We start from the raw sequence: 144179 nt of genomic DNA on the forward strand, positions 1-144179 counted from the left end.
GAGAAGAAAGACATGAAACCGTAAGAAAAATAATAGAATCAAAGAATCTTCAAGTTGGAAGGGACCCCAGGGTCATCTAGTCCAGCCCCCTGAAATGCAGGGATCTCAGCTAAAGCACCCAGGACCTTTTTGGGAGTGTGTGTGTGTCATATTTAATATAATGAGCTGGGGTGGGTGAGCATGCACAATTTATTATTATTATTTATTAAATTTATTGGTCACTTTCTACAAACGCACACCTACATACTGTTTTAAACCAGGATTTAAAATAAATCAATAAATAACATCTAACAGCCGATTGTTTTTTAATAATAAAAAATGGAATAAATCATTCCACCCTCCTCAAAAGGCCAGAGATAACCAGATGCCAAAGTCCTGACAAAAAATGAATGTTTTTGGCTTGGTGCCTAAAGACACGTAATGGTACCAGACAAGCCTCTCTGAGGGAAGAGAATTCCCAAGCCACATTTATTTATCCATTTCAGTTAAAAAGCAACAACTTTAAAATAAAAAGTGAGGAAGAGACGGAGGAGGAGGGCGAGGCGGCCTGAGAAAGGCAAGTGTCCTCCTCCTCCGTTTTATTATTGCCTCAGCCAAGAAGGCGAGGTTCTGGAGGTGAGCGAGGAGGCAGGAGGGCAAGAGCACGCGAGGAAAAGCAGGAGCAGAGGGAGAAGGAAAAAGAAGCGCCCGCCGAGGGGCGTGGCGGGTCACGCGCGCAGCGGCCTATCAGAGGCGGCGGCGGCCAGGGTCACGCGGCGGCGGCGCCTTCCCCCTCCCCTCCGCTGGGCGTGAGGCGAGAGCGAAGCTGGTGACTGAGAGAAGGCCGGAGGAGGGAGGGAGGAGGTCTTCGCTGCCCCCCCCGCGCCCCCCTTTGCCGCCGCCCCCCCTTGCCGCCGCCGCCATGGTGCTGGAGTCGGTGGTGGCCGACCTGCTGAACCGCTTCCTGGGCGGCTACGTGGAGAACCTGGACAAGTCGCAGCTCAAGCTGGGCATCTGGGGGGGTAAGGACGGGGGGGGGGGCGAGGGGAAGCGAGGCTCCTCCTTACCTGCGTGGAGGGGGGGGGAGGGGACGCACCTGTCTCTGCACCCACGGGGGGGGGCGGGCAGAGAGAGCGAGGAGGGGAATTCGAGGCGGGTCTCTCCCCCCTCCTGGCCTGCGCCACCCCCCTGGAGTCCCCCCCTTCTCCCCCTGGGCTTCCCACACCCTCGGATATGGGTGCTGCGCCCCTTCCTCCTCCTGTCAGCCCCATGGGCTCCTCTGACAGGTCCTTCCCCTTCCTCTTCAAGTGGGGCGGGGGGGGGGTCTTGTCATTATCAGAGCAGCCTCCTCTGGCACCCCCTTATTCCCTCCATCAGTGTAGCTTCTTCCACTTTGTCTCTCATGCCAATTTTATGTCCCTTCTCATCTTTAGAGGGGTGGCATCTGGTCTGTAGACTAGTTCCCTCTCCAGTTGGGCTTATGCATGCACCACCTCTCTGATTCAAGGGTTGCGCTCCCCAAACCAATTTTGTGCTCTTACTGCTGTTTCTGGCACAGCATTTGACAAATGGGGAGCCACCACTGAAAAGGCCCATTCTTGTGTTGCCACCCTCTCAGCCTCCTGAGGTAGGGGCACATATAGAAGGGCCTCAGGTGACAATTGGAAAGTCTAGGTTGGTCCTTGATATATCGGAGTCTTGAGCCACATAAGGCTTTATAGGTCAATACCAGCAAGTCTTCTGTTGCATGATTTTGAGAGTTCATGCTGAGACCAGGTAGCCCCTTAAGCCCAGGGATGGGGAACAGTGACTCCAGACGTTGTTTGACTCCAGCTTCTCTTGGCCTCAGCCAGCATTTCCAGTGCTTAGAGATGATGGGAGTTGTAGTCTTAACAACATAAGGAGGGCCAGAACTTCCCCATCTTTGCATTAAGTTGTGTTGTTGTATCTAGGAAATATACCAGATTGTGAAATATTCCTGTTTTGTTAAGTAGGCAGTCAAAGGTTATAATGCCTCAAGAACTGGAAACTGTTTGCAATGTTATGCCAAATATGATCACACCTATTTCGCAAAGAGCCACGTCTCCTTAAAGTATAACTTGGTTTCCTTCTTTAATGATCAAATTGGTGACATCTGAGGTTTTGATATGCTAAGTTGCACCCCACCATGTCAAGTCATAATAATAAATATAGCACATGATCTATTACGGTTTATTTATAATGCTTTCAGGCACCAGGAAGGCATTTTTTTGTTTGGCTTTATATATAGTAGAGCAGGCTAACTCAGAGTGTTGGATTAAAGGGTCATTGATTCAGTTTTGAGTTTAAAATTGTGCACTTTAAATTTATGATACTTTAAAAATATGTTACCAAAACCACCCATGTTTTTAAATAAAGTTATTTTTATTCACCAGCTCATAATTCCTTTACAAGGGAATTTTTTGTTTTCATTGTATGGGGAGAAAACTGAGGCTGATGTCTTTGCTAGGTTGCAGGTTGAATTTGGGGGCCTCCATCCATTTCTCCCAGTTAAAATTGGAGTAATGTTGCCACAATATTTCACTATTGTGGTTCCTCATCTTGAGAATATCTGTGTTGGACACATCCAAGCCAGTGTGAATCCCTTTTCATGATCCCTTTTCAGCCCAAGGGCAAGCAAGGGGCATTATTGAAGTACAAGGCAGAAGCACCTGAAGAAGACTGTGGAGTGGGACTGGGGGGGGGGTTGGTGGTCTGGGGAGAGTTCTATCTATAGGCTGGATTAGAGAGGACTGGAGGGCCACATTCACAGTCAGGCCTGAGGTTCCCCATCCATTACATAGGGACAGCGTACATGTTTAAGGTAGAGCTCATAGCAGCCAACTCTTAGGAGTCAAGGTCCCTTCGTCCCACCCAATAAAATATCTGAGGGGGCCAGCCCCCCCCCCATTAATAGGTATTGCCATTAAAATGCGGTGGGTGGGTACAGCATCATGTGATTAATTATGTGGGGCAGGCCTTACCTGGAACCCCTACTCCCTAGTAGAGATCCTGGTGTTCCAGAAAGCCTAAAATGAAACCAGTAACTTTATTGCTTTTATTTCTACTTCCTTAGCATCAAATTAAGCTGAAGGATTTTGAAGCTTCCTTGTAAAAATTATCCTTCCTTCTACAGTGGCTTTAGCTGGGATCATGTTGTTTACTTTGTTGGGCTGGCTTGAAGCAAGAGAACTGGGGTGGGGTGTGGTGTGGTGTGGAGAGAGAGAGAGATTGGAAGGGTAAGAAAGCATCAGATATTGCCTTGAAAATCACCCATCATGTGATGACTAAGAGGAACTATGTGTGTTCTTTTGGAAGAAGAAACAGTTCGTAGATTATGTGAGTTACGGCCTTGAGTGGGGTGTTTGTTGCACACCAAAGGTGTTTTTTTTGCTTTTTGTTTTCTTGGCTAGACTGTTATCAGGGCTGGCTCAAGGCTTTTTGTAGGGTTGCCGTGCTTAGTCAATTGATCAATTTAGATTAAAAAGTTTTTTTCCTTTTAGGAAGCAATTCTTAAACACTGAGTTGCTTTTATTACAAAATAGTGGTTTTTCAGAAGTGTTGGTTTATTTGAAAATAAATTTAATCCTAGGATAGCGGGTAGGATTCCTTCCAGCTTGTCAGACTGAATCATACTTTGTTTCCCCACCCCACCCCCTGTGATGCAATTTTGGCGTGTGTGGGGTGCACATGGAGAGAGGAGAAGGGGAAAGTCCTAGTTTATCAGCAGAAGTCTTTGCACAGGAGGCCAGTTTGGTGAATTCTGTGCAACACTCCTGCCCAATCATATTGGTGAAGTGTTATAGATTTGGTTGCAAAATGACAATGCAAAGCACATCTAGAATGAGCACAAGAAACATTTTTCTTCCTCCTGAGTGCCCAGGAAAGAGCCGCAAGGTGAGCAATTGCCTCTGTTGCAGCCCTTTGTAAAAATGGTTGAAAATGCAGTGCATTTTCATGGAGTAGGAATGTTTAAAAATGTGCCCTCTGTTTTGGCTTTGTATTACTTTAAACCAGTGGTTTTCAACCAGTGTGCCGTGGCAGCCTGGGGAGCCTTGAGTGCTGGTCCGGGGTGCCATGGGCAACACTGGCCTATTTCCCTCTTTCCTTACCTCCCTTCCTCTGATTCCCTCTCTTCTCTGCCTCCCAAAGGCTTGCACAGCTGTTTGTTGCATCAGCTGTGGCTACAAGCTCCCCAGGTGAACAATGCCTCTGGGGCTGGCCAGGGGTGCTTCCTGGGCCCCTTTGGGGCAGTGTGAGGAGGCACTTCTCTTTGGGGAAGGGGACGCAGCTCAGAGATTAGGGGCGGCAACTGTGGCTGTCCAGAGAACTCCCAAGGAGAGGGAAGAAGAGAGGAGACTGAGGGAACCCTCCACAAGAGAGGGGTGAGGGGCTGCCAGGTCTGCAGGCAAGGGGTGACATAACTGGGCTCCTGAGCCCCACAGGGGTAGCGCAGAATGAAAATAGTTGATCAAGGGAGCCGTGGAACCATAAAAGGTTGAAAACCTCTGCTTTAAACAATTACAAAAGAAAGCAAATGTCCATATTTAAATGATTTTTAATAATTGTTTGTAATGCTGTAACCTACACTGGGACCTTAGGGTGAAAGTTGGGTAATAAGTAAATTAATAAAAATAATTTTAGACATGCTGTTGGCATCCTTCTGTCTTGAGAGAAAATGGAGTGTGCCTCTGGGGGTGAAGTCAAACTGCTGTGTTAGCAGTACTGTGTGGGGCAGTGTGTGTGGTTGCCCAGAGGACAAGACCCTCCCTCTCAGCCTTGCTGATGTGGTCCAAAGGAAACCCAAGCAATATGTTTGACACTAGTTTGGCTGCAGAAGTTGCTGGAAGGAGGTGTACAAGGGGCTAGCAAACCATCTGGGCTCCATTCTGGATTTGTTGAGGTTTAACTCCTTAGCCTTTTCTTTAGGATCAGAGTTTTCCTTCTCCTAGATGGGCTACCTTCCTAGGTTGACTAGCTCCACCTGCCCTCTACAGTATGTGTAGCTATTGGATTATTCTTGGTAAATGAAAGTACACTACTTTAAAAGTAATCAAAACATGAACTGTAAGAATCTTGAACTCCATAGTGTGTTTCTTGAGATTGGCACTGTGATGAATATCACAGTAAACGAAAGTGAAAGACTTCAGTAGACTTTCTTTCTTGACCAGATTCAACAAGCTCTTTATAGTATGAAAACATGTTCTATCCATTATGTAGTTAATTTGTTTTCTACAAAACTGGGTGTATTTAAGAGATTCAAATTCAGCTGCTATTGAACTATAAGAATGACTAGTTAAATCTAGCATGGCTTTTCTTATGGATCAGGGAAATGTTTAGCATCTTCTTCCTTATGATATCTTCATAAATCTTTACCGTATTTTTCACCCTATAGGACGCACCGGCCCATAGGACGCACCTAGATTTTTTTGGGGGGGGGAATAAAGGGAAAAAAATTATCCCCCCCCCGGCGCGGGGCTGGGGAAGCTCGGGCTTTGGCAGCTTTGGCATCGCTCTGGGAGCTTGCGGGGCTGGAGGAGGGGAAAGTGGAGCTTTCCCCTCCCCCAGCCCCCAGAACGGGACCCAGAGCCATGTGGAAGCTGCGTGCAGCTTTGGCATCGCTCTGGGAGCTTGCGGGGCTGGAGGAGGGGAAAGCGGAGCGGGGTTGGCGACGGGGAGGAGCAGGCTTCTCCCCCGCGCCAGCCTTCTAGCCAAGTCGGGGGACAGCGGGAAAGGCACGCTGCGCCTCTCCCGCTGTCCCCCGAGTTTGCGGGGCTGGCGACGGGGAGGAGCAGGCTTCTCCCCCCGCCAGCCTTCTAGCCAAGTCGGGGGACAGCGGAAAAGGCATGCTGCGCCTCTCCCGCTGTCCCCCGAGTTTGCGGGGCTGGTGACGGGGCTCTCCTGAAGCCTGGAGAGCAAGAGGGGTCGGTGCGCACCGACCCCTCTCGTTCTCCAGGCTTCAGTGAAAGCCTGCATTCGCCCCATAGGACGCACACACATTTCCCCTTCATTTTTGGAGGGGAAAAAGTGCGTCCTATAGGGTGAAAAATACGGTACATGTTGTTGCTGTGCAGTACAATTGTACATACATTTTGAAACTGGAAAAGATTTCAAAACCATTAGAATAAGTTTCTCTTTTTGCAGTTCTAGAATAGAACAAGTGATACCTAAAACAAACTGTTCTAGCGTGCTGTGTTGCTGTGCACTACCCTCACTAAGAATATTCCATTCTTCCCCCCTATCCCTGATGGTTTAATTTTCTTCTTTTGTACTTTTGCAAATCCTGAGGTTGCCCCAAGCCTGTGGATAGCTGCCTCTTTTATGTGAATGGTTCCCTTTTGTTTCCATAAGCGTTGGTTACTGGAAGAATTGAAATCTCTATTAGTATGTGTTTGTATACATAGTTCATAGAAAATAAAGAGATCTTGATATCTGATTTCTTTTACTATATAGGTAATGTGGCACTTGACAACTTGAGGATAAAGGAGAACGCCCTGGTAAGCCACCTGTCATCTAGGAAATTGCTTGGGTTTGCTTTTTTAAACTGTGCAGGTCAAGCTTGAACAGTAGCTGTAGCTGATGCATTCTTTTTAGCGACTTAAGAGAATTAGATTTTTAAAAATTCCTTAATTTTGATTGAGACATTGGAATAATGCTGTATATTTCATGTTGAGAAAATATGAGTGATCAGACCAGTGCAGTCTCTCAAGAGAAGGGGTAATGTTGATTCCTATGCAAAAGATCACATATTGAAAAGCAAAGTCATTTTTTTATCTTCATTTTTATACACTTGCGTAATTTTGTCTTTTTTCCAACAGGTGAATAAGAGGTAGTGGTGAGGAACAATCAGGAATAGTCTGATTGAACTCTCCCTCCCTCCACAATGTTGTCCTGAGCCACTGTTCGAAACTCCCTTTGTTCTAGGTGCATTTTGCAGCAGGGAATTTCATTAATGCGAGCAGTTTCTGAGCTCTGGGTGCCATACTGAGCCTAAGATTTCAGATTAAAACTGCCACTGCGGAAAGAAAATGAGGACCTTTTTCTGCCTCCCCACTTCCAGCCACTGTCTGAAGACTGGAAAAGGGACTCTCATAAGCATATTAAGGGGTGGGCAGGGGCTTTGTTTTTTGCAGTCTTAAGATGAGGACTAGACCATGTGAAAAATGAGCATAAGATTTTAACTGCAGTTCATTCATTTTCAGCTTTGTATTCTTGTCATTAAAAAGGCATGCCTAGACACTCCATTGTGGTGCCCATAACCTAGCTTTAAGGTGCCATTTAGCTCCTAGCTTTCATATCTCAGTCTATGACACTGTCCGGAGCTGCTTCTCACTATCCCTACCTTGCCATCTCATGTCTTCTTTTAAGCTTTAAAGAAGATGCTGGGAATCCAGTCACAGACCCCTGTATCATATATAATTTGGGTCCTGCTCTGATTTGTTTATTAAAGTCAGTGGAACTATTGTTGCTTAAGTACGTCAGTAAACAAATTGTGAACCAGAGTACAGTGGTGCCCCGCAAGACGAATGCCTCGCAAGACGGAAAACTCGCTAGACGAAAGAGTTTTCCGTTTTGGAGGCACTTCGCAAAACGAATTTCCCTATGGGCTTGCTTCGCAAGACGACAGCCCATAGGGAAATCTCCGGGACAGCGGGGAAGCGCAGCGCGTCTTCCCCACTGTCCTCGGACCTCCTCCGAAGCCTGGCGGCGGGGCGGGAACACCTTCTCCCGCCGCCGCCAGGCTTCGGAAGGCTCCTCCGAAGCCGGGGGTGGGGCGGGAACACCTCCTCCCACCACCCGGCTTCGGAACGATGCTCCGAAGCCGGGCGGCGGGGCGGGAACGCCTCCCGCTGCCGCCCGGCTTTGGAAGGCTCCTCCGAAGCCGGGTGGCGGGGCGGGAACACCTTCTGAAGGCCGGCGGGGGGCAAAAGTCTTTGTTCCCCCCTGCCTGCCTTCCCGGGAGAGGCTTTTGAAGGCAGGCGGGGGGGAGCAAAGACTTTCGCCCCCCGCCCGCCTTCAGAAGAGGTCCTGGACCTCTTCTGAAGGCAGGCGGGGGGCAAAAGTCTTTGTCCCCCCTGCCTGCCTTCCCAGGGGCTTTTAAATCGCCCCGGACAGCGGAGAAGTCCTCCGCTGTCCCGGGGTTTTTTAAAATGCTGGGGGTGGGAAGAAAAGCCCTTGTCCCCCCCCCAGCCTTCAGAAGAGGTCGGGGGACAGACTGTCCCCGGACCTGGTCTGAAGGCGGTTTCCATAGGAACGCATTAATTGATTTTCAATGCATTCCTATGGGAAACCGTGCATCGCAAGATGAAAAACTCGCAAGACGAAGAGACTTGCGGAACGAATTAATTTCGTCTTGTGAGGCACCACTGTACTTAACTGAATGCTTACTTCAGTTTTACTTGGGAAGAAGAGGTAGCTTAGCTGGAGGTCTCTCTGCTCCATCCGCTAGAGTTTCACTGTTGTTCCTGTGCTTCCATGTTAGCATGTCATTAGGTGCATGTAGTATACCGTCTTTTCCCCCAGTGATGATTTGCAGCCTTGGCCCAAACTTTAGTAAACATACTAGTGGGGGAAGATAGCATTTGCCATGCGTTTTGGGTGCTTGATGAATCTTTTTGTTACTTTGCTCTAATTCTTAAACTCAACAACTTTAAACAGGTTTTAAAACTATAAAGCAAACCTAGTGGTAAGAGCCTTCTGATATGTAATGAGTATGTTATTTTCCTCTTCTCTACCACCTCTCCCCCCCCCCCATTTCTCAGAGTGAGCTGGATGTACCTTTTAGGGTAAAGGCTGGACAAATAGGTAAGTAGATGGTTCTCATTTGCATTTTGATTTGGAGATTGAAAAGCTGGAAGTTAGTTTGTGTATTAGTGTACAATAGCTAAGAACCTTCAGCTGCATTTTTCAAGGAGATTGGGCAAAGTACACAACAATTACTTGGCCAATTTATAAGGCTTAGAATAATGTTTTCTGCATTTTAAATTAGAATACCATTTGTGGGGAAACAGTTGTAATTCAGATATTTTCTACTTTGCAGGATGGGAGACACTTCAGTTTCATTCCCTCTGCTTCCTGGTTATGTTTTCCTTTTATTTTCCTCCCTGCTGCTGTCCTAAACAGATGCCCTGGATCTGAATGTTTGTTGGAGTTTTATGGGCTTTTATTCTAGCTGACACTGTCCTATGGACTGCTGTTATTAATACTCATTTAAGTTTTAAGAGTAACTTGCAGTTTGGTGATGCAAGGAAAACAAACAAGCTTCTGTCAGATGCTTTCTGTAAATCATATGATGGACCATAACTGCTCATGATTTTTTATCACTTAGCAAATAATTGAAGTAGAATATATGACTTCATACTTAAAATGCATGAATCCAGCAGCGGAAAATCTAGAACAGCCTTGTATTTCTATGCCACCTATTATAAAATGTGCAATAAAGTATAATATTTATTTTTCAAATTGGTATATATAAGCACCCCTTCCCCCAGTTTCCAATCTTCTAACTGCCACTTTGCATCTAAACGTCCTGCTCTGGACTGACTTCTTGAAGCAGCAGTTGTTAAGCCCCGTCACAGGTCAGGGCTTCTGCCCTTAGCTGCTGCTGCTGGCTCTCACAGCTTCTTGCTTAGGTGGCAGCTGTAGGAAGTAATAGAGGAGCAAACCACCCAACCCAAATTGAAAACAGCCACAGATAACAAGGAATTGCGTGCATGCAAGTGAGCAGGCTGTCAAAGAAGAGATGGAGTGCTTGGTGTCTCCTCTGTACCCAGCATAGAAACCTAGCAGGCTGCTTGCGGAGGGAAATCCTCTCCTTCACATTCTGCATAGAAATATGGTCAGCTGCTGGAGGAGCTGGAGCTCCTTGCCTCTTGTCTATTTGCTCTCAGAAGACTAGTAGCTTTTATGGGCTTATTTATGAAGCTGGGAAATATTTGTCTTGCTCTCAGGTTCAGTTTTGTTTCTTCTTCAAAGTGTTTCTTATAAAACCACCAAAAGCAAATGCATAATTAAAATGCCAACCTCTTGCTTGGCTGCATTTCTTAATTTTGTGTAATTTGAATGGGAACACAGGAAGAGTAAGCTTACTTTGAGGAAGTGTAGATTTTCCTGCATTATTTACCTTGGGTGTGTTATGGGTATAATGAAAGAAGTCCAAGATTAAGATTGCCATCCTGTGCCAAGACGTGCCTAACTTTCAATGCCCTGTAATATAGTTCTTCTGTAGAGCTACAAGTACTGTGTTTCCCATGTGAAAATGATACCCCTTGTTCATGTAAGTTTGGTATTTTTAACCTGAAAATTGTAAATATTTGCGTTTTCATCCTAACAGATTTATGATGCAACAAATCCTGGCATCTTTTGGGATCAGAAACTAAACAGTTACTCCTCTAATCTGTTCTTTATTCATTAGCATACACAGTTTTGATAGAACAGCAGATCTGATGGCCTTTTTCACCTGTGAAGCATCTGGAGCCTTGGGATCAGCCTAATAGAAATATCACTTGGCAAAAACTCTTATGTTGTAAACAAGGCAAACAATATTTTTTCCAAACAGACTTCACCTGCATGATTCACTCTTTGCTCATTCACCTAAATATAAAATGTTTTGAATTTTTTTTAGATAAACTTACTTTGAAGATTCCTTGGAAGAATTTATATGGTGACGCAGTAGTTGCAACTCTAGAAGGCTTATATCTTCTTGTTGTCCCAGGGGCAAGTAAGTGGTTGATGGGCAATCTGAAATGCAATATGTAGTTAGAATGTATTGCCAGTGCCTTACACAGAATTTGAAGACAAGAAAAATTGGAATAGGCTGTTGTGGGTCATTTGATTAAGCACATAGCTTAATCTGTGTTTACAGAAATTAGTCCCACTATGTTCCATGGTGCTTATTCACAAGAAAGTGTATAAAATACATGTTATTGTTGTTTCCTTTTTTGTAATATTATGTAAAATTTCCCTTTCTGTGTTATATTAGATATTGCAAACTCATATTATTTAGGCATTAGTGCAGTGAAGAAGGCACTTGCTGTGGAGCCCTTTCTTTCTGCTAATGTGAAAATTTCCTATACCATTTCATAATTTTCTTCATTTATAATTTAGTCTTGCATCTGTATCGAGGATGAGCAAAACCATGGTTTGTGAATACACTTCAAGCCATTGTTTTGAGGCATTCCATGGTTTAGAGATCAGGAGGATTATACTTGAACTGGATGGTTGTGTAGCTGGTGCCCCATAATTACTTCCTCCCATCCATCTCTCTTGTTGGCATTATCAGTCCATTTTGCTAAATGTGAAAAAGGAGGCTTTTTTGGTTATTTTTTTGAGTTTTGCCTCTTACATTCATCCAAAAGAAAAAATAATCCAACATTCAAACCAAAAACAAAGATGAACAAAATCATACAAATACGTATTAACTAAGTAAACATTTTTCCTCCACCATTTACCAATAATTAATATTCTAAATTATCATTCATTAACATTCTAATCTTTTGAGGTGACTTCCAGCCACCTCAATATGAGTCATACTTTTCCTTCATTAATTGCCTTCTTTTGATGGGAGCGTTATAGAATCTATTTTTTAAAAAAATGTTCTCATTTCTTGGTGTTATACGATTTATTTATAGTAACTGTTTCGTATTTTGCAAAATTAGTCAAAGCATAATAAAAGTTTTACTTGAGAACATTTTTTAAAAAAATAGATTCTATAACACTCCCATTCCTTGCTGAACTTTTGGTTTGTTCGATTCCTAATTATTTCTGTCATTTTTGCAAGCTCAGTATATTCAAATAATTTTATCTGCCTCTCTTCTTTTGTTGGGCTGTCCTCTCCCTTCCCTTTTCTTGTGTTTGTTGTGGCTTATAAAAATATTCTCATTTTTCCAGTTCTTCTTCTTCTTCTTCTTCATAATAATAATAATAATAATAATAATAATAATAATAATAATATTTTATTTATACCCCGCCCATCTGGCTGGGTTTCCCCATAGATACTATCCCAAAAGTTTCTGATTTTCTTACATTCCCACCACATATGAAACATTGTTCCTTCTGCCTGCTTACACCTCCAGCATTTATTTCAGTTTGTTTTATACAGCTTTGCTAATTTGCTAGGTGTCAGATACTACCTATAAAACAGCTTCATTTTCTGAGGCATCCATTTGTATTGTATGCCCCAAATATTTTGCCCATTTAATCATAACATCTTTCAATTCTTCATCTTTTACTTCCCAATCAAGCAATAGTCTATACATTTTAGATAAAAATTTGCTTCTGTATAGATTCTTTTTCCAGCCCTGAAATTTTTGTTGCAAACCCATTTTTCTTTTTTGATTTAAATGATCCATTTAATTGATAATATTGCAGCCGGTCTGTAACATAATGCCTGATTTCTTCATATATATTTTTAACTTCAATTGATTTGCCTCCTCTTCCAACAGTTCTTTATAAATTTTGTTGTTTGTTGTTGTTTAGTCGTTTAGTCGTGTCCGACTCTTCGTGACCCCCTGGACCAGAGCACGCCAGGCACTTCTGTCTTCCACTGTCTCCCGCAGTTTGGTCAGACTCATGTTTGTAGCTTCTAGAACACTGTCCAACCATCTCGTCCTCTGTTGTCCCCTTCTTCTTGTGCCCTCAATCTTTCCCAACATCAGGGTCTTTTCCAGGAAGTTTTCTCTTCTCATGAGGTGGCCAAAGTATTGGAGTCTCAGCTTCACGATCTGTCCTTCCAGTGAGCACTCAGGGCTAATTTCCTTAAGAATGGATGCATTTGATCTTCTTGCAGTCCATGGGACTCTCAAGAGTCTCTTCTAGCACCATAATTCAAAAGCATCAATTCTTCGGCGATCAGCCTTCTTTATGGTCCAGCTCTTTATAAATTACCAAGTTCTTTTCCATATTTTTTTCTTTACTGAAATGGCTTCTAACAGTGATAGCCACCAGGAGGTGGCACTAAACTAGAGCCATCAGGGATACCTTGCCTCTTTGTTGGCTTTCTGTTTTGACTAGATCATGAATTCTGTCTCCTAGGCATTAAATATGATGCAGAGAAAGAAGAAAAATATCTACAGGATAACAAGCAAAAGGAGCTATCAAGAATCGAAGAAGCCCTGCGATTAGCAGCAGAAAAAGGTATTGTATGGTTGTTCTTGAGGGTTCTAAGATGATACTTTTGAAGAACTCGGAAGGGGCATGTTAACCAAACACTGTCTTGAAGTAGGTCATGGCTAGAGTTGCCTGGGTATTTATTAACCTGATACTAGAGTCTAGGAGTTTGAAATCTGTTTTCAGTTTGAAATCTGTTTTAGTTTTCTTCATTAATTTCATTCTCAACACACTGTATTGTAGGGTGGTTTGTGTTTTTGTCCTTCACATTGCCGTCATTTGGAAGCTTTTAATATTACACTATTTTAAAAAAATTAAAAAGTAGTGTATGGAGTTGTAATAATTAGTGTTTGAAGTGTGAAAGCTATCTGTGTTATTTCGGGGTGTGTGTGTTTATATATACACATATATCTATCTCTGATGGACATTGACTCCTGCACTGCAAAAGACCATTGCATATTCTTCATCTGACTAATTGGGGAAAGTCAGGAAAGCAGGTCTACCAACTTAACCAGACGATGGATTTTTAACCAGACTCCATACATATATGTGTTGTAGGTTTCATAAGTTGTTTATATAGAAGAAATTGATAGTTGTCATTGGTAGCTGGACTAGAAGTAATGATGCAACTGATTTATGATATTTATTCATTAAACCTTCAAAACATTTTGCTTCATGCAAATGGTAATGTCAGTTACTTCTAACTCTGGCTATCTAATCAAGGATAAAGCAAATTATATTTGTTTTCATTAGTTCAGCTCACATGTTGTGCTAAACCATGGTTGATGTGCATAAGCAGGAAGGAGTTGCTGCAAGCCTTGGGTTTGTAAAAAGGACTGGGAGGAGGACTTCATTGTTTACTTTCAGCTTTAATTAACCATGGTTTGTTTTGAAACTGACTAGAGTTAGTTATAAACCAAGATCTCTGGTTCACTTGCAAACACTGCTGGTTTCATTCTCTTGGGCGTATGAGAGGGGAAGGGGGAACAAGCCCAAGGCCTTGTTCCTACTGTTGCACATGGTTTAGCATGATGTGTAAACACAACCAGTGTGTGAAGCTCGTGATGTTGTAGATTGTTGTAATGTACAATGATAAATAAGAGGCTGTTGGTGAAAGTGGAATAGTTTTTTAAAGTATTTTAAAACTAGTTCTCTCTCTTTGAATGTTTAAAAAACCTGTATTAGTGGTTTAGATTGAAAAGTAGATTCTATTGTTTTAAAATATGTGCATTTTGGTTACTGCTGTCATGTGGATGAAGGAGCTCATTCAGATTTCATATGTGGACTGGAGGACATTGTGTATAAGGATGTCAAGTCTGGTGGGTATGCATGCTTAATGATTACATTAAAGGATATTTGAAAAGGGAAACTGAATGCCTGTTGGTCTGCTAGGTCAAGCTACTTCTTGTGACAGGAACTAGGTTAATGCTAAACTATTCTCTCAATGGTAACTTTAGGGAAGCTCTGAACACCTATTCAGGTACTTTGAGAAACAATTATGCCTCAGAGACTCTGAAAGCCAATTTATCAAAGGAACACTGATTGAAATATTTTGTAATTATTTCAATCCTTGTTTCTTGATAAATTGGCTGTAAAATCATACATATAAAGGCTGTGATTCTTGCATTTTCAACAGGAGTTTATGTTGTTGCAAATATAATGGGTTTGATTCAGAGAAGATTCTATGAAACTCACTTATCCAGCATGGCTTTCCTGGGTCCTACGCCCTCTCCTACAGCCTCCTGTACCACATAAAGTGCTGCTCCCAAGGGTTGGTGCATCCTGTGGAATGCCATGAGATGGGTATGGTGCAGGATGGGGAAATTAGACAAATTTGTTGGGGCTTGCTTTCACAAGCAGAAGTGTTTTTCCACTTGTGTAAGACATCTCTGGGTATAAGCCATTATTCCCATTGCTGAGGTGAAGCATTCTTTTTTCGTAAGAAAAGTATTCCATTGATTAGCATGTCAGTCTTAGTCATGTCTCCTTGGAATGGGTTCTGTGAATGAAACATGTAGATGATGGCATTGTTTGGTTGTAAATTAATCCAGTAGTGGAGTCATATGCTCTTCCATGACTTCAGAGTATCCATTTTTTAAAATGTTTTTTTCTTGCCTTATGTAAAAGCTTCTCACCTAGCTAGTAAGCAAATTTAAAAAGAGAAAGAGGAGAGACTTGGCTATAAATAGACTGTGAATGCTGTTTTCCTGTCTCTGTGGCTGCAGGGATTCTGCATATTCATCTTTTTTCAGAGCACATGTGCAGGAAGTCTTAGCCCTGGCAGTTTACCCTTCTCTCTTCAGTTTTGCTCACAAAGAGAGTTAAGTCCAGCAATAGTCTTCTCTGCCTCCAGATCTCAGTATTTTGGGTTGTAGACTTGATGGAACTACCAGCCTCCTACTACCCCAGAGCTAGGCCTAGACGAGACCCATGTATTTAGAAAACTGCCTACTTTCTGAAATTGTCTAGGGAGCCCCATTGTGGTTGTTTTTTTAGCACCCTTGCTCTACTTAGTCTGATTAATTTTTCCTCCTTTCATACACAGACTAATTGGGAAGTGGAGCCCCGGGGTTGTTTTTTTTTTTTTTTTGCAGGCAGCTAGGGATGATTAGGGAACATGGACTGTTTTAAGGATGGAGTGAGATATCCAACTAAGTTCACTCTGAGTAGACCCATTGAAACCAATGAATTTAATTTACTCAAGTCCACTGATTTCAGTGAGTCTATTTTGAGTATGACTAATGGTGGATGTCTGCCAGAATCTTGTCCCACAGTGGACTCACTGCTTCTCAGTGGCAGATACAGCAATTGTTATAAAACTTTGTCTTTAAATTATAGAAGGTTTGCTGAAGGAAGGTGTATCTCAAGATGTCTTCCTTGTTTGTAGTAGCTTAGCCACTTAGAGTAGACCTATTAACATCATCTATTAGCCATGTAAATTTCAGTAGGTCTACTCTGAGTAGGCCCAGGGCTGTAGTCCCTCTTTAGATTTTATAATTTTGCTGTAAATCCATTTTCTATAGTCTCATTTGGAAAAAAAGAATAGTATTAAATAGTGAAATGGTTTTATACTGGAGCTGCAAACTAACTCTATGCTTCTATACTCCAAATGTCTTGCCTAAATAATCTTATTTTTTGTTTTCCTTTATTTTCATTGCTTCCTTTAATGATGCCTGCCTAACTGTAATTTATCTTCTTTCTGTAAAATTGCTTACATTGAGAAGGACGTAAGTCTAAAAAGACTAAAAAGCGTTTTAAGAAATCATTTAAAGGTAATGGTCACTCAAAAGGTGGGTATAACTAGCACAGTGTGTTGAATATTCCTTTTCTGCTGCTTTCTTTTTATAAGCTAACAAAAAAAAAAATGCAGTAATATGTGCAACCTTCTTTTAGGCCAGCAAGTAAGTTAGTGAGACTTTGACTTTACTGGATATAAACAAACCACATTGATTTTAAATTAATTATAATTACAATAATAATGTCTGTTAAAGCAGAAATTGGGTAGTTCCTGCTCAAATTAGTGCTTGAATTGTTTGGCCTTCAAACTTCAGTTGGGCACAATCCAGCAATAGCTGTTCAGATTTGATTTTGCAAGAGGATTAAGGGCTCTTTCCCCTGAATGAATTCCAGTGAACACAGTAGTGAAAGGCTTAACACAGCTGGTTACATTTTTAAATGATGCATTTGTTACAGAAAGAAGTCTGTAGTAGGTTCATACTTAAGTGTACTCGTTCGCATTATCATTCCAGATGGTTGACACATTTGGACTACCTTCTCAGTTGTAACTCCCTCTTTTATCATCCAAGTATTTCCTTTCCACAGGCCTAAACCATTCTGAAGATAATGCCCAATAGAACATCACTCAGATTAATCCTCTCCCTAACATCTGTTTGTCACTTGTTTTAGTTTACCTGATACCCCCTGAAGTTCAGAAATAAATGTACTTTTTCCTTCTGTCCTTGAACTTCTCCATAAGATGTTCCAGTGCTAATGAAAAGGTGTTCAGGTGTTTTAAAAAGAACATCCCCTTCTTTTATTGACATTCTGTTCTCTCATTCCATTCATTTGTGACCTTTTAATCTTATGCTGAGCTGTTTATATTTCTCAGCAATCAAAGCAATACTTTTGATTAATTAAAGAATGTTATGGTTTTGGATATTCGTACACAGTCCTGCTGAGCTTTTGCCTTTCAGCAGTTATAGCACTGATGAAAGCATTGTTTGATAGTTCTTGGTTAATATTCACTGAAACCTACCAAACTGCCTGTTTTCTGCCCTATTTCTGTGCCCAGTTTTTTGCAAAGATCAGCAGTCCTTAGCAAAACAGCTCTTGCTTGGAACTCTCTGGCTGTATACTTCAATAAGAATGTGTGAGACTTACTGCCTTCTGCCTTTTAAGGATCTGATGTTAAGATATTTTACAGTTTTTAGACTGCCTTTCCATCTCACTATTCAAGATGGTAAATAGGCTAAATATTACAAGTTGCTTGTTGGAGTCATTCCTAAAATGGGTATTGGCATAGGCTTCCAGGTTTGTGTGAAATAGTTCTTGAGTGAAATTCATATGCCTTAGTCATGTTCTCCAGGTGTGCTCCCAGTACTTTAGGTGCCTGGAGAAATCAGGTGAAAGCTTGCCCTGTTCATGCAACCTGTAATGCTAGTTAGGTGCTTTTATAATTAATACTTTTATAATTTATAATCTCCCTCTCCCACCTTGTTATTAATTATTCTTGGCTGCATGCAGTGCTTTTTTCAGGGGGTACTCAAGGCTACGCAGTACCGACACCTCTTTTTTTTTTTGTTTGTTAAAAAGTGTGGCACTTACTGTAACAACTTCATGATGGGTACCAGCACCTCTTTTTTGTTGTTAAAAATGTGACATTCACTGTAACAACTTCATGGTGAGTACCAGCACCTATTTTTCTAGAAAAAAAGCACTGGCTGCATGTATTTTTATTCTTGTTTTTACCAAATGTTTTTTAAACATTTTAATTGTTTTGTTAATTACCTTGAGACTTTGGCATTAAGGGTAGGCTCATATTTAGAAAATAAAAATAAATAATCATCATTCGACACTCATTGACAATTATTCAGGGTCTTGGGCTAGGTAAGGTAAGTCTGAAGCTGCCTTAATACAGTTATAAAACAGTAAGTAGAATAATTTTAGCATAATAGAAACCAGCAGGTATATCATGGCATAAGCTTTTTTGGACTTGGTTCAGGTACATCAAATGCAGTGGATTCCAGTCTATGAAGACATAAATAAATTCGGTTGGTTTCTAAGGTGGAGCAAGACTTCATGTTGATTTTTGCTGCAAAACAGTCTAGTTACTGCTGTAGAAGTCAGTACAGATGCGTGGTTTTGATCTGTAAAGTGCTGATAAGGATTATGGGGAAACAAGCAACATAAAATGTAGGGTGAAGAAATTTCTGAGAAAAAATGTGTAGTGTTGTGCAAGACAGAGTAAGTCTGGGAAACATTTGTTGTGTTTGACTGTTAATTTGGAGGTAGACAATTGTACAGTGCCTTTATGTAGGGGGGAAACCCTATTTTAGCTGAATCTGAAATGTGTTGAAAGGAGGTCAAAAGAACCTCTGCCTGGTTTAGAGGCTTCTGACAAATTTCTGTTTAACTTGGGGGAATGCTGGATGCTGTGAACGAAATGCTCACTGACCTAGTTTGGATGTAATGCTGAGCTATGGTTTAACATTACATGTCTGAGTCTTAGATGTAGGTACTTCCTGTCCCCCTTTCTAGCACTGCTACAGTGAGCAGATTGGAATTTTTTGCTTCAATTTTTAAGTAACTGTGGTTTAATGTTATGTCTGAACCTTGAAGCGCTGTACTTGGTCTTCACTATGGTTTATGGAAACAAGGCAACTTTATAGAGCTAATGTTCAGACATGTTAAACAAAAGTGAAAGTTTACAGTCTCCTTGTGGCTGCACTGGAGATGGGGAGGGGAAGCATACCTGCCTGAAACTAGTTCATGTAACATTAAACCTATGTGTGGAGTGTGTCTTAATGGTGGCCTGTTGCTGAGAAGTGGCCTGCCAAGCCAATTCCGGTGGCCTGCCAGCCTCTTACAGATGGCAATAAACTTGGGGAGATATAATAGCAACTTGAAATCAGTACTGTGTAGAATGTGATTCAATTTAAGTAAAAACAACAGCACTTTGGGGGCCCTTTCCATGAATGAATTTTTGTCTGTGATTTACTGAGAGCAGGCATAGGCAAACCTGGCCCTCCAGATGTTTTGGGACTACAACTCCCATCATCCCTGACCACTGGTCCTGTTAGCTAGGGATGATGGGAGTTGTAGTCCCAAAACATCTGGAGGGCCGAGTTTGCCTATGCCTGACTTGAGAGCATTGACCTTCTATCAAGTTTATTTCCTTCCTTGCCTTCAAATATAAATATAAATTGGCCCATGTAGAGAAGATGGAACTTAAACAGAATCCCCCCCCTTTATCCGGAATCTTAGAAAGCAAAGGTATTCACTCTCACTGTTGCTTTATTAAATGTTGCTTAGTGTCATAGTTTGAATCTTTAATGAAATGAAAGTTTTGCAGTTGGGGCTGACTTGCACTTTTTATGTTTTTAGATAAACCAAAAGAAGAGAAGAAAGATACGTTTTTGGAAAAGCTTGCAACACAAGTTATAAAAAATGTACAAGTCAAAATCACAAGCATCCATATAAAGTATGAGGATGATGTAAGTAATGTGAATTCCTTTTAGTGGTGGCAAACAAAGTTAATTCTACTGTATTCCTTTGCACTGTTCACCCCATAACATTTAATAAAGCATATAATCAAGTTGGTTTACAAAACTCAAGAAATATCAAAATAAAATAGTAAATTACAACATCGCTAGAATAATCCAGGTTAACCATAATCTAAAATAGCAGTTGGAAGTTGCAGTGTCCAGCACGAGGCTGCTGAACTAAGAAGGGTTTTGCTCCTTTCAGGAAGATGAGTCTCGCTATGAACCTAATTATGGTTGCCACCACTGGGCAGGCCCTGTCCTGTGCCCACCTGCCACGCATTTGGAGGTGGGGGAGAGGCTCTGAGAAGGGTCTCTGAAGCAGACCATAGTTTTCGGCAAGGATTGTATGGCGGTGATGGGGAAAGTGATTTTTAAACACTGGATGCCTCCAATGCCCATTGATGCCTCCAAATTGTCTTCAAAGGTGGAAAGTACATTATAATAATCTAGACAAGACCCACGGCAATCAACAGACTTAAGTCCATTAATTTCATTGGTTCTACACGGGGTATTACTTAGCTGGTTATTACCCAAATACTTCTTTTTTTACACTTGTAAGTAAGGCTTTCAAAAACAAAAAATGTTCTAAGATGTTTCATATTGCATATAATAATAATTCCTACTTTTATTGTTTTTAGATCACAGATCCTAGCCGACCAATTTCCTTAGGAGTGACATTGGGGGAGCTTAGCTTACTGGTAATGCTTACTGTTTTTGAGGAGGGAGGGAACCAAGAAAGCATATTTCCATGCTTTTGATTAAATAAAGAGGAAATTAGTTTGAGAATTGTAATTTACTTAGGAATGTGTACTTGTATTTAAAGGTAAATGGAAATGTTGATATAATTATTATGAGCTTTTCATATAATACAGCCTGGAAATAAGGTTGCTGTGTGATCAAAGACAAACCATGGATTTCAGCTTTATTGTATGAAAAAATGAAATATTACTAGTTGCCCAATAGCCTCGGGGAAAAATGCAAGAGGTCAAGGCCACCTAGAAAATATTTTTCTAGATTGTTGGCTGAGAAGGAATCGTCTAGAAAATAACTCTTTCCTCAGTGCTGATGCAAATGAAAACTGCTGTCATCTGTGAAAATCATCTGTCATTTGTATTCTTTCTGGAGCAAAGAAGTAGGGTTATATGGGGGAAATGGAGCCAAGGGAAGGAAATATTCATATGCGAAATCAGCAGAGTTTAAACTCAGAAGAAGGGGACAGTAATTGCTTCCAGTGGAAGCCCCATTCCTCCTGTGGTCCTTGCTCTGGAGGGCCTCAAAACTTGTGGGTACTTATAGGACACTGCTGCTGGAAATGGGAAGATTACAACAACTCCTTGGCAAGCAGATTAGCTACTGTACTCTGGATTCCACCCATAGTGCTTTAGCTTTCTGTTTGCTCTCTATCCCCTGAAATTTTAGGGCTTGTTTATGTGGGAATTATTTTATTGAAAATATGTTTAAATTTTTTATACTACTTACCTGATCTTTAAAAATGGATTCTTCAAAATGCTGTTCTGTCAAAACATGGGAAAGAAGTTGGATCATACCAACTAACCTTTTTCGTCCTGAGATTATTTGGGAAATGCCTGGTATCCACTACCTGGGGTGGGTAGTATAGCATACAAAGCGTTTGAAATAAAACAAACATAAGTTAAATTCAATTATTTCTATTTCCAGACTACTAATGAAAACTGGACTCCTTGCATTTTAAATGAGGCTGCAAAAATCATTTACAAGGTACGGTCAGAACCTCTGATACAAAGTTTAAGAGCAGAAATTTTATTTCTTAGTTAACCAGTTACCAGGATTCAAAGCTATTTTTGTTACACCTGTGGTATTTTTGTCCCTACCCCCACTTGAACAGTAGAGGCTTCTCCTCTCTCGTGAGTACTGCAGTCTAACTGTGAAAATCTGCTTTTCAGAAAAACTTGGCTTCATCTGAACATTACTGAAATATACTCAGAGTCCTGTAGTGATTGCAGCTTGTAAAACAGTGATTGAATTGCCCCCCAAACCTCAGGCTTTTATATACATTATTTACACAATGAGTCCCGTCTGATTGGCTGATTCTCCTTCCCTCTTGGAGCCTGATTGGTCTTTTCCTGCAGGCCAATCAGTTGTTGCATTCTACGATCCTGCCAGCCTAATAGGCTGATTAACTTCCTCCTGGAGCCTGATTGGTCTTTTCCTGCAAGCCAATCAGTTGTTGTATTCTAGGATCCTACTTGCCTATTGTTCTAGGATCCAAGCTTAGTACATAACAATTAGAATTCACCATGCTTGCTGGCTTATCAGGAATTAACAAATACCCTAGCATGGAGACATTTTATACTACTTCACTGTTTCTCTCTACCTTCTTTATGCTTTAAAAGGTAAAGGTACCCCTGCCCGTACGGGCCAGTCTTGACAGACTCTAGGGTTGTGCGCTCATCTCACTCTAGAGGCCGGGAGCCAGCACTGTCCGGAGACACTTCCGGGTCACGTGGCCAGTGTGACGAAGCTGCTTTAGCTATACAGTATTCTTCAAGTTTAGGATTTAGGATAAAGTGTGCAAAATACCTAGTGAATGGCTACACTAAATTCACTGTAATTTCTAATGTAAAGTTTGCTTTTGGACGCTTGGACTGAATTGCACTCTCATTTTAAAAGTAAGATGTTCCTATTTGGTGAAAGATTTTATATTGTACATTTTAACAGCTGATGAGATGTGTTTGTTCTTTCAGCTTCTGCGTCTTGATTCTCTCAGTGCCTACTGGAATGTGCAGAGTGAAATGTATTATCATGCTTCCAGGGAAGAAATACTGGTAAGTTAAAGCCCCTCTGTGTGTGTGTGTGTGTGTGTGTGTGTGTGTGTGTGGGGTGCCACCCTTGTTGTGTTGCTGGCTGACCCCTCCCCCACTTAGAGCCTCTACCCACCCACCTCCTGCCTGTAAACCTCACCCCAAACCTTCCCATCCCTTATAGCAGGGGTGCCTTTAATATTTCATTAAAAGCTTGTGTTTATTTGTGGTTTCTGTCTCTGATGCATTAAAAAAAAAAAGTATTTTATGTTGTTAGCCCCCCCTGAAGGTGGTATAGGAACTTCTGTTTAAATAAAGAAGCAAGCTCTTTTGCAATGGTTAAGAGTTGCCCTGCAAGGGATAAAGTATTATCTTTTTGATTGGAAATTATTGAACGCTAATTTAATATTAAATGCCTTGCTGTTGAATAGACTCATTTTATTTTTTAAAGAACTATGTTTGCCCGAAATAGTATATGCCCCCCCCCATTCCCTTGTTGAGGTGGCTTTGGTTGCCAAAACACTCTTTTAGCTGTTAAGCAGATTAAGTTGTCAGGCTTCTTCAGTAATGTGATTACTTGAAAATGAGCTAACACATTTAATGGCCAACAGATGGTTCTTGCTAATTTTTAGTACGTTATTGTTACATATGTTGTGATTTTCTTATTTTATGTTGCCGTAAATATTAAATAGCAACTAAATATGATGTGGCTGAAGTTTCAAAATTATTTATTATCATTTGAAGCAGCTTTTTATTATTATTTGCATTTTCAAAAACAGGAACAGAGAGCATATTTAACCCCCTCCTCCCCTTTCCTCCCTCTGTCCCGCTTATAACTTCATACCAAATACAGCATGTATACATACACCATATGACTTCCCTTCCACCCTTTTCCTAGTTCCTTTGCTTTTCTACTACTCTGCGTAATCCACGTCTTTTTAATCCTCCAATTTGTTATCTATTAAAAACTCTGTCTATTTCTACTCTGCTGGATTGTTTACACAAGACCTGCTAAGCTATGTATTCGTTTATACAGGTTCTTAAAATATTCAGTAAACATTGTCCATTCCTCCTTGTATTCCTTTATCTTCATTTTCTCTTATCTGGTTCGTCATATCAGTCAGTTCAGCATATTTGAACATTTTATACTGCCATTCTTCCTTAATGGGTACTAGACTTGTTCTCCACCTTTGTGTCAATAAGGTTCTAGCTGTGGCAGTGGCATATAGTAGTAAGCTCTTTTGGTTTTTTGGGCGCCGCCGTTGTTACTATTCCCAAGAGTTTTTTTAAGAATCTTTTTTAATTCATCATATATAGTTTCCCAATATGCCTTAATGATTTTACAGGACCACTACATGTGAATAAAAGATCCCTCAATTTCATTACACTTTCAACATACAGCTTTTTCCTTTTTTAGACATTTTCGTCAATCTGGTGGGTGTTAAATACCATCTGTGGGCCATTTTCATAATATTTTCTTTTATCATGCCATAAAATTCAAATTTATTTTCCACAGCTTTCCCCATAATTCATAATCAATATTGTGACCCACATCTTGTGCCCACTCAGCCATGCTTGATTTCACAAATTCCTCTTTAGTTTCCCCCACATTTGAAGCTGCTTTATAGTGACTTGGATTACCTGCTACAGTCTACTCTCCAAAACCATAAGCAGAGACCTTTCCTAGCCTTGTAACCCTATGACTGATGCCATGAATTTAACCTGGGATTTTGTGCATGGAAAGCATGTGCTCTACCACTGAACTTCAGCCCTTATTTACTTTTATCCAGATTTATATTCTGCATTCTATAAATTTCCCCCTTACATTTTGTAATGGGTATGGGGTTGCTCGTGCGTAAGTTGCCGCCTCTCCTGGTTATGTTGCCTTGTTAAACCTTTCTGTCTGGACAGCCCTTCAATTCGTGGCTGCCTCAGTCGCTAGCAGAATCCGTCAGTGGGCGTTTCTTAAATCTTTTCCAACATAAAAGTTGTTTGACACCCAGTCTCCTCCTACTTTCTCTGCGCGGAAGTCTTCTGCGCAGGGTGGGCGTGGGTAGTGGAGGACCCGTGCTCTCCCCGCTGGTGTCCGGTGAAGAGTCCTGGAGCCCTCTCGCCGATTCCCCCATCAGCCCCTCTATATCCATGATATGATAGCCATGTTCAAATATATAAAAGGATGTCACATAGAGGAGGGAGAAAGGTTGTTTTCTGCTGCTCCAGAGAAGCGGACACGGAGCAATGGATCCAAACTACAAGAAAGAAGATTCCACCTAAACATTAGGAAGAACTTCCTGACAGTAAGAGCTGTTCGACAGTGGAATTTGCTGCCAAGGAGTGTGGTGGAGTCTCCTACTTTGGAGGTCTTTAAGCAGAGGCTTGACAACCATATGTCAGGAGTGCTCTGATGGTGTTTTCTGCTTGGCAGGGGGTTGGACTCGATGGCCCTTGTGGTCTCTTCCAACTCTAGGATTCTATGATTCTATCCCTGGTGTTGCGCTGATTTGCTTCCCCATCTGCGGAGCTGCCTCTCTCCCTGCTCCAGCATCATTTGAGAGCCTTCTCCAGCATCATTTGAGAGCCTTCTCTCCGCCTCTAGCTCCGATGTCAGTTCCCTGACACATTTGTATCCTGCCTTTCTTCTGTCATGGAACTGAAGGTGATTTACTTGAAATTCCTGGGCAGACAGCTATCCAGGTATTGCCTAGACGCAGACTTCCTTAGCTTCAGCAAAGTGTCTACCTCATGTGCCTTTAGACCATATCCCACCCCAAGTCTTGGGCATTTGTGGCTGTGTTGCTTTTCTGGAACTGTCAGGCATACATTTAGCCTTTCTACATGTTTCCCAGAAGAAGAAGAAAACATTTGATTTGCATTCTTTTTCTAGTTAGCATTAATTGATTGTTCCAGGTGTGCATTGCTTATGGTTGCCATCTTTGTGAGACTGCCATGGAAGTGGCATTCTTTGCTCAAAGCACTAGACTGCTCCGGTGTTGTGTGTGTGCGCACGCTTTGTATGCAGCTGTTTCCAGATTCAGTACCTGGATTCCCCAGTTTAAGGATCTAGAATCTAGATCTCCTCAAGCATGGTTAGGAAAGATTAATGCCCGAGATCTGAGAGAGCAGTAAGTTGGACCTATGGTGTATAAGTCCACATACTTACTTTTAATATGCTGAGTTGGGATGGATATTCAAACTGCTGGTCTGTAGAAGTTTCATTTTTGTCTAACACAATAGAAAGGAACTATTTCAATGAAGTGATTCTATCTATAATCTAGATAGGGAGCTTCCTCTTGGTCAGCACAAGACCCAACTGTAGCCTAAGGCATTGTGCCTAATAGCTTAAAATAATGTAATCACTTACATTGGAAGAGGATTTAATTTTCCTGATAACAGATATGCTTTGTGGTATAGACTTAATAGCATGTATGAAGAAATGGCAAGTTTCTTCTTCAGCGTGAGTAATGCAGTGGGACAATAGCTATCTGATAGATAATCAGTCCTAGCAAATAGAATTTGAGAAGAATAAAAATCAAGTCAACAGCACAAAATAATGATCATCAATACCTAGTAAGGAAAAGCAGAACTACTCATTTTGATTCTGTGACCAGGAACGGTTAGTGCATTCATAGTTTCCATTAACCAAATGGCATAAAGTCTGGCTCCAGATCCTTAATACAGGTTGTAGAAACAATGCTGTCTAAATCTTTGGGACATAAATATTTGACAAATATATAAAGTAATCAGTTTGCAGAGATGGTGCATATGAACAACAATTGCATACGTTCTGCTTCATTTTGAATGTTTTTGCCATATGGCTCTGGTCATGAGATCCTACTATCTAAACAGGAAGTTGGGGATTCAATGATAAGAACACTTTATCTAACAGTGAGCAGAAGCTGTTACAGTTTATAATTTAGATTCATGATTGTTTGCAATTCCTTAATTAAAAAACGTCTGTATATAAACTCTAGTGTGTCTCAGTAACAAGAGTATCAGTCTGTTTTGGAAACTGGTTTTTGAATCGCTAATATCCTCATTCCAAAGAGTGTTAACAACACAGTTATGAGACAAGAGCTAAATCACAACACAAATAGCATGATGGAAACAACCTCTTTCCTTTATTGCATTATTTTATTTATTCCTTTCTTTTATTGCATTATTTTATAAGTAACAGGGAAGTGAGAACATTCATAAATTTATGGCCACCTTTTCCTGGTTGAAATACTAATATGGCTTAAATTTTGTGTTTCTCTTTCACATCTGCAGAATTATTTCTTGGTACTGCAGTAATCTACCAGTTTTGCAATATATTTGCTTATAGAGGAAGGAAAATAGGGAAAATCTCGTGTCATTTAGCTTGAGTTATCATACTTCAGTTATTAATGTGCTTACTTGCGAGTTAAATCCTCATATTTATTTCTGTTGTGTTGTGTCAAATGAAACATTTGTTTTCCTCTGTTTCCCACACCTTGATTCCCATGCAACTTGTTTCCCACATCCTCCTCCAATGTTTTCCTTTGCGGTTGTCTACTTTAGATGGTCAGCCTACATGTTTTACATGCAGCCTTTCAAAGGAGTAGGTGAAAAATTTAGACCAAATAGGTATGGTTACATGCAAGTTCTGTTCATTGGGATTACTTTGAAAAACACAGGAATACTATTTTAGATAGTCTTCAGCACAAGAGATACAATCTATGAAAGTGTAATACTGTTTTGGAGAAAAAGCTGTGGAACAGTTTCTGTAAATATTTTTATTATATGCAAGCTATACGTATGAATTGGAACTCAGAAGTCGTGAGACAATTATGTCAGAATTGAGCTTCACTAAAGCGATCCCACCCCCCATGTCAGGGAAGAGTTAGAGTTAGAAGTTTCCAGTTTCTCAGAGGGAGAAAGCTTTCCCCAAGGGGGGAAGGAGAGCAGTGAAGCTAACAGAAGAGAGCAACAAGAACAACAGGGAGGGACAGGATGTTCCCAGGAAAGGCAAGGATTCAGTTCTAGCTCAGATTCGGAGGAGGGGAGATACAACCCAGCTCTAGCGGGAAAGCCTTCGCCATTTTGAGAGTGGCTGATCACGGAGAAGCAGAGCTCAGAAGGTAGCTGAAATAAGTGACTCTGAGGAAGAATAGTTAAGAACCGTTTATAAGATTGTTTTGTTAATACACAATAAAAAGTTATAAAAGAACAAGAAGCGTTTGTGTGGTGATCTGAAGAGGACAATGACCAATCCTGACACCCCAGTTCAGCATTCGAAACTAACCAGGCAGCAGGCGTGTTTTGCAAGAAGGGGTGGTCCAGTTGTGAACAATTTCAGAAGTCTAGTTGCTGTCTCTGGTACCTGAGACTCCGGATTAAAATTGCTGCTGTCCTCCCTAAAAAGCTCTGGGAAACGGGTGTGTGTGCGTGCGCCGGAGGGAGCTTTGCACCACGCGCCAGATATGCTTAGGACAGCTCTGGTCATCAGCCTTCCTCCAGTGAGCACCAATGGGGCGCCAGGGCGAGTACAACATACAGACCCCCTTGGTCTGCTTGGGTCTCCTTGGCATTCCAAGGTAGGGGACTGAGGAGAAGGGACAGAAGTGGTGGGTGGCATGGTAGGCTTGTTGTATGTCTTGTGCAGAAGGGAGACTCATTTGGAACTGCACAGGGGAAGGCGACGCCTCCGAGTCCATGCAAGATGCCTTTGCGGAAAGGAACACTGCAGCAGCCTGGCTGAAAGTTACACCAAAGGTGGGGAAATAGTAGTGGGTGGGGGACCTTTCACTTCCTTGTGAGGGGCACACTGAAATAAAGAAGAATACCGTGTGCCCATCATGGGTTTACAGTTATTTAGCTTAAGGCACATCCTTTCAGAAACTGAGCATCTGGTAGTCCTGGGAAGAGGGCAGGCATTAGTTCTTGAAGGCTGTGATGGTGGTGGTGGGGGAGACGTTAAACGAAAAGCCTGAGTGTATCGGCTCCATAGCCTGTGGCAAGCTTGCAGCCCAAAAATAAATAAAAAGTGTTGCTGATTTAAAAAAAAATGCAATTAGACATTCTGTGTTGGCGACCACAACCCAAGTTCCAGGAGTCATGTGGTGAATAGCTTTTCCATCCCAGTTTCTAACTGTGCCCCAGTTTGAATATGCATGTTTCCGATGTTTAAAGGTTTATTTTTGTCATTTACAGGAGCAGTTGAAAAGGGGAGTCCCTTCACCTTGCCAAGAGCCTCCAAATGATCAGTATAGTAAGTATGAAGGACAGAATTTGGGTTTGTGGCTACACAATTCTTGCCTCTGCTGGTAGTGAGGGGCAGCAACTCTTTACTTCAGTAGTTACTTTTTACAGTATATTGTATAGTGCAACACTGCTTTTAACTTCATAGTATTATGCTAATTCTGATTTAAGGACTTGTTTCTCTCTCCCCCCCCCATTAAAGTATTTAAACCAGTATCAGCATCTGCAAAGCTGTATATTAACCCTCATGCAGAACTTGAACTACAAACTCCTAAGATTGTTGGGAGCATGGAAGTCCAGAGCATTTCAGTTGAACTGACCAAGCCACAGGTAAGATGGCTTGCAACTTTATGATCTTCTTTTAGTTTTGTGCCATTAACTTCAGTCACCTGTGTAGGGCTTGCTCTTAGTTACTTGCTCATGTTGTTACTTCGCAAACCATACTGGAAGAATGTGTATGAGGACAAGTACCTTATAAATACGTTATAAAACTACATGTTTAACTAGTGAAATGTGATAGAGCCTATTTTCTTGAGCATTTTTAGAGTAAGGAACATGTATTTCTCCCAGTTTGGTGAAAGACAGGGGTGGAAAACCTGTTTGGTCTGATGGGCCATATCATTTTCTCCCCACACCCTGCAGGCCAACTTTTACAGGTGGGTTGTTACATGTCAATCAGCATCATGACCGACATAACTGACAGTTGATCCGTGAAGCGTGTGTGTCTAGGTGCTGCTTCTTCAGCATTTTCCTATAGAGAATGTGTTGGTGAAGCAGCACTCAGCAGGTTAGAACTCTTTCCCCAATCTGCTGACACTGCCCAGTAACACCAGCTGTTTGATAGGTGGGTGTGGCATGACGCAAATGACCTCACAGTCCAAATTTTACCCTCTGGTGAGACAGGATTGGCCCACAGGGCAGAGGTTCACATCCCTGGTGTAAGGAATGTATTTCTCTCAATAGAGGTTTGCTGTACAGTGGTACCTCGTGTTACATACGCTTCAGGTTACAGACTCCGTTAACCCAGAAATAGTACCTCGGGTTAAGAACTTTGCATCAGGATGAGAACAGAAATCGCGCGGCGGCAGTGCGGCAGCAGCAGGAGGCCCCATTACCTAAACTGGTGCTTCAGGTTAAGAACAGTTTCAGGCTAAGAACGGACCTCTGAAACTAATTAAGTACGTAACCAGAGATTCCACTGTATTGTGATCAGCATTAATTTGCCTTAAGTTCTGAAGAAAGCTTCATGTTCTTAGTACAGTGGAACCTCATGTTACGTACCGTCCTCCTTACGAATGCTTCGGGTTACGAGCTCTGCTAACCCGGAACTAGATGCTCCCGGTTGCGAACTCTGCCCCGGGATGCGAGCAGAAGTCACGCACCGGCAGCGTGGCAGCAGCAGGAGGCGCCATTAGCAAAATAACGGTTTCGGGTTACAAACAGACCTCTGGAGCAAATTAAGTTTGTGACTGGGGGTACCATTGTATATGGTTTGAATTGAATCTGTTAAGAAAGATCTGTTGGCTAAAAATTAGGACTTCTGTATTCTGACACAACATACCTCTGTGCCAGGGACAACTACTGAGTGATGGCTATTCCTTTCTTTCTTTATAAGAAAAGGATACTTGTATGTCCAATACAGTTATTTAAACTAAATAGACCTTTGTCTTGTCTCTAGTATGGCAGTCTTTAGTCTCATAGCTGAATGCTTTAAATACTGTGATTTCCTGGTGGTAAGATACCATGTCCCCCTTCATTTGTTTAGTACCTTAGTATGATCGACCTTCTGGAGTCCATAGATTATATGGTTCGAAATTTCCCATACAGAAAGTACAGACCAGAGGTACCACTGCATAAGAATGCCAAGCAGTGGTAAGTTGTAGACCTTTCTGTATTTGTTGTTCTTGCTTTTTAACCTTCTTACATGCTTATGGCAAGATAGCTAATTCTTCTCATAACTCAGGACAGCTAACAGCATTCCTAAAGTGTTCTTCACATGGATGGTCAAACAGAACTCCTGTATGGGCTGTAAGTGTCCACCACCATGCATACACGGTGATCTGTGAGAAAGTAGGATGTGTTCATAAGAAATATCAGGTCTCTCTTGGTCTTTTCCCATTTTTTCTAAAGCAAGCTTAAAGAAACTGAAATCCTTCTCTACTGCTACTACCCCTTTTGTTATCTTGCCCTGTTTTTGAGGCTGTTGGTTGGCTTATATTATTGAAACAAATTGACACATAGGTAGCAACTGTTTTATAAGAATATTAAACAGTTTTGTGCTTAAGTTGGAAACTAGAGTGATTTCCCACCCTCTAGCCCCATGTTCTTCAATCTTGAGTCAATGGATGTTTTTGTACTGCAACTCTTATCATCCCTGACATGACTAAGCTGGTCAACTCTAAATGCCCCCCTACGCGGTATAGCCCATATCCTATACGTGTCAAATGTCAGTTGTAGTCTGTTCTTACAGGGGGAATTCTTATTTTTCCTGTGAGGAGTTGTGGCTTCTTCCCAGTTTGCAAAGCCCATGACTGGACTCTCAGCAGCCAACTCTCAAATATTTTGAGTATGTGCAATGGATGTATCTTCTCAGATTTTTGGAAATTAAATGGGGAACAAAAAAGTTTATATTCCATGGCATCTTTGGAAATAATGCAACCTGAACTGGACTGTCATTTGTTTCACACACCACTCCAGGTTTCCCTCCAAGCTCTCTTTGCTTCAGTAGCCCACTTTAAAGAAAAGTATTTTACTTGCTGCTCCTGTGAAACCTCTGAAACTTGAGATCCCTTGCCCCATCTATTGCATTCTTCTGCCAGTCTCTGTTCTGTAGTATTATTCCAGGTTGCACCAATTTCTCATCTTGTCATTTGTATTGAAAATGTAATTGGGGTTGTGTGTTTTTTTGCAGGTGGAAATATGCAGGAAATAGCATCCTTGAAGTCCATATCAGACGATACAGCTGCATGTGGTCATGGAGTAACATAAGGCATCATCGGCAGCTTCTGAAAAGTTACAAAAATGTTTATAAAAGCAAACTGACACAAACCAAAGTATCAGAAGAAACACAGAGACAGTTGCAGGTATTTGATGTGATTCTAGAGTGTGTGGTGTTGTAAATGCAATGCATTGCCATAAACTGGGAAAGGGGTGACACCTCCACAAATACAAAAACTTCTCAATTTCTTTCTACTCTGGCAATGTTTTAATCCATGTGTAATATTACCTTGTGAAATCATTTTGTAGCTATATTTTCTAATACTGACTTCAACAATAAGAGCTGACTTATTTTGTTGGAATGAGACTGAGAGTTTACTTATGGTAGGTGCTAAGCAACATTGGATACTATTAGCAGGATATAAATACATAGCATGTTTTATGTTATGGTGGCAATATGATGTCACACCTTGACCAGTGTGATCAGCAGAGTATGCACAGCTTTAGCAGAGTAGTAGTCCAGCAGAGCTTCAGTGTCTTCTTGCCCTCCAGTTGTCAGCCTTTCCAGAGTTGATGGTTAAAAATCTCCTTGTCCACACAGTTCAGTGTAAAGTTTTTATTGTCTTAAAACACAAAACACGTCCCACACACTAACTACATAAATGTAAGAGATGCTAATGCATCATGAAGTGTTCTACTAAGTACAGCTCTCTGGTCTTAGAGGGAGAGATCCAAATATCCAGAGAGATTCAACTCAGTTCTATCCACAGTTCTACTAGTAATAGTAATGGTATTGCAAGAGGAATAATAAGTTTGGACCTAAAACACTGCTGACTGCAGCACTGACTTTATACCTATCAATGCATGTACACATATTCCTTAGAGGAAGGGAGGATGGATGTTCCCCCATCCAGTGGCCCCCAGCCTTAAACTGTTTTTAACAACGCACTGCAGCTGGTATGCCAACCCTGAACAGAATTCAGACACGGGGAAAGGGCAGCTTAAGATGCAGACCAAGCAGTTAGTTCAATTTCACCCTTATTCCCAAATTACACCAATGTAGCAGAAGAGGCTAAGGCTGTATGCCAGTGGAGGGGATTTTTTTCTGCTTGGCAGAAAATGGGCCAAACTTGACAAGCGGGTGGGGTTGCCCACTTGTCAATCATCTGACATCATTATTACACACAGGGCCCAGTTGCTGGGACTTCAGAATGCTGTTTTTTGAACCTCCAAAAAACAAAAAGTTCAAGGAGCAGCATGGGACTGTTTTCAAAAGAGAGACCACTCCCCCATTCTAGAGGAAGACATGCCATCACCACCCATCAACTAATAGGGTTGTGCACCTTTCTTCAGCAAAGGAACAATTGGGAGCTCACTTTAAGCTCCTGATTGTTCATTTGAAGCCACAGTGGTACCCGCACCACACCTGATGTCCCATGATGTCAGGCGTGTGGTGTGTGGCCATGGTTTGGGAGAAATGGCCTCATGGGCCAAATTATGACCCTTGGTGGGCTACGTTTTGCCCATGGGCTGAAGGTTCCCTGTCCCTGATCATCTTCATACTGTTGAGTGCTTAGACATTAGTTATGAGTACCATGCACAGCTTTGTGAAACGACTGTAAAGCAAGTTTGCTGTGAAGCAAAAAATAAAATAAAAATAAAAGTGGCTTAATTGAATTAATTAAATTCAGGTAGCATCCTTTGAAGGCATTGGATGGCACATGACTGGTCCTAATACACACTGATTGATGAGATTTGCTGAAATAACTGCTAACTGCCTGCTAAAATGTTACATTAAAGTTGCTTTTATGCATTTGTTCCATAGGATTTAGAAAAAGCTCTAGATGTGTTCAATATTATTTTAGCAAGACAGCAAGCACAAACTGAGGTAAGCTCTACTTTTTCTTTTTTCATTGCTTCTAAAAGTTAAGAAATGACTACAATGAATGTAGGCAGCTCTCCACTTGCGTCCGATCTGTCTGCCTGTCAGTTGTTAGGCGGGGAGGCAGAGCAGCCTCAAGAAAGGCCTGCTGCACCTCTGGCTCATGAGGAGACCCTCTCTGGGCTCTGGGGAGGGTCCCCTTGCAAGCTGGGAAGACTCTTCAGGGTGCTCCCCACTTACCCAATTTTTATCTTTACCAGATTTTTTTTTTTAAATAAACCTGTTCCATTATGCTTTCTGGCTAAAGTGGTGTAACACTTTAGGGAACATCAAGGGAAAGGCTGCAATTGGCTCCCATCAACACAACTAGGATTCTGTAGCAAGATGTTCACCTTTGTTCTTCTTGCAGACTCCTATTGCATAGTGCCTATTTATGAGTAGTAAAACATCTCCATTCTATCCTTTGCCAAAAATTGTCTTCTGGAAGCGAAAGGATGGCCACTTAAACATGCAATGCTTAAAAAATAAAAACTAGTCTGCCATTCAACACTCATTTTACAGTTTTTCCTTAGGAGTGATCTCTTGTGCATCCTTTGCTTATTGGCGGTTGCAATGCCACAGTGTATCTAATTTTTCTTTCATGCATTTTTTTAACTTTCCGATTTATAGGTTATAAGGTCAGGACAAAGGCTGTTGAGAAAGAAATCAACTGATGGAGAGAAGAAAGGTGGTGGATGGTTTAGTGGATTGTGGGGGAAGAAGGAATCTAAGAAAAAAGATGAAGAAGAACTTTCAGTTCCTGAAAGTAGGTTTGCATCTACAAGTAACTGGGGCACTAGATACTTAGCTTATGTGGATTGCCTGGATTGCACAAATTTTCATATTACTGGCTATAGTGGCTCCTATATTTTCCTTAAATTTGTGGCATCATTTCAGTGATAAAATAATATCAGAGTTCATCAGTAAAAATGGAACAAGAGACACCCACACTTCATGTCTATTTGTAAAGCAATTCAGGGTTTCTATTCAATAAAATCTCACTAGAAGTTTTAGTGGAATCTTTTCTTCAAATACTGCAAGTGATGTGAAAATATTGTAAAAATAAGCAAGCACTTGAAATGAATAGCTAATGACAATATCTCAAACCTTTTGTTCAGCTATTGATGATCTCATGACACAAGAAGAGAAGGCGAAGCTTTTCACTGCCATCGGCTATAGTGACAGTTCTCACAATCTCTCTTTACCCAAGAAGGTATTTGTACCTTTTAATAAATGTAGGAATATCATGTGTGTGTATGGCAGTTGTTTTTCTCCAAATTCTTATTTTCTTCTAAGGGCTTTTTATTTTTTACATTGGATGAAAATGGATCCAAGAGAAATTGTTGGGTCAAATTAGTCATATTGATTTGTTTGCTGTTGGTGGGTTCTTGTTGTTTCATTGGGCTGTGTATAAAGGAGAGTCATACTGGTGTGAAGGGGTCCTCTTCTATTTGTCCCCATGTCAGTCCCCCCACCTCTTCTTCCCCAACCTTATACTGTATACAATACTAATATCTCACATCACATGTAATTGATCTGTAGAAAAGACTCTGAAACCTGAAAAAGAGACAATTTACTTTTGTAAATCAAGAAAATCTTTAATAACAATTATTTTTTAAAAATGAATGCAAGAGAGGCTGAGCACTCCTAAGGTTAATAGATAAATTTATTGAACCATCATTAACTTTTAAAGTAGTTTGAAGCCTGGGTGCTTTGTCACTGGCAAATGGTGCAGGGCCACTGAATGGAAAGTAGGCTCATAGAGTTGAGAGGGACCTTGGGAACTATCTAGTCACCCCCTTTCTCAGTGAAACTGTAGCATCCTAGACGGATGGCCTTTCTTTTGGCCTTTGTTTAAATACCTCCAGTGAAGGAGAGCTCATTACTGCCTGCAGTATTCTGTTACACTGTCAAAGAGTGCGTACTCTCAGCAAGTTTTTCCTAATGCTTTACTCAAACCTGCTTCCCTGCAATTGGTTTTAGTCCTTGCCTCTTGGAGCAACATGTTCTACCTAACTGCTCTGAAGGCATTTCAAGACCACAATCATGTCTTCTCTTTTCTATGCTAAGTATACCTACCTCCTTCAGCCTGTTTTCATAGGACTTTCCAGACGCCTCACCATTCTGGTCACAATCCATACATAGTTAGGCAAAGGCTAGGCCAGATGCTAGAGGCCTAGGCTTAAGCTAAATGTTCTGGGAGAATAATGTAATGGATATTGGTTTCTAAAACGGAGTATTCACCAATGATAATTTGTTAGTCCTATGCTGATATTTTGAGACATGTGCTTGGTGAAAGACTGGAGTCTTCCCACCTTGCAATTTGGTTCATCCCTGACCTAAACTACACATGCATCAGAAGAGTTAGCGCAGTTTGCCATCAATAAAGTCTTGCTGCATCTTGGAACTTAGCCATTGGAGAAAACTTTGGAGTAATTAATATTTTTCAATAATCCTTTAAATACTAGTTTTGTCTTACCATTGTACTTTGCTGTATATATGTTTATTTAGTAGACATTGATGAGTACAGTGGGCAATGAAATGTATGGCTAACTTTCTTTACTGCTTATATCTTCTGTTTAGTATGTTGCCCATGTGGTATCCCTGAAACTCTTAAGCACTTCCTTTACAATTAAAGAAGACAGAAATGTGCCAGACACTCTTAAAATCCAGATAATTGATTTAAGCACTAAAATATCACAGAGACCAGGAGCACAAGCCCTTAAGTAAGTTTCTGTTGTGGTAGTGGTACGTGGTTGATGGCACATAGTAAAAACTAATCCAGTCCTTTGGTTGTAAATTGTTTTAACTGATTTTAGTATTGCATTTTTACATTGCTGTAACCCGACCTTGAACCTTGTGGTGAAGGGTGATTAGAAATTAAATTAAATTAAATTAAATTAAATTATCTGTTTCATGTTTCTTTTTTTAAACTAGTGGTTTTTTTTTGGACAGTTCTTATTAGAGACATGAAACTTTTCAAGTCTAGTATCTGCCATTAAATGAGTGGTGTGAGGGGTGCTGAAACCCATCTATAACTTGTTAGGATATATCGGGATGACACTATGATGAAACCTAAAAATGGATTCTGTCTCAGATTATATCTATTCTTTTAAAAGCAGAGACAGATATATGTGCCATAAATTTTGATTCACAGTTAAGTGCATAGGCTTGCTATCCCTCCTGCTTCAGGTGGGCTGTGCATTTTTTCTTTACTTTTTAAAAGGGTTAGATATGTATATGCTCCTCGTTATGTGTATTCTCCTCATTCTATTTTAAAAAAAACAAAAGGAAACAGGACAACCTCTTAAGTTATTTGGGGCAGAGGTGTGGAGGCTCATTGATATCACAAATTTCAGCCAATTAGTGCTGTGCACAGCTGGCTGTAACTGTTAAGCAAAATTAGCTTCTTTTGAGCTCAGCCCAGAAGAGCAATTCTATGTCTAAATAAGGCATGGTGGATTAACTGAAAGCGAATCGTTCATATTCTGTTCATCTATACATACCATTACCTTATTCCTTAAACTGATGCTACTTACAGACACACACATTCAGAAAAGTGGTGCTCTGCCAAATTCTTTTCCGATTTTGTTCTGCCTTACACCTGATTTGGTATGGCCAAGTCTAGTCCCTGTAATATTGATTAATATTTAACTGCATGTATAAGTTCTGCATTCAGATTGTCAACTTTTAACTTGCAGGGTAGAAGCAAAGCTTGAACACTGGTATGTAACTGGTCTGAGACAGCAGAACATTGTTCCTTCACTCGTGGCTTCCATTGGGGACACACGATCATCTCTGCTTAAAATAGAATTTGAGAATAATCCAGAAGACAGTACTGCAGATCAGAGATTCTTTGTTGAATCACAGCCTGTGGAAATTATATATGATGCAGTGAGTATTGTTCAGTAATGATTAACAGTGTTTCTTTCTCTTGAAGTCCTGTATTTTTTATTCATGGATTTGCAATTCCATTACGAAAACTGCATAAACAAAATTTTCTTTTGCAGAAAACAATAAACGCAATGGTGGAATTCTTCCAGACAAGCAAGGGCATGGACCTTGAACGCTTAACAACGGCCACTCTTTCCAAGCTAGAAGAAATTAAAGAGAGGACTGCCACAGGTATCTTTCCAGAAACATGTGTTCGCTTGATTACATAGAGGGATTACAGAAGACTGACCAAATGACCTTTTGAATGCTGTTTAACATCTATTTGTTTTAAAGCCTGCACCATTTTCTACACTGCACACTCAAGATTTTTAAAAAATATCCTCATTTTGTTTTGTGTTTTAGGGCTTGCACATATTATTGAAACTCGCAAAGTCCTTGACTTGAGGATTAATCTGAAACCTTCTTATCTTCTGATACCACAGACAGGTTTCCACCATGAAAAATCCAACCTTCTTATTCTGGACTTTGGTACTTTTCAGGTATATAATCCTTAGGTTTCTAAAGATCAAAGCTTAAAAGGTCTCTTCATTTAAATAGTTTAGAAATGGAGGAGTGGGTGTTGTTAGTGAATGACCTATGTGACCTGAGTCTTGGGGTTTGTGCTCTGTGCCCCTTCCTTTAGAGTTCTATCATTTTTGGTGAACTCTGATAATTTACTAACCCTGAAGACTATTTCACTGGTCATTTGTAGTATTTTAAGTTAGTGAACCTATATATTTTTTAAAATCATTCCGTAAATCAGTCTGCTGATTAATCTTGCTGCTATGAAAGATGAATCTCTGAAAATGAGGTGTCTAATATGTTCTAAACAATAATGAAAAGTGATTATTCAATAGTTGAACAGCATCAATCAAGGCAACCACCATACCTCAAGTACATCACTGGAAGAGATCATGGATAAAGCATATGACAAGTTTGATGTAGAAATCAAGAATGTGCAACTGCTGTTTGGCTTATCAGGTATTCAGTCTGTAAGGAAATAAAAGTTACATGTAAACAGAGTCTTGATTACTGGCTGGTGTTTGGAGCTGAAAGCAATGCTTTGAGAATCAAATCCCAAGACAAAATAATTTGTATACTGGTGTTAGGAGGAAGAGGTGGCAACTGGTGCCTGTTTCTGCAGAACCTTGCAACTGGCCTGGCCAGAAGTAAACACGGCTGGGCTGGATGTGTTGCAGTGGTAGCTGTGCAGCCTCCATTGTGGCTGTATAAAGTGTGTCTGACAGAGCAGGTGAACAGAGATTGGCAGAGAAGCAGGAACCACAGAGCCTCATTCACAGACAAGGGAACAACTTGTGCTTTGAGGTACCTGGGTATAAATATGCAGTGGCAAGCCAAAAGGGGAAAGAAAACATTCAGGGAGACCTGGGAAGTAGGTGTGTGTGAGGAAGCCTGTAGAATGGGGAAGAAAGCAGGTGCTTGGAAGTCATTAGCTACCGTACTTGAAACTCCAGGGATGAATAGAGCAACCAAACATGCTTAGGAGTAAAGGACTTGTCATATCCTTTCTGAAGTAAGAAGTAGGTGTGGGGCTCTGGGGTTTTTAAACTCTGTAAAGCACAGTTCTGTCCCGATCCCACCATGGGGGATATCTGATAATTTGTATTGTGATATCCATTTTCTGCCTGTTACTCTGTACCTCCAGATCCCATTTCGTACTGTGTTGATTTAGTGCTGAGACATTTCAGTTCAGTCAGAATTTGCACAGAAGTCCAAGACTGGGTGAGAGTAACCTGTTCCCATCCCTGTTGTTGGGCATAAAGGAGTCTAGGTGGGAAGGTAGAAGTGCCATGTTAAATAGAGACTTTATTTAAAAAGTGTGTGTGTGTATAATGCATGTATAAATAAGAATAGAATGGGTTAAAGCATCACTAAAATAACAATACATTTTAAAGTTCTGAGAAAATAAGCATCTTCACCTGATGCTGAATGATAGTAATCTTGACATCAGCAGAATGTCATTAGCTTCAGTTATGCACCCCAGATTTAACTTGAGTTTGGTGCTTCTTAATAGCAACTGTGATGTTACAGTTTTAGAGAAGTAGCCATGTTAGTCTGTTGCAGTAGAAACTATGTATCTGAAGAAGTGTGCATGCACACGAAAGCTCATACCAAGAACTAACTTAGTTGGTCTTTAAGGTGCTACTGGCAGGAATTTTTTTATTTTGACTATGGCAGACCAACACGGCTACCTATCTGCAGTAGAAACAAAGTATTGTGGTCCCTTAAAGATTAGCAAATACTCTTTAAGGGGATAACAAGATGGTTATGGTAGAATTGTTGAACTTTTCATAGATAGTGCATCTCGTGTATTGGGTTTTCTGCAATTGATCAGTTGCTCAAGACTAGTGCTTCTTTCTGCCATGGTTATTTCTGGATTTACATATTTAAGAACATAACTTTCGAATTAGAAATGTATATTTTCTCTCATGCTACAGTTACTAAGACATGCAAATTATTAATTGTTCTTCAGGAGAAGATTGGAAAAAGGCTCGATTTGAACATCCCTCACCTCTGCACATATTGCGTCCCATGGACATACACATACAGCTTGCCAAATCAATGGTGGAGAAGGATGCCAGAATGGCTAAGTAATGTATCACAATTTAATTGGTTGTAATTATGGATTTCATGTGTTTCTTGTAAAAATGAACTGTAGTAAGCAATTTTTTCTGAAATTCACTTGTTTGGTGTTTCAGTACTTTCTTTTTCCTCTGTAGATTTCACTTTTGTATCAGTTGGTTAATAAAATTGATTGTTGGTAGTCTAGTTTTGTTACATGCCTTGTATGTAACATCAAACACTTTTAATGCCATCCTTTTAAAAATATCCTTAGGTTCAAAGTATCAGGAGAGCTTCCCCTGCTTCACTTGAGGATTTCTGATCAGAAGATCAAACGTGTCTTTGAACTCATTGATAGCATTACGCTCCCACAGAAGCCAGCTGTTTCAGCTTCGAGTGCAAAAGTAAATACACAATATTCATCATATGGGGAGAGATCAAAAACACATGCTACAGATTGAAAATGTGATTGATATGAAGACAAGTAAAAACTCTTATTCGGAATAGAGAGAGGTGCAATGTTGCATTTTCTAAAATGAGGGCATTTTAGAAAAATGCAAACAATGAAATTAGAACCACAGCTCATTCTCTGTATCTTGCAATCTTCTTAGGTATCCACCATTCCTGCTATTGCTGATAGACAAAAAGATTTTCTTGGGACATCCCTATTGCTGGAAGGAGTAGGATCAGGTAAAAAATGAAATATGATGCTGATTGTAGCTGAATAGATCACCAACAGTGATCTTACTGCCTCTTAATTTGGCTCCCTCATGCTGTTACTGACGGGATGATCCATGATGATTTAAATCATGATGAGATACTAACAGTTTAACAGGTTAAGTGTTAATGGCAGTTTTTCCATGAATGCCATAACTTGTGGAGTCAGGTTTACAATACGTAAATGAAAGATACATTTATCAATGTAGTAGAATGATAGGGAAGCCTTGGTGAGCCATGCTTTGAATTTGAGCATACTCAGAATAATTAAAAGGTGATTCTTTTGACTTGGATAATGTATTAGGACTTTTAGTTAACATCCTTAAAAATATGAAACAGGTTAGAAGCAGAGAGCTCTTGGTAACAAAAATAAAAGAAGTGATCAGGTTGTTTCTGTTTACTGACATATTTGAGGCTGATCAGTCCACCATTGGGGCAATGTTTTTATGTAGTCTATTTCTACTCAGATAACTTTTTTTAAAAAAAAATATCATTTGTTCCTTAGAATCTGATGATGAGTATTTTGATGCCGATGACTCTACTATACCTGGAGAAAGAACTTTCCCCAAGAGAAAGGAACTAAAGACTGAGCTTGTGACTGTTCAGGAAGAGCTCACAAATCTTCAACTGAAGTTTGAAATTAGGGAGGCAAGTGTTTCTCCCCCCGCCCCGAAGAATAATTCAAATGATAAAAGTTGAATAATATATTTCCAAAACAAATGGGCTGCTGCAGTTGGCATTGACATCTCTTGTTGAAATGGAGCATGGGCATTCTGCTGTAACCAACCTGACTTCATCTGATATTGGTGGAGAGTTGGCAGTGGTACACAGCCTGATCAGTTAAAGCAGAATTACTGCATCAGCTGGATGTTCCCCTGCAGGGCATAACTCTCCTTAGTGTTCCTTTTCAACTGAAAAAGTTAAACTGGGAAGCAGGTAGAAAGTTGTTTCCTCCCCACTCCTGTGCTGTGATGACCTAATCTGTTGGACTAGTATCAAAGATGCCTTTCAGCACTGTAATTGCCACTCAGTTAAAGATGAAGGGCCATAGCTCTGTCTTGCATGTGGAAGGTCCTAAATTCAGTCCCCAGCATCTCCAGGGAGGGCTGAGAGAAACCCTTGCCTGAAGCCTTGGAGAGCTGCTGCCAGTCAGTGTAGACAATACTGATCAAGATCGACTAGTGATCTGAATTGGTATAAGGCAGCTTCCTGTGTTCCTATGACTCAGCATAATACTGAGCTGGGACTTGCTCACAGGTAAAGTAGGGTCAGGATTCTAGCCTTGGTGAATTTATTATAGCAACTTGGCAGATGAATAAAAACATCCCCCCCTGAATTTACTTTTTTTAAAATGAGGTGTTTACATGGACCATGTTAGAAAAGGCATTCTTCCTACTGTCATATATATCCTCTTCTAGGATGGCACCAGTCACTTGTCATTGTAAGTAGTTGTTTTCTCCCCTTGTATGGTATGGAAGAAATGTAGGAAGGGACAACACTGGGTTTGAAAGAAGTTATATAATACTTATCCTGATGCTTTACTTAGGTGGTTTTGGAGCTCACTAAGCAACTACAGAGAGAAGAAACAATCCTTGTATTTAATGTGAAGCAGCTTGGAATGGAAGCAACTGACAAAACTTATCACTTGAGAGCTGTATCTTATTTGAGGAAAATTAGCCTGGATTATCATGAAATTCAAGGTAGCTTAATAGATAAAATAATATAGTATTTGTGTGATAGAACGTACTGATTTATTTCTATTATTGTCCTAATTGCTTATAATGTTTTAAATTGTTTTTAACTGCTTTTTAACTTGTGGTTTTTAAAAACTTGTGGTTTTCTTATTTTTTAATTTAAGGGATGTAAGATGTGCTTGGGAGTTGGGGAGAAAAGGGGTGGCTCCAATTTCACCCCTTCTAAGACAAGGTTCTTGAGCAGGTAGTTGCAGACCAGATCCAGGCGCTTTTTAGAATAAATTGATTTTCCAGATCCATTTCAGTCAGGGCTTAAGCAGTGGTGTTGGCACAGAAACTGCTTTGGCCGCCCTGTCAGGAGAGAGACAAGGGAAATATGCCCCTTTTAATTCTCCACAGCCTCTCAGTAGCTCTTGATACAATGAACCATAGTGTCCTTCTGGAGCAGCTGTCTGAGTTGGCGGTGGGTGGCGCTCCTTTTACAGTGGTTCTGGCCCTACTTGGATGGACGTTTCTAGAGGGTGTTACTTGAGGAGCGTCCTTCAGCCCTGTAGAATCTTCAGTGTGCGGTTCCCTACCTAACATATACATGAAACCACTGAGTGAGATTATCCAGAGTTTCAGAGTATGTTGTCAGCAGTATGCCAATGAGAGCTCTACTGCTTTACATCTGCAAGTTTGGCAGTGGATGTGCTGGACCTGCCTCTGAAGGTGGTTCGGAAACTTTGGTGGCTAGGTAGCTCTCTGGGGCAAGCCAGTTTGAGCATACTGCACCAATCCTGGCCTGACTGCAGTGGCTACTAATTAGTTACCAGGCCCAATTCAAAGTGCTGGTTTTGACCTATAAAGCCTTAAATGGCTCAGGACCACAATACCTCAAGGACCATAGCCTCCCCCTCCCCACACCATATGAACCGACCTGGACCCTGTAATCATCATCTGAGGCTCTTTGCGTGCCTCATGCACAAGAGGTATGGAAGGTGGCAGCATGAGAATGAGCCTTTTTGTGGCTCCTGCTTGTGGAATGCTCTCCCCAGGGAGGCTTGCCTAGCACCTTATCTTACATATCTTTAGGTGCCAGGCGAAAACATTTCTCCATAACCAGTCCTTTGGCTGATTAGCAATTTATTCCTGGTGTCATGCAGGCACTGGGGTGGGTTATTCCTGCATGACACCCTCATAAATCTACACTCCAAGTAAGTACCAATTGTACTTTCTACTTGCAATTTGAATTTCTTTGGAAGTGACTTTTGTCTTTTGTGACTCCTATTTAAAGGTGTTTGGACCATAGTTCTAGAAAATGCTGTGTCCAATACCTGTTGTAGATTTTAAAGTTGATGCCAATTTTTGTGAATAACTCTTAAATGAAGTTCTATGTTGTGTTTGCAGGTAAAAAACAGCAACTTCATTTAATTAGCTCTTCAGATAAACCCGGGTTAGATCTCCTGAAAGTAGAATACATCAAGGTAATGGTTTTTAATAACTATTTTTAAAAAGCTGAGTAAATATAAAATTGGAACCTGTGTGTATGTGGATGGTGTTTAGTTTAGTCTCTTAACTATCACGTTTGATATTTCCTTTAGGCCGATCAAAATGGTCCAGGATTTCAGACAGTTTTTGATAACACTGAACAAACAGTTCGGGTAAGCAACATCTAGGACAAAATCTAGTACTCGCCTGAATCATGATTCTTCAGGTTGCTCTGTAGCATATCACTTTGCAGGTAGAGGGGGCAGGGGTGTGTGAGGGAAATGGTATGGATAGGAGTTCGATTGTTGCATTTCTTAAACTTGTAATATTGTCACTTTTGTCTCATTCTCCCTGTGGGTTGCTTCCTCCTAGCTTTAGGATATTTTTTTTAAAAAATAAATCCTGTTGCAGTTTCATTAGCTTGCTAAGATGAGCTGTCTGCCAAGAGCTAACTTTGAAATTATGATGGGACCCATGGTTGTTCATGCCCCACATATGTCTGCATCTGAAGAGAGGCTGCCCTTGTCTCATGTGGCCACGTGTGGTGTGTCTTTCCAAAACATTGTGCCCAAGTAATGAGACTGAAGGCCAAAGGGCTTTCTTTCTTTTTCTAGACATTTTTCCACATATAAAGGCTTCTAATTTTTAGAAGTCCATGGTTTACCCTTCTGGCCAATCAGGGTTCTGGACTGGAGAGTAGCACAGGTAATTAATATGCCCATCACTAAGCAAGGTGTGCTTCATGGTACTGCAGTTACTGTTTGGCTTGCATTTCCCCCAAATATTTCCAGCTAGTTAACTGGAAAGAACACCCTAAACATAATAATAATAATAATAATAATAATAATAATAATAATAATAATAATAATATTAATAATAATAATAATAATATATATTTATACCCCACCCTCCCCAACCAAGGCCGGGCTCAGGGCGGCTAACAAGCAATAATAAAAACAAATTGAATGAATACAGCTTAAAAACAAAATTAAAATACAACATTAAAATATTGAAACGTTAAAATATTAAAATGTAGCCTCATCGCAGGAGGAGAAAGGAAAAGAAAAAAGAAAAAAAGAAAGAGGGGGAGGGAATCAAATTGGCTCCAAGCCAAAGGCCAGGCGGAACAACTCTGTCTTACAGGCCCTGCGGAAAGAATGACTTCTTCATTCATATAAGGCTTCCGTATTTTTCCCCAAGTGACAGAATGTAATCTATTATAGTAAACACATACTATGTGAATAAGGAACTCCCACTACCTGTGACTCTTCTCCCTCCCCAACTAGGTGTCCTTCTCATCATTAAACCTGCTGCTGCACACGGAGGCCCTTCTCTCCTCTCTCAACTACCTCATGGCTGTTGTCCCGTCAAGGGGTCAGAGTAGAGGGTCATTGCAGATACAGGAAGGCAAACAGAACAAAGAGGCTAATTTGAAGAAAGGTATGGTGAATTTCTCATTTCAGCGTAGCTTATCTGAAAATATTCCATGAATTGGCTCACATCTCAGCAAAAAATCTATTGTACAAATCTCTTCCTCACAGTGACAAAACCACACAAAGAAAAGGATGTGTTTGATTTCAAAGTGTTTGCCAAGTTGGATGCCTTCTGTTTAAACATTTGTGATGCAAAGAACAATATTGCTGAAATCAAAATTCAAGGTAAGGGGTGTGTGTGTGGGGGGGGGACCTTTTAAGAACTTGTTTCCAAAACTTGTATCCAAAACTTGTAATATAGCTGAAGACCTTGATTTAATTTCTTTGAGGATTCATGGCTGATTTCTTATGTTCATATTTTTGGTTCACTGTATCGTCAAGGTTCACAATGTGTAATAAATAAATGCACAACTTTAAGAAGTTGGAAAGAAAGATAATTTTGAAAGGTTTGAAATTGCATGTACCAATTCTTCTCTCTCAGGTCTTGATTCATCTTTGTTTCTTCAGTCCAGTCAAACCATTCTCTTTGCACGGCTGAAAGATATAATTGTTACTGATGTTGATTCAAGGACAATTCATAAAAAGGTATACTAAAATTGAATGTTGTTAAATAATTCATATAATGGTGTTTCACTAGGACTATTATTATTATTATTATTTTTAAAAAAGATTCAGTGAACTGAATTACAAGCTGCAAAACTGGATAGAAAAAAAATGCTTAGGTTCCAGTGGACAGGTATGCAGAATAAATGGCTACTTGGTTAGGAATCGGTGTCCACCCATGGGAGCTGTTAGGAAGGAACTGAGCACTTCTTTTGACTTCTTAGTGGCTCACATGATGAATGCAAATGTGGTTTGTGAGGCTGGCTGCAGAGGAGGAAGCATTCCATGCCCTGCATTGTGACTGAAAGCTGTTGGGCATGGGGAGACTGAAGCAAGATTTTCTTCTTCTTATGGAAGCCAGTTTTACAAATTGTCTTTGTAGGATTGATAAGGCAAGAGGCATCATGGATGTTTTCTATGTCCTGAAGCATCTCAAATGTTTACTTTTTATTTTGGGAAGACAGGAATAACCATCGTCTAGTGCAAGAGATGGGGAATGAATAAATAACCACCTAACAATAAATAATAACAGTGGCTGGTGGGATAGGACATCTTCATTGGGTTAGCTAAAAAGCTTCCTTGCTTTGAAAATATTTTATGAGACAATCACATACAGGGAATTCTGTCTCTGAAATGGGCTGAATAGACTGACCTGTAAATCCAGTCTGAGCTGATAAATCTACTCATTGAGATAATGCTAATCTTCAGAACTTCATTCCTAGAAATGGAGATAAAACTCGCATGCACCTAAGATAATTTGAACTGCTCAAATACCTGTGTGTGTTTACACTGATCTAGAAACTGAAAACTATATGTACTTTCTGCCCCCCCCCTTCCCGTTTTAGGCTGTTTCTATAGTTGGTGATGAAGTCTTCAGTTTCAATTTGGCATTGTATCCAGAAGCTACTGAGGGAGAAGCCTACAGAGATATGTCCAAAGTGGATGGGATAATGTCTCTCAAAGTGGGCTGCATTCAGATTATATACCTACATAAATTCCTCATGTCACTCCTGGTAAGACCCAACAATCAAGTGAATTTGCATTATAATGCCACGTATAGAATTAATAGGAAGCCTTTACCATGCAAGATGATACAGTTTGGTAATTGTATGAGAGTGTTTTGGAAATATACTTTTGGGAATTTATTTAGGTTTTCTTTCCTCTTCCAAATAAAATAGGCTCTCATATTCATTGGATTTGGCCTGATTCAGTCCCCTAGAGAAGCAAAAGTTCCGTATGAAATTATATAAACTTCTTACAGATTTGAAGCTCTTAGTTCCATTTTACCAGACTAGTTGCCTCTTGCTGGGCATGAAAGGAAGTCAGACTTTGATTTGGATTAATTAGTTGCTTTGCCATCAGTTACTGCTCCTGCTTTGTCATGAACTTGTCTTGCTAAAGTCATCACTATGCCATCTTTCATGAAAAAGGATGGACCTACATGTTAAGTAAAAATCTGGGTCTGAGAATCTGAAATCTTTCCTGAACAGCTGCAACTGTTATAGGGGAAAGTTTATGATGTATTAATACAAGGGATATTCAATAAAATGAAAGTGCCACTGAAGAAATCATCACTGCTTTTTTCCTCTTGCAGAATTTTCTGAACAACTTCCAAGTTGCCAAAGAAGCCTTGAGTGCTGCTACGGTGCAGGCTGCAGAGAAGGCTGCCACAAGTGTGAGGGGTTTGGCTCAGAGGAGCTTTCGTCTTTCCATGGATATTAATCTAAAGGCTCCAGTTATACTCATCCCTCAGTCTTCAGTTTCATCTAATGCTATTGTGATAGACCTGGGATTGATCAAGATACAAAACAAATTCAGTTTGGTGCTGGCTGAGGACTGTTCACTCCCCCCGGTCATGGATAAAATGGATGTATTATTGACACAACTTAAGTTGTCAAGGTGAATTAAACTTTTCTTATCCATGTGCTGTTGAATCAGGATAGTCAGAATGCTGTTTGGGGCTGGTCCGTCATGTTATTCCATAACAGTCATGTTGTTTGTTGTTACTTAGGACAATCCTGCAACCAGGTTTCTCTCAAACTGACATCCAAATTCTACATCCCATTAATCTGAACCTTTCTGTGAATCGCAACCTGGCTGGAGAATGGTATCACAAAATACCAATGGTGGAAATCAAAGGGCATCTAGATGCAATGAATGTAAGTTAATTTTTGTTTTCAAAGGTATGCTTGCATAGTTCTTTTTATTATGACAGATATCTTCAGAGAATGTTAAGACTAATTCAATGCTGCAGAGAAACATGCCAAAACATTTAAAATGTGGCAAAACTTCAACTATGTGAAGCTGTGTATATGCTCACTGCTAGGAAATGAATGAATGGGTAAATAAATAAATAGAGTCAAACCAGGGAATGGCAGGAGAGAGTTGCTTAGCCTCCCTGCTTAGCAGCTGACATGCATGGTAGTACAGCAGCAGCCACTATTCTGTGCTGCCTCCAGAGTTTCAACTGAAGAGAGAGTTGTGTGGAGAAAGAACTGGAGAGCCGGAAAATATTAAATTGGTCATAAAGGTACTTTTTGAATGGATAATTATTTTATTATACAACAGACAATAGCAAGAGCATAAGAAAACTTTTATATAGAGATCATGAGTAGAAGTTTTTAGTTAGCCACTCAAAAAATGTAACTACAGTGGTGCCCCGCAAGACGAAATTAATTCGTTCCGCAATTTTTGTCGTCTAGCGAATTTTTCGTCTTGCGAAGCACGAAATCCCATAGGAATGCATTGAAAATCAATTAATGCGTTCCTATGGTCAAAAAAAGTCCAAACAAAGCCAAATTTGGTACAACAACAGTTTATTAACTGCTCTTTAAAGTCACACATACTGTAAAGAGCAGTTCAAAAATTGAAGGGAAAATAAATAAACTTTATAAACATGACAGAAATACATTTAAAAATCAACAAAGTACAGTATACAGACATTTTCTAAGACTCTGGGGGAGCACTTGAAGAAGGCTCCTCTTCCACTCTTTGCTTCTTGGTCAAGAACCTGTCCATTGTCTGCTGCTTCATCCGCCTTTTCAGCAGCTCCCTGAAATACGACATGACCCTCGTATCATAAAAGTTCCCAGCGTCATGTGCCACGTGCTTCTCATGGTGGTGTAGATCTGCAAAAGTCTGCACCTCCTTCCACCTCTGGCAAATGTCCCTCAGTCTTTCGGAGGACAGCCGTTCCCCAGTTGCTTCCTCCTCTTCCAGTGAGGCCTGCTCCAGCGCAGCCTCTGCCTGCAGTTCGACCAGCTCCTGGGTGGTCAGCTCGTCGTCGTGCCCCTCTACCAGCTCGCAGACGTCCTCCTCCGTGACCTCCAGGCCCATGGTCCTCCCCAAGGCAACAATGTCCTGCACCACTGTTGACTCTGGTGCATCAGAGTCACTTGGTGCCACACAGTCCGGCCACAGGTTGCGCCAAGCGCAATTCAAATTTCTCTGGCTGATCCCTTTCCAGGCCGTGTTGACCATCTTCAAGCAGGTGGCAATGTCGAAGTGGTCCTTCCAGAATTCCCGCAGGGTGATGGTGGTGCAGTCAGTCACCTCGAAGCATCGCCTGAAAAGCTCCTTGGTGTAGAGTTTTTTGAAATTGGCGATGACCTGCTGATCCATCGGCTGGAGCAGTGGCGTGGTGTTAGGCGGCAGGAACATGATGTTGATGAAGCTGAACTCCTCCAACAAGTCCACCTCAAGGCCTTTGGGATGGGCAGGAGCATTGTCCATCAGAAGCAAAGCCTTCAGCGGCAGGTCGTTGTCCAGCAGGTACTGCTTGACAGCAGGGCCAAAAGCAAGATTGACCCAGTCCACAAACAGCACACGTGTGACCCAAGCCTTGCTGTTGGATCGCCACATGACACTCAGCCGCTCCTTGTCGATCTTGTGTCTCTTGAAGGCCCGTGGGTTCTCCGAGTGGTACACCAGCAGGGGCTTGATCTTCAGGTCGCCGCTGGCGTTGGCACAGAAGAGCAGGGTCAGACGGTCCTTCATGGGCTTGTGGCCAGGCAGCCTGGACTCCTCCTGAGTGATGAAAGTCCTTTTGGGCATCCTCTTCCAAAACAGCCCGGTCTCGTCGCAGTTGAAGACCTGCTGCGGAACGTAGCCCTCTGTCTTCACAAGCTCCAGGAACTCCGCTGCAAAGTCTTCAGCCGCAGGAACATCAGAACTGGCAGCCTCTCCATGCCTGACCACGCTGTGGATGCCAGATCTCGTCTTGAACCGGTCAAACCAACCTCTGCTAGCCTTGAAGACTTCTGGCTCGGCTGAGGTTCCTGGCTGATCCCGGATGAGGTCAGCATGCAAGGCCTTGGCCTTCTCACAAATGACGGCCTCAGACACTGTGTCCCCTGCACGCTGCTTCTCTTCTATCCAGATGAGCAGCAACTTCTCGACCTCCTCCAGGACAGCTGGGCGGTTCCTCACGATCCTGGTGACTCCCTTGGCTGCATCAGTCGCCATGATCTTCTCCCTCATCTTCAGGATGGTCCCGATGGTCGATGGGTTCCTGCCGTACTCCCTGGCGATGTCCGTCACACGCATTCCGCCGTCGTGCTTCCGAATGATGTCCTTCTTCATCTCCAGCGTCACCTTCTCCTTCTTCCTCTCGCCGGCCAGCGCAGGAGCAGTCTTCTTGGGTCCCATGGCAGCACAGGTCCTACCTTCGTAAACTAAGAAACAGGAAAAAAAATCAGTGATGTGCTTCAAACCCAAAAAATACAAAAGCACCCAGCCACCCACCACACAGAAATTAATACCCAGAACCAAGGCCTTGAATCCCAAGCACCCCAACCCCAAATCCAAAATCCCAAAAACCCCCAAAAAAGTTTTAAAAGTTGAGCTTACCAAATGGATGAAAGAGAAGTTCTGGAAAAGCTTCAGCAATCAACCACCGAAGTCCTCAGGAACCTCAAATGGCTGTAAAAAAAGTTTAGGAAAAGCTTCAAAAATCACCAATGTCTTCAAAAACCTCAACTGCTCCCACAGACACGCACCAACCCACCCATAACACAGAAATTGCAAACCCCTCCTCAACTGCTCCCCCAGCCCCTCCCCTACTGCTGCAAACCCCTCCTCAACTGCTCCCCCAGCCCCTCCCCTACTGCTGCAAACCCCTCCCCAACTGCTTCCCCACCCAGACAAAAAAAAATTCAAAAAATAACAACAAAATTTCAAAAAAAAACAGCCATGCCTAGTGGTCACAGAAAATCATAAAAATTCCCAAAAAACCCCCACATGGTCCCAGATTTCTGCAGAAACCTCCCCCACTGTTCCCCTAGCCAGCCAGCACTCAGAAATTCAAACTCAGAAAAATTTTCAAAAAAAAACAGCCATGCCCAATGGTCACAGAAAATCATAAAAAATCCCAAAAAAACCCCACAAGCCCCCAGATTTCTGCAGAAACCTCCCCCACTGTTCCCCTAGCCAGCCAGCACTCAGAAATTCAAACTCAGAAAAATTTTCAAAAAAAAACAGCCATGCCCAATGGTCACAGAAAATCATAAAAATTCCCAAAAAACCCCCACATGGTCCCAGATTTCTGCAGAAACCTCCCCCACTGTTCCCCTAGCCAGCCAGCACTCAGAAATTCAAACTCAGAAAAAAAAATTTCAAAAAAAAACAGCCATGCCTAGTGGTCACAGAAAATCATAAAAATTCCCAAAAAAACCCCCACATGGTCCCAGATTTCTGCAGAAACCTCCCCCACTGTTCCCCTAGCCAGCCAGCACTCAGAAATTCAAACTCAGAAAAAAAAATTTCAAAAAAAAACAGCCATGCCCAATGGTCACAGAAAATCATAAAAATTCCCAAAAAACCCCCACATGGTCCCAGATTTCTGCAGAAACCTCCCCCACTGTTCCCCTAGCCAGCCAGCACTCAGAAATTCAAACTCAGAAAAATTTTCAAAAAAAAACAGCCATGCCCAATGGTCACAGAAAATCATAAAAATTCCCAAAAAAACCCCACATGGTCCCAGATTTCTGCAGAAACCTCCCCCACTGTTCCCCTAGCCAGCCAGCACTCAGAAATTCAAACTCAGAAAAAAAAATTTCAAAAAAAAACAGCCATGCCCAATGGTCACAGAAAATCATAAAAATTCCCAAAAAACCCCCACATGGTCCCAGATTTCTGCAGAAACCTCCCCCACTGTTCCCCTAGCCAGCCAGCACTCAGAAATTCAAACTCAGAAAAATTTTCAAAAAAAAACAGCCATGCCCAATGGTCACAGAAAATCATAAAAATTCCCAAAAAACCCCCACATGGTCACAGATTTCTGCAGAAACCTCCCCCACTGTTCCCCCAGCCAGCCAGCACTCAGAAATTCAAACTCAGAAAAAAAAATTTGAAAAAAAACAGCCATGCCCAATGGTCACAGAAAATCATAAAAATTCCCAAAAAACCCCCACATGGTCCCAGATTTCTGCAGAAACCTCCCCCACTGTTCCCCTAGCCAGCCAGCACTCAGAAATTCAAACTCAGAAAAATTTTCAAAAAAAAACAGCCATGCCCAATGGTCACAGAAAATCATAAAAAATCCCAAAAAAACCCCACAAGCCCCCAGATTTCTGCAGAAACCTCCCCCACTGTTCCCCCAGCCAGCCAGCACTCAGAAATTCAAACTCAGAAAAATTTTCAAAAATAAGCAACCTGGCACAATGGTCACAGAAAATCATAAAAATTCCCCAAAAAGGCCCACAAGCCCCCAGATTATCGCAAACCCCTTCCCAACACCAAGTCCTTGAATCCCAAACACCCCAACCCAAAATCCAAAACCCCCCCAAAAAGTTTTAAAAGTTTAACTTACCAAATGGATGAAAGAGAAGTTCTGGAAAAGTTCTGGAAAAGTTTTGGAAAATCTTCAAAAGTGAGCAAAGTCTGATAAAAGGCTACCAAACCACGTGCTAACAGTTGCTCCTCGAAGCCAAGTCGCAACTGCAGCTGCTCAAGCTAAGCACCCTTGGTTTTAACGGTTTTTACACAAAGGAAACAATGTCGCGAGACGTTTTCGTTTTGCGAAGCAAGCCCATAGGGGAATTCGTCTTGCGAGGCAAATCGCGGACAAAAAAACCTTTCGTCTAGCGAGTTTTTTGTCTTGCGAGGCATTCGTCTTGCGGGGCACTACTGTAATTAGGTTATGATTAGAGTGGGGGCAAGAAAGAAAGCATTATATCTCTGGTGACTTTTGCTTTGAAGCATTGCTGGAAAGCAGGTTGTACTGAGGAATTGGAACCCCATGATTAAACTGCTGTGGATGCAGGAATGAATCCAATACTGCCGGTCTCTTTGGCTTGTCAGATACTTGCTTCCTATTACCCACAATATGATGGGCAATAGGCAGCAAGTATCTGCCTGTAATTGGTCAATATAAGAAAGATCCCTGGCATTTACCAGCAGTTGAACATTTGATAGAAGCTCTCAAATTCAGAGACAGATAATTTGACTTTATATGCCACTGTTTAGATCATTCTAAGTCAAGAGGATTTGAATGTTCTGCTTAAAGTAGTGACAGAGAACCTTGCTGAAGCAGATCAAACCACAAAGCCACTAGCAAAAACTGAAGGTAAGTCAGTCTTCATTGTAAAATGTGTATGTGTTTTCCCATTTCTTAGTAGATTTTCATTTGGGATGCTTCATATTGCTGAGGCTTGGATTAGTTTTAAAAGTTAGGATAATAGGAGAAGAAGCATTTCTCAGGTTCACCAGACATACTCTTGTCTCTTGAATAAAATATCATGAAAAGAGGACTGGAAGTAACTTTCTTCTTAGGTGTGGGCTTGAGCCTGATTTATTTATGCAGTGCCAAAAAAAAAGAAAAAAAAAAGAGAGAAATAAGGACTGCTTAAGCTATTGAGCAGGAATTTTTGGTTTTTCCTTTCCCTTGGTAACTATAGCAGATGGTGAAAACTGCTTCCTGCTTAGTTATTATTTTTGGGAGCTGTGTAATCAAAGCATACGTGAAAATTAATGCAGAAAGTAGTTGAAGTCCCTTAAGAAAACTATATTCAAATGGATTATATTGAACAGTGAGTGGCCTTTTCCTATCTTAGCTGTTTATTTTTAAAAACCTTGTAAATAGTTTGGTCTTTTAGGTTGCTTGTTTTGGTCTCCCATCCCCCTTTGTTCTCCTTTTGTGAATTTTGTCTGGATCAATCCATGCCAGCCAGTGCGGCTTTTGGAATTAGTATAGGGGTCTGTTTCTTCAGAGGTGATGAACGCATGGCATAGCGGGCAAATACCTTTCCTGGTTTCCCGTCTTGAAGCATAAGAGGGCAGCAAAACTCACAATGCCACGTGTTCAATATCTCTCAGAAACAGTCTCCAGGTGAGAACCATTGTTCCTTTTTTGGGAGGAATAACCATAAAAATGCTGTTTTACAAGTGGAACCAACCTGTCTTTCGTATCAGCAGGAAATGGAACACAAAAGACAAAAACACTGGTAGCTGAGAAAGAAATTATGTTAGAAGATAACTTACTGGGCACATCAAAAGAAGTCCTGCAGGAGGATATTACCAATATGCTGCTAAACTTTGAAATCAAAGAGGTATGACAGCTTGTTTGTCTCTTTAAGCCTAAATGTTGAAGTTTGTTTTATTTATCTGTGCTAGAGACAATTACTTGACACATGAAAGCCTCTAAGATAGGCCAACAAATCTGTGTTGTTAGCAGTGTAAAATATGCCACTTCTCTCATTTTCTGGTACAGACTAAGGCCTAGCTTCCCATTGCATGAATGAGCTGTGATGAGTCTTGGCTTCTCATGCTAATATCATGTCCCCTCTCCAAGGAAAAGTTTTAAAGTTTTTGCTTTTAAACAAACCACAGTTCCTTGTTTGTCTGAACTCAGGGAAACTTGTTTGATTAACCTATGGTTACTGAGAACAAAATAAGTTTTGATGAAGGCTGCTTCTCAAATCATAGTTTCAATGAAACATAGCCCACTGAGTTCAAAAGTCGTGGATAACTAGCAGGTATCTATAGTAAATGCTGAACAGTATTCATGATGATCTGCTCTTTTCACTTGGGAGTTGGAAACTAGTGTTGGCAGAAACCATGTAAGTGGTGTTGATTTCAACTATATATGGTTGACTTTTGAGTCTTCAAATGCATTCTTTTTTCAATTTTTGAAATGTCCTGTATTTTTCTTTTAGGTTGTAGTAACATTAATGAAACAGATAGACAAGAAAAGCTGCCCTTTGCACACATTAACAGTGTTGCAGCTTGGAACTGAAAGCAGAATTAAAACACATTCCATGACTGCTACAGCATATCTTAAAAAAATCCACATGAAGTGCCATGAATTCACTGGTAAGTCAAGGTTAACTTAGAATTTGACAAAATAATGTAATTCAGGTGGTGCAAACAGTTCTTCATGTGGCAATATTAAATTTACAGATTGTTTTCCTACATGTTCAATTTGTGTTCTTTAATGTCTGATTCTGTGTCCATCTATGATTTACATAGAATCATAGAGCTGTAGAGTTGGAACCCTCTGCTTTTGAATGTTAAAGGTAGTTTCTCAGGACCTTCGTTGGCTGCCTCTGTGCCATAAGTTTTACTCAACTTTTTGTTTATTGTAATTGAGTGTTTATAGGTTTTTGAGAAAACCTGTGATGAAAAATAGAAATGTATAAATAGTGTAGTCCTTACACTTCTAAGATTGTAGTTGGTGGGTGGAGGTTTATCACACAACTTTCACATTTTAAAATATTTTTTTTCAGATTTTCCTAACGTGGCCAGTATTCCCTCTCATTTGCAGTGTATCCTGTTAAATGTCACATATATAATTTAAGGGCTGAACCTGGTACTTGCTACAAATAATTTAAGGAGGAGTCTCTCTCTCTCTCTCTCTCTCTCACACACACACACACACACACACACTTTTCCAAAGCAGCTTTCTGGTTATAAGGAGGAGGAAAAGGAATGAGTTGCTATGATGAAAATTCAATAGTTGCTGAAATAATTTCTTCCAAGAAGCGAATCTCTAATGCTGGAAACAAGCACTTTTACATTTGTTTGTAGAAGAGTAGCTCATATCACTTAATAAACCTCTTTACTCGTCCTTTGTCTTGTTCTGAGTAGCTTAAATTCCAGCTGGCAGACCAGATCCCTATCTCACCCACCCCCTGTGAGCCAAGTTTGACAGGTGGGCAGGGCCACTCACAGGTCCAACCACTTGCCTATCACCTACATTCAGCTGATTGTCAGGGCATGCAAACTGCAAGCCCCAATGTTCAGATAGTCGAGGCATCAGAGGGGCTTGCAAAGAGCCATTCATGGTGCTATGCAAGCCCTGAAGTTCAGCTGATTGTTGGGGCTTTGCAGACACAACCCCCTTTTTGGCCCAGCCTAATATTTGCTTGCCCTACCACTGTTGTCAGAAATGATGTCCATTGTAGGGCGGGTGGGCTTGGCTTCGCCAGAACTGCCTGGTGGACCTAATTAGGCCCATAGGCCAGGGGTTCCCCTCTGCTGCTATACACCATTTCTTCAAAAAACATTGTATCATTGAAACGTTAACGCATTTACTGCATTGATTACTTTACTGTGCAAAATGAATACCATATGAATCAGAGCTCTGTAAACGTGCTTCTTACTTTACCCACAGATTCCAAAGGAGATCCTCTGAACATCATTAGTTCTTCAGATGAATCTGGCGAGCATCTTTTAAAAATGAAATATATAAAGGTTTGTTTGTTTTTAACTGAAGATCATTGTGGGATCTTATGAGTCAGTGTTGAAGAAACGAAATTAGGACTTTTTATGCTCAGTGATGTGGAACAGCAAAGTGAAATAACTGGGAATTAAATGTTATGGTTACCTTAATTGAGCATTGTATTAAGGCTAAGTCCCTTAGCTGATCATCTGGTTGGTCAGTGCTATTCTGGTCTCATTCAGCAAGGTGTAATTTTTGTATGAGTGACAGGTGAGGAGTAGGGGAGATTGAGAGATGGCAGAGACTGGGAAATGACTTTAGGTGATGAAGATTGAATAAATATGCAAGGATCTGATTTTCCCTGAAGGCAATTAATTGCCCTCATCTGAGATGAAAGAAACTCTTTCTTCCTCAACCCTTCTTGCCCTGTGGTCTAGGAAGTTGTGAAACACAGCTCAGTCCTCTGAGTGACACTTTGGGACAGGGTGGGGCTGCTTCAGGGCAGGCACATGTAGATGTTAGGTCAGAGGAACCCTCTGGATGTTGCTTCCCTTTATATAATGATCTGAAGCTTCAATTCTTTTCTTAGGCTGATGCAGATGGAGCACATTTTGAAACAATTTACAAAAGTACAAAGCAAGCACTAAATGTAAGTACTGAAATGTCTTGGCAAGTCAACTGCTATATAGTATGGTGTGTTTGGTGTATTTTTTTTGGTAACAATTGTTAACTTAGTCAGAGGGTTTGGGGATCAGGTTTATTGGATCGACATGCTCTTCACAAGCTTGTGTGAGAAATGAATGCAAACAAAGTTAAATTTTATTTATGATATCCATATACCACAGTTTATAATGTTTATCCCAGGGCAATATACAATGTGACTTAAACAATATGATCTTACTACCACATGATGTAGTGATGGCTGCCAACTTGGAAAGCCTTAAAAGGGGAATGGACAGATTCACAAGGGGATAAGGCTATCAAGACACGGAGGGTCTGTTACCTCTAGCGTTGGAGGTCCTATTCCTCTGAATACCACTTGCTTGGACTCATATCTCACTTGTGGGCTTCCCGTGGGCAAATGTTTGACAACTGAGAAAACAGGGTGCTGGGCTAGGGGGGCTTTTGGTCTGCTCTGGCAAGGCTGTTTTTATGTTCTTAAAATTAAAATGGCATGAGTTCAATTGATTATACATAAGCTAAAGGGCAGTCTTTTAAAAAAAAACAATCAGATATCCAAGGCCTTGCTCTTAGGCAAGGTGCCAGTGATCCTCTGTGACATACCTTCTCTTTCTTAGGTCTCCTTTTCTTCATTGGACATGTTGCTACACACCGAAGCCTTGCTGTCAATCATGAATTTTTTCACATATGCCACAAGTGAACTTACACCTGCTGATAAGAAAACTGATCGAAAGCTGCTTTCAGAGGAGCCCAAAACTGTTCTTGCAAAACCAGGTATTGTGATGTAGGATATCACTATATCCTTCATTATAACCAAGGATGGTAGTGGTGTGTTAATTTATATACTACTTTACATTTTATGTGGGTAGCGCTGAGGGTTAAACCACAGAGCCTAGGACTTGCCGATCAGAAGGTCGGCGGTTCGATTCCCCGTGATGGGGTGAGCTCCCGTTGCTTGGTCCCACTCTTGGTTATAATTGTGATGATCATGGCGTACAGCTGATGTGTAGTGCCAACAATAATGCTTTAGTCAACTCTGGCTCAGTTAGTTCATGCATAACTAACACCTTAAAGAAGCAACCTGTGTACTTGTTGTTACCTTCCTCAATTTACACCTTACACTTACCTTTAAAGTTTACACTTACCTTTGGTACTTCTATCCCGATCTTTCCAGCTAACCCAACACCCCATATTGATGCATTACAACCAAAGGGGAAAGGAAATGCATTAAAAACACCCCACCCACTTCGAAAAGGACACAGATCGTTAAAGGCCAAAGGCCTGGAGATAGAGAAAAGTTGCCTGTTGCCTGAAGATAAATAATGATGGTGCCAGTCAAGCCTCCATAGCCCGGGGGGGGGGCAGCAAACCTTGGCAGGGGGCTGGTCCACTGTCCCTCAGACCGCGTGGGGGGGCCGGACTGTATTTTGGGGAGAGAAAAAAAGAACGAATTCCTATGCCCCACAAATAACCCAGAGATGCATTTTAAATAAAAGCACACATTCTACTCATGTAAAAACATCCTGATTCCCGGACCGTCTGTGGGCCGGATTTAGAAGGCGACTGGGGCGGATCCAGCCCCTGGGCCTTAGTTTGCCTACCCATGCTCCATAGGGAGAGCATTTCACAAATGAGGAGCCACTGCAGAAAAGGCCCATTCTTGTATTCCCACCCTCCAGACCTCTCATGCAGGGGATACATGAGGAAGGGCCTCAAATGATTATTGCACAGTCCAGGTCAGTTCATATACAGGGAGGCATTCCTTAAAACCAGTTTCCCATTAACATTCGAACTGGAAAACTATTGTTTAATAGTTGTTGTTTAATGTGTCTTTCTGTGGTGCAGTTTCTGCTCTTGTGACCCACGATGGTGGGTTTGACCTGAAGCTCACTGCCAAATTGAGTGCCTTCAACATTTTAGTCTGTGATCAGAAAGGTGACATTGCTGATATCCGAATACAAGGTAAATGAATTTCTGTAATTTGAAATTGTGTAGACATTTTATTAATTTTTTTTGTAAAATATCCATTTTGAGCATATGAAGATGTGTGTGAATCATAGAAATATATCCTTAATTAAATGTGGGGCAACTAACAGTTTGCTTAATAGGTTTTTTTTTACCTGTTGAGTTCAGTGTATATATGCTTCTGAATACCAGTCGCTGGAAGCCAAAGGGAGGGGGCAGGAGTGCTGTTGTGCTCAGGTCCTATTGGAAGGTTTCCCACAGGCATCAGATTGGCCACTGTGAGAACAAGATGGGCCATTGGCCAGGTCCATCAGAGCTCTTCCTATGTTCTTGTGTCCATAGCATGGAAGCAAGCTCTGGACTCTCTTTCTTTGATGCGTTTAGATCATGGTCCTCTGTAGCAAGTGCAGAGTGGCCTCCATCATCTTCCTATCCAGCCTTGGAGCAGATCCACACCGCTATATCACTGCCATAGGATTTAGTTATTCCATAATACTGATATGAATAACTAAGCACTCTCTAAGAAATCCTCTTTTATCACACTACTGTTTTGAATTGAAAGCTGAACATTTTCCTTTGTTTTTTTTCCCCTGCCAGGTATGGAAGCCTCCGTTTTTACAATGACGAAACAGACAGAAATGTTTGCCAGGCTTCGTGACTTCATAATAACAAATGTTGATCCTAATACAGTTCATAAAAAGGTGAATATGAGAAGTGAGGTTGTTAAGCTGGGAGCCATGTGTGCTTCACAGGAAGGTTCAAGAAAATTGATAGGAACAGATTTTCAGACTTGGTCTTGCCTTATGCCTGCCAGTTTTAGAAACTGTGCTGGTGAATGGAATGAGGGCCGAAAAAGTCAAAAGGGTATGCATTTTGAGGCAGTATGGAATACTTCTTTTGCTGGGTGGTGAGGAAACAAAGCATTGAGCGTGGAAGAAACAGAAGATGATGGGAGTTTTCTCCCATCTCTGACAAACTGAAGAGCAGCACAGTTTGCTTTAAAATGTGAACTTTAGTGACAAAACTTCTTTTAGCATGACATACCTTGCTTAAACTAGGAATATGTCCTCTACTGTATGCTAATTTTTAAAAATGGTGCTTGATTCTTTCTCTGGCTAAACAAAAGGTATAAATGGTCTCAAATAGTTGTAATATGCCTATGATTGCTTTCATTCAAAAATCCATATGTGGTGTACATTATGAATAATGTAGTGATTATTATTGTATCTGTTGTGAACACAGTTTGAATGCAGCAAGTGCAGAGAAAAGAGGTACATTCATAAATTTGGCTTGATCAGACAGAGTCCTTATTATAGCCACGGATTTAGGGACTTGCTATTTATCTTTCATAATGTTGCTTGAAACTCCATAGGGGATAAATGCATGTTTTTAAAAAATGTAGCTGTTGTGCTAATTGGATGGAAAAAAATTCTTGAAAAAAAAACACTGAGAAAGGTGTAAAATGTTCCTATAGAAATATACAAGAATGTGATTGTGCTGAATGAATATTATCTTTGCAGACTGTCTCAATAGTGGGAGATGAAGTCTTTCGGTTTGCAATGTCACTTTATCCAGATGCTACAGAAGAAGAAGCCTATACAGATATGTCCAAGGTAGATGGTAAAATGTCACTGAAAGTGGGCTGCATTCAAATCGTTTATCTGCATAAATTCTTCATGTCACTACTGGTAAGAGATGAACTTATTCTTCATTATTGCATTTTAATTTTAAAGTATTTTTTAAAGACACTTCCGAAACGAATCCCCAGGTGTGCAGAATTTGCACCATTCTTTTGTATCCCAGCATGATGGTTGTCCCTAGTCCTGCTTTTTCCATTGGATCATAGTGATGATGATGATGCCATGACTGTGACAAGATCTGGAGTCTGAATTCAGACTTGCTGTTTTGATTCAAGTCACATTAATCCTTGGCCATAAAAAAGAAAAGAAAATAGGGAACAGGTTATTACTTTCAACAATTTTCACCACAGTTCTGTTTGCAACACCCTATTGGTTGTGCTGTCCACATCCTGAGTTGATGTGTCTATTCTTATCTTTGTTTATTTGGTTGCTGTTAGCATTATAAACTAGCAATTGTGCTGCATAATTATACCTTTTCACAGAACTTCCTAAATCACTTCCAAACTGCAAAAGATGCCCTGAGTGCTGCCACAGTTCAAGCTGCTGAAATGGCTGCTTTGAGTGTGAAGGATTTTGCTAAAAAGAGCTTCCGACTTTCAATGGACATCAATCTCAAAGCTCCGGTTATAGTAATTCCTCAGTCATCCATTTCTCACAATGTATTGGTAGCAGATCTTGGCTTAATCAGAGTTGAGAATGAATTTAGCCTGGTTCCTGGAGAAGAGTCTTCTAATCCTCCAGTGATTGACAAAATGGATATACAACTAACACATTTAAAGATATCAAGGTATGCATATTCTGCCCCTGCCCCCTATTTAATTCAAGATTAACTCTTGATCATAGGATATCAATTATGTAAATGCCAACAATAGTTTCTCCTGGTGGGCTGTGAGTTGGCAGTACATCTAATGAGAAAATATTTCCATAAGATAAGATTTTCAAGGATAAAGTCAGTAGGGATCTTGGGCAGTGAGTCAGCTGTTGTGGATGTGTAGAACTGGGGAATGTCACTACTGTGCTGTAAGAGGTAGAGCTTCCTTCATCCCCTTTCCTAAAGAAGGTTGCAGCTCAAGGTGACTGAAGAGCAGTGTTTGCTCACTCTGACAAGGGGCTGGGTCAGAAGCAAAGATTGCTACATTTAGGGTTTTAAAGATAAAAAGTAACCCTTTAAATTGGGCCTGAAAATGGATTGGAAGCCATCGGAGATGACAAATCACTCACATAATGTGATTATATTTATCTATCTTAATAATCTGACCATCGTTCTGGACCAATTGTAGTATCCACAGAGTTTTCAAGTACAGCCCCAAGTGTAACGCATTGCAATAATCCAATAATACAATTACTAGAGCATGGATAGCATGCCACAAGGCTATCTTTGTCCAGATAGGGTCATAGTTGATAGATCAGTCAAACTGATAAAAGGCACTCTTTACTGTCAGGGAAGAATTAGAGGTTTTCAGTTTATCAGAGGGAGAAAGCATTCCCCAAGGGGGGGAGGAGAGCAGTGAATCTAATAGAAGGGAGCAAGAGGGACAACAGGGAGGGACCGGTTGTTCACAGGAAAGGCAAGGGTTAAGTTCTAGCTCAGATTCGGAGGAGGGGAGATACAGGCCAGCTCTAGCCAGGAGGTTAGAAAAAAGAGCGGGAAAGCGAAGGGAAAGGCGCCTTCGCCATTTTGAGAGTGGCTGGTCATGGAGAAGCAGAGCTCAGAAGGTATCTGAAAGAAGCGACTCTGAGGAATAATAGTTAAGAACTGTTTATAAGAATGTTTTGTTAATACGCAATAAAAAGTTTTATAAAAGAACAAGAAGCGTTTGTGTGGTGATCTGAAGAGGACAACGACCAGTCCTGACAGAATACCTTCTGCTCTGCGCCTCTTCACTATAAGTAAAGAAGGAGAAACCAAAATGGATGGAGCTGTGGCGCCAGTTGGGCAAGGAGAAACCCCCGCGCTCCAGCTAACATTACAGGACTTATGGCAACAGAACTTACAGTTGAAAAGTCAAGTCGACGTACTATCGGCAGCACTGGGAGAACATAGAACCATGCTGCAATCGACGTGTGGAGATAGAGTGAGTAAAACATTTACTGTACGTCCACGTAGCTTCAAGGGAGAAAGCTCTGAATACATGGCTTTCAAGACAGAAATTTCTTACATAATTGAGATAAAGGATAAAGAATTTCAATCTGAGCAAGAGAAGGTTGCTTATGTGATTAATTTCTTGGAAGGGAGGGCTAAGGACTGTGTTATACCCCTCATATCTCGGAGGGATGTCGCCCTAGGAAATCTACAAATTTTTCTGCAGTATCTAGACACAATTTTCTTAGACCCTGCGCATGAAACAACCACAGCTAGGCAGCTGTTGAGAATGAGACAAGGAAAAGACACTGTGGGAGTTTATTGGTCCAACTTTAGTTTGCTGGTGCAGAAATTAAAATGGGATCTGAATTCCCCAACAGTTGCAGCCCTTTTTAGGGAAGGACTGAATAATGAGATTTTAGACCAATTGGCCCAAATGCCAGAACCTAGTTCCTTGGACTCTCTGGTCCGAACGTGCCTGCAATTGAGCCTACGCGTGGAACGGAGGGCTAGTGAAAAGAAGGAACAATGGAGACCACGGTGGCGGGAAAATAATATCGAAAGTACAGAGAGCAGAGCGGGCAACGTGACAGGACGAGAGCGGCCAGAGCCCATGGAATTAGGAGCAGCCAGACCCCTCCCAGTTACTACCTCTTCCATAGTAAGAGGAAATGCAGGGAAAGGAAGAGATGCAAGGCGTTGCTTTGTCTGTGGAAAACCAGGGCATCTAGCACGACAATGTCACAATCGTAAAGGATGGGAGTCTCTATCTGGAGCAGACATGAGACACGACAATTGCCCAGAGGAACTGCATCAGGGAAACGAATGTCCCCGGCTGGAAATGGGAGCTTGCAGCCGGGTGGAGAAGCAATAGAAGGCTCTCACGCGGAACCACCTATCCCAGGGCTAACGGTGAAGGTGCAACTACAACTACCCAATGGACACAGCGTCCAGGTAGAGGCGTTGTTAGACTCAGGAGCGTCAGCAGATTTCATAGACCAGAAATTGGTACAGGAACACAAAATCGCTTTGTTACCTTTGAGTTCCCCACTGCGAGTGAAAACAATCGACGGCAGACCGCTACTTTCAGGAGAAGTGACTTATGAGACTCCACCAATGAGAATGGATATGGGTCATCACTCAGAGACCAGGGCATTTCATGTGACCAAACTAGCTGGGCACCCAATGGTGCTGGGCATGAGTTGGCTCAATCGTCATAATCCGGTAATTGCCTGGCATCAAAGATCTTTGGTTTTTGGTTCGATATATTGTATGACACATTGTTTGGGGCAAAAGGGAAAAATCTCGGTGGAAGTAATGGGAACAGAGGTAGAAGGGAAGTTGATGGGGAATGAAAGTGAGATTCCATCACAATATATGGCTTATCAGGATGTTTTTTGTGAAAAAGAAGCAGATAAACTTCCACCACATAGGCCCTATGATTGCAAGATAGATCTAGTCCCTGGGGCACAGTTGCCACCAAGCAAGATATATGCCATGTCGGAAGTAGAATCTGCAGCATTGAGGGAGTTCCTGCAAAAGAATTTGCAGAGAGGTTTTATTAGAGAGTCTACGGCCTCTGGGGGTGCTCCTGTCTTTTTTGTCAAAAAGAAAGGTGAGGAAGGGGCACCAAGATTAGTATGTGACTTCAGAATCCTTAACAGTCAAATGAAGCCTCGTGTGTGCCCACTGCCACGTATAGATGACCTCTTAGAGAGAGTAAGGTCAGCCAAAGTCTTTACCAAGCTTGATCTACGAGGAGCATATAATCTGATAAGGGTCAGAGAAGGGGATGAGTGGAAAACCAGTTTTTGTACTAAGTATGGTGCATTTGAATTCTTGGTAATGCCTTTTGGCTTGCAAAATGGCTCAGGGGTATTTCAAACCTTCATCAATCACGTCTTAGCAGGTATACTGGATCAGTTCTGTGTCTCTTATTTAGATGACCTCTTAATATATAGTGAAAGTATGGAGGAACACGTAAAACATGTCACACAGGTGTTAGAGAGATTGAGGACCAACAGGTTATATGTGAAGTTAGAGAAGTGTAAATTCCACACACAAAAGGTGGAGTTCCTGGGATATTGCATTTCCCACAAAGGGGTGCACATGGACCCCAGTAAAGTTCAGGCAGTGGTGGAATGGGAGGCACCTAAAACTAAGAAAGATCTACAGAGGTTTTTAGGATTTGCTAATTTCTATCGTAAATTCATAGGTAATTACTCCAAAATCACAGCGCCACTAACTGATTGTCTAAGAGGCAAGGGGCCATTCAGATGGACTGAGGAAGCACAGAAGGCTTTTGATAAATTAAAGGTGGTGTTTGCTTCAGAAAAATATCTTATGCACCTAGATCCAAGTAAGCGTATAAAGGTAGAAACTGATGCCTCTGACAGGGCTATTGGGGCCATTCTGCTGCAACAGGACAAAGAAGGGGACTGGAGACCCTGTGCATTCTACTCTAGAAAATTAAATCAATCAGAACAAAACTACACCATATTTGATAAGGAACTTTTAGCTGTGCACGCTGCCTTTAAAGTGTGGAGACATTTTTTGGAAGGGGCATCACATCAGGTGGTGGTACAAACAGATCATAAGAATTTAGAGTATTGGAGAACTGCTAGACAGCTAAACCAAAGGCAAATTAGGTGGGCAGAGTTTTTTGCTGGGTTTAATTTTAGGATTGAGTACATACCTGGGCATCAAAACATTCGTGCAGACGCGCTATCGCGCAAACCTGAGTATATGGAAGGGGAAGCCCCTCCCAAGTTGCGAGAAATGCTGAGATCGGATCAGTGGGGGTGTGCAGCCGTAGTAGTGGACGGCAGGGAATTCCAGCAATTGACAGTAACAGATGAGTTTGCACAAAAGAAAATGGAGGAACTGAGAAAAGGTAAAGGGGAAGAGGAAGGTTTCAAAGAAAAAGATGGGTTGTTGTACAGGAGAGGGGTGCTGTATGTACCTGCAGGTGAATTAAGAGGTAAAGTGTTGAGGCAACATCATGATAACCCGACTGCAGGACATTTTGGTAGAGAAAAGACCCTGTATCAGATCACACGGCAGTTCTGGTGGCCAAAGTTGAGGGAGGAAGTAACACAATATGTAAGAGGTTGTGAAGTATGTCAACGAGCCAAGGCACCCAGAGCAGCTCCCGCAGGGTTGTTGCAACCTATGCCCACGCCGGGAAGGCCTTGGGATGTGGTGTCTATGGATTTTATAACGGATCTACCGTCATCGCACAGGCAAACAGTGATCTTTGTAGTGGTTGACATGCTAACCAAGATGGCACATTTCATACCATGTACCAAAATTCCGACCGCACAGGAAACTGCAAAGATGTTTTTAGATAATATTTTTAGGTTGCATGGTATGCCATCACAAATCATTTCAGATAGAGGGGCCCAATTTACATCACAATTTTGGAAGAGGTTAATGCAGTTACTAGATGTGGAGCTAAGCCTCACGTCAGCGAGACACCCGCAAACCAATGGGGAAGCTGAAAGAACGAATGCAACACTACAACAATATCTGAGGTGTTATGCTGGTTATCAGCAGAGCGGGTGGTTAGAGAAGTTGAGTCTAGCAGAGTTTGCGTATAATAATGCAATGCATGTGTCTACGGGCAGAGCCCCATTTGTGGCAAACTATGGCTTGCACCCAAGGGCATTCCCAGGTCAAGAGGAGCAGTTAGCAGTACCAGCAGCAGAACAAATGATAGAGGAGTTGAGGTGCATGCATGAGATATTGAAAGAGGATTTGGAAGAAGCTAAAGAGGCTTACAAAAAAGCTGCAGATAGGCACCGGCGAGTTGGGGAAGAAATCCAAGTAGGGAGCTGGGTATGGCTGTCTACCAAGGGACTACCAATACGAGGGAAGTGTAAAAAGCTAGAACCAAGGAGATTGGGACCTTTCCAAGTAAAGGCTCAAATTAACCCAGTCGCTTTCAAGCTTCATTTGCCTGAAAATATGAGAATACACCCTGTATTTCATAGATCTTTATTGTCAGTGTTTGTACCAGCACATAAGTATCAAATCTCAAGGGAACCACCTCCTTTCCCCACCATGATGGGGGAAGAAGAGACCGAAGTGGAAGAGATATTAGACTCGAGAATAAGTAGGAGGAAATTACAGTATTTAGTTGCATGGAAAGGGTTAGATGAGTCTGAGAACTCATGGGAACCAGCAGAAAAAATTAACGTTCCGGAATTGCAGCGAGAATTTCATAGAAAATATCCCCACAAGCCAAAACCCCAGAACTGGCATCTTCAAGAAATTTTTGAAGAGACAGATAGCGAGGAAGAGGAGTTCATAGGGTTCGGTCCTCCAGAAACAGAGCAGAGCGAGGAGGAGGAAGGGGGGCTTAGGGGAGGGGGTGATGTCAGGGAAGAATTAGAGGTTTTCAGTTTATCAGAGGGAGAAAGCATTCCCCAAGGGGGGGAGGAGAGCAGTGAATCTAATAGAAGGGAGCAAGAGGGACAACAGGGAGGGACCGGTTGTTCACAGGAAAGGCAAGGGTTAAGTTCTAGCTCAGATTCGGAGGAGAGGAGATACAGGCCAGCTCTAGCCAGGAGGTTAGAAAAAAGAGCGGGAAAGCGAAGGGAAAGGCGCCTTCGCCATTTTGAGAGTGGCTGGTCATGGAGAAGCAGAGCTCAGAAGGTATCTGAAAGAAGCGACTCTGAGGAATAATAGTTAAGAACTGTTTATAAGAATGTTTTGTTAATACGCAATAAAAAGTTTTATAAAAGAACAAGAAGCGTTTGTGTGGTGATCTGAAGAGGACAACGACCAGTCCTGACATTTACCACCAAGGATATCTGAGCCATAGTGCTAGATCTAAGAGCACCCCCACACTGCAAGCCTGTCCCTACAGGAGAAGGGCAGCCCAACCCAAAGCAGGTTGAGCATCACCCAACTGGTCGGACAAACCACCCTCCAATGGAAGTAATTAACTGTGGTGGTTAATTGGACTGTGGTTTTGCTGAAATCTTCCTGGTGTGACTTTAACATTAGAGATAGAGAGAGAGAGAGAAATTTGATTTAAGTGTGCGTGATATTTGATGCATGTGATAAGACTTGTTTCATATACCTGTAGATGCATGGTTTCTCCGTAATGTCAAGCTGGCACAGTTGCACATTAACAGACCTTGAAGAGGAAACAGATGCTCCACTGTGGAGATATATTCCCATCAAGAGTTGGGAACATGTGGCCTTCCAGATACTATTAGACTCCAACTTCCATTAGTCTCTTCTAATGGTCAGGGATGAAGGAGTGTTGTATTCCAGTATACTCTGGAGCACTGCAGGTTCCCCACCCATTCTGGCTTCTCCATTTGAAGTGTTGTTTCAGAGCTGGGGAAATACTGCCTGAGTTAAACTTGGATAATTGCTGCCAGTCAAGAGTATATGGTACTACACTTGATAGGGTGAAAGCTTCATTCAGTATAATGGAATCTTCATTTCTAATAATTGTAAAATTGGAAGGGAATCCAACAGTCATCTAGTCCAAACCCCTGCAATGCAGGAATCACAACTAAAGAAACCCTGACAGATGACCAGGTGGTTCTTGTTCTTGACTAGAAACAGTCACAGGACAAGGGCTGCTTTTAGCACACAAGGTGATAGTTCATAGAGCTGACCAAATAATCCATGTGTTTTGTTTCAGCAATGGATGGAGAGACTGCAGATATCTTGTGTGCCCTAATGTTTCAACCCTTGTTTTGTAGGACCACAATAGGCAGTGGTTCTCAGCCAGATATTGAAATTTTGCAGCCAGTAAATCTGTTGTTGTCAGTCCAGAGGAATTTAGCAGCAGCTTGGTACCTACAAATCCCAGGGATTACAATTAAAGGAGACTTGAAGCCCATGCAGGTAAGGCCATGGGTCTTGATAATTCCATGTTCTAGATGGAGATAAACCTATTGCAAATATTTTGAGATAATAATTATAATTCAGGACTTAATAGTCATTGACCTAATCACTTGCTGTTTTTGCCATGAAAAGAGTTTACTGAGCCCAGTAATATGTTCTGGTAGCTAGGTTTATCTCTACTTAACAGTGAAGCTTGTTTGACATAATACTGTTTGCTAAACATAGAAGTATTCCTGACAGTTCTTTGACATGTTTTTGCATGGGCAAATATTTACAATATGAAGTAGGTGATAACTGATTCAACCAAACAGAGTTTTCATGGTTGCTGGGATTCCAGGATTTTCTACTGGATATTATATTGGTTTTTACTTTCATAACATTGTTCATGTGACTAACATTACGGAGAGCAAGGACTGCTTGCATTTTTTATTATAATAGGCTGTGGGGGCACTATGCATGAGTAAAGTCCCCCAATTCTGTTACCTGATAGTTGGAGAGTGTAATGCTCAGCTTCAAGAAACTACAGTGCAATCTTGAGTCTAAGACAGGTGTTGATTGAAAATGGGAGTTGCAAGGTATTTTTTAAATACAAAGCTTTTTAAAAATGGCTTTATTGAAGGGAAAAATGGTTTGATTTATTTACAGATCTCTCTCAGCCAAGATGATTTGACCCTGCTCATGAAAATTTTGCTGGAAAATCTTGGTGAAGCTGCTGTGCCTAGCAGGGTTATACAGTCAACATTACCAGAAGCTCAGATGCTCAAACAAAGCAAAAGCCCAACTGATGCTGATCTCCATGAAGGTGATAAGTTGAGCTAAGTTGTATATAGTAATTATGATAAGATACTGTATTTAGTCTTAAGCAAGGTATTTTGTTTATGGGATCAAAGAAGAGTTGGCAGCTGAGTTTTAAATCTTAGCACAGTTGATGTGCATTGATCTTCAAAATGCTGCAGATTCAAGTGTTACTTTTTTATCTCTAAAATGTTTCAGGTAGTCTCATCACTTCAGGAGAAAGAGATCTTCATGAAACACAGCCTAAGGAGAGTGTGACCCTCAAGTTTGAATTCAATTTTGAATCACTTTCCATTGTTCTCTACAATTCTGATGTTGAGCAGGTTTGTTTCACCTCAACATGAAAAAAAAATTTCCTTTGGAGTTAATATGAATTAAGAAAAGATAATGTTGGATAAAATCATACCGTTTAAAGAAAAAGAACATTATAAGTTAAAATATTGTCTGTGCCATAATTAATGAGCTCAGTGTTAAATACAATCCCATGTTTTGATGCCTCTTACTTCCCTTCCCACAGTGTCCTCCTCCTTCCTCTCTGCCCACTTTCCCTTCCATTTGTCACCTCTTTGCTGTCAGTTCTGCTCATCTCCAGCTCCATTCTCTGCCCAGGTTCACAGGTTGTTCTCATCTCTTCCTCATTGTTTCTTAATTTCACTCATTTGTCCGCCCCTTTCCTCTGCTACATTTCTGCTTTCAATGACACTTCTTGCTCAGGTCTCCTCCATCTTTAGCCTCTGTAGGCTCATCCAGACTTCCTTTTGTGCCGTGTTTCTAGGCACAGGTTCACACTTTAAATCTCTGTGTCCAAGTGGTTCTTTTTTGGCCCTGCTGCTTTTCCTGGGAATACCCACATTTTGCTGCTAAATTGGAGCAAATGGCAATTGGGGTTTCTGCGGATTGCTGTTTGCCCCAATTAAGCTGTAAAACATGAGTTTAACCGGGGAAAGCACCACAACAAAGAACAAAACAACTGCTCGAACACTGAGCTTTAAAGTGAAGATCTATGCCTGGAAAGTGCAGCGCAAAAGGAAGTCTAGACGAGTCCTTGGACCTCCCCACAACGCCATTCTTCACTTTGAGTCCTTTCCCCAGCACACTCAATTAAGATCTTGCATGATGGCTTTACAATGTCTGCCACAGAAACCCTGGTTCTGACCCCTCTTTTTCATCACATCATACCTGGGTGAGGCAGGCATATGTTGTAAGCATGCACAGTATGTTAGCCTTTGGGGGTAGGGGGGAAGTTGGCCTTCTTTTGTGTTCTCCCCACCTTTTTTGTACTTCGGCAAGCCTCTGGGCTCCACCAAGCCTGATGATACTTCTCTTGTGAGCAGGTGGTGGTGTTTTGGCTACACTACTCATCCTGAATATCAGCAGTAGAGGGAATGATATACCCAGCGCACTAAATCTAGTTTGCCTATCTCATTTTAGTGTCCTCCATTTGTGGCAAGCTTTGAAATATTAAAATCTTCATATAGATTTTTTTCTCCTTTGCCAACATTTAAATTAATAAAGCATTAATAGCAATTGTGCCCTCATGTGCTTCTGTCCTCAAGTAGATTGTAAAAGCCCAGGCTGTATGCACTTTCAGTCTTCTAGGTTCTGCATATAATTCTTTTACCTTGCTTATTTCTATATATTGTAGAAATCTCAGCTTTCACTTCATGATAACAGCTTGTGTCTTGGAGAACTCAGACTGCATCTTATGACATCATCAGGACAGATATTTTCAAATGGTTCTATGGATATTAATACCAAGTTGAAAACATGTACATTGGATGATCTCAGAGAAGGGATTCAGAAAGCAACCTCAAGGTTAGACTCTGTCATTTTTAATATTTCTAGAGCTCCTGTAGTAAGTAACTTGGTGTTGCACATGAAATAAAGTGCAAACTCTGCTTTAGGCTTTACAGCTTATTTAAGAGCCACAATGCAAGGGAAGGGAAGTGGTAGCTGAGTTCTCTGGAAATGTTGGTGGGTGGGTGGAGAAAGAAAACTCCCTTTAGTGTAGTGTTCCTTTTGGCTAATGACTGGGCTAGGTGGGCCTGGGTGAACAAAGAAAGCTGTATCCAAACTAGGAAAATGCTGAAAACTGACAATTGGCTTCAGTTACAATGTAGTTGCATTATAAGTAGCATCATCTTTTGTTGCAATTCAGCAATATGTGCATTAGTGTAAATTTGTTAATGTGTATATTTTTCCTAGTACAGTGGTGCCTCGCAAGACGAAATTAATTCGTTCCGCGAGTTTTTTCGTCTAGTGAATTTTTCGTCTTGCGAAGCATGGTGTCGGAAAAGTTTTGGAAAAGCTTCAAAAATACCAAAAACCTCAAAAAAGGCTACCACACCGCGTTCTATGAGTTGCTCCTCGAAGTCAAGTCGCAACTGTATTAACGGTGTTAAGAAATAGGAAACAAACTTGCAAGACGTTTTCGTCTTGCGAAGCAAGCCCATAGGGAAATTCGTCTTGCGAAGCAGCTCAAAAACCGCAAAAACCTTTCGTCTTGCGAGGCATTCATCTTGCGGGGCACCACTGTAGTATTGTGAAATCTGCTCATGTAAATGTGTAAGAAATTTGAGAGCCAGTGTGATGTAGTGGTTAAGAGCGGTAGTCTCGTAATCTGGGGAACTGGATTCGTGTCTCTGCTCCTCCACCTGCAGCTGCTGGGTGACCTTGGGCTAATCACACTTCTCTGAAGTCTCTCAGCCTCACTCACCTCACAGAGTGTTTGTTGTGGGGGAGGAAGGGAAAGGAGAATGTTAGCCGCTTTGAGACTCCTTAAAGGGAGTGAAAGACGGGATATCAAATCCAAACTCTTCTTCTATTGGTTGAATTCATATCCTGCCCTTCATCCCAAGGAAGCGTACTAAACTATAAATCCTTTCAGGAAAGCAGTTCTTCAGCTTGGTTCTGGTTTTATTATTTTTATTATTTTTCAGAATGATAGATAAGAAAGATGGCACAGATGATAGTGTCATGATTGACCTCAACTACAAGCAAGATAAAAATGGGAGTGAAATCGTATCTGTTTTGGACAAACTGTATTTGTGTGCCAGTGTGGAGTTTCTATTGACAGTAGCAGATTTCTTTGTTAAATCAATGCCAACAGCGTCAACGGAAGGATCTACCCAGATTCAGTTAAAATATACCACTCATGGCAAACCTAGACCAGATAAAGGTCAGCAAAAGAACTCTCTCAGTTGACATAGTTCCACATCTGAAATAATAAAACCATAACAATGAGTACTTGGTGCAGAGCTGAGCATGCTTAAGCCCACTGACATCAGTTAAAATTTTAACCAGGGTGTGAATGTGTATTAAGGTAGTAAAAGCTAATATGAAATATTGGCACTTTTCAATAATGTTTCTGGGCAACTAAACAGTTTGTGTGTTATTTTCAGTGGGCTATAGTGGAGAGGAATAGCTTTGTCTAGGCAGTCTTCTGCTCCCACAGCTTTTGTATCCTACCCATTATGGAGCGGGTGGCGCTGTGGTCTAAACCGCTGAGACTCTTGGGTTTGCTGACTGGAAGGTTGGTAGTTTGAATCCATGCAGCGGGGTGAGCTTCCGTTGCTTTGTTCCGGCTCTTGCCAACCTAGCAGTTTGAAAGCATACCAATGTCAGTAGACAAATAGGTACTGCTGTGGCAGGAAGGGAAACCTTGTTTCCATGTGTTCTTGTTTACATCATGGTATCCCGTTGACCCAGAAGCGGTTTAGTCCTACTGGCCACATGACCTGGAAAGCTGCCTGTGAACAAACGGCAGCTCCCTTGGCCTGAAGTGAGATGAGCACCACACCCCATAGTCAAGTTTGACTGGACTTAACTGTCCAGGGGTCCTTTACCTTTGCCTTTTACCCACCCATTATATATAGTTTAAATTTAGAGAATTTCCTATCTTTCTGAAGCAAGCAAAAAAGAGTTCCTTGTCAACTGTGTCCCTGTTCACCACCAAATGTCATTTGGTCTTAGGTATCTTTTATGAGCACTGCAGTGAACAAACCATTTATTTTGTTTTCCATTGTTTGGAGATAACATTGCTTGCATTTTTTTTTCCTTTGGGTGGTGAATCAGTGCTTGGTTTAGTTCAACCTAACCAAAATAATCAGACAACTTTTTGAAAAGTAGATGGGTGGATCATGCAAGTATTTCCATTATGCTTTCCTGCATCAGTATACCTGTATAAGTGGATCCCCTATCAACAGAAAATGCACATGTCACATACAGCTGAAACACTAGACTTTTCTATTATGAAACCAGAGAAAACTGACTTATCAGGATGTTCAAATCGTGAAGTAAAATTTGAAACAGTTATTAATAGCAAGGAGCACAATAATGCCAACAGTACAGTCACATTTATGCATCCTGGATGCAACTACTAGGGCAAATTTTCTGAACTACGCTATTGTAAAAATTGTATTTTATGGTGGTGCCGTGGAGGTATGTTTTTCATTCTGTTGTGGTGACTGGCTGCTAAATCAAGACTGAACTAAATTTTAAACTTTTCTAGGTGGATCCCCGCAGCCCAACATGACAGTATTGACACGGATCATAGAACCAGAAATTGTGTTCGTGGCCAACTTATCAAAGGCTGATGCTCCTGCCTTAGTAGCTTCCTTCCAATGTGATTTCAGTTTGTCAACTAGCCCTCTTGATCGATGTATGAATGCTCAAGTGCATGACTTGAAAGTGCTGGCCTGCCCTTTTCTCCGAAAGAAAGAAGAGAAGAATATTACAACAGTAAGTTCTGTGCTGTAGTTTATCTTTTATAGCTGGAGAGAATAACTCCTTTCACTCACAAGCCGTGTAGCACTTCTGAGGCACTGCATTTCTGCAACTGGCTGGTTCTGGAATAAAAAAGGTGGTTCTACACAATTGAATGTAGTGCTGTATTATCTGGGAATAACCTTCTGGATGGCTGAGACCTTTACATATGGTTTTCCTGGCATTTAGTTCCATTCAGTAAACATGCTTGCTCCTTATTGCTCCCTGTTCATCACAGTTGTGCTTATACTAATGCATTGTCACTTTATTACCCAGTTCCTATTCCCCTTGTGGGAGAGTATACTTTTTAGTTACTGATTTCCTCTCAGTACTCCCTCCCCCTTATTGCAAAATAGGATACTTCAGCAAAGCATTAATTTTTATCTTAATTAGAATGAAATCAAATAACTTTCATGCTGTTTTAAGTTTGAGGGCATTTCTAACAGTATGCTTGTATTCTCTAAGATTGTACAACCTTGCTGTCTGACTATGGAAGCTGTGATGCGTACTTCAGAAATGCAGAGTGTGACAGTGATAGTAGAAGAATTTATTGTAAAGGTTAGTAAATGGTATTGTAATGACAATTTCCCCCTGTATTTCCAGAAAGGCCTAGCGCTGGTTTTAAAATACATGTCACTTTATAGACTGCTGTTTTGTGGTGACTCTGAAGTGTGCCCTTTTTCTGACGCCACCCTTGCACTTTACAACACCCTTCCTTCAGTAATATGGGACGGTCCCTTTATTATTTGTTTTAGATGCCAGCCTTTCCACTGAACTTGGTTACTGAACTTAGACCATATATTTTGCTATTCTCATCCTCTATTTTATCTGTTACTGTAATTTTTATTATTATTATTGTATGCTGAGTTCTGGCAGCTCCCTCGCTGCAAGAAGCCACGTTACAGGGAACCAGGCAGAGGGCCTTCTCGGCAGTGGCACCTGCCCTGTGGAACGCCCTTCCACCAGATGTCAAAGAGAAAAACAACTGCCAGACTTTTAGAAGACATCTGAAGGCAGCCCTGTTTAGGGAAGCTTGTAATGTTTAATAGACTATTGTATTTTAATATTCTGTTGGAAGCCGCCCAGAGCGGTTGGGCAAACCCAGCCAGATGGGCAGGGCATACATAAATAAATAATAAATAAATAGATAGATAAATAAATAAATAATTATATTACACCACTTAGATTGTTTTTTTTTAATTAAATGGGTTAAAATGTTCTAAAATAAATACATTCACCAAGTGGTTCATCCTCAGGGGGCCCAAATGAAAGAGGGACACCTCGCCCAGAGTTGGTCTCTCTCCTTTGATTCTACTCCTGTGTTTGGAGGAAAGATCTTTCTCATTGTGGGACATGGGCAACAACGCTGAGACCAGCTGCCAGAGGTCCTCGCAGGACAGCATGAGTGTGCATCTTTATAGTCCATTCCTAAATATGTGCTTCTACCTAGACCAGCAGCTTGCCCCACAATTTTCCACAGGAACAACTGGAAAAATGCATTATTACTAGAATACAATAAGCCTTAATGGGCTATTTAGCCAATTCATCGGGATGGAAGTACAAAGCACAAAAGTAAGAAAGAATGCAACAGGGCTTATTCCACCACCTCCTTGGAGTCCCCTCCCACAAGAAAACCAAAAAGACAAAAAGAAGAAAAGCAAAAACGCCAAATGTAGACCAGAACAGCATCACTTTTAAAATTTCAGACTCCTCATCTGGTTAGTGCTCCTAAGAGAGCATTGTACAGTGTATACCAAGAGACTCTTCCTCTTGTCAGTCATTTTCACCACCACCACCAGAGACTGTGCCTGTGGTGCCTGTTCTTGTTCAGGAAACTAACCCTGGAGTAGGTCAGGATAGGGAAGAAGGGCAGCAGAGTTCAGTGGCTATAAAAGCGAGGGCACCCTTTGGACTTCTTAAGGATCTGGGTCCTCTGCCGTGAATGAAGACTAAAGATTGGCAAGAGAGGAGGTGCCTGCAAAGTAAATTGTAAGTTCCCTTCATGGACTTGAGAAATGACAAACCCACCGTGTGCCTCACATATTTTGCCAGAGAAGGCCCCTTTAGCGGAAACGGCCAGTGTTTAAAAGTAAATTTCCTTGCACAAGGCAGTTGGTAGATGCTGTACAGAACACCACTGTGGTGCTATAAAAGACACATTGTTACATGTTGTGCATATAAAATACCGAAACTTGTTAATTCAGCTTTTTTTCCCTTTTAAAGATTTCACCAATAATTCTCAATACTGTAATTACTATCATGGCTGCCATGAAATCAAACCTGAAGGATGAAGGATCTGATGAGACTGCTTGCAATACGGTGGACCTCTGGGGTATCAAGTCTGTTGACCAGTGTCACTATTGGTTTCTTGGTGTTGACATGGCCACAGAAGCAACCGAAACATTCAGTGCTAACGAGCAGTGTGTGAAGAAGGAGAACCTGGTTGTTGAGGTGAAAGCTGTTCAGATCACTCTGGAGTGTGGTTTGGGGCATTCCACTGTTCCCTTACTGTTAGCAGAATCAACATTTTCAGGATCAGTGAAAAACTGGTCTTCTCTCATGGCGGCCACAGCTGACATGACACTGGAGGTATGTAAATATAAGAAGTGATTGATGCTTTATATTTGAGGCATGGTCTGCCATTGCTAGGTCTAGTGATAATTTGAATTACATCTGTAAATTATTTTTAGGTACTTGTTCCATGTGCATGTATAATTTTGTTTCTTAAGTTTTTATTATGCTTGACTTAGGTGTGGTAGATTGAAATGAAGCCTAATGTTAAATAATTTTAGCTCTTATGTTCTCAATATTGTATCCCAGGTTCACTATTACAATGAAACAAATTCAGTTTGGGAACCACTTATTGAGCGAGTTGATAATGAAAGACGTCAATGGGACTTAAAGTTAGAAGTAAGCAACCTTTTATAAATACAGATATATAAATATAAACACCATTAATTAATGAAAATTCAAACTGTTATTCCTGTCTGGATATTGCAAATTCTTTTTGCCAGCTGAAAAGCAAAGTGTATTTTGCCATGAATTTTTGGCAACCTTCCTCCAATTAGGGGCCCTCCAGATCAGTCCATCAGTCCCTGGTAGGTTAGGGGCACATCAGTCCCTGGTAGGTTGGTGGAAGGCTTCATTTAAGGATGCTAGCAGTTGCTTATCCTGGACTTGGTTTTGTAGTGGCATAGTCTCATTCTGTCTTTGCTTCAAATTCTAACCAGCCACACAACCCAACAGGCTTTCAGGGCTGCTTACAGCATAAATGGCAGTAACACACACCAAAAGATAATTAAAATCTTACATTGCACAAATGATTAAACTATCATATTTCAAGTTAAAAAAATATTTAGTTCAACTTTCTCTGACTATTCAAATGCTCTGTTGAATATATACCCTTCTGTACTCCATGTTTAGATTCTGAAACATGGACTGTTTATAAGCAGCTGTTGAATTAGAAGTTTCTAAAAATTAATTTGAAATTTAATTCCATGTTTGCCAAGTCTTCCTTGTATTACTTGTATTATTGTATATTTCCATTGACCAAACAGAAAGATTATTCTTGGTCTAAAGCAAAATTGCAAACCTAAATGTTAGCATAATTTAAAATTGTGCCTCCGCAGTTCAATTTCCAAAGTTTCAAATGGGCAATAATTTAATAATGATGCTATTTATTTTAGATGAAGACTAACCCCTTACAAGATAAAAGTTTGTTGCCAGGAGATGACTTCATAGTTCTACCAGAACCTCAAAGTGTCATCAATATATCTTCAAAGGATACCATGAATGTAACAATATCCAAATGCTGTCTTACTGTCTTTAGCAATCTAGCTAAGGTAATTTCATATGAATTGTGGCGAGGTTATTTGTAATCAAGCCCTTTCAAGTGGTAATTTGATTAACTCGCGGGAGAAGATAATTATTGATTACATATTATGGGGTGGCATTTTTCTCTTTCTGTTTCAGTTTAGCTGCTGACTGTTTAAGGGAGCACTGTTTTCCTTTATACTGAACATGCTGCAAATTGATGTCATTGAGGGGGGGGGGAGAGAAGGCATTGATTCAGATCCTTGGTTGACCATGTCAAGGAGAGCTATTTCCCTTTATCAACATAACAGGGAAAACAATATTTTTTTATGCAGCTCCTGAAAAACATATTTTTTGCCCAGGCCTTTCCTGGATTTCTTTTGCTCTATTTTACTGCTTATAACTTCTTTTGCTATATTTTGCTGTTCATATTTTTATGATGTGTATAATTATTTATACTATGCTGCTTTTATGTTTTGTTGTATATTGTGCTCCGCTTTGTTGTATTTTAAAGTTAAAAGGTCTAGAAAATATTTAAATAAATGAAATAATATAGAATAGTTGGGGAAGAAAAGCATTAAAGGTTACAGGCAGGAACAAATGCTTTGATAGTCGGATGCTGCTTCCTTGATGCTCTGGGCTGCTTCCCGCCTTCATCAAATTCAGTCTATGAGCGCTTGAGCTCCCTTAAAACTTCTCAATCTAGTTCTTTGTTACCATTCCCCCATCTTTTTCAGCTTATTTCTTTCTTATACTTCATTTTCATTCTTCTGCTGTTAATGGTCAACTTTAATCTCTGATAGCTTTGAATATTGAGTAGCCCAAGAACATTTATAGTCCATGTATACTTTAAAATGTTTGCTTCATCTTAGGGATTTTCAGAAGGAACTGCCTCTACGTATGACTATGCATTAAAAGACAAGGCTCCTTTTACTGTGAGAAATGCTCTGGGTGTTCCCCTCAAAGTTCAAACATGCAGAAATCTCCAGGTTGTTGGATTAGCTGCAAAAGAAGATATTCATGATATAGCAATTGATCAGAGCTTGGAATTTGAATACTCTACAGTGGATACCCCACACAGAGGAAAGTTATCTGCAATGTATCGCCTGGAAAGTTCTCTATTCACTTTGAGCATTGGTAAGATGTAAAGAATGCTGTGTGTGTTTAGGAGGGTTAATCTGGGGAGGGAGGGGGACAAGGCAAACAACTCTGGTAGGGAGTAAGCTACTCAAGACTAAGTACATGAACTGTTCACAATTCTAGAAATGCCTGTGCTTAAGTTAGAATCAATTCTGAGTAAGAATAGTTGTAATGAGCAATGTTAGATTGATTTTCAAGTTAAGTGTTTCCCATGCATTCAGAAAAAGCACAAGATGCACCTCTCCTTTTACTGGACTACTTCAGAAGTACAAGCAATTAGATGTTTTTGCACATAACAGCCATAAAACAAAACAGATCCCCTCTGCTGCTAGAAAAGAAGCAAGTCTTCTGCATTCCTCCTGGAAAACTTTGCTTTCCAAAGGAAAGAGATATTTGACTGTGTTTTCTGATATCATCGTTGTATGAAGAGATACAATCACAGGAAGAGTAGATTGACACTTGCTGATCCTTTTTAAACTGAAAATGTCATGTAACTTGTAAGTCTTTGGGACTGAGATATTACTGCTTGTATATATTTGAATAAAAGGGGTGGGTTTTTTATTTAGTTGTTGCTTTGTTGTTGTAAAAACAGGACCTGAAGGATACACAGAGGTGGCAAATATTCCCATAGCAAAACCAGGAAGAAGGCTTCACAATGTAAGAAATCCTCAGAGTGATCATTCGGATTCTGTTGTAGTGCAGATAGATGCAGCAGAAGGAAATAAAGTTATTACCATACGCTCTCCGCTTCAGGTAAATGATCATGTTGTATGTTAAAAGCATGATTATTGTGTTCTAAAATGCTTGTGTTAAATTACTGTGGTTGATTTGAAGGCTGCTTTAGATTTGGGTGGGTGGGCGGAAAAGATGCCCCAAAGAAATATAAATGGCAGATCGCTGCATTTAATTGCAAGGCTAAACTTCGGTCAAAGTTTGGGTAGAGTTTGTCAAATAGTATCTTAGCTTCTAGGAGGGGTACATCAACATTGTTTGCTGGCTCCTTTATTGTTTACAATGCTATCAAATGCTGTTTACCACTTTCTTTATACATACTGGTAAAATATGCCGTGTTTTAATTTCAGATTAAGAACCACTTCTCTGTCCCATTTACAATTTACAAATATGTTAAGAATGTTAAACTGTTGGAGCCTATAGGTGTGTCTAAGCCTGAAGAGGAATTCCATGTTCCATTAGATTCATATAGGTATTTTTTTCATTTGCTTCAGATTTCTTAAGCAGTTTTACTTTTTTAATAAAGAAGCCCAAAATTTAACAAGGACTTGATTTCTCCCTCCTTCCCTTCTTGTGCTTGAGCTTAGGTGTCAGCTATTTGTTCAGCCAGCTGGGATCTTAGATGGTCAGTATAATCCTTCCACAACCTACATATCCTGGAGAGAAGAGCTTCATAGGAGCAACGAAGTCAAGTGTATGCTACAGTGTCCATCAACTGAAGTCAATTTTCTGCCTCTAATAGTGAATACTGCTGCTGTGCCTGATGAGTTAAACTTCATTGCATCCCATGGGGAGAGCTGGGATCCAGCCTACATTATTCATCTCTATCCAACACTCACTTTGCGGAATCTTCTGCCCTACTCTTTACGATATCTGCTTGAGGTATACCATCTCAGGACTGGATATAACATACCGTATTTTTCGCCCTATAGGACGCACCTAATTTTTTTTTGGGGGGGGGGATAAAGAAAAAAAAAATTATTCCCCCCCTCCCCCAGTCGCGGGGGAAGCCCGAGCTTTTAAAAACGCACCGACCGTAGTTTTTAGAGGAGAAAAGGATATCTTCCCGAAGCACAGGGCGTTCTGCTTCAGAGCGCCTAGCGCTCCGGGCGGCAGGCTGCTATCTGCAGCCTAGGGAGCCTTGCGGGAACTCCCGCAGGGTTCCCTAGGCTGCGGATATCTGCACGAAGTGTAGGCATTCTGCTTCAGAGCGCCCAGTGCTCCGGGCAGCAGGCTGCTATCCGCAGCCTAGGGAGCCCTGCGGGAACTCCCGCGGGCTCCCCAGGCTTGCTGATAGCTTCCTGAAGCCTGGAGAGCGAGAGGAGTCCATGCGCACCGACCCCTCTTGCTCTCCAAGCTTCAGCGAAAGCCTGCATTCACCCCACAGGACACACACAGATTTCCCCTTCATTTTTGGAGGGGGGAAAGTGCGTCTTATAGGGCGAAAAATACGGTAACTTGAAAATGCCAGGGATGATTTGATCCTTCATAGAGTTGCTTCCGTCTTGTGTAACATATTTTAAGTTTGGTATGCCTTGAAAATCCTTGCTCATAAATCTTAATTCCAATTGCCTGTTGTAATTTTAAAACCACTTTGCATTAAGTGTGTCTTTGTCTGTGAAGTGAACAGCCTTATGATTTTTGCATATGATTGGATTATTGCAGTTCTGAAGACTTGGAGGTATAACTGGCTCATTTTTTTAAAAAAATCCCAATTTTGCTACTGTTTCTTCTAGCCGGACCTGGGTGGGTGAATAGAAGGAGGAAGAAGGTTACTGCACGACTTGCAACTATGTCATAGACCAGTGTTTGCCGACCTGCTGCCCTCCAGATGTATTGAACTAAACTTCTGCTAGTGCCAGCCATTACAGCTGTGCCAGTAGAAGCAGATGAGAATTGTCCAAAACAGCTGGAGGGCACCAGATTGGGGAAGGTTGTCATAGACTCCTGGGGTCTTACGCTGAGATGATTAGAATACTGTGTGTTTATTGCAATATTCCTAAAGCTGTTTCTTTTCTACATCATTTTCAGTTGTGTTAAAAATGGGTTGTGGCTTATGATGTCCTTGTGCCAGTTTTCTGATCGATATTGCTTATATTTCTTTCTTTATAATAAGAAAGATGTGCAGATGTCCTTGAGTGTAGATACTCTATTTTAAAAAAAATATTCTATAATTTTTGCTGGTTACTTTTAGGGAACAGCAGAGGCCCATGAACTGCCAGAAGGGAGCACTGCTGATGTTCTTCATTCGAGAATCAGTGGTGAAATAATGGAACTAGTCCTGATAAAATATCAAGGTAAAAACTGGAACGGACACTTTCGACTCAGTGACTCGCTGCCAGAGTTCTTTCCTGTGTGCTTCACATCAAATTCTGCAGACACGACAACAGTTGATATATACATTCACATTAGGAAAGTTGGCAGCCGGATGGTTCTATCTGTGTACAGTCCTTACTGGATCATCAATAAAACCTCCCGTGTTCTACAGTACCGTGCTGAAGATGTGCATGTAAAACACCCAGCGGATTTTAGGGACATTATCTTGTTCTCCTTCAAGAAAAGGAACATTTTCAGTAAAAATAAGGTATGATGCCAAGTTCACATATACTGGCATTTAAGGGGTAGGCTTCTTAACTTGGGTGCTGGCTTTCCTGGCTATTGCAAGAGTTGCTGCTACAAGAGGAAATGGAGCCAAGAGGGTGAAGAGGGGTGCTTAGCAAGAGCTGGTAAATTCTACTACCCGCAGCAGCTGCTCTCGCTGAGGGAGGTTGCAGGTTGCTATCATGGCGGGAGCTGCGGGGAGTTCCCAGGAGAAGTGGGCTACAGCAGCACACCCTGAAAGTGGCCCTCAGTATCAGCAGTGCCAAGGGAAGTGAGACTGTTGAGGAGCTGCATATGCTACTGGAGTAGGTGCAGAGGCCAGCATTAGATGGCAGCAGTGAGGAGGCGGCATCTGAGGTCCTGCCATGGGGCCATTGCCTACTGGTGGGCGATGACCCCTGGGACAGCTTCACCCAGGTGGTGAGGGCCTGTAACCCAGACATGCTCTGTGGCCTGATTTGGAGGAATTATGGGTTGGGCATGTGAAAGTGACTGGGCTTAAAGGGGGCATTTGGAGGAGTGAGGGGAGGGAGGAAGGTTAACTTAGGACAGGCAAGAGTGATGATCTGTGTGGTACCCAATCTGGGACTGCTGGGAGGGAGTGGGAGTGAGGGGGTGGAGTGGGGGCAAGAGAATTGGTAAAGGGACACATACAGGAAGGAAGTGGGTAGCCCCCTATGCATTAGAGGGAGAGAGAGAGTGCTGCTTGAATTGGAAGGGTACCGAGGATTAAAAGGGGTTCTTTGAAGGGAGAAGGTGAAAGTTGTCTCTGTGTGATACCTGTATGAGGCAAGGTCCTGAGTAATCTAGAAGGGGGACGGGATATGTACATGTTGCAGCTGAGAGGGAGGACTGGGGCAAGTGGGGTCAAGGAAGCCAGAAATGAAAGGCTTCCCAAGTGCGTTGTCTCTGCACATGAAGCATGTTTGTTTTCCTGTGATCCCTGGAATAGCCATTAAATCATCACAAAGCCTGTGAAGTAGATGAGTGTCCTCTGATTTTGGCATCTAATAATATGGTTTTTTTCCCTCTCCTCCTGATGTAGATCCAGTTAAGCATCTCCACTAGCACGTGGTCTAATAGTTTCTCTCTGGATACAGTAGGAAGTTACGGATGTGTAAAGTGCCCAGCTAACCTTATGGATTTTCTGGTAATATCTGGGTTCTGTACTTCTTATGCTAATTACTGTTCATGCCAGATGCATAGAACAAAATCCATCTTGAATTTCAGTAATAATTTAGGGTGCACGAGGCCGTCTTTCTGATATTTCTTTTGCTCTCCTTGGTGTCCTCTGTGCAGTTTGATATATGGAAGATAGCACAGACTGATGCCTGTCCAAAAGCAGAGAGTGATGTTACATCTTTGAAAGGAAGTTGACAGGGATTAAAAGACCACCCAAACCAAGCCTTTATAGACCATGTGGCAGTAGAAGACCACAACAATAGTGAACTTTCCTTCTCTAGGCTGGTTTATATTACTTATGTGCTAGGAAATGCAGGCAAAAGCCATCACATCCTGATCTTTATAATTTCAGTTTACACATCCACAGTGTGCTTGTGAGGAACAAAGGAGTGTTTCTATGTTTGTGTGCTGTAAGTGAGTTAGAGAGATATTCCTTGCAGTTAAACTCTTGAGCCCTTGAGCACCATCATCAGATTGTTCTCAAACCCAAATGAGCAACTAGATGGCTTCTTCACTTTTTAGATAAGTAATCTACATTTGTTCCTTGCCTCTCATTTAAACCTGAAGAGTTGAGCAGTCAGGAAAGGGAAAAAGTTTTTTAAACACTGTATGGTGCTTATATTAGTATTTTTAATAATATCATTTTTGCAGGTTGGCGTTAGCATTAAAATGAGCAGTTTCAATCTCACTCGGATAGTTACTTTGACTCCATTCTACACCATAGCAAATAAAACATCTTTCGAGTTGGAAGTGGGAGAAGTGGGAGCTGATGGTTCACTTCCTACTAATAAATGGAGTTATTTTTCATCTTCAGAGGTAATTTTTAAAGCAGTGTTTCTCACTTTCACATCACTGAAAATTTCCGAAGCACATTTGATTTTATTTGATCTGAATGCTAGAGCCTCTAGACCTAAAAGGAGTCTTGCTGGGACCATAAGAAAATGGCAACAGATAAATGAGCAACATATCCTACCTACCAGGATTTCACTCTTCTGTTCAGGAATAATAATTTTTACTCTTTGATATAATAAGGTGAACAATTCCTGTCAGTGACAATCTTAATACAGTGGTGCCTCGCAAGACGAAATTAATTCGTTCCGCAAGTTTTTTCTTCTTGCGAGTTTTTCGTCTTGCGAAGCACGGTTTCCCATAGGAATGCATTGAAAATCAATTAATGCGTTCCTAGGGAAACCGCCTTCAGACCAGGTCCGGGGACAGTCTGTCCCCCGACCTCTTCTGAAGGCTGGGGGGGGGGACAAGGGCTTTTCTTCCCACCCCCAGCCTTCAGAAGGCTGTTCTGAAGGCTGGCGCTGGGAAGAAAAGCCCTTCTTCCCACCTCCCGCCCCTCAAGCACCGGGGACAGGAGGGCTTTGCTGCCGACCGCCAGCATTTTAAAAGCCCCTGCTGTCCCGGGGCGATTTTAAAATGCTGGCGAGCGGGAGCGAAGCCTCCGCTGTCCCGGGGAGATTTTAAAATGCTGGGGGTCGGGAGCGAACGCTTCGCTCCCGCCTGCCAGCATTTTAAGATCGCCCGGGGCAGGCGGGGGGGGGGAGGCAGGCGGGGGGGGAGCAAAGACTTTTGCCCCCTGCCGGCCTTCAGAAGTGGTCCTCTTCTGAAGGCCGGCTGTGGGCGAAAGTCTTTGCTCCCGACCGCCAGCATTTCCCTATGGGCTTTCGTCTTGCGATGCAAGCCCATAGGGAAATTCGTCTTGCGAAGCGCCTCCAAAACAGAAAACCCTTTCGTCTTGCGGGTTTTCCGTCTTGCAAGGCATTCGTCTTGCGGGGTACCACTGTACTGTGCTTTAACATGGAACTATCACGATCTATTTATGTTGCAAACAGTGTTCAAAACTCCCATTGCATTTTGTGACATGGAATTTCATTAGCACGAGCTGTTTCTGATCTCTGGGTGCAGAACTGTACCTAAGATTTCAGATTAAAACTGCAGAGTAGAAGGAAAGGAGGACCTTTTTCTCCTTCCACACTTACAGCTACTCTGAAGACTGGAGAAGAGACTTAAGAATATTAGGGGGGTAATAGAGGCACATTTGAAAAAGGGGAAACAACAGGGTTGCGAATTAATTGGTCTAAATAAGAGATTGTGATATTTAACTATGATGAAGATGAAAAAGGGAAATTTTTGAAGGAAAAAAGATATAAAATTAAGAAATGTAATAAAGTACTTGGGAATAAATACAACAAGAACTTTAGAAAACTTAGAACAAGAGAATGTTAACAAATTAAAGAGGGAAATTAAGGAAAAGTAGTCAAAGCTGGGGAGAAATATGGGAGAAACACACTTTGAAAATCTTGTTTATAAGGATAAAATATATTATAAGCTAGTAAGTTAGTATGGTATTTAACACCAGTTAGATTAAATCAAATAAGGAATATTCAGTGTAATGTTGGAGGGGATGCCAGGAAACTGGGACTTATGTTCACATCTGGTGGGGGTGTAAATATGCACAACTTTTTTGGCAAATGGTGTTTAAGGAGATAACAGAAATCACTGGGCTAAAGGTGACCGAAAATCCAGAGGTAGCATTCTTCTCAATTTATGATGGGGTGGAAGGTTTGCAGGCTATGAAGGACTTGCTCACAAATTTATTGATAGCTACATAAAGTATTATAGTTAGGAAGTGGAAGGAGCAAGGTGAATATAAAATGGAAGAATGATATAAAGAGGTGTGGGATTTTGAGCAGATATGGAAGGTATTTGTGGAATTTCTACTGTTAGAATGGAAATGGATCAAACCATTGCAAGAGGTGTTGAAATTTTGGGAGGTTGGATAATAATAATAATAATAATAATAAATATAATATAATATAATATAATATAATATAATATAATATAATATAATATAATATAATATAATATAATATAATATAATATAATATAATATAATATAATGTAATGTAATATAATATAATATAATATAATATAATATAATATAATATAATATAATATAATATAATATAATATAATATAATATAATATTTGTACCCTGCCCACCTGGCTGGGTTTCCCCAGCCACTCTGGGCGGCTTCCAACAAAGATTAAAAATACATTAAAATGTCACACATTAAAAGCTTCCCTAAACAGGGCTGCCTTCAGATGTCTTCTAAATGTCAAGTAGTTGTTTATCTCTGACATCTCATGGGAGGGCATTCCACAGGGCAGGTGCCACTACCGAGAAGGCCCTCTGCCTGGTTCCCTGTAGCTTAGCTTCTTGCCTTGAGGGAACCACCAGAAGGCCCTCAACGCTGGACCTCAGTGTCCGGGCAGAACAATGGGGGTGGACACGCTCCTTCAGGTATACTGGGCCGAGGCTGTTAAAATGGATAGTTACAATGGAAGGGTCTTGGGGGTGGGGTGCACATATTTGTTATTATTTATTTATTTATTTATTATTCCTTTGTTAAAATAAAAACAAAAATAAAAGGAAGAATATTAGGGGGTGGGCAGGGGAAGGAGTAGACCATGTAAAAAATGAACATAATATTTTAGTTGCAGTTCATTCATATTCAGCTTTGTATTTTTGTTATTAAAAAAGTATGCCTAGACATTCCATTATTGTGCCCATAACCTGGGTATAAGGTGCCATTTAGCTCCTAGCTTTCATATCTCAGTTTCTAACACTGGTTGCAAATCTCATCAGTAATGGATCCTTTAAAATGTTTGGTGTACTTCTGTTTTAGATGGATATATTGGATATATATATATTATATTGGATATATTGCCAATTTTAAGCAGAAACTCTTTTTTTTTTGCCCACTAGTGTCTTCCATTCTGGCCAGAAAATTTGTCTGGAAAACTGTGCATCAGAGTGATTGGCTGTGACCGTGTGACCAAACCATTCTTTTTCAGCAGACAGGACAATGGGACTCTGTTGAGTCTAGAAGAACTGGTGAGAATATGGCATTTTTTATTCCCTGTTGTGCTTACTTTAAAACATGGTCATGAACAATATTTGTTTTTAAAAAGACATATAAACCAAACTTGCAAATAAACGCACAAAAGCTACTAGCTTGAAACCATCTTTACTAGTTTGCTGGGGATCAGGGTTGGAGTGACAGGAGGCACAGAGAGCTTTGTCTCTCTTCTAGCAGCCCCCACTGCATTTCTATGCTGCAAGCAGAGATGGGATGAAGCACGTTATCCCTCTTCTGCCTGGCCACTCGCCTGCACGAAATTCCTTATCACATGGCTACCACATGAAGGTTTTAAAATGCAAGGCTGATCTAAATGCTTAAAGATCACAAAAGTAGTTGATCCTCCCACCTGGTGCTATCTAAACGTTTAAAAGAACAGAAATGTTTTCACAAGCGACTTAAAATTGGTACCTTGGTGGGCTTTCCTGCATAACTTGTTTGAAGCTATAATGCTATTACTGAGAAGACCTCACTCTTCATAGCCACACAGCTTAATTTCCAGAAGCTACAAGATCCATGTTCAGGGCCTGTTCTGTAAATCTCAGGTTCCTTTGGATAAAGCAGCCATGATGTTATGGTTAGCCAGTAAAAAGGGAGGTTAACGTTTATAGCCATTGGTGCTGCGTGGTTTCTGGTTATTCCCAGGAGCAGGAATAATATTGGTTGCTGGATCAAATGTGGTAAAGCTAAAATTGGATGCATTAGAAGTGTAGCTTCCCGCTTGGATTACTGGCAAGAAGCTGCTAGCAGCTTTGAGAAGGGAAGAGACAGAACTCTCACGCTCCATTCATTTTGGGTTGCCTCATCTGGACTCTCGTGTGAGCCCCATTGTAAGAGCCAGAGTGGTCTGGTTGACCAGCAGCTGTTTGTTGCTACTGTGAACTACTTGCTAGAAGTATAAACGCTAAAAGGTACGATGAAGCTTGAATTAGGCTATGTGGGTATCAAGCCATAGCTTTTAGTACCGTATCCATTTACAGTGGTACCTCAGGTTACATACACTTCAGGTTACATACGCTTCAGGTTACAGACTCTGTTAACCCAGAAATAGTGCTTCAGGTTAAGAACAGAAATCGTGCTCCGGCGGCGCAGTGGCAGCAGGAGGCCCCATTAGCTAAAGTGGTGCTTCAGGTTAAGAACAGTTTCAGGTTAAGTACGGACCTCCGGAACGAATTAAGTACTTAACCCAAGGTACTACTGTATTTTATTTTCAACAGAGCTCAGGGATCCTGGTAGACGTGAACGTGTCTGATCATTCTACAGTTATTAACTTCTCAGATTATCACGAGGGAGCGGCACCTGCTTTGATCATAAATCATACTCCATGGGCTTCTCTTAAATACAAGCAGAGGTATGTGAAAGAGCTTTCTTCCATCCTTTGAGAGAGGTGCTTTGCTATAGGATGTATAATATTTTTAATCTGAATTCAGTTGCACTTTTGTTCATCCATAACTAACCTTGTGTTTCTATTTTATCCATGCAGTGGTTTACAGGAAGAGATGGAACTGAAGCCAAGGGGAATGAGGCTGTTTGCCTGGGCAGATCCCACTGGAATAAGAAAATTAACTTGGGTGTATGCACAAAACTCCGGAGAACATGATCTTCTTAAGGTATTTGGTGTCGAAAGAAAAATTGGTCAAGTGTGAACTCCATGGGAAACCATTTCCATAACAATCAATAATGCCCCTCAACTCAAAACTGTTTCTGTCCTTCTGTGCATCATTGGAACCTTTCAATATATTACGACAATTCTGTTTCTTCTTTAACTTTGAAATTTTAAAGTCAATGTTAATTATGTAGACAACCCCAGCTTGTAGAAGGCTTGCACTTCACATACCATTTATAACACAACACAGCAGTGTTCATTTTGTTTGCATTGCTTGCACTCGCTACAAGCTAATACAAATTAATTTTGCTTTAAAAATGACAAAAGTGTGCCCAGTGTTACATTAGTAGGTTCATTTTGTGTTATACAGCCTCTTCTTTTCCTTCCTGCCAATCCAGGATGAGTGTGGTCAGTTTCCTTACAACTCCAATACCCAGATACATTGGGTCTCTTTCTTGGATGGACGCCAAAGGGTGCTGCTTTTCACAGATGATGTTGCCTTGGTTTCTAAAGCCCGGCAAGCAGAGGAGATGGAGCAGCCGGATCAAGAAATAAATGTTGCTCTTCACAGTGTTGGGCTTTCACTAGTCAACAACGAAAACAAACAGGAAATTTCTTACATAGGAATCACCAGGTACTGTTCATAAATAATAGCTGGCTGCCTGTTAATTCACAGAAGTCCTGTTTTGAAAATCAGAGCAAAATCAGTTCTCATTTTCCTAAAACAAATATTTGTCTAAGCACTGCTCCTTCAACCATGTAAAGCTTAAGAAATTTGGATTAGTTAAAATACAGTGCTGTGGATTGTTTCTACTTTTTTAAAAGTAAAGGTTTAACTTAATCACCAATGTATTTATTTTTCAGTTCAGGCATTGTCTGGGAATTAAAACCAAAGCAGAGATGGAAGCCATTTAACCAAAAGCAAATACGCCTCTTGGAACAGGCATATCAGAAACATATTTCTGTGCGAGGTGTGGAAGCTTCTGATTGGATTAAAATAGACAACAATTTTGAGGTATGCTGTGGTATCACGTACATGTTGCATTTATGCTACTGAGCACAATAAGACATTTTGCAAAAGTCTTCTGTTCATAAATGTTAGTTGTCTTATACTGGTGGAGAATATCGAGGCTTTGAACAACTCAACAAAAAGCTGATCTCTGAATCATTGTCAGATAATTTTGAGAATACAAACTGGCATCATTGCGCCTTACTTTCTTGTATATAGACCTAGGAATCCATAATGCTTAAGAACTATCCTGCATGTGTATGCAGAGAAACACAAGGTTTCTGAGCACGGCAAAATAGAGGAGATACAGTCAGGGGAGTAGGAAGGGGGGTGCGGGGGGAGCAGTACGCCCCGGGTGCCATCCCGGGGGGGGGGGGGGAGACAAAATCCTCCCTGGGTGGATCTCGCCGCCGCGCCACAATCCGCCCCCACTGGGAAGATCACACCACCGTGCTGTGATTGGCCCTGTCTGGAGGATCGCACCATCATGTCACGATCAGCTCCTGCCAGGAGGATCGCGCTGCCATGCCGTGATTGGCCCTGCCGGGAGGATCGCACCACCGTGCTGTGATCTCCCCCCGCAGAAGGATCACACTGCTGCACCGCGATTGGACCCCCCCCCCAAAGGATTGCGCCAATCACCCTGCTGCTCTGGGTGCTATAACGGCTTCCTCCACCACTGGATACAGTATGGACAAGCAAGCAAAGGCAGATGTCACACTGTTCAGCATGGCATAGCCAAGTGACTCTAGTTATGGGAAAAGCATGAGGCAAACAGACTTAATGGGCAAAACAAGGGGCGTCTCCTTGAGAGCCTCCTGTTGAGGTAGAAAGGCAGTTGCCACTGTCCTGTCAGTGTTACCAAGCTCCTTGGTAGCTGAACCAATGTCTTGCTCCATCCACTGTCACTTTCCCATTTGGTGAGTCAGGTGTGTAACAAAAGTTTCTTGCCATATCTTTTTTTAATCACCCAGAAGGCATTCCAGAAACTTCTAATGGAATACCTGCAGTGTCCTCTGGGAGTTGCTGCCCTCCATGCTCCTCTGCCACCCAGGTCTTCCCTCATGTCGGCTTGGGTTAAGTAGATCATGAAGCTGGGAAAGATTGCAGGGGAGATCCAGGGATATTTCCTCTGTCACCTCAGTGGTCTGCACTCCTCAGGGCAGCCCCTAATGGCTGCTGCCCACCCTTGCTGTTCTTGCCTGAATAGGTTTGCCAGGAGCAACTTAGAGGAGTTGGAGTTTGGTGCTCAGCCAAGTCTGGAAGTCTTCCATGCTTCCACTTGACTAGCCTCCCTAGGCAAAAATGGCAGCAACTGACAACAGTTTTTAGTGCTCCAACTCCATGATATTTCTTTGCTTGAGCTGGGTTTATTGCCAAAGAGAGGAGATAGAGAGGGATGAGATTAATAGCATCTGCTGCCAAGGCAGGCTATTAAGTTTGAACGTGTAAGCCCCAGGCCTGGGTGAAAGCTGCACAGTTGGGCTTGGGGAGGGGAATGAGAAACAACTTAGGAACTAGCATGTTTGCTACTAACCTGCTGGTGACAGTTTTGAAAGCTGCCGAGCACCTTGAACGTGACAACAGTCCTTGCCTATGCCAAACAATTTGGTGGTCTGTAAGGTCACTGAAATAATGTTCTGCCCTTCCCTGCATAAGGGTATGGAAGCACTCTGCTGTTCAAAGGGGCTCTTACTGAGCCAAACCCATCCCAAAAAGGCATCTAGGATCCTAGACGAAATACCTCTCCATCCCAACAGCGTGAAATTGAGGGGTTGTAAAGAACGGGGGTTAAATGTATATGCGTGTTTTTCAGGTTAACTTCAACAAGATGCCAATGGAAATGCGCCTTCCAATCAAATGTAGCATAAAGCGAGATTTCTTATCTGGTATACAGATTGAATTCAAACAGTCACCTCACCAACAAAGCTTACGGGCCCAGTTATACTGGCTTCAGGTACAAATCTTTGATTTTTTTTTTTTTAAGAAAACCTTGGTGTTATGAGGGATAGAAGTAACTTTGGTCAAGGAAACTGGAATCTTAAAGATGGTAGTCATGGACTGTATAACGGTTCTCTGGAACCACAGTTGTTCTTGGAAAGACTGTGGGTCACTAAATGATTTGTCGTTTAGTTAATTATTCACGAGAATTTTAAAACTATACTTCGTTTAAGCACAAAACATTCTGTACGTTTTGTAAAAATTAAGAGCCAAAACTCTGCAAAAATAATCTTTATTTCTTAATTGTTTTTTTATTTAGCAAAGATAAGATTTTGTAGGTGCTGACTTTGCTTTATTTTGTGTAGCTAAGCTAAAGGAGCTTGAAATCCTCTGCCCACTTACCTGGGAGTAAGCCCCATTGAACTTAATGGGGCACATATCTGAGTAGACAATGTATGATTACAGGTAGATTGCATTTTATGTTGATTTGACTTACATGATTGCAGTGTCATGCGGATTGTCAGAAAATAAATAAATGCAGAGTGGGGAGAAAAAATGGGGTGGGAGAGCATGAAAGAATGACAGACAATCACAACAGCCATTGGAAGAGTATTAGAGCGTGTTTGGAGAGTCGGTGGAGTGTGGAGAGAGTGGAGGAGGTTGCAGAGAGGTTTTTTTTTTTTTAAAAAAAGCTATATTTCTAAAAGCTTGAGAAAATAAGAGAAAACAATATAGTCAGCATCAAATATCAAGCATTTTTAATATAAAAACTAAAAGTAAATTAAGAAAAAGAAAAGACTTCCTATTTTCTATTAGTTTTAAAAATTTATGCCAAATTTTATTCCGCAAAAACACACACCTTTTCTGCTTTCCACAAACCTGTCTTCAAACTCAGATATCACAACCTTTTCCTTCTTGCACAAAAATCCATAAGGGATTTCCAAGGGGTTGGAGAGAGATCAGAGGAGGCCGAAGAGAGTTGTGGAGGAAGTTGGAAGGATTTGCTGATTTTTGTGGTTTTTTTACAGTTTTCTAGGGGGTGCTCTGGCTTTACATGATTTTGCTTAGATGTGCAGTAGCCCAACATAGGATTAAATCTGCCTGTACTCTGCTAAAATAATAGTTTTGATTAATGTTTATCATATATTGGCTTCTTATATATTGGTTTGTTACTCCCTTGAAGGTCGATAACCAGTTGCCTGGTTCAATGTTCCCTGTTGTATTTCATCCTGTAGCTCCTCCAAAATCCATCGCATTGGATTCAGGTAATAATATTTTTAACATTCTAGATGCAGCAAGAATCAGCCACTTATGAAACAGGTATTCATTTCACCTCTCATTTTTCCTTAGAACCACGGCCATTCATTGATGTTAGTATCATCATTAGATTTAATGAGTACAGTAAAGTGTTGCAGTTCAAGTAAGTAAAATATACTTAAAGGTTTTTGAAACATAAGCCATGTGAATCTTACTCCTAAATAAATTCTTAATTCTTAAGGATCGGAGAAAGGACCAAATTAAGCTAGAGCAGGGGTTGGAAACCTCTGGCCCACAGTCTTAATTAGGTCCAGCTTGGCCTGCAAGACCCCTTCCCCCAAACCGTGCCCACCTGCTTCACACCTGATGTCACATCTGAGGGGCAGGTCTGGGGCAGGAAGAGATGCTTCCTATTGTTCATTGGCAGTGGAGGTTTGCTGTCACTACTGGTTAGCTGATTGGCGGTGAGAGCAAGCCTGTTGGGATCCTCTGTGCTACAAAATTATCAGTGGAGAACTCAAAGCTGGTTTCCAAGTCCCTGCCTATCAGCTGATGAGCAGTAAATTCAAGTCTCACATGGCTTGGATTCGCTGTGCTATAAAGGAAAAATGGATCACCTGTTGTCATAGTGATGCCAGGTGACTGACAGGCCCACGAGGATAGGAGGAGCCCAGGATTAGGCCAGCTGGCCACAGCTAGTTCCCCACCTCTGAACTAGAGTGATTTCATGTTTCAAAAAATATATTTCCCACATGCAAAATTTCCTCTAGAGGACTAGAATGGCTCAAAACATTTAGCTTTAATTGAGGGTAGAAGCTTTCTGCATATACAGTCAAACCCACAGATCATTTAAACTGGAATTGCTTAATAAAATATTTTAGTTTGTCCACCTTCATTGGGACTGTGAAATGGTTTCAATAAAAGTACTTTGAATGACATGGTATATGGTGTGGCATGGACCATCTGTGGGTTTGGGCCAAATCTGTTGAGAGGAGCCAACCACAAGCCTGTGGAATTACCCACAAGTTTTCCACCACTGTATTGTTTAGTCTTCAAGGAACTCTGGCATTGCAGGTGCATCACAGGTAGCTGCATAAGCAGAAATGGTCCAGTATTTAACTTGCTTTGAAATTAAATATTAACCACAAAATGGGCAGTTGGCCTCACGGAAGCTGTGTTGTCAGTTACTTGTATTTTCCTTTTCCTCAGGTATTTCATGGTTCTAATCCAGGAAATGGCTTTGAAAATAGATCAGGGATTCTTAGGAGCCGTTATTGGACTCTTCACTCCATCTACAGACCCAGAAGCTGAAAAACAAAGGGTACGGTCTGCTTGGGACATCTCATATGTTGAGCTGAAAATCCGTTTTTTAAAACATGCCAGTCTATGAAAGCACAGAAGAATACTAATGCTAGATCTGACCATAGAAATGACTAGAGAAAATTATTTATTTTCAAGACAGTAATTAGCAACATGGGGGGGGGGGGAATATAACTAAACAAGATCTGGACAACTGTGTAATATTTTTAGCAATTTCTGGAAACTCTGTTTTGTGTATAGTGTTAGTACACAAAACAAGTTTGGGATGAGTTTACTAGGCATCAGATTTCCAAAAGTTGCCTGTGGCTTTTAAGTGCTGTCCCAGAAAAATGCTCTTACAAGCTGATCTTGGTGTGTCATGGATTTGGCATATGGGTGGCCTGTTGCTATGATAACGTGACAAACAGCCCTGAAAGTTCTGGTCACAGTAAATGATTAACTGTTGTTTACCATGATGCCATCCTGGGCTCCTAAGGGTATAGAGAATGCTTCCATAGAATCATAGAGTTAGAAGGGACCCTGAGGATCATCTAGTCCAACCCCCTGCAAGCAGGACTATGCAGCTGTCCCTTGCGGGGATTGAACCTGCAACCCTGGCATTATCAGCACCAGGCTCTAACCAACAGAGCAGTCCAGCAGACGGGCAGGCCATAAATTTAATAAATATTAATAGTAATAATGATGTTCGAACAGGGCTGCAATTTTTAAATTATTGCAGAGAGTTGAGCTTCCACTTGCTGAATTTTCATCGAAATAATATTTTCAAACTAGTGTATTGAAAAATGCCTAGAAGGCAGTTTTTAAAGGAGGTAATTGGAACAAATACTGTAATTTCCTGTGATAGGTAATGTTACTTGAAATGAGATCAGATTGTATCAAGGCAAGCATATAATATAATATAATTAATATAATATAATATAATATAATATAATATAATAATATGCTTCCCATCTGACTGGGTTACCCCAGCCGCTCTGGGCAGCTTCCAGCAAATTAAAACACAATACAGCATCAAACATTAAAAACTTCCCTGAACAGGACTGCCTTCTGATGCCTTCTAAAAGCAAGATAGTTGATTATTTCCTTGACATCTAATGGGCGGGCACAACTGCTGCAAAGGGCCTCTCCTCGGTTCCTTGTAACGACACTTCTTTCAGTGAGGGAACCAGCAGAAGGCCCTTGAAGCTGGATCTCAGTGTCTGGGCTGAATGATGGGGATGGAGACACCAAGGCCATTTAGGGCTTTAAAGGTCAGCACCAGCACTTTGAATTGTGCTTGGAAACGTACTGAGAGCCAATGTAGGTCTTTCAGGACTGGTGTTACATAGTTTGGCAGCTGTGTTCTGGGTTAGTTGTAGTTTCCGAGTCATCTTCAAAGGTAGCCCCATGTAGAGCGCATTGCAGTAGTCCAAGCGGGAGATAACTAGAGCATGCACCACTCTGGCGAGACAGTCCACAGGCAGATAGGGTCTCAGCATACATACCAGATGGAGCTGGTAGACAGCTGCCCTGGACACAGAAGTGACTTGTGCCTCCAGGGACTGCTGTGAGTCCAAAATGACTCCCAGGCTGTTCCCTGATCCTTTAAGGGCACAGTTACCTCATTCAGGACCAGCAAATCCCCCACACCTGCCCCCCTTAAACAGTACTTCTGTCTTGTTGGATTCAATCTCAGTTCGTTAGCCACCATCCACCCCCAACCACCTCCAGACAGAACCACTCACACAGGACATTCACCACCTTCACTGGTTCTGATTTAAACGAGGTAGAGCTGGGCATCAGCTGCATACTGGGGAACACCCAGCTCAAACCCCCTGATTCATACCTCCCAGCAGTTTCATACGGGGGGGGGGGGGGAGGACAGAGTCTCGAGGCACCCCAAATATAGAAATGTTTCATCAGTTTGTGTAGCGCCTGCTGTTCAAGTCTGAACCTAATTGAGGATTTCAATTAAAATTATTGCTATTTTAACAGACAAAGTTGATACAAAAGGATATTGATGCTCTTAACACACAGTTGATGGAGTCATCCTTGACTGATATATCCACCCTCAGCTTCTTTGAGCACTTCCATATTTCTCCTCTGAAGGTATGTTTGAAAGGACTGTGGCTTGGCAACACAAAAATCAAGATTGTTATATTATGTAATATTAGGGTAAGGTTAAGAATAAAATGGTATTGGATAAAGTGATACTGCAATATGTACTCAAGTCACATGACCGCGATATTTGTTATTTTGTACATTTGCTGACTAACAGTAGTGTAAATATTGTGTTCAGTGGGCACCGCCTGACAGAGCAGTCCTCACTGAAGCTTGTGCTTATTATCGCCATTCTCATTTCACAGATTGGCAGCCTCACAGCTTGCTCAGTAGCGAGAGGACGGCACAGCATCTTGGGTGCAGTCTTGCTGTGTTTCCATCTGTGACAAATTTTAATTTCTCTCTTCATTAACTAGCTAAGTAGATGGAAGAAAAATTCTCTTGGGTTCCTTCAGAGTAATATGTGGAACCTGCCTTAAGTGATAGTGATGTTTTTGGATTTCATTATTTATTTAAATCAGTGAAGAGAAAAGGCTGGCTTAAATCATGTTTCTCACTGATGCTACTTCTTAAGTTTCTTAACCTATGGTGCAAACTTGCCCACTAAACCACATTAATTTAGGACTACGATATTATTTATACTTTTGACTCATTCTTGCAACAAAGCCATCCATCTCTTTAGTCACTCTGCAAATACTTTGCATGCTTTACCTGTAGAGGGAATATCTTTAAAATGTTCCTGCTTAGGGTCTTTCTTCTGACCAGCACCCATGACACTAAGCAGAATCCTATTTACTCAAAAGTCAATGGGGCTTTCTTGTCAGGAAGTTGATACAGTACTGTAGCTTAAGTATGTGACTATAGGCACTGGTGCATAGCACAATCTTGTCTTCCATTTGTCTTTCCAGTGTGCATTGCTCCTTTCTGCTCCACTTGGCTCAGTCCCCCCCCAAACAAAAATGAAGTGCCCACAACTGATAGGTCAAAGCAGGGTTAATAGTTCCCAGTCAGGCTAGAGCAGTTTATTTTTATCAGGTGAAAATGAAATGTCTGCTCATCCTCTCTGGTGGGCGCCATTGCGGGCTGGCATTCCCCCTTGTGTCAGGATCTAGTGTGGGAAGTCCTAGGGACTGTTTCCCAGGCAGCAAAGGAAGTCCCATTTGCCTAATCAGCAAATCTCAACCGAGCATGGGACCCACCAGGTGGCAGGCTCCAGTATATTACGTAGGCATGTGGTTTGTTCTCCAGCCATATTTTTGGGATCTCCCACCCTCCCACTATGGCATAGCTGGTTCCCATATTTGGGGCCAGGCTGGAATTTTTTCAGTTGGCAAATTGGCTCCAGCCCTCTGGTTTTTGCCATCTTCGTAGCAATTGTCACACCTTTGGTGCTTTAAGCATTAGACAGGTCTAGTTTTGGTTGGAGGAGAGGCCTGACCCCCTCCCCTGAAATGGGCTTTCCCGTTAAAGGGATCCAGGGGAGATGCTTCTTTTCGGACGCCCGGGCAGGGGCGAGGGGCCACAGCAGCCCCCAGGTGCAATCCAGTGGGGGAGTTGCCCTTTGATGTAGGTCAGGGACTCCCTCCTTTCCAGTTGATCCCAAAATGCAAGATCTTCCAGCAGGTGGACCGGAAGGGATGGGATCTACCCAATGCCAATCCTCTTATATCTGCTGGCATTAAAGTTGCGGCCTGATTTCACCCAAAAATGCAGTGCGTCTTATTCTTGGTATTGGGAGGAACCGAAGAGGAGGGGGGATGCCTTGCCACACAAATCTATGAGCCATCCATCACCTTCTTGTATCCTCATTAACCCAGAATAGAGGACAGGAGCTAGAAATCATAAAAAAGAGAGAGTTAAGCAAAAGAAATAAAGAGGATTTCCAATTTTCCGTCTGTCAATTATGTATATAAAGACTATTTAGAGTATTCAAAATGTTCTAAATTTACATAGAAAAGCCTCCTTTCTATCTCATCATATCTAGAAGGCGGTTCAAGCTGAAAATTAACTGTGGGTCTAATTTAATATAAAACATTTCTTGTATACTGTGAACACTCTTTTCTGAAAAGAAAGCATGATTGACAGAATGATTAGCAATATAACTGAGCACTTAAAAATGTTGTCACAAACATCGTCACAGATCTAGTATCTTTTTTTCTGAAGCATTTTTCAAACTTCTACATGTTTGCCACTTCCATATGTCTATATATTTAGTAAAACTTGACAAGCAGGTACCCAAAATGTTAATTCATATCCACTTCTATCTTGTTAGTTGCATTTGAGCCTTTCTTTGGGCTCTGGTGGGGAAGCATCTGATAAGGGCAGAGGAGAAATGATAGCGATCCATTCTGTGAATCTACTACTGAAGAGCATTGGGGCTACTCTTACAGATGTAGATGATCTAATATTCAAGTAAGTGGATGAAGCAAGTGTTTATCTCTTAAATTCTCTTTCTGGGTTCTTGTTAGGCATTTGCAGTACTAATTATTTTTAACCACCCTGTCACTACACATGTTCATGCTTCTGGAAACTTATTAGAACAGTATTGGGTAACCACAGAAAGAGGGCTGTATGAATGGAGAATGGATACTCATAAAAGTGGCTAAGAGAACCTGCTGTGGTGTTGCCTGCTCAGTCACATCTCAGGCTTGAATTTGCTGCCATAGGCAGCTTGCATTCTCTTAACTTCAGCTCTGCATTTTTTACATGGGGATAATGCCAATTAGCTTTACAGGGTCATTCTATAGATGAAATGATGTACGAGAAGAAAATACACTGTAAGTATTTAGAAGTTTTAGATATTCTCAGCAATGGGAAAACATCATTCTTCAGATGCTGATTTGATTCTTCTTTTCAGGCTTGCTTTCTTTGAAATCAAGTATCAGTTTTACAAAAGAGATGAATTAATGTGGAAAGTCATCGGGCATTACAGAGATCAAGTAAGTTGTTTGCCCTCTGGATCATTTTCTCCGCTGTATTTCTAACTGAACTTTGGATTTAGCACATCATTTCCACATGCATTCATAAGGTCTGAAGCTCAACTCTCTTTGCCCAGGAGGCATTAATATTGCAGTGTGAAATTGTAGTTCCTAAGCAATGACATACTCTTTGCATTGTGTGTGTGTGTGCACACCCCCTCCTACCCACCCCACCCCACACTCTCACACTATAGTACTGCTGTTAAGCTACCATTAAATATTGTTTGTTTTTGACGTGCATAGATTCTCATCCATTTTTTTAAAAAAAGCTGAATACTAATTATTTCTATTTTGTGTTTCTGTGTTTGTTTATTTTTTACCTTAGTTCTTGAAGCAGGTGTATGTTCTTGTGCTGGGTTTAGATGTCCTGGGTAATCCTTTTGGCTTAATCAGAGGTCTGTCAGAAGGTGTGGAAGCTTTCTTCTATGAGCCTTTCCAGGTATGATCTCACTGTGCCACTGGAGTTGCAGGTCGTTGGTTTCACTGGATTTCTTTCTGAAACATTCTGATCTTTTATTTTGATCTGTAGCAAAGGATTTGTAAACTGACGACTTCAAAAACCTGTGTGTTGAATATAACTATGTTAGGAAAAAAGAACAATATGTATACTAGTTCAGTAACTATATTTTGTATCTCTCTCTGTGTGTAGCCTGGTAAAACTGAATCCAGTCCTTTGCTGCTGCTCCTGACCAGCAGATGAGGGCCACTTCAGTTTTTGGGAAGGGTTGTGTCAGTAGAGCTTGACAAGGCAGAAATCATGAACACAGCATCCATCTGTATGCATGTTTCCTCATCTAGCTTCTGTACACATATTCCAGCTAGGAGGCATGCAGCTAATTTAAGTGATCATGGTTTTTGTCAGACGTGACTTCTTTCAAAAGTTCAGTATTTGTCATAAAGATCATTTTGGAGCTGCATAAAGCCACAAATGATGGGAGAGTGGAAGTGGTGTGGATGTGTAAAACAAAACAAAAAACCCTCAAATGTCTTTTTACTCCTTCATTAGGGAGCTGTTCAAGGACCTGAAGAGTTTGCTGAAGGTTTTGTGATTGGTGTAAGAAGTCTGCTTGGCCACACCGTGGGTATGTTGAACACTTCACAATTTTCAGTATATTATACATGCACAACCTAAATGTCCATGCAAGAGCTGACTATGTAAAAAAATTATTGGCCCATTCAAGATTTGGTCTCAACACTCAGCCACCATTTAAATTGCAATGGATCACCATAACAGTGCATCTATCTTGTTCTCAACCTTTTTCTGCAATGGACTTGGAACCCCATAACGTTCTTCTACTTGTCTGATAGGCGGAGCAGCAGGCATGGTCTCTCGAATAACTGGTTCTGTTGGGAAGGGTCTGGCTGCTATCACTATGGATAAAGAGTACCAGCAGAAGAGAAGAGAGGAAATGGGTCGTCAGCCTAAAGATTTTGGAGACAGTCTTGCCAAAGGAGGGAAAGGCTTTCTACGAGTATGATGCTTAGATATTTTCTGGACTTCTGTGTGAGAGGAAAAATGGATAGATAAATCTGAAATACATTTTTTCTGTCTATTAAATTGAGCCTAATCCATGTGAAATATGCACATTGGGCTCCCCTCCCCAAAGTTGTTTGTTTTTCTAACACTAGTTAGTGGAATTTTTTTTTGGCAGCCAACCCTAGCAGCAAAAACTGAAGTATTAATTTTATGCAGTTGCATTTGGCTTTGAACTCTGAAGGGTACTGATCTATTGGCCAGGCTTCATAATGTGGGACAAAAAGTTCCTAAACATCCCAGTGCTTGGGTATGTGTGAAGCCATACTAGGGACTTGGGCTCCAAGTGGAAGTTTGAGAGGCAGAGCTGTTTCTGATCCATGTTCCCACGACCTGCTTTTTTGTGGCATCTTGTTGAAGATTGCACGTGACATGAAGTAATTTTGCTTCCCTGCTTCCATCAGTCAGTGAGGTGAGAGCTGGGCATCATAAGGATAGCATCACATGACACATTTTGTTCAACAATATGTGTCAAGGAAAAGAGAGAGAGAGCAGCAGCAGTTCTATCTTCCTCATAATATTTGGTTAGACTTTCCAAGGAGGCATACTGAAGGCATTAGTGCAATTTCCTCTCCACTTCTTCGACTGGGGTAAATACAACTGCCTTATTGATCAGAGCCATACCGTGCATCTTGTTTTTTGATAATATTCTGTGTGAAAGAATTGGAAGCTTTGGGTTATTTTTCACCAAGGAATCAGACATGGTGGACATCAATGCTCTTGAAAACTTAGCCAGACCTCCAATTTAGCCTGTGTGTAGATGCTATTTGATGGCACAAATTCTTGCCCTTGGACCCAGCAGCAGCAGTAAAGATTTGGTAAATGTATGAGCAAGCACCTGAGTAGCCGCTCTTGCTGAGCTAGACAGCTGCTTACAACAAAGACTAGAAAACTAGACTACTGTAGGTGGTCTGACTCTCCTGCTGCATAGTTGCTTGATCATCATCTGCCATTTAGTGCTGTGTTTGGCTTCTTGTTTTAGTGCATCTGTTATCTGTGGTGCCTGAGTTGGTCTGGGGTGAGCTAACTTTTGAGTACCCTCCTTGCAGCAAGGTTAGGACATCATAAGTGGCCTTCTGAGCCCTTTTGCGACTTGCGCTTATGCCTTAATAGGTCTTTGTCAACTATATCAACTGACCATTGAAAATATTGTTTCAGTGTTTATTAATTTCTGTTTGAATCATGGACAATGTCTTAAAAATATATAACACTAAGTTGTGCATGTTGGGCTGTGTGTGCCCATTTCATCACCGTGATACCCCTGGTTGGGCAAGTTTGTGAACTTGCCCCAAGAGAGACTGTTTTGAATATTGAGGTCCAAAGACTGAAAGTAGAAAACTTAGAGGACGGTGGATGAAATTAATTTGTAGCCTTTTGATTTTGACTTGCTGTTCTCTCTATTTCCTTTAAGGGGGTTTTTGATGGAGTGACTGGGGTAGTCACGAAACCTGTAGAAGGTGAGCTCTGATATTCTGACTTGGGATGTTGAGGAATTTCATAGTTTCAGAATTGCTAAGTACAATTTTTTAATGCCATTTTATTCAAATAAAACCTACTATAGTTCTAACAGTATTAAACAGTTGGACTAATAACCCTCAGGGTCCCTTCCAACTCTATAATTCTATTACTCTATAAAAAGTGACATTTTAAGTAGAGAACCAACACTCCTTATGGAGGAATTATGTAACTAGCAGAATTGTATACTTTGAGTCTTGAAACCTAGCTTGTTGCAAGAAGATGCAATTCTGTTTTATATTCTTATGCTGGAAGGTGCCAAAAAGGAAGGTGCCGCTGGTTTCTTCAAAGGGATCGGGAAGGGTCTTGTTGGTGTTGTGGCTCGTCCAACAGGAGGTGTCATAGACATGGCAAGCAGCACATTCCAGGGGATCCAGAGGTAAGAGGGACAGGGGGTTGGACTGGGAGCAACCATTGAGAAGCCATCTTTCCAGTTTCCACCAAATGTGGTTCAGGTGTTGGTGGGACAGAAAGAAGAGCATCTGCTGAAAATTTTTAAACCAGGACTGACTTGTATAAGAGAATGTGATATTTTAGATAATCTGGTTCCAAGTCATTTCAGGGCTTAACTAGCACTTTGAATTGCATTATTATTAGGGTACTACGTGTGCCACCTTTTTTTTTTTTAACTCAGTTGCTTACGATAATTCAGTTTCGGAATAACAACTTCTTGTTTAGTATTTTCATTGCCTTGAAAGCTTGAACTGATTCTTGTAATAGTCAATTTGCATGGGAAACAATATGCAAAGACTCTGATTAATCCTGAAATGATAAAAAAATAAAATGAATTAACGACATAGAAAATGGAAATCTGCATTGTTCACAATGATATTTGACAGGGTGGCGGAATCAACCGAAGAAGTATCAAATCTCCGTCCTCCACGTCTCATTCGTGAAGATGGCATCATTCGGCCCTATGACAGGGGTGAAGCTGAGGGGTATGACTTATTTGAGGTATGCTTTGTCATATATCCCAGCTTTAACAGTAAAAAATATATAACAAATGTATTTAAAGTGTCCAAATATTAGTGGCGGAAATTTCACCCACAAAGTTTTTATGTGAAAAATACTCCATATCTGCATCGTTGCTTCTGCCTGTGGATTTTGTCTATAATGTTCCCAGGTGTGATCCATTTCTGATGGTTCTTTACTTTAGAGTTTGACTATTCATGAAGGGGTCTATATGTGTGGCAGAATACATTTCCAAATTCTGCACCATTGTCTTGAGAGTTAAAACCTTGCATCCCACAAAGGATTCAGAATGTAGCTATATTTAGGCTAGACTTTTTCTTGCTTAGTTTATTGTTGGGAGCTGACTTGCTATCTGCATCATGACACCTAAGAACATGATAACTGTCATATATTTGTGCCTGGGAAACAAATCTATGCAAACTGCAGCCCAGCCTAACCTGATACTTCATTTTTCACACACTGTTGCTTTATTGGAATGTCTTTAGTCACCAAGGAGATTGCTTTTTGCAACCCAAGACCAATGTGGCATAGTCACAGAATAGATGTGTTGGATTTGGAGTGGGGAGACCTGGGTTCAAGTTCTTGCTCAGCCACAAAAAAATTTGGGTGGCTTTCGGCAAGCCCTTCTTATCGGCAAGCCCTTCGGCAAGCCCATCCTAGTCTGATTCATGGGATAACTTCAGTGCTTTTTTTAAACATTAAAAATGTTTGGGGGTACTCTCATTTTGACTCAAGATAATCACCATTTTATATTTCAAATCAGGGAAAATAAATACAGTAAATGGGCAAAAGTACAAAGATTCACAAAATGTTTAGGGGTCTGCATCCCCATAGGAAAAAAGCACTGGATAACTTTACATGCGCCCTTCTGGGCTTGGAGAAAGAACATTGGAATTCAGAAATGATGTAGAAGCATTTTTTATTTTATTAATTTGCCTGTTGTTTTTGCTAGGCTCTTCAACAGTATTAAATAGTATTATAGGGTGATGTTTTTATTTCCTTTAAATACATGCAATTATTTATGCATTAACAGGAAGCATATCTCTTGTTGATATTTGGAGAGGTGAGATATGCATTGAGAACAATAATACAGAAACCTATTACTTAAGGGGCATTTATCTTGAATTATTTATTCGCAATCTCTTCTAAGCCAGAAGTGAAATTCCATTCAAAATAGGTACCCATAAACTGAAAGTTCTGTTCTTTCCCTTTTTGTCTGTTTCCTTCCTGTTCATTACTTCCAGCATCAGATCAGTTTCTAATGTATTTCTTCTTTCTTCCTCTCTCCCACTATGCTTACGCAGCAACAACTGGAATAATGGAGTCTACGGTTTCCATTATCTTTTTCTATATTTAATCCTATTTGTCTGCTTTGCTCTATCTTAAAATTTAGGGCATGATTCAACAAGAATCCATTGCATTCTATATCTTCCCACAGAGCCTCTTTCACTGGTACTGCCTACTTCAAATGATAGGAATGAATAAATTCAAATGATAGAAATGAATAAATTCCACCTAAACATTAGGAAGAACTTCCTGACAGTAAGAGCTGTTCGACAGTGGAATTTGCTGCCAAGGAGTGTGGTGGAGTCTCCTCCTTTGGAGGTCTTTAAGCAGAGGCTTGACAACCATATGTCAGGAGTGCTCTGAAGGTGTTTCCTGCTTGGCAGGGGGTTGGATTCGATGGCCCTTGTGGTCTCTTCCAACTCTATGATTCTATGAATGTATTTATTTTTATCCCTGAGGTTAGCTGCACACCATGAAAATTGTCCTTCAGTTGGTGGTGATGGTTAACAGGAGTGGAAAAGAGTTTACATCTATATTTTTTAATGTGCCAATTATTGCTTGATGCTTTTCTGTAATTAAAAGCAAAGAGAGATCAGTGATAGTGTAGCATTAGCTAGTTGAAGTGTCAGCGTTGTATATTGGCATATATGTAAATAGTAAAATAATTTTGTTCATGTGTAGCTAGCCATTGCAAATTCATGAACATGGGCTAATCTTTCATGTTTCCTTATTCATACAAAAGAGGCTGCATGTAGGATGTTAAGCGACTTTCTGCTTTTCTACTCAGCACACATAGACCTCAGTGAGAGGGAAGCTGGTAGTCCCATTGGTCTGATGGCAGCCATCACTCCTCTCCTACACCCAGCCTGAAAAAAGCACACCTTTCTCTTCCAGCATCAGCAACTCTGACAGGAGGAGAGGAGTGAGGGTCAAGCTAAGAGTGACATATTTCATCAATCTCTAAATCAGAACCCTGTGTGAAAGTTGTGTAGAAACACCAGTTTTAAAAAATTCTACTCAGATTGTTGAAAATTGATGTTGATGCCTTGATGCTCAAAAGCAGCCATTTGTTTTTGTTTATCTGTAATTTCTTTTAGGATTTTTTGGGTGATGCTGTTCAGTATAAATATTTCCGTAAATATATTGATTAGAGGTAATAAGATATGTTTGGAGACAGTGTAACTTTAGTGTGTTGAAACATGCTGTGGAAAAAAATTATTATAGGCATGCATTTTCTTCTTGAACTGTAGGTGCCTGCTAGATTTTGTTAAATTAGATTAAGAAATGTCCCATATGCTTTAGCAACAAATAAAAAAATAATTGTGCTTCTTTAAAAAAAATATTTTTTTTGCCTGTTTATGTACTTCTGAGTTGCTCTCGTGTGGCAACTCATGAGAGAGCCTTCTCTTTTCTGAGAAATATTTTCAATAAAAAATAAAAAGCAGTATTAAATATGAGATTTAATATCGGTGCTCAAATGTTTTGAGTAATTTATTTTCTCAAATGTATTTTGTAATTATCACCGAATCTTTGTGCAAATATAATGCCATGCACACTTTTTTTGGCAAGGATTTTGGGCTTAACATCAGAGAACATTTCTTTAAGTGTATTCGCCTCTGTGTGTGTGTGTGTGTGTGTGTCCTGTTGCTTTAGAGCAGCCTTACCCCTCCCCTTCTGTGCTGGGTTGGACTGATGGGAGTTGTAGTCCAAACCATCTGGAGGACACCTGGTCGGGGTGCTTCCTTGCTTGAGAGGGAAGGAGTCCCAAAACAAGCAGCACCCTTGACCATTCTCTGCTGTTAGCATTCTGAGCTTCATTACGGTCTCCCCCCTTTTTCTCTTGCCAGCCCTGCATTGGTAGGTAGCTGTTTCTTACCCCATCCCTGAGTTAGTGGATACCTGTTTTTGATCTAGCTAAAAGTTCCATCGTGCATAAGCTGCTCAATGCCTCTTTTTAAAGGGCGGGGGAAGAGATCAGTTTAGTCCTGAAGTCCCTTGCAATCCTGAATTGGGTTGACAAATGAATTGAGGTCTAAGGTGGAAAGGATGTCTTCACGCAGGACATAGAAAACACTGGCACTCGCTCCCAAGGGAGGCAGTGATGGCCACCAACATGGATGGCTTTAAACGAATATTGGACAGATTCATGGAGGAGACGGCTCTTGGTGGTCACTAGCCATGATGCCTCAGCACTAGCTCCACAATCGAAGGCAGTAATGGTTCTGAATTCCAGTTGCTACAAGCCACAGGGGGGGGGGGGGAGTGCTCCTGGGTTCTGGTCCTGCTTTCGGTTTGCTACTGAGGCATCTGATAGCCACAGTGAGAACAGGATGCTGGACTGATAGGCCGTTGGCCTGATCCTGCAGGTCTGATCCTTCTTATGGAAGGAGGGGGGAGAATGGAGCTGAGTGGTGGAAGGCAAGAGTTTTATGCAACTCATAGGGCTGCATGTCGCAAGATGAATATTAGATTACAAAAGGAAGAAAAAGAATTGCTTTAAGGAAAATCAGTGGTTTCTTTGATGTTTGAATAATAGCAGATTCTGTTGCAGAATCAGGCATTCATTCATAAATGTGTACCTTGCCATTATATTATCTTAATGTGCGTTCTTATTATCTTGTATCTTTGCCTTCTTTTGTTTTTTAAGAATTGTAAAACGTAGTTACAGTTAATTCAAGGATTGCTGACCTTTTTTGGGTCCCAGGGCTTCTTCCAAGCCTCGTTTCATTCAGAGAAGGGGGCCCTGCCAGTGCCAGGGGAGGCCTCTGTGGGCACAACTAGGCCTCTGCATGCCACGCTGGCACCTGGAGTTCATAAAAAACAGCTCTGTATAGCATGTTTAGTCAGCTGGGACTTCTGGTTTTGATCAAACAAGTGCTGCTGTTTCCTATTCTAGATTTGCACTTGAATGTGTGAACTCTCTCCCCCCCCCCTTTTCCTTGTTGCAACTTTTCAGAGATTTTATAACCTGTATGTTATAATGATATAATCTTTTTTCTATGATTGAAAGAAGTACTTCTAGACTGGTGGAAATAAAATTATGACATGGAAAAAATGAAAGCTGAAGCCTGTCTGAATTGATGTTGCAAAATACAGAATTACTACATTCTTCCTCTTAAAGTGACCCCCCCCCCTTCTACTTTGGGGTAGCAGGCTGTGCCCTGTGGACTTCTCTTTAAAAACAACAACAACATAGGTTTTTTTTTAAATATAATTTTTTATTAATTTTAACATAGAAATTATGAAATGTACCACACAGTTTATCACTTATACAATTTTATTGGACTTCCATCAGCACCTCTGATGATCCTCCGTCTTGACAACTTCTTATGTATTTCTTAACTTTATATTGCCTTTACACCTCTTAATATATCATCCCCCCTTCTCCATTTTTGCAATACTTCCAATAGTACTCCTCACAAAACTTCTTGCAAACCTACAAACGTTGTCTGGTCTTCACAAATACTTTTCAAGTAATCTGTAAATTTACTCCAGTCTTCGGTGAACTTCTGGTCCTGCCGGTTTCGAATCCTTCCTGTTGGTTTGTCTAATTCTGCATAGTCCATTAAATTCATCCTCCATTCTTCAATCGTCGGCAATTCTTCTTGTTTCCATTTGTGGGCCATTAATATTCTTGCTGCTGTTATCGCATATAAAAAAAGCTTACATTCCTTTCTTTTTATATCACTCCCAACAATGCCCAATAGAAATGCTTCTGGTTTCTTTATAAATGTATATTTCAACATTTTTTTCAACTCATTATAAATCATCTCCCAGAAGCATTTCACCTTTTTACATTCCCACCACATGTAATAAAATATTCCCTCTTTTTCTTTACATTTCCAACATTTGTCACTAACTTTATACATTTTCGCTAGCTTAACTGGTGTAATATACCATCTATACATCATTTTCATCACATTTTCTTTTAGGGCATTCCATGCAGTAAATTTTAAACCTTCTTTCCATAATTTTACCCATAGTTTAATGTATTTTTCTTTTTGTCACTTTGGATATTTTATGCACTCAAGTCTTGCACAGGAAAGAATGCCAGCAATTTGGCAAATGGATTATTACACAGATTGCTAGATTTAAGGGGGGAAATCTTCATTGTTAACGAATATGGGATTCAGTTCTGGACTCTAAAGCACTATGCAAATTGACTATCTCCCCCCAACACTAAATATGCTTTCTTGGGGAGTGGGGGGGCATGATCCACGGGGAGAACTCCCTTTTCTAGAATTCAGTCCAAGCCTTGTAATTGTTACCTCGTGTGGGTTTGAAATTCTAACTGAGACTAGAAACGTGTCTTTTGTTTTTTTCACCCTCATCCTGCTGCAGAATTCTCATATCAAGAAGCTGGCTGGAGAAAGCTTCCAGTACCACTGTGCTGTTCCAGGGGGCAGAAAGGCGCACATTGTAGTAACCAACAGGTATTATTGTGCTGACTAAACCAGAGGAATTCAGCCAGTGTTTCCTTTGGTCAAACCAATCCTCACCTAGTCAAAAGGCAAACACTGCCGCTCTGTGGAGAGTTAATATTGAGCCAGGATTATATTGAAGGCCTCTGTGGGAATTTCCTCTTTCCTCTTTGCTTGCAAATTAAATTGAATTATATGTAGGAGGAAGCACATCTCAGTGGTAGAATGTCCAGGATTCTGGTTTTTCTGTTGAGGCCATGGATGGTGATGGGTTAGGCTGCTGCTTTTCTTAACATGGTCTTGCCTCAGCCACCCCCCCCCTTGCCTATGAGCACCTAGAGATCAGATGGTGGTACTCAAGAACTGCATTAGGTTCTGGGGCCTCCGGTTGCTGATTTCTACTTGAGATCCAGATTCTGCTGTACTAAGGCCAGGTCTAATATGACTAATATGAATTTTATTCATCTCATGATGAATAAAATCTCCCTTTCTGTTCATATATGGTCCAGGTAGACTAGTACTGTTCTCTTTTTTGTGTCCAGGGTCCTTCCAGGGATCTTTCACGTTACCAGCAACCTGTGCCTTTAAATAGAGATGTTATCCAGGATTGAATCTGGAACCTCCTACATAAAAAGCTGCTTTCCCACAGAGCTGTTTTCCAGCTTGGATATTAATGTGCGTTCCTCCTTGGTCACATGCCTTCATTATCTTTTGTTGAAAGCCCACTCAGAGAACCCATCACTTTGCTTTTGGGCAAAGGTTTTCTCAATGAAATATCTGCTGATATTGATGACACTTCTCTCCACACTATTTTGTAACACTGGTGCAAAAGGGCTTATTTCATCTGCCAATTGAAGTCCAGTCATAATTTGAACAATTTTGTGGCCAAAGGTGTTTAACTTCTAATATGCTGAAGTTAAAATGTGTCTTGTGTCATGTGCACGGTCCGCAAAAGTGGATATTTCTGTACTGAGTGGTCTTGGGTTTTGTGAGTGTGCCGAACACTCAAGTGTTTACTAAAGAGAAAATATTGACATGTTTCTGTCTTCATCTAGGAGAGTTATGTTCATAAAGGAGGTGGAGATTTTAGGGCACATAACAACAGATTGGGATTATTCATATGAAGACTTCACACGACCACCGGTTGTGGATGAAAACACACTGCAGATCTTTGTTAAGGTAAGAGGAGCAGATTCACATTTGTTCTAGAAACAATAAGTGAATAGTTTGGTGTTGGGTGTAATCTCACAAACACAAAATAGAACAGGGAATAACTTTATGTCTAATTTTCTTTTATAATAAAATTGTGACCATGGCTGATCTGATTATGCTCTTTTTAATAGTGGAATGTAATAACATTTTCGCAGTTATTTTAAATTGTTCTGGGTTTTCTAACAGGACCAAGGGCTGTTAACGTTTCACAAGAGAGAGAACTCAGGACAAGAATCAGTAAAGAAAATCCAGCTCAAGAATTCAGCTTCAGCAAGGGTAATTATGATACTGGAACTAGTACTACACTTCCAGTGTAAACATATGGCAGACCGCTGGTCTTCACCACTCAGAGGTGCTCTTAATTTGAACGTCACTGCATTTCCACCAGTGCCCTGGGGCAGGTTTGTCTTGGTGCAGTGCTTTTCACCGCAAGGCACGATAACTGCAGTTGGCACCTAGATTAATAAATCTCCACCTTCTTCAGTGGTCTTCAGGTTAGCGTTCCCTCACCCTTGAAGTTCTTTCCTCAAGAAATTGAAAGAAGGGAAGAGCTCTTTTTCAGTCTGATGCTTGAATACTGGTCTTGGAGAAAGGAGTGCTTGCCTCCTTTTGTCAGTATTTTTTTTTAAATCCCATATTCCCCTGTGTGGTTGAGGACACTGGGGAGTATCATGCTCAATAAATAGGGCCATGTGCTCTTCCTTGGTTGTCAGTCCCAGTAGCAGTTGTGCCTGTCTGACCACACCTTGAAACTACTGGACTTGCCTTTTCAGTGGTGGTGGAATTATTAATCTTGCCAAACAGCCACCCCATCCTTCAGTTCCTTCTGGAATATTAATTTAAAAAGAACAAGGTGCAATGTGAGTGTTAAAGGCAAATGGGAGAATAAATTACAAGAAACGGGTAAGAATCAGTTTTCAGGGTAGGGAGGAACAAATGTAGAAGAAGAAGCCTTCTGCACTTTGCACCTCTGGATCAGCAAATTCTGCCTAAAATAGGGAGAGTGAATCACAATACCACCAGTGCAAACATCTGTACTTAAGTTTGAAGAAATCGGAGCTATGGAATGCCTTTCCACAAGGAAAACAATTGTGGCAAAGAAAGTAGCAATTTCCAAAAATGGGTTATCTTTGGAAAGTAATGTCAGCAATTGCCAGGTGATTGTGCCCAATTCTGTCTCCATCTGCCACTATTTTGTGACTGGGTTTGCCATTTCACTACTAATTTTGTGACTGGTGGGATTTGGTAATTTTCAGCTGTTTCAAGTGGGCTCTGGAGGTTGAGAATCCCTGCACTAGGGCATCTTAATGAGTTGATTTAGGCAGTTTCTCTTACAGACTCTTGTTTCCATGCCTCTCTCAGGCTCTTTTAATTTTTATTTCTGGTTGCTATTAGCTTAGCCAAGTTCAGGTTTTTGCATCTCTCCAAGAAATATTCATTCAGTTTTTCCGTGAAGTCTTTTGTGAGGTTTGGTGGCTAATAATAATCTGTTTGCTTCCCAGAGGATCTGTCGTGCTATTGATGAAGCTCAAGCAACAAGACACCAGCAGAAGTTGGTGAAACAAGCATCTTTAAAACTAAGCAGACCACAGGAACCATCTTAATAACAGTAACATCTTTCATTCATGTGGCCTTTCAGAGAATGAATTTTATGGAAACTGTGTGGATACATTCATGCCTGGTGATGCTCAGTTTGTGGTGGGAGATGGAGGTTGAGCTGCCTAGACTGGCCACTCAAAAAAATATTATTTTGACATATTTGAATGTAGCCATAATTGCAATATTTAAATGTCGTAATTTCTTTTCCAAAGATAAATAGAATTATATTGAATCATTCCTTTCACTTTAGTTGACCAAAATTATTAAGGTCTGCTTAATATGAATCTTAAATGAACATTTGTTTGAGCAAATTAACTACTCCTTCCTCTTCTCAAATTTACTTGGTGTATTGAGATAAATTTTTGATGTTGGGAAATGCTTGTGATAGTAATACAGATTCTCTCTTTTAACAGAAGGCAATGTGTTTTCTATTCAGAGTATATTTTCTATGTTTATTCAAAAATTATTCATGTTGTTTGTAATGAAAACATCCAGAAATGACTCAGGAACATTTTGTTTGGCGTTCAGCTGTTTTGTAGGCAGTATAATACAGGAGTTCTTTTGATTCAGGATTTCAAACCCATTTCTGACTGGCCCTTAAGTGAGTTGCACTGTAGGGATCATACCTGTATTAGTAATGACACCTTTATTTATGTTAGCTAATGAACAGCCTCTCATTACCTTTAACATTGCATATATTTAGGTTTTAAAATAGATCACTGTTTCGGCTGAGATGATTGGCACAAGTTAATGTATGTTCGGACTATCACACATGCAGCAAAATGATTATGTGTAAATGAACAAATGGGTTTAGGAACATGGTGAGCTTCATACAGCAAACTATATAATTGTTGGAAACATCCTGAGCTGAATTCTGGGCTGCTCTTCAAGAAGGCACATGTGCTAACGCATTAAGAGTTCTTTGTTTACAGGAGCTTGTGTGCACTTTTGCAGCTGGGGTACTGTTCTTGGTAAGCAAGTCTTGTTTGCAGACTACATAAGTAAATCAAGTACTTCTACTGCCATTTTTTATTTTATTTACAAATGAAGGATTTTGCTATCTAAAATTCAGTACTTTTTCAGTCTGTCCATTTGTTTTTCTGTAACATTAAGTCACATATTTTGCCTTTGGGAGCATTTTGTTTTACGTTCCCCTCTTAATGCTCATTTGCTTCACTTTTGGTTAGTTGTTCATGTACTTGGCCATTTTTGGCCACACTAATGCTAACATTTGTAGTATGCGGAATTATGATTTATTGTTCTGGAATTATAGGTCAGCAATTAATGATTAAGGATTTTAAGAAAAACAATTCAGATTTAACGTGTGTCTGCCTTGATCATAAATCAGGTGCTTTATGTGAGTCCATATCATGGGGAAAAGTAGTACACTGCCAAATACTGCATTTTGTGGAAAACACTTTTGTAGGGGGTAATTGTCTTCCTTGGGCAAATTCTTACATATCATTGCTCGGTTTATGACTGGCTCATTTGCTAGCAGATAAAAGCCTTACCTGGCTCAGTAAGTGTGCCTTGGCTCAAGGGTCATCTAAATGGTACTGTTTGTCTGCTCTTTATTTCTGTCGTTATGTGTATATAATATTGCCAAATAAAAATATTTTATATGCAGCTCATTGTGGCTTTCATGACAAGCAGTTGATGATATTAAATAACCAAATCAATAGGCAGCCAAATAATATTGAAATAAATTGCACAGTGAACTTTAAAAAACACACTTTTTTCATCACTCCTTCCGGTTGAAGGTTGTGGCCCAAGAAGAGAGAGGAAAATACTTGAGGTAAACTACTGGCTGTGCAGGTGGTGTCGTCAGGAAGGATTTGGCTACCTGGAACATGGTCTCCGCTTCCTTGAGGAAGGACTTCTGGCGAGAGATGGGTTGCACCTCACAGCAGTTGGCAAGAATGTGTTTGCCAAGAGTCTTTAAAATCTGATCAGGAGAGCTTTACACTAGATCTTGAGGGGGAGGGAGAAAACAATACGAATGACAAAAGAGCACCTGGAAATGGGGATAATAGCTTCATTGTATATAAAGGATGTGTACACTTGTGAAGAAAGCCATGACCTGAAGCATGAAAAGCAGATAGAGAGTATATGGGTAAAAATTGTAGGAGAGAGAAGCAACCGTAACCTTACTGTGGGTGTCTGCTATAGACCGCCAAGCCAGACTGAAGACTCAGATGATGCCCCAGTAGAGCAGATTACCATACATTCAAAAAGGAGAGAAATAGTAATCATGGGGAACTTCAACTTCCATGATACCTGTTGGGACTCAAATTCTGCCAAGAATGTAAGGTCTGACAAATTCCTCTACTGCATCACTGACAGTTTCATTTCCCAGAAGGTGGAAGAACCAACAAGGGGATCATCTACCTTGGACCTGGTCCTCACCAATTGGGAGGAACTGATCGATGAAGTGGAAGAGCTTGGAAACTTGGGAGGAAGTGATCATGTTCTCCTGGCTTTCAGGATACAGAGGCAAGGGAAAGCTGAGTGTAGTCAGACACGCACTCTGGACTTTAAAAGGGCCAATTTCAAGAAGCTTGAGGAGCTACTGGGTGTGATCCTGTGGTTAGAAATATTCAATGAGAAGGGAGTCCAAGAAGGATGGGAGTTCCTAAAAGGAGAAATATTGAAGGCCCGAATGCAGACAAAACCAACAAGAAAGAAAAGTGGGAGACATCTAAGGAAACCGGTGTGGCTGCATAAGGAGCTTACAGATGAGCTGAGATTAAGAAGGGCATGTATAAGAAATGGAGGAAAGGAGAAATCACAAAGGAGGAGTATATATAAGTAGCCAACAGTTGCAGGGGGAAAGTCAGGCTGGCTAAAGCTCAGAATGAGCTCAGGCTTGCAAGAGAGGGTAAAAATAATAATAAAGGTTTCTTCGGCTATGTCCAAAGTGAGAGGAAGAACAAGCAAGTGGTAGGTACTCTGCATGGGGAACACGGAGAAATGCTATTAGGTGACAGAGAAAAGGCAGAACTACTCAACACCTACTTTTCCCTTGTCTTCACCCAAAAGGAAAGTGATGCCCAACCAGGTGATAACAGAATAAATGGTGTAAGGAGGGAGCTGCAGTCCAAGATGGGAAAAGAGGTAGGAAGCAAACACCTAGCTACTTTCAATGTATTCAAATCTTGAATTCAAAGCCTGATGAGCTGCATCCAAGGGCACTAAAGGAGCTTGCGGGTGTAATTTCAGACCCTTTGTCTATTATCTTTGAGAATTCTTGGAGAACAGGTGAGGTCCCTACAGACTGGAGGTGGGCAAATATTGTCCCTCATCTTCAAAAAGGGGGAAAGGAAGACCCAGTTAATTACCAACCAGTGAGCTTGGCATCGATACCATTACTAAGACCCAGGATAAGGGTAAAGGGGCCCCTGACGGTTAGGTCCAGTCCAGCCCAGGATAGGTTTCTCAAAAATTAAGTCATGCCAGATGAACCTCATTTTATGGAATTACAAACTTGGTGGATTGGGGAAATGCTGTGGATATCTTGATTTCAGTAAGGCTTTTGACAAAGTTCCACATGATATTATTGTGAGAAAGCTGATAAAACGTGAGCTGAATGAGGTGACTGTTAGGTGGGTTTGTAGCTGGTTGACTGACCAAACCCAAAGAGTACTCACTAATGGTTCCTCATCATCCTGGGAAAAAGTGACAAGTGGGGTGCTGCAAGGTTCTTTCCTAGGCTCGTTGTTGTTTAACATCTTTATAAGTTACTTGGATGAAGGAATTGAGGGGATGCTCATCCAATTTGCGGATGACATCAAACTGAGAGGGATAGCTAATGCCACAGAAGACAGAATCAGAATTCAAAATGACTTTAACAGATTGGAGAACTGGGCACAAGTTAACAAAATGAATTTCAATAGGAACAAATGTAAGGTTCTGCACTTAGGCAGGAAGAACCAGATGCACAAATATAGGATGGGGGACACCTGGCTTACTAGTAGTACATGTGAAATGGATCTAGGGGTCTAGGAGTCAACAGTGTGATGCAGAGCAAAAAAAGCTAATGATATTCTAGGCTGCATCAACAGAAGTAGAGTGTCCAGATCAAGGGAAGTAGTAGTACCACTCTCTTCTGCCTTGGTCAGACCACACCTGGAATACTGTGTCCAGTTCTGGGCACCACAATTTAAGAAGGATGTTGACAAGCTGGAAAGTGTGCAGGGCAGCCAAGATGATCAAGGGCCTGGTAACTAAGCCGTATGAGGAGCACTTGAAAAAAGAGGAGATTGAAAAGAGATAGGATAGCCACCTTCAAATATTTTAAGGGCTGTCACATGGAAGAGGAAGCATGCTTGTTTTCTCTTGCTCTGGAGGGTAGGACTCGAACCCATGGCTTCAAGTTGCAAAAAAGGAGATTCCGACTAAACATTTAGAAAAACTTTCTGACAGTAACAGCTGTTCTACAGTGGAACAGACTCCCACAAGAGGTGGTGGACTCTCCTTCCTTGGAGGTTTTTAAACAGAGGTTGGCTGGCCATCTGTCATGGATGCTTTAGCTGAGATTCCTGCGTTGCAGGGGGGTGGGTTGGAATACCCGTGGGGTCCCTTCTAACTATAAGATTCTATGATCTGTCCCACAAAGAGCCATGGTTAGGGCTTACTTCAGACTTTCCCCATTTTCTCACAAACTTTCCTGTTGCTTTCCACAAGGTGGTAGTCTTTCCACACTATTGCAGCAGGGTTTTTCTGTAGGATTGTTAGAACAAGGTCTGAGAGTTTGAACAGTTTGAACAGAATGCACATTATCTCTGCATCTTCAGGAAGTCAAACATTGTAATTACTAGTAAAAGTTAATATGTGCAGGGAACCAGTGAAGAAAAGGGCAACATGGCCACTCAAACCTCACTTTAACTTCAAATCTGGTTAGGAAGGATATGGGGCCTTTGCCATCTGCCTAAATATTTTCTAAACAGAACAAAATGCTCCGCCATGTGTGTTATTTATGTACTGTGCATGTGTGTTTGTGCATGTATACATACTGTTAAATGTCACCCCAAACTCTGGGTGATGAGAAACTGCAGAGCTGCCTCTGCTTCCCCAGGGCTCAGTTTCCTTGGAATGAAGGTCAGCAGAGACTGTATGTGGCTTCATTTACACATATATACAACCAGAACATAGGACAGAGGACATCACAGCATAAACACCCCCATAGATTTTGCTTTCCCAATCAGTTTCCAGGGGAGCCCCACCATCCAGCACAGAGCAAGACATGCCTCTGTGCCTGCCAGCTTCCACACACAACAACTCTGGCTCTTGTCTTCTTGCTAGGACCACATGGCCTCCATCCAGGTGAATGCCCACCTCTCTCTCCCTGGACAGCAGCATCACTTTGCTGTAGCTGTTGCAACCAAGCTCATTCTTGGAGATGCTGCTTAGGGCACTTTGCTGGCCAGCCAAAACCATTACCTCAACAAAGGAATGCCCACAAACGTGATCATAGGTTGGGAAAGGAGCCCGTGTGTATTATCAAAACTGATGCCCCGCCCCCAAAATAACTCATAACAGTACATAACTCAGAGTGCAGTGAGAAGAATTTGCAAACTTTTCTTTTTAAACAACTGGTTGTCTAAAGAGCGTGGTTTGTGGATTATGTTACTAGACCCAAGGAAGAAAAGTGAAAGCAATAGGGCATATTAGCAATAATATTGTATCATTATCCACTTTCACCCCAGGTAGCCTGTTATTTCAAAAGCTCAAAGGCAGTTTTTCATAGGCTGCAGAGTAGTGTACATAACATGACTGGACCAACCTGACTTTTTGCAACAAAAGGGCATGCTTTTTGAGAAATAATTCCTTGTAAAGTAGAACAAAGATCTCTGTGTAACAAACTAGAGAAAGACTTCTTTTTCACAAGCTGGGAGCAGCCTGATGAAAATGACAGGCTGGATTAACAAGTGTTTTTATAAAAGTGATAGCTTTAAAAAGATAGGAGGAAAAAATCATAAAACTAATTTGGATATCATATTTATACAAAATAGGCCTATCCTCCATGAATGCATCCATCAATAAGTTAAAGCAAATATACCTGTCAAAGCTGGATGCTGACAACAAAAGAATATGGGATAGCCATCTCCATCCCATGCTTGTGAGTTCCCAAAGGTATTCAGCTGACTCATCAACCTGGGAAGGTAGTCCGTCTAGGAGAGTGAAAACTCTTAGCCTAAACCTTACCTGTTTTGCAGGAAATCTGCAGGAGAAGAAAAGTCTAAAGAGTAAACTACACAAATCCGAAGTGGAGTCCCTAAGATAATTGGATGGCACCTTGTACGCCTCCTTCCGGCAACTCCCGCAGCCAAGCTGGCGCCAAACATATTGCTCTACTTTCTTTTGGACCCCATCAGCCAGGGTTTTGTGCCCTGGGTGAAGCTTCCAGAGGGGCGCCATTGAAGTTCCCAGCCTGTGTGTGTGTGTGCGCGCACGCCAAACTGAGTCTTTGACCCGGGTGAAATAAAGCCTAGTTTTGCCCTGGCTTAAGTTCATTGATATGCAAAGGAGGTGGCATGAGAGACCAGGTCTCTCAAAAAGGAAGTGTCTGAACTGTGCAGCAGCCATGAGACTTGCATTTCCATAGGACCCAGAAACAGATTTCTACTTAACACAAGGAGGATGGCAGCACAGCATGCAGGTGGAGTTGGGAGGGGGGGTGATGATTGTCTGAAGTTCTGACGTATTTCTATAGGCATATAACAGCAGAGGAAAAGGTGCAAAGAAACAAAACACACAACTTTCTAGGCTGCGAAAGGGCAGAAATTAGCATACACTTGCATCTGCTAATTTAGATGTACACATGCAAATTTAGATCTGACCAATTTAAATAGAACTAGAATACATCTGTCCACAGTGGGGACGATCAGTGACTGTCCAGCTGCTGTCCAGGAACTGTGGATGGGCAGCTTCACAACCTCTGGCTTTGCCTCCCCCTTTACCTGAAACGGGACTTGGTCCAGGTCGCCCTTGAAACTGAGTGCTGTCCGCTTGACAACCCTTGAAGTGCAAGGTCTGTTTTCTGTCTTGCACACAGACACCCTACATTTTCCAGCGGGGAAGCTGCCTTAGAAGAAAGAGTCTTGTAGCACCTGAAAGACTAACAAATTTATTAAAACAAAAAAAAAATTCCAAAAGACAGTCTGTGGAAGCTTATGCTATAATAAATTTGTTGAGCCTTTCAGGTGCCACAACACTTTTTGTTATATTAAAACACACACACAAGCAGCCGTTCTTCATGCCTCTTCCACTTACAGAGTGTGTGTGCCATCCATAAATATCCAGGTGGAGATCAAAGGATAAGTGGTGGCGTAATTCATTATGTATGCTTTTTATTGCATATAAAATTGAGGTGTTGTCTTCCAGGTCAGTGCTCCCCCTCCCCGTCCAAATGGAGGGGGTATATTTGCAGGTAGGGGGGACTTTTATAATTCAAGCTGTGTCAGATTTTCATTGCAAGTCCATGTTTTCATGTGAACTCTGCAACGGAATATATTTTATTTTAAAAAATTGTGCCTTGCCTTTCTATTCAAAAACACTCAAGACACCAGGCAAAACATAACAGTGGAATCAGTATCAGATTATAAAAGTGTGGTTTTTTAAATAAAAAAACCCACCTAGTAAGAAACAAGCACATACAAAGCAGATGAAAGGAAATAGGGTGATATCAAAAGCTCTGGGCAAGGATGGACTTTACCTAGTGTCTAGAGGTGAGAGATGGTGACAGGCACATGCGTACAAATGGCTGCCATTGGGACACCACCACTAAAAAGGCCTCTCTTCCTTGGCAGCCATATACCTGACCACAAAGGAAGGGGACATGTGGCAAAAGGTCCATGTCCTGATTTCACTGTTGAGCTACCAATTTTCAACTTCCCATCAGTTCAGAAGTACCTGGAAAATGCTGATACCTCTGTCAGGGTCTCTCTGTGTGGCCTGAGGCTCCTTACATTAAATATATCAGTATATCACAACTTAGGCAGCGGGCAGATGCCCCCCCAAATCAAGCAACTCAATGAAAATATTTAACTAAATGATGTCCCCCCCCCCCAACATAAAGCCTGTCTACGTCCATGTATCACAATTGTGATTTGAAATCGGTTTCTGGGCCTTCCCGACAGCTGGAAGAAAGTGCATTAAATAGTTTTTCTTTTTAAAAGTGGGCCAGCCTTTGGTCTGCTGGAGTCCCAAAATTTTTAATGAAAGTGTTGCAATTGTCTCTCCAACTGTGACACCTTCGTATCCATCTCGATTTTTGTATTCTTCCCAGGGAGACAGTGATTAAAGATCTATTCTCACCCAGCAGCAGATGATCAATGGCAGATGGCATTTGCTATTGTTTGTTCTACCAATCGGTGTGTGTGGAGATCAGCAAAGCCAGAACCAGCGAAGGGGAGGCAGGAAGGCAGAGCGTCCTGCCAGGGGCTCATCTCAGCTTTAATCCATGACTTAGAGGACAATGTGTTTTTATTAGTCATATTGAAGACTTCATGGGGATAAATTGCATCCCCAGATTTTTAAGAGTCTGCAGAACATTATCTGTATTCTGGAGGAGCATATCATGGGGGGGGGAGTGCTTTAAATTGCTACAGGTTTATTCCTTTCTTCCTTTGCTCATTCTTTCCAGCCTTTTGGCCCCTCCCTCAGGAAAAGATTTTATGCTCCTTGTCAGGTCTGGGTGTGAGGAACTAGTGTGTATTCCTGGTGGAAATAGTGACCTCCCTAATGATAAGAGATTATATGGTGTTTTCTATTGGCCAGATCTTCACTTTGCCATAAAATGCAAACTCAGCGGGTGGCCTTGGGCCAGTTACTGTCTCTCAGTCATGAACATTAAATGGGAAGAGGCCACCTTGAGCTCCTCATACCTTGGGTTACAGACACTTCAGGTTGCATTTTTCGGGTTGCGGACCGCCGAAACCCGGAAGTACTGGAATGGGTTACTCCCGGGTTTCGGCAGTCGCACATGTGCAGAAGCGCTAAATCGTGCTTTGCACATGCGCAGAAGCGCCGAATTGCAACCCGCATGTGCACTGTATATGTGTAATAACAATAGTAATAATAATAGCAGCATGACTTGGTGAGTCAGCTTCCGAAGCTCCACCCTTAAGAGCTGTGAATGGTGAGGGTCCTATATTTGGGGAGTGGTAAAAAGTGCCCTTCTGCTTCCAGCATGGGACTTTTGCAGCTTTGCAGGCCAGTGGCCAAGTCCCCACCAGAGCAACTCATGCGCACATGTGTTTCCTTTTGCAAACTTGGGAGATGGGCAAAGAGCAGGGGTCCCTGGGTCTCCCTTTTAAAAATTATGTGTTTATGGGATTTAGTTTCCACTTTGATCCCATGGAAGCTGGGAACGTTGCACAGTTCACTCCTCACATGCCCACCATCTTAATTTGTTTGGGGTGGGGGAAGAGCAAGTAGGGGCCTGATCCATGAGCATTGTCCTGGGCTCAGAGGAGCCTCTTGGCTCCCGTAGCTCAGAGGAAGCCCCAGCAACAGCAAGCAGAATGAGTTCGTTTTTCCTCTCTGAAAAGTACCCTACATTTGTGTAGATGCAAATAAATTAACAGCTGCAAAATTTATGCAGGTGTGTGTCAACTGTCCATGGCTTGATCCTTGTAAGCACCCAGAAATGCCCCCTTGTGAGGAAACAGGAGCCGTGAAAGTAGCACCGCATCAGGCTTGCCTGGAAGACCCATGGAGCAAATGCTGAAGCAGTGAATGGGAAGCTAATAAAGTTTTAAATAAGATTCAGATGTTCCCTGACTTGTAGAGACAGCCTAATGAGCTGATGCTTCTATTAATAAAGGGATGGAGGGTTTTAAAGGCGGGAAGTAGCCACGTTCCTGGCTGCTGCCAAAGGCTGATACTAAAGATCACCAGTTTTCCTAACCATGATAGATGCCTGTGCTGTAGGTGTGTGTCTCAAGGAGGGGTGGAGAAATCGGCCAATTTCTTCCATTTCTCATTTTCCCACTCTTAAGTGCAGTTCGCTGCATTTGCATTTTGTTTTTGTTTTTTTGGTTTTAAGTCCTCCCCAAAAAATGCATTTTTAGTTCTAATGTGCAAATATTGTATGCCAGTTTTGGCTATGATGCTCATTTCTGCAAGCAATTTCCCCCAATATAGTAATGTGATTTTGGATGTTCTCAACAATATGCACACTTTTAGGCACCCCCCCTCCACATTTTGGTGCACATTCTTTTGGTTGGAGAACTGCAAATTTTGAAGGGTAGCTGTCTTTTGGTTCATGCATTTTGCTGCCTGAGGTAAAGTCTAGGGCTGCCATGTTTTGAAGAGCAAAAAAGAGGTGCCCTATGACGTCTCTCATTTTAAATACCCCTACAGTGGTACCTCAGGTTAAGTACTTAATTCGTTCCGGAGATCCGTTCTTAACCTGAAACTGTTCTTAACTTGAAGCACCACTTTAGCTAATGGGGCCTCCTGCTGCCGCTGCACGATTTCTGTTCTCATCCTGAAGCAAAGTTCTTACACCACTTTAGCTAATGGGGCCTCCTGCTGCTGCCGCACCGCCGGAGCACGATTTCTGTTCTCATCCTGAAGCAAAGTTCTTAAGCCAAGGCACTATTTCTGGGTTAGCGGAGTCTGTAACCAGAAGCGTATGTAACCTGAAGCGTATGTAACCCGAGGTACCACTGTACTATATGTGGGCTATAGAAGCTGTGATATATTGCTGGGGGGGGGGCAGGAGAAGAGAAGAGGAAAGCAAGTCTTCAACCACCAGTTCTATCTATGTGTCATCCAGAAAGTATAGCCAGAGATATTTTGGCAAATTTTTAAAAAATCCACCCAGACAGAAATTTTACCCCTGAAAAAGAGGGTGTGTCCTGGGAACAGAAGACACATGGCAACCCTAACCAGAATATGGCACACCTTCCTGATTACTGTGGTTTGTTACGGGTTCTGGGTTAAGAGTATGGATAGGGAATATCAGGCAGCCCTCCAGGCCTCTCTGCCCAGGGCCCCCTTCTCCAGTTCCGCTCTGCAGGCTCCTAGAGTGCTTTCAACTGACTGAAAGGTGCCAGTGAGCTTGGATGGGAGGGCTTCGGATGTGGCAGCGCCTCTGCTTTGCAGACTCGGGGGGCTGAGAGCTGCAGTCCAAAGCATCCAGAGGGCACCAGGTTGGCGAAGGCTGCTCAGCCAAGATTGCTCTGTATGCTCAGCCCCTCTGAGTGTGTTGCACCTGCTGTCCCCTCTTTGCTCTCTCAGCTTGATGTGCCAGCCTGTCCTTTTCCTTCTTTGCAATGGAAAATTGTGGGGCGGGGCGGGGTGGGGCGGGGTGGGGAGATGGTGGGGATGACTTGCGAGACCTGTTGTGTCGCTTGGCATCGTCAGTAAATCTCTCCAGCTGGATACTTTGTGTTGCTGTCAGGGGAGAGTGGAGGGCCCGGTGTAAGCTCCCCAAGCTGAGAAACGCAGCTAAGCTCCTTATGTGAATTTCCCTCGCAGAGGAGAGAGAGGCTGCTTTCTGCGGACTTTATTTTTACATTTTCTCTTCAAACAGTGAATTGCCTGGGAAATGTGATGGCTTGGCAGTTTTGGAGCTGCAAGCCATTGCTTAATCCAGAGAGGAGAGTTTAATAAACGGCATAGCCACTTTGAAATGCTGGGTCTCCTTCAGGCCGAAGGGTTCAAATCAAAACACGGCCATCCCTGCATCCACCCCTGGCTGGCAAATTAACTTCTGTGACCTTTGCTTTAAGAGGGTCAAGACACTTTGCTGGGGTATTAAGTAATCAGTGATGCTTCCCTTGAAGGAAGAAGCTCTGGGAGGTGTGTTGTGGCTTTTTTACCTCCTTTCCTCCGTTTGCTTTACATCTGGGGGTGAGGGATCCCTTAGGGCCAGGGGCGTAGTGTGGGTTGCCATCGCCCAGGGTCATGCAGAGGGAGGGAAATGAAGTACACATGCACATTCAGTGGTGTCTGCATCACCCAGGAGATTGCAGCCACAGAGATAAGAGTTGTTCCATTGTCTGGAGAGGTCGCTTTATGGTTTGCCTGGGGAAGCCGTTTTCAACGGAGCCCAGCAACAGAAGCACACAGCTGTACTCAGGAACTGAGGCAGCACTAGGTGTTGAAATGTTGCACCCCTAATAAACTTGCGCCCAGGTCAACTGCCCCTGTGCCCCCAGTTTGGTGTAGTGGTTAAGAGGGGTAGACTCGTAATCTGGTGAACCCCGCTCCTCCACATGCAGCTGCTGGGTGACCTTGGGCCAGTCACACTTCTCTGAAGTCTCTCAGCCCAACTCACCTCACAGAGTGTTTGTTGTGGGGGAGGAAGGGAAAGGAGAATGTTAGCCGCTTTGAGACTCCTTAAGGGGAGTGAAAGGCGGGATATCAAATCCAAACTTCTTCTTCTTCTTCATGCTATGCCATTGGTTAGGGCCAGCCATCATATTAGGTGGAGTGATACAGCTGCCTCAGGTAGCTAATGCTGGGAGGGGAAGCAGCTTCCCGCAATTCCCTTTGAGGCCCCAAAGCTAGCCAGCTGCTGTCAGGGTGGTGGAGGGTGTTTTTCCCACTGTTGAAGGAAGCTTCAACTGCCAGTCTGGTTGCATTGGGAGGGGTCAAAGGGCAACATCCCCTCCTTTGTCTCGAGCAGTGAAATGGCTTGGGCCAGCCCTGGTATTGGTTAAGCCTGTTGTAGGGCCAAACTACATTGAAAGACCTACATTGGCTCCCAGTACGTTTCTGAGCACAATTCAAAGTGTTGGTGCTGACCTTTAAAGCTCTAAACGGCCTCGGTCCAGTATATCTGAAGGAGCGTCTCCACCCCCATCGTTCTACCCGGACACTGAGGTCCAGCACCGAGGGCCTTCTGGCGGTTCCCTCACTGTGAGAGGCCAAGTTACAGGGAACCAGGCAGAGGGTCTTCTTGGCAGTGGCGCCCTCGCTGTGGAACGCCCTCCCACCAGATGTCAAAGAGAAGAACAACTACCAGAGTTTTAGAAGACATCTGAAGGCAGCCCTGTTTAGGGAAGCTTTTAATGTTTGATGTATTACAGTATTTTAATATTTTTTTGGAAGCCGCCCAGAGTGGCTGGGGAAGCCCAGCCAGATGGGCGGGGTATAAATAATAAATTATTATTATTATTATTATTATTATTATTATTATTATTATTATTATTATTATTATTTTATTATTATTATTACCCATGGCAGCTTGAAAGCCTGTGTCTTTAAGTAATGGTCTATCTCCATAATGACCATTGACTCATTCATTGGCTGCCACTTGGAGACAGTGGTCTTTTGTGGACCATTAGTTAATTAGCAAATCGTTAAGTACACATTTGGCCTTGGTGAGAGGGAACAGCTGGGTAACCTCAGAAGAGGAGGGCTCAGAGCCAGGGGATTAGTGGTGGGATGTCGAGGAGCAGTCAGAGGGAGAAGATTGGGAGGAGGTGCTGGGTGCTGAAGGGGCAACAGGGTTTAGTGAGCAGGAAGAGCCAGTGGCAGGGAGCAGTTCAGACTCCGAGGCTGCTGGAGAATCCCTAGAGTCTCCCTCTCCTGCTGCAACAAATTCCCCTCTCCTCTGGTCTCCAAGAACGCACAGAGTAATTAGCAGAGCAGAGGCCAGAGGTGCACAGATGCAGTTTGAGACTGCTTGGGAAACATCCAGGATGGTTGGGACCTTCAGTCCTGGCAACTGCTCCATAAGGGCAAGATCTACTGGGAAGTGTTGCTGAGACCACTAGGCTGAATTGTATGTTCAATTTCTTGAATAAAGAATTAACTTCACTGACAATGGAGGTCTGCTTCCTTTACTGCTGACTTGCTTCTGACTCAGTGGCGTAGCGTGGCTTGTCAGCACCCGGGGCAAGGCAAGTAATTTGCGCCCCCTAACCCGTGGATTTGCGCCCCCTAACCCGTAGATTTGCGCCCCCTAACCCTAACCCCCAGATGTTGCTCCCGGTGCGGCCGGCCCCCCCCTGCACCCCCCACGCTACACCACTGTTTCCTGGCAGTTTTATTCTCTTGGCAAACCGCTTTTGTAGCTGTCAAGCAGTTTATAAATTTTAGGATTTTTTTTTTTTTTAAGGGCATTTTCAGAAAAAGCTGCTCGTGGCTCTCAGCTGTTCCCTCTCAGCTGCTCGCTCCTAGTTTGTGGGAGGGTGGATTTAAGGCGTGACGGGGGGGTTGCGTGCGAAGAAGGGCAACCTCTCCCCACTCCGCCGCTTTGCTCCACCCTGGCAGGCAGGCTGGCAGGCTGGCTACACGCGACGCGCTCGGAGAGGGCCTCCGGATCGTCCCCCGGGCTGGGCAAGGGCTCGTTCTCACGCAGCGGCTGTTGCGCAGCCTCGCCGCCGCCGCCGCCCTTGCTCCTTCGCGTGCGGGGAAAGGCCGCCGGCAGCCCTGGGAGCGCCTCCCTCCGCGCCTTCACACGCAGCTGTGCCAGCCCAGTAGGCGGCTCCCATCCTCCCCGAGCCCCGGCCGGGCTAGCGGGGGTTGTGAGCCACCTGCAGAGCCGGGGGTCCTAGCAGGCTCCCTCGGAAGGTGGAGCGGGACCCTCCTTCGCTGGAGGTTGGATGGCCAGCTGCGAGGAATTCTTAGCAGGCTCGCTCCACCTCCTCCTCCTCCCGACTTTGCAAGGAATTAGCAGGCTCGCTCCACCTCCTCCTCCTCCCGACTTTGCTGCTGCTGCTGCTCGGCTTTTTTCCTCTACCGACGGCACGCTGTGCCTTGGAGAGGTTCCCGCTTCCTTGAGGGGGGCCGGCCAAACGCGCCCCCCAAAATGTTGCGCCCGGTGCGGCTGGCACCCCTGGCACCCCCCACGCTACGCCACTGTTCTGACTCCATCCCTAACAGAAGGCTATGTCTCCCTATTCTTCAAAGGATTTGAAGCTCTGCAGCCACCTCTTCTACCTTCTATGCCAAAGCCTTTATTCCAGTATCAGAGCTCAGTTGGAAGAAAAAAGGACTCATATTTAGGGTGGGAACAGTTGTTTTTGTTGATGATGAATTTATTCTCTTAACCACTGGACATCTTGCTGCCATAGTTTGTATTCAAAGTGGTTTGGTGTTATCTAAAATCAGAAAACGTCATTCTTAAATTAACTGATTGATTATAATATATATATCATATACCACTTTTCAACATATAACAAGAGAATGTGAATTTCCTCCAGGATGCCAAAAAAGTGATTGTATACATGATGAACATGGGAAGAGAATGAAGGGACAACTTAATTTAAGTGATGTCAGGTGAGTGAACATAACTTAAAATGCAATAAGGCTAGGAAGCATCTGCTGCACATCCTTTCCACCAAGTGTCCCTCTCCAAAGCGGAGAACCACATGCTTTTCTCTCCCTAGCGCTATCAGCATTTCCAAGTGCCCCTGGCTTTGCCCCTAGCTAAAGACTGTCCACCTAATGACGTTTAGCCTACGGATGTTTCAGAATCTGTAGCCAACTAAACTTTGCATCTGAGACTCCTAAACTGAATTTAGGAAATGAGAGCTGGCTTTGCTAAGTTGATAAAAATGTTGGACTTGGATTGCACCATGGTGGGGCATGCTGGATTAAAGCCCTTCCTTCCCCGTGTTGTGAGTTTAATCCTTGTTAGGGTCATCTACTGATGGTGCCAAGCATTAGGAAGTCCTAGGCTGCAGCATTTGCCCCTTATAGCTGATTCAACAGAACTGAACATTGTTTTGATTGGCATGGACAAACTTGATTTCATTTTCCTCCCCTTGTCATGACTTTACTGGACAGACTCTCTGCTGTACCCAGAAGGTGCAAAGTCCCATGTCGGCAGATGGCCCTGTGCTTTTTCTTTCCAGACAGCCTTACTGACCATCTCGTCCCAGTATGAGCAGCTGCTCCGTTCACTTAGGGGCAGTCGCCTCTGATGGGTCATTCTTTTTCTGCCCTTTTCCTGTCCGCAAAACATAAACCTCCCCCCTCTTGCTTTGTTCTGTTTCTGACCTGGCTTGCAGTTCCATCCACCTGCGCCCGCCTTGAGCAATATATAACCTCTAGCCAGCGTTCCTTGCCTTCGCTAGCTGCAATTGTTTCAGGGTTTGTTCATTTCTTAAAAAAACACGACAGCTTGTTGATGAACAGGTGTCTCCTGGGACGTGCAGTTGCATTGTGCAAAGGGAAGGATGAACCACTCTAGGAGCTTTCTCTATACCTTGGTAGTGTAAGACGGTTGCTTAACAGACTTCACTTTTTTACACACACCCTCTCATGATAGAAACTTTTCTCCTTCCAGTTAAGGGGAAAAGGGGACTTTGGGGCAGCTTGTGAGCTTGTGTGTGTGTGTGTGTGTGTGTGTGCGCGCGCGCATATGTGCTTCAGAGAGGTGTCCCTTATGTCACATACCATATTTTTCGCTCTATAAGACGCACTTTTCCCCTCCTAAAAAGTAAGGGGAAATGTGTGTGCATCTTACGGAGTGAATGCAGGCTGCGCAGCTTTTGCTGAAGCCAGGAGAGCAAGAGGGATTGGTGCGCACCGATCCCTCTTGCTCTCCTAGCTTCAGGGATAGCCGCGTGAAGCCTCCTGAGCACAGTGGGAGCACTCCTGCTGCACTAAGGAGGCTTCACGTTGCTTTCGCTGAAGCCAGGAGAGCAAGAGGGATCGGAGCCCCTTCCGTTTCTCCTCCCGCTTTGCTGGAGAGGCGCTGAGCAGAGAGGGAGAGAACTTTTTTTTCTTGTTCTCCTCCTCTAAAACTAGGTGCATCTTATGGTCGGGTGCATCTTATGGAGCAGAACATACATCTTATAGAGCGAAACATACGGTATATCAGAAACCCCATCTCTACACATGCAGTGCATAGTAAAACTATGGAACTACTCCCACAGGAGGCAGCGATGACCAACCATGGCCAGGAGTACCTTTACCTTTAAGATTAGATGCACAAAGCATTTTTTTTAAAAAAATCAAAACTCCTTGCACTCCACTTTGCTCCCCCCTTCTTCCTACCCAGGGCAGCCTTGCCCTCTGGACCTCAGAGCTGTCATGTCACGTGGGACTGGGCCTTGGTGGCAGCAGCCCCTCTTCATCACCCGCTCTCCTCCAGCTGCTATGCCCAAGGGAGGAGGCCGGCAGAGGCAGCCATGGAGAGGCCACGATGGAGAGGCAATGGGATGCTCCCCTGATGCCACTCGGGGCAAGCGCTGGCTCAGCCTCCTCCTCGAGCTCGGAGACAGCAGCACTGGCAGGGGAAATGGAGACATGACAGGATCAAATCAGAAGCTGGGATGGCTTTCATAATTCCAAGACTGTCCCTGGGAAAATGGGACACTTGGAGGGTTTGTGTTTGCTAGTTGTATTTATTTATATCCCACCTTTTCCCCAGGCTGGGACTCAAGGCAGCTGTAATCCTCTTGTTCAGCTTTTTAAAATAATCTATCATTGGTGAGGAGGGATCTAGCTCAGCAGTAGAGCATCTGCCTTGCACACAGAAGGTATCAGGCTTGGTCCCCATATAGGAGAGACTCCCTGGAGAGCCACTGCCAGCCAGTGCAGACATTAGCTGGATGGACCCAATGGTCTGACTCAGAAGGCATCTTCCTCAATCCCTATCCTCTCCTGCCCTGTGCTATCCTATCTTCCTGTTAGTGTTTGATGCTGCTTTGACTTATTAGTTGCTCACTCCAAAAGAGTATGAGAAAACCAAAGGCCAATATCGTAACTTAGAAGGCCACAATAATAATGTTAGGTGCCATGCCAGTCTCTGAGCAGTGAGAGACTCTAGGGGTTCCAGCACTTACCCAGGGCTCAGTTTCCACCAGAAACTGTGGCTTCTTTAGGATATATGGTTTTATTTATACATAAGTACAACCTGAGCATAGGATGGAGGGTCTTGCAGCATTAACCCTCCAACTGATCTTGCTTTCCCATTTGGTGGCCAGGGCATCCCCCAAATCCAGTATAGAGCAAGCATGTCTCTGGGTCTCCAGTTTCCATCCTGTTTCCAGCTTTGCCCACACAACTCTAGCTATTGTTCTCCTACCTAGCAGCTAGCTGGGCAGGGAAATGCCCACCCATTTGCTCTAAGGCACAGAACAGCGTATTTGGTTATGCCAATCATGGTTATGCCAACTATCTAGCCAAAGTCATTACCTTAATAAAAGAACTGGTATTCAAAAGCATCTACTGCCATGAGTTCCACAGCTTAACTATGCACTGCATGAAGAAGTGCAGGATCCCAAGAATTTGTGGGGGCTCAGGGCATCATCCAGACTGACCCTCCCAAACTCATAACTTATTTGAATAAAACCATTACAATGATCCATAAAACAGAAAAGCAACAGAACTTCAGCAATAAAAAGCAGTGCTTTCCCCCACGGGGCCTCTGCCCTTTCCTGAGCTTTGCATCCCTAACCTGTAACTCAGCCTTCCCTGAGTCAAATTAACTTGATAATTGAAAGTATCAGTGGTCGTAGCCCCAAAGGGGTGAGGATGGATATATCACGTCATTCGTATTCTTGCCCTAATAAATGGAGGGTAAGAAAAGGGGGGCACAGAGAGCAATTGGTGGCCAGGCGGGGGTCCCCTGCCCTGGAGCCTAGCACAAGGGGCACTTGGCCCGGTCTTTCACTGGCACCGCTGGCACCGTGATTTCTTAGCAGCGCCTTGCTTGCCGGCCCGCTGAGCAAACTTGGCACCAAGACCAATTTCCTGACGCCTGACCTACATGGCCATATCTCTAAATTTGCAAAACCTGTGATTTGATGGCAAGCAGTGAAAAGGTCGCTGGCGGAGCTGGCAAGGCACTTAAATCAAAATGATGGAGCTGGGTAATTTCATTAACAACAGTTGTATTTACTGGGAGCCACAGATGGTGCCGTTTAGCTTATGGCCAATTTGTTAAGACAAAACGAGTATAAAGAAAGACGGGAAAATATTCCAAGTGAGAGGTGGTTAAAAATTTAAATAGGGACCAGATGGTTGAAGATCATCCTTCATCCAAATTTGGTGAGGAGGTGCCTGCGCATCCTGAGAGCGCGGAGCTTCTTGCAATGGGTGGATTCTGAGGGACTGAGTCACCTTCTTTTGTTTGCAGGAAGACAGTCCCAAGGACTGCAGGGTCACACATTTGGGGGGTGGACAAGGGTGTCTTGCTGCTTGACGGCTCAGACATAGGTGGCTGGCAGAAGGCAAAATCTATTGGTGAATATTTTTGTAAACATTTTGTTTGAAAATAGTCTATGCTTTTTTTAAATGAATCACTATGTAAACCCAATTTTATGCAAGCTGTTTTATTTATTTTAAAGGTGTTCTTCCATCCCTTTCTTAGCTAAAAGGGGTTAGCTGGAGCAGTACTATGACAATTGCAGCCCTCAGGTTTGTGCTATAAAAGACTTTGCACACAAGGAAAAAGGGATTGGGAGGGAGGAGGAGAGAGGAAAAATGCAAGCTCAGGTACCAGTTCTTAGAGTTATAGTTCTCATAACATCCAGCTGAAATTTGATTAGGCCACTCAAGTAGCCTGATGGAGTGTTTGCTGCTAGATGACAGGGGCAGATTTATTGTGACCAAGATACCAAATACGTTTGTATAGTGACTTAGTTTAGTGAGCTTTTCTAACCTTTCCTCTTCCCTCACCAGGCCCTTTTCCTTTTGTCTTGGCCTTGCAAATGTGAGACTGTGAGCAGGCGGTCAGGAATGATCTTAAAAGAGTTTTAGCCTCTTTACATGTCAAATCAGTTGTGACAGTAGTAGAAGTTGTTATTACATATTTATCTAAACGGGAGCCATTCACAATTTATTACCAGCTCTCCCATGCCCTGCAATGAATTTCTGACTCAAAAGAGGAGGATGTGAAGCTCTCATGTGCTTCCCAGAGCACAACTAATGTGGCCAGGATGATGGTCTCTCATGCTTGGCTTTAGGATGCAGCATAAGTCAGGCCAAAAATCTGAGCACTAGTGATCTGAAAAGTGGATTCCTCAGATAATTTCCCTGTGATCCATGCCAGTGCCCAGTGGGTGACGATGACACGCTTGGAAAAGATTGCCACATCTTTAAAAACACACATATATGCCTTTGCAGCATTTAAAAGATATGCAGTGAAGCCCTTGGAATGGAGACTGTATGAGGCAAGAGAGTAACAAACACTGAAATGGCCTCTGATTTCTTTGTTTTCAAGGTGGCATATGCCAAGTTTCCTTTATGGCCCATTTTAGCCACTGATCTTTTTTGTTTAAGAGAGCACAGGTAAGAGTTTCAGGGCAGAAGCAAACATAGCAAGGCTCTGAATTGGGGTGAGGGATCTTAGCCTCAGAGCCACATTTCCACATGGGCAACATTTTGAGGGCCGTGTGATGGGGCAGGTGGGTCCGTATGCAAAGTGGGTGGGGCCATATTCCCCCCCCCATCTCTCTCTCCTTCCTCACAATGTTCTCAAAGACAAGCGCCTTCACAGCAGAAGATGTAGGACAGATCCCCACAGCTGAAGTAACTTTCCTGGAGAAGGACAGAGTCTGAGGGTGAGCTGAGTCAATAATAGAGACAAGAGACAAAGTTAGTTCTAGGCCTTTTCTATGAATTAGAAATGGACAAATCACTGGGTCTAGATCGGTGTTTCCCAACCGGTGTTCCGCGGCACACTAGTGTGCCGCGAGATGTTGCCTGGTGTGCCGCGAGATGTTGCCTGGAGGGAGGCGGGCGAGTCCAAAAAAGGTTGGGAAACACTGGTTTCTCTTTCAAAAAGGAAACGTGGGTTAAAGCGGCGGCGGCGCCTCCCACTCACTTTCCTGCTCTGGCTTCCCTAACAGTTTTCCGAGTTGCGTCACTGGATCCAACCACCGCAGTTGCTGGCAGCGTCCGCAGCGCAATAAGTAACAGCGCCTGGTGCTGCCAACTCTTTCTCTCTCTCCCCCCCCCGCCCCCAAGCTCTCGCGCTCCCCGCATCAACATCACCGCGCGCAGCTTCCCGAGCTCGAGGCCAGCCGCTGCACGCACGCGCCGGCTCGTCATTGGCTCCGTTTGTTGCCTTTCTCCGCCGAGGTCGGTGGACCCCGAGCCTAGGCTTCCTTCCCGCACCCCGCTTTCCGAAGACCGCACACCAGTTGGGCCAGTACATATTCCCCTCCCGTGACTGGAGCGGAATAGCCCTTTCTCTTCTTCCCCAACCCTTGTCGTTGGAGGAGTCCCTCAGTCCCTCGCTTTGCTGCCTCCACCCCCCCACCCCCAAAGCTTGGAGGTTCCCCGGCAAGGGGGAGGGGGAAAAATTGAAAGTTACACTTTCGTGCGTCCCTCCCGGCGTGACGCTGCGCGCTGACGTCACGGGGCTGTAATGGTGGTGTGCCTCGAGATTTTTTTCATCAAACAAGTGTGCCTTTGCCCAAAAAAGGTTGGGAAACACTGGTCTAGATAGCATCCATCTGAGAAGAAGAACCAGCATGATTTTTGCAAGACGTTGTGTTCTTTAGAAAGTTTTTGACACGGTACCTCACCAAAGACTCCTGAGTAAGCACAGCAGTGATGAGAGGTCTTCGTCTGGATCAGTTAAGGAACAAGAAGCAGGAGGCTGAAATGAATGGACAGTGCTTTATAAGAGAGCAGCTGATCATGGCTGACTGGTAAAAACGGTCTCTTCTTGAAATCTGGAGAGTGGTTCAGCAAACAGTGAAGATATTTGCTCAGAAAATGCTTACCCTTAAGCGTCTTCTTTCTAGTCTTTCAATCCACTTCTAGCATTTTACACAGAGACTAGGAAGGGTCTAAGTATGCAAAATGAAGCAGTAAAATTACCCCAAACTGTGACTGGACTTTAGACTGGTGGGGGTAGGTGCACACAACCCTCAGGTTTCCCCTGACGCCAAAGGAAAAAAACGAGCATTGCTTTTCCCATCAGTGCCAGATCTGGCTCCTAGCCAGGGGCGTCTTACCCATAGAGGCTAGTGGTGTAGGGCACCAGGACGCCAAGTTCTGGAGGGTGCCAGGGAAGAGGCAGAAGCTGGATGTGGCACCTCCCAGCATCAGCTCCCTGCCCTCGCCATGCCATGCCGAAGCAGCGCTGCACCCAGAGCCTCCGTCTGCCAGCTGAACCAGGAGGCATCGTGTCCAGCCTCTGCCTCTTGCCCACTGGAGGAGCTGTCCTCCAGCCGCTGCCCGCCTCCTCCAGCCCCACCGGCTGAGCCGTCCTCCTTAAAAAAACTCTGGGAAACAGGGTGGGTGGGGCAGCTTTGCACCACAGAACCGGATGTGCTTAAGACGGCCCTGCTCCTAGCATGGTTTTATTTTGTTGTTGTTTAGTCGTTTAGCCGTGTCCGACTCTTCGTGACCCCATGGACCAGAGCACGCCAGGCACTCCTGTCTTCCACTGCCTCCCACAGTTTGGTCAAACTCATGCTGGTAGCTTCGAGAACACTGTCCAACCATCTCGTCCTCTGTTGTCCCCTTCTCCTTGTGCCCTCCATCTTTCCCAACATCAGGGTCTTTTCCAGGGAGTCTTCTCTTCTCCTGAGGTGGCCAAAGTATTGGAGCCTCAGCTTCAGGATCTGTCCTTCCAGTGATCACTCAGGGCTGATTTCCTTCAGAATGGATACGTTTGATTTTCTTGCAGTGCAGTCCATGGGACTCTCAGGAGTCTCCTCCAGCACCACAATTCAAAAGCATCCATTCTTTGGCGATCAGCCTTCTTTATGGTCCAGCTTTATTATGGTTTTATTACATTTCATTTATCCCCGTTCTTCCAAATGGCTCAAGGTGTGTCACATGGTTCTCCCTTCCCCCACTTCATTTTATCCTTGCAACAACCTAGGCTGAAAGACAGTGGCTGGTCCAAGGTCACCCAGGGACCATCATGGCTGAATGGGGTTTCAACCCAGGTCTCCCCAGTCTTCTTCTTCTTCTTTTGAAATCATTTTTATTTGATTTTACAAATACAAAGTTATAAAAATTCAACTGCAGTATATATCCATATACAGAGATCCCTCCGAATCTCGCAACTCCCCCCCCCCCTCCACGGGGTCCCATTTTAAACATTTACAACTGCATAGTCTTCCATACTCTAACTTTTACGCCAGTCCATATTGTCCATGGGATTTGTTACACTACAAGTGGAATCAAAATCCTGCCAGTGTTTCCATCTGCTTACAGTGCTCTCCTAAATAACTTGTAATTTCCTCCCATTCTTTTATAAAGTATTTGTCCTCTTGGTTCCTGAGTTTTCCAGTCAGTTTTGCCATTTCAGCATAGTCCATCAGCTTGGTTTGCCATTCCTCTCTGGTAGGGACCTTGTCTTCTTTCCATCTTTGGGCTAGTAACATCCAAGCAGCTGTTGTTCCATACATAAAAAGTATTTTCTGCTCCTTTGGGAAGTCAGTACCTGTAATTCCTAATAAAAAAGTGTCTGGGTTTTTTTTTTTAAACAAAGGTTATTTTAAACATTTTTTCCCCATTTCATTATATATCATCTCCAAGAAAGCTTTTATTAATATAAGTCCACCACATATGATAAAAGGTACCTTCTTTTTCTTTACCTTTCCAGCAGGTATTTGTACTTGTCCTATACATTTTTGCTAACTTACTAGGAGTCAAATACCACTGGTACATCATTTTCATGTAATTTTCTTTCCGTGTACAACATGGCATAAATTTCAAGTCTGTTTTCCATAGCCTTTCCCAATCTGCCATCTGAATATTATATCCCAAATCCTTTGCCCAGTGAATCATTACCAACTTGACCTCTTCATCTTTTGTATGCTGTTCTAAGAGCAAACTGTACATTTTTGACAATAATTTGGTGTTGTTTTCTAACAGATTTTTTGAAATTGTGATATCTCACAACTAAAACCTTTCTTTTTATCTGTTTTAAAAATGTCATTTAGTTGGTGAAACTGTAACTAATCTGTGAATAAATCCCTTCTCATAGTCTTTTAGTTTCACCTGATGTTCTGCTTTGGCTAACAGCTCTCTATATGTCAGCCAATTACTTCTCATATCCAGTTTTTTCAGAGATATTGCTTCTAAAGGAGAGGTCTCCCCAGTCTTTAGGGGACAAGGTGAGGCTGCATTCAGACAATACTCCAAATCATATTTTGGAGTCCTCTTCCCCACCCTGGGGCCCAACTCGGGTCCTGGAATACAACTCCCATTACCCTCAACCAACACAGAAATTACTCAAGGATAATGAGACCTGTTACTGGGTGGTTGTTTTTATTTTTATTATATATATTGTGACGTTTTATGTTGATTTTGTTCTGTGAACTGCCCTGAGACCTCGGTATAGAGCGGTATATAAATTTACTAAATAATGAATAAACAAAATAATAGTCCAATACACCCAGGAGACTCAAGGTTGGGGGTGCACTACTATTTACCTGCTCGGACTAAGCCCTTCTGCATTCAAATGTACTGTAAGTTTTCTATTCTTTTCTTTGGCTTATGCAACTATGTAAATGACATCTCAGAAATACTGAATAATACTAATCACTATTATTGTTAGATTTCTCCACCACCTCAAATGCTTAATTCAAGGGGAAAAAACTTCTCTCTTTTAAAAAAAATGCATGCATTATCCCATTCAGCTGTCAATTCCCCCCCCAACAGTCTGTGTAGTTCAGATTCAATATATTCTTCCTGCCCGTGTATCTTGTATGCTAGTATAAAAACTGGAGATTTACTTATATTTTAGTTTTACCAGAGAGAGAGAGATTCTTGTATAATTCAGTGGTACACCTAGAAAGGGGTGAGTGGAGAGAGAGAGAGAAGGAAAAAACTCCTTTAGGCCACAATATGTCGTTAATATTCCAAATTAAGTCAGATTATTCTGCATCAACAGGCAGGTCAAACTCAGCTTTATGTGGTATCATTTATAATACAACATTTTGCCCAAAGCAGCACAAAAACCCTGAAGCACCACTCTGAATTATCATGACTAAATAATACAGAACACTTCCTGCGGGGGGGGGGGGGGGGATGGAGCTGTGCTTGGGGCAGGGCCTTTTGGTTCCATTCTGACAATTGTTGTGACTTCTGAAAACCAGAGTTGGCCAGGCTAATAGTGGGCTGAAGCCCGGTGCCATGATCCTGGAGTCAGACTCCTTCAGAGGGTGAGGCCTAGGGCCTGGGAGTCAATGTGGGAGAGGGGATTGCCCCGAGGGCTGGCCCCATAAGCATCTAACATGGTGTCTCTTCCACCAAGAGCCCAAGGCTGTTGTGTTGCCCCCAAGGTTTCTTAATGCAACAACCATCTTCCAGGCTCCATCAGAGTCAACAAGTACTAAAGCAGGCTGGGCCCCTTTAAATGAAGACGCTCCTCCCAGCAAAGGTGGAACTTGCAGCTGAGACAGAGCAGCAGCTACTATTTAAGGCTTTGCCTGCTGCTGCTGCTGAAACAACATCTGAGCCCAGTCCAGCCTCAGCTAAGCAAGGAGCTGTCCAAGGTACTCTTGCTGTGCCTCAGTGCTTCTCAGGTGAGTGTGCGCAGCAGAGCTGTGTGTACATGAGCTAAAGAGACTCCCCCCCTCTTCCCTGCTGCTACCAAAGGACGGATTATTAGGCCACTGGTGGCAGCCATTGTCTCTCCTCCCTCACCCAGAAAAGCCCATGGAAACAGCAAAGTGTCAGTCAAGCCATCACTTGATGTCGTGGCAAGACAGAAAAACCTTCAGCTGCCATGCCTGAGAGACAAAAAAATCTTAAAATGTATGCACCCCCTGAAGGTTGACAACTTCCCTGCTTCCCTTGTGTGATGGACAAATGGTCTTGTGAAAGTGTGCATCCTCATTGTGCCAGCCAGGGGCGGATTTAGGGCAGCATGATTGGTTCCACCATCCGGGGTGCTGAGCTGGGGAGGGGTGCACAGGGCATTGCAACTATGACATAGTAAATTGAGCAGAGTCTAGCAGGGTGTGTGTGCCGAATTTAGCCTTGCATGAGGCCCCAGTGGAATTTGAAAGACCAAAGTCCGCTCCTGCAATGAGCCTTTTATGCAGTGGCTCTTCATTTGTGAAATGCTCTCCCCAGTGGAGCTTACCTGGTGCCTTCATTACATATCTTTAAGCGCCAAGCAAAAACGTTTCTCTTCAACATTCAGTGGCTTTTATAATGTGTTTATGGGAAGGGGGTTATTGGTTTAGTTTTGTTTTGTTATATATTTTGTATTCTCTCTTTTTGTATTCTCTGCTCTGTGATATTTGAATGAAGGGTGGTATACAAATTTATATGCCTGTTGTCTTTGTCCATGGCGTTTTCTTGGCAGGGATACTGGAGTGGCTTGCTGGTTCCTGCTCCAGGTGGATCACGTTTGGTCAAAACTCTCCACTATGACCTGTCCATCTTGGGTGGCCCTGCACGGCATAGTTCATAGCTTCTCTGAGTTATCCAAGCCCCTTCGCCACTGCAAGGCAGTGATCCATGAAGGGGAGAGTCCCATGGACTGCAAGAAGATCAAACCTCTCTATTCTGAAGGAAATCAGCCCTGAGTGCTCACTGGAAGGACAGATCGTGAAGCTGAGGCTCCAATACTTTGGCCACCTCATGAGAAGAGAAAACTCCCTAGAAAAGACCCTGATGTTGGGAAAGATGGAGGGCACAAGGAGAAGGGGACGACAGAGGACGAGATGGTGGGACAGTGTTCTTGAAGCTACCAGCATGAGGGAGGCAGTGGAAGACAGGAGTGCCTGGCATGCTCTGGTCCAGGGGGTCACGAAGAGTCGGACACGACTAAATGACTAAACAACAACAATACAAATTTAAATAATAATTATAATTATGATTATTCTTACTAATAATAAACCTAGACACATTGACTGCATGGAAAGGGGAGGCCTTCTCTCTGTCTCAGCAGGACCCCCCTGACAACATTATGACATTTTGTGATTGTTTTATGGATTACTGTGAGATGATGTGTGCCTTCCATTCAAATGCTAATAATCATAGTGATCACAAGGATGAATAACAATTATCTCTCTCTGTATGTGTATATATAATTACATTTATATCCCATCTTCCCTCCAAGGAGCTCCAATTGCGCTGCGTCGTCTCTCAGGTCCAAGTCTGGCACTCTAACCACTACTCCACGTTGTCTCTCAGGAGAAGCACCAGCCTCAGGGCTGGCCCAAGTCATTTTCCTGAGGCAAAGAATAAGATGGCAAAAGGTAATCCGACTGGCAGCCTCTGAGTGGGGCCGCATCCTGCACTCCCCCTGAGGGCAGGAGTCCAGTTTATGGCCCCCACAGCTTTGCCCTCCCCCAGCTCCTTCCTGCTGCCCCTCCTTCAGCCTCTGCCCCTGGAGACCCCTGCTGCCAGTCAAAAGCATCACCCTGAGAGGGCATTTTGTTTTCCTTGAAAAGGCAACTTCTTCGCTCAGTGGCATTATTTGCCATATAATTGGAGGATGGATTCCCTTCTCCCCTGGCTCCCTTTCATGTTGTGAAGCAGGGATATTTTATTGAAGAAATAATTCACTCCAGATTATTCCGTCTGCTACACTAAACAAACAAACAAATGAACAAAAACCTAGCCCTGCAATGTCAAATAATGCCTAATTTTTAGAAAGAGGTTTTTTTGCGACTGAGGAGTGTGGCGCTGGGAGGCCTCTTGGGCTATTAGATGCATTACATACATTATTAAGAAATAACAGGGGCACCTTCCGAAGACAAGACAGGAGTCATAACAATGGGACATTGATTGTCAGGGAGAAAGAAATTACACCCCCTCCCATTTTAGCAGCACAGCGGGATTTCAGACCCGCCAGCCCAGCCTCCCGTTTGGCGTACAAATTTAGATACGTGGGGCCTGACAGTCCCTGACAGATCTTCACATCTGGAAAACTGGATAATAACAACAATTCAATTCAAGTAGAAGGAAGGAAAATTAGGTTTTCAATCTTGATGCCAGCAAGGAAGCTCCTGATATGGAGATACTTAGTCACGTTTGCATGAGTTGACTATATAAAAAGCAGAGCAGTGTGGGAGGGGAAAGGGGGGGGCGGGAGGAAGAAGAAGAGGAAGGAAGGATAGCAGGGGAGTAAGGAATTAGCGCGCAAAGTTCCTGTGTGCATCTTTCGTTAATGTGAGTGCTAAACAGAAGGCTTCTAACAAAGGGTTTTAAAGGCTGGTGAGGAGGACGGTTGCCGTAGGAATTTCCCCTTGGGGTTCAATACAGAGGCTCATGCCAAGTTTCCAATTCGTTGGACTTTACTGAGTAATGCATTACAGGACAGAGTCCAGAGAGCTTTCCATTAACACACACACAACATAATAAACATTACATTAACTTGGCTGCTTCATCCTCTCCCTGATCAGCTTCCTGATTGCTCCACCATCTCTCATCCAACCACCCTCCTTGAAACGATTTAATCCACCCATTTTTCCTACTGTACCTGCAGAGCCCTCCTTGTACCTTATCTGAAGTTGTATTGCAATCTCCTAAACTGAGGACTAATCTACACTGGTGAGTATTAATGTTAAAAAGTGTTCTAAAATGTAACACCAGAGGGTGCTGTAGAGCAGCAATCTTTGCCAAAGGGAAATTGCATCGGGAGCAATTTTTAATAGCATTATTATATATAAAAAATAGTGTTTTCCAGAACAGTGTAGATCCAGCCTAGTTCTTACCAGTTTTGTGGTTGGGCTGTATTCTTGCGTATGTGAGACAGAATTTCTACCTCATTGCATGGCATGGAAAGTGTCTAATTACCTGAGTTGGGTTTACCATGTTGTGGCAAACAATGGGCACATGCAGAGCGGCTGAAATTCTAAAGCACAGAATGAACTCAGGCTTGCCAGAGAGGTTAAAAGCAACAAAAAAGGCTTTTATGGGTATGTTCGTAGCAAAAGGAAGAACAAAGAAACAGTGGGGTCACTCAGAGGAGAAGATGGTGAAATGCAAACAGGGGACACAGAAAGGGCTGAACTCCTCAATGCCTTCTTTGGCTCAGTCTTCTCTGATAAAGAAAACAATGCCCGACCTGAAGAATTTGGAGCAAATGATTTAGCAGAGGAAACACAGCCCAGAATAACTAAGGAAATAGTACAAGAATACTTGGCTAATTTAGATGTATTCAAGTCTCCAGGGCCAGATGAACTGCATCCAAGAGTATTAAAAGAACTGGCAGATGTGATCTCAGAACCACTGGCAGTCATCTTTGAGAATTCCTGGAGAACAGGCGAAGTCCCGGCAGACTGGAGGAGGGCAAATGTTGTCCCTATTTTCAAAAAGGGGAAAAGAGAGGACCCAAATAATTACTGCCCAGTCAGTCTGACATCAATACCAGGGAAGATTCTGGAACAGATCATTAAGCAAACAGTCTGTGAGCACCTAGAAAGGAATGCTGTGATCACCAATAGTCAGCATGGATTTCTGAAAAATAAGTCATGTCAGACTAACCTGATCTCGTTTTTTGACAGAATTACAAGCCTGGTAGATGAAGGGAACGCAGTGGATGTAGCCTACCTTGATTTCAGCAAGGCATTTGACAAGGTGCCCCATGATATTCTTGTAAAGAAGCTGGTAAAATGCAGTCTTGACTATGCTACCACTCAGTGGATTTGTAACTGGCTGACTGACCAAACCCAAAGGGTGCTCATCAATGGTTCCTCTTCATCCTGGAGAAGAGTGACTAGTGGGGTGCCACAGGGTTCTGTCTTGGGCCCGGTCTTATTCAACATCTTTATCAATGACTTGGATGATGGACTCAAGGGCATCCTGATCAAATTTGCAGATGACACCAAATTGGGAGGGGTGGCTAACACCCCAGAGGACAGGATCACACTTCAAAATGATCTTGACAGATTAGAGAACTGGGCAAAAACAAACAAGATGAATTTTAACAGGGAGAAATGTCAAGTATTGCACTTGGGCAAAAAAAATGAGAGGCACAAATACAAGATGGGGGACACCTGGCTTGAGAGCAGTACATGTGAAAAGGATCTAGGAGTCTTGGTTGACCACAAACTTGACATGAGCCAACAGTGTGACGCGGCAGCTAAAAAAGCCAATGCAATTCTGGGCTGCATCAATAGGAGTATAGCATCTAGATCAAGGGAAGTAATAGTGCCACTGTATTCTGCTCTGGTCAGACCACACCTGGAGTACTGTGTCCAGTTCTGGGCACCACAGTTCAAGAAGGACACTGACAAACTGGAACGTGTCCAGAGGAGGGCAACCAAAATGGTCAAAGGCCTGGAAACAATGCCTTATGAGGAACGACTAAGGGAGCTGGGCATGTTTAGCCTGGAGAAGAGGAGGTTAAGGGGTGATATGATAGCCATGTTAAAATATATAAAAGGATGTCACATAGAGGAGGGAGAAAGGTTGTTTTCTGCTGCTCCAGAGAAGCGGACACGGAGCAATGGATCCAAACTACAAGAAAGAAGATTCCACCTAAACCTTAGGAAGAACTTCCTGACAGTAAGAGCTGTTCGACAGTGGAATTTGCTGCCAAGGAGTGTGGTGGACTCTCCTTCTTTGGAGCTCTTTAAGCAGAGGCTTGACAACCATATGTCAGGAGTGCTCTGATGGTGTTTCCTGCTTGGCAGGGGGTTGGACTCGATGGCCCTTGTGGTCTCTTCCAACTCTATGATTCTATGATTCTATTCTATGAAATTATTGTTATTGCTGCTGCTGCTGCTGCTGTTGTTACAGGTCCCTGGTTGCAAAAAGAGACTGCTAAAGAGGTCAGACTAGGTGGACAAACTTAGCCTGGCAAGACTTCCTTTTGCTTGCTTGCTTGCTTGTTTTATAAAATGTATACACCACTTGACTGTAAAACAACAACTCTCAAAGCAGTTTACAAGGTACTGGGAGACCAGGCCTTAACTAAAGAGATGGCCAAGTAAGTGTGATGTATTGCCAAAGAAGCTGCAATAGTTGGAGAGCCTTCTGATAGGTGCCATATCTCTCCCCTCCCCCATTCCTTGACTTGAGATGATGTCATCAAAGCATCTCTGTGTGAAAGAGAACAATAGACTGGCAATACTGGAACTGAGCTTGGAACAACCTTCCTCTGCTTCTCTCCTCCCTCACGGGACGGAGGAGGAAAGCCTTCTCAGCAGAGGGCAGGGATCTGGTGGTTCTGACCTGCTCAGACTTTGCCCACATCCAACAGTCTCTTCTATTGAATGATGATGGATATCTGAGTTGCTAATTCATTGTTGGGTTTTTGTCTTTCAAAATTATACAGAAAAATAGGTATATTATGTGTATAAAAGAGCCAAGTCCCATGTAGCAGAAGTCTATGGGTGTTAATATGTAAGTAGGTTAGTACAGTTGTATGCAACATCTATAAACTGCCAATATGATGATGCAATTATAAGACAAATCAACGGTGCAACTGCACTTGGAATAGTGTGCACAGTCCTGGTCACCTCACCTCAAAAAGGATGTTGTCAAGCTGGAAAAAGACAACCAGAAAATGATCAAGTGGATGGAATAAACTCCCCTACAAGTAAAGCTTATGACAACTGGGGATGTCTAGTTTAGAGAAATGTAAGGGGCAACAAGACATCTTAGGTATAGCGGTTTAATTTGCTGACGT

General features: G+C 42.2%; 1 protein-coding gene across 6 annotated transcripts; it reads left to right on the top strand.

The window, feature by feature from the left end:
- Nucleotides 1-586: 586 nt before the first annotated feature.
- VPS13C (vacuolar protein sorting 13 homolog C) lies at nt 587-114325 on the top strand. Of its 6 annotated transcripts, none has more exons than XM_083475448.1 (85): nt 785-1001; nt 6451-6494; nt 8760-8802; nt 10622-10717; nt 13030-13131; nt 14364-14423; nt 16329-16394; nt 19708-19817; nt 20507-20566; nt 21546-21605; nt 22592-22672; nt 28817-28874; nt 29067-29194; nt 30630-30736; nt 31776-31947; nt 33627-33689; nt 34353-34488; nt 34841-34935; nt 36306-36448; nt 37424-37616; nt 37733-37847; nt 38019-38155; nt 38513-38636; nt 40150-40267; nt 40513-40642; nt 40850-40928; nt 41461-41603; nt 42502-42655; nt 44039-44115; nt 44233-44292; nt 45406-45559; nt 45661-45777; nt 46034-46137; nt 47001-47168; nt 47750-48054; nt 48167-48314; nt 53620-53719; nt 54565-54701; nt 55308-55464; nt 56765-56844; nt 57402-57461; nt 58111-58267; nt 59339-59455; nt 60056-60159; nt 60979-61146; nt 61581-61885; nt 68905-69049; nt 69695-69851; nt 70043-70167; nt 71490-71659; nt 72784-73022; nt 74355-74584; nt 75074-75166; nt 76832-77197; nt 77429-77518; nt 78295-78450; nt 79294-79558; nt 80154-80314; nt 80644-80765; nt 80881-81175; nt 82488-82877; nt 83940-84044; nt 84728-84892; nt 87855-87983; nt 89226-89359; nt 89492-89618; nt 90013-90248; nt 90479-90629; nt 92440-92580; nt 93748-93829; nt 93915-93984; nt 95031-95142; nt 97116-97229; nt 99454-99593; nt 100039-100120; nt 100485-100598; nt 101166-101241; nt 101468-101631; nt 103105-103150; nt 103464-103587; nt 104048-104162; nt 109809-109900; nt 110944-111067; nt 111287-111376; nt 112603-114325. In XM_083475448.1, the coding sequence occupies exons 1-85, from the start codon at nt 902-904 to the stop codon at nt 112702-112704; spliced, it is 11274 nt and encodes a 3757-aa protein (XP_083331574.1). In that variant the 5' UTR covers nt 785-901; the 3' UTR covers nt 112705-114325. The 6 variants fall into 6 exon arrangements, with proteins under 6 accessions (XP_083331578.1, XP_083331577.1, XP_083331574.1 ...); XM_083475449.1 differs by having other exon boundaries at nt 54568-54701; XM_083475450.1 differs by having other exon boundaries at nt 16329-16376.
- Nucleotides 114326-144179: the final 29854 nt, after the last annotated feature.

This window comes from Podarcis liolepis, assembly GCF_965112155.1.
Source record: "Podarcis liolepis genome assembly, chromosome: 14".
Classification (NCBI taxonomy): domain Eukaryota; kingdom Metazoa; phylum Chordata; class Lepidosauria; order Squamata; family Lacertidae; genus Podarcis; species Podarcis liolepis.

Excerpts from the sequence above, each read along its gene's own strand:
- VPS13C (XM_083475448.1), top strand. The coding sequence starts at position 902 with ATGGTGCTGGAGTCGGTGGTGGCCGACCTGCTGAACCGCTTCCTGGGC. Across the intron at positions 1,002-6,450 it reads CAAGCTGGGCATCTGGGGGG|GTAATGTGGCACTTGACAAC; the intron begins GTAAGGACGGGG and ends TTTACTATATAG. Across the intron at positions 82,878-83,939 it reads ACATTTTCAGTAAAAATAAG|ATCCAGTTAAGCATCTCCAC; the intron begins GTATGATGCCAA and ends CTCCTGATGTAG.